The sequence below is a fragment of the Amblyomma americanum genome, chromosome 6 (genome assembly GCF_052857255.1).
Source record: "Amblyomma americanum isolate KBUSLIRL-KWMA chromosome 6, ASM5285725v1, whole genome shotgun sequence".
NCBI lineage: Eukaryota > Metazoa > Arthropoda > Arachnida > Ixodida > Ixodidae > Amblyomma > Amblyomma americanum.
The window spans coordinates 16758908-16902160 of record NC_135502.1 but is presented as its reverse complement, the minus strand read 5'-3'; the positions used below and the strand labels follow the sequence as shown (position 1 = coordinate 16902160).

At 45.7% G+C, this 143253-nt stretch overlaps 6 protein-coding genes and 1 pseudogene across 6 annotated transcripts; all 7 read right to left on the bottom strand.

Moving 5' to 3' along the window:
* Positions 1 to 11913: 11913 nt before the first annotated feature.
* LOC144136380 (acetylcholinesterase-1-like) lies at positions 11914 to 15012 on the bottom strand. The gene is made up of 3 exons (XM_077668656.1): positions 13326 to 15012; positions 12830 to 12979; positions 11914 to 12044 (listed from the first exon to the last, which is right to left on the bottom strand). Exons 1-3 carry the CDS (start codon positions 14948 to 14950, stop codon positions 12017 to 12019), a joined length of 1803 nt encoding a protein of 600 aa, XP_077524782.1. The 5' UTR covers positions 14951 to 15012; the 3' UTR covers positions 11914 to 12016.
* Positions 15013 to 28661: 13649 nt separating this feature from the next.
* Positions 28662 to 59435, bottom strand: LOC144094482 (uncharacterized). The gene is made up of 6 exons (XM_077628409.1): positions 57603 to 59435; positions 48210 to 48359; positions 45615 to 45769; positions 30866 to 32513; positions 30056 to 30205; positions 28662 to 28790 (listed from the first exon to the last, which is right to left on the bottom strand). The coding sequence occupies exons 1-6, from the start codon at positions 59222 to 59224 to the stop codon at positions 28763 to 28765; spliced, it is 3753 nt and encodes a 1250-aa protein (XP_077484535.1). The 5' UTR covers positions 59225 to 59435; the 3' UTR covers positions 28662 to 28762.
* A 663-nt stretch (positions 59436 to 60098) lies between these two features.
* Positions 60099 to 69090, bottom strand: LOC144136375 (acetylcholinesterase-like). The gene is made up of 3 exons (XM_077668652.1): positions 67393 to 69090; positions 61019 to 61168; positions 60099 to 60584 (listed from the first exon to the last, which is right to left on the bottom strand). The coding sequence occupies exons 1-3, from the start codon at positions 68982 to 68984 to the stop codon at positions 60404 to 60406; spliced, it is 1923 nt and encodes a 640-aa protein (XP_077524778.1). The 5' UTR covers positions 68985 to 69090; the 3' UTR covers positions 60099 to 60403.
* A 5853-nt stretch (positions 69091 to 74943) lies between these two features.
* LOC144136372 (acetylcholinesterase-1-like) lies at positions 74944 to 83564 on the bottom strand. The gene is made up of 3 exons (XM_077668649.1): positions 81789 to 83564; positions 80234 to 80386; positions 74944 to 77560 (listed from the first exon to the last, which is right to left on the bottom strand). The coding sequence occupies exons 1-3, from the start codon at positions 83405 to 83407 to the stop codon at positions 77368 to 77370; spliced, it is 1965 nt and encodes a 654-aa protein (XP_077524775.1). The 5' UTR covers positions 83408 to 83564; the 3' UTR covers positions 74944 to 77367.
* Positions 83565 to 85955: 2391 nt separating this feature from the next.
* Positions 85956 to 91214, bottom strand: LOC144094481 (acetylcholinesterase-like; annotated as a pseudogene).
* A 6906-nt stretch (positions 91215 to 98120) lies between these two features.
* Positions 98121 to 117359, bottom strand: LOC144094480 (uncharacterized). The gene is given in 6 exon segments (XM_077628408.1): positions 98121 to 99569; positions 99571 to 99648; positions 104608 to 104665; positions 111327 to 111524; positions 113392 to 113541; positions 115569 to 117359. Coding segments are annotated over 6 exon segments (3537 nt in total). The 5' UTR covers positions 117173 to 117359.
* A 3378-nt stretch (positions 117360 to 120737) lies between these two features.
* LOC144094479 (uncharacterized) lies at positions 120738 to 142608 on the bottom strand. Its single transcript, XM_077628406.1, has 6 exons — positions 140809 to 142608; positions 136709 to 136858; positions 133929 to 134129; positions 127623 to 129350; positions 124663 to 124812; positions 120738 to 122796 (listed from the first exon to the last, which is right to left on the bottom strand). Exons 1-6 carry the CDS (start codon positions 142410 to 142412, stop codon positions 122595 to 122597), a joined length of 4035 nt encoding a protein of 1344 aa, XP_077484532.1. The 5' UTR covers positions 142413 to 142608; the 3' UTR covers positions 120738 to 122594.
* Between the last annotated feature and the right edge of the window lie 645 nt (positions 142609 to 143253).

The window sequence follows — 143253 nt, the reverse complement described above, 5'->3', positions numbered from 1 at the left end:
GTGTATACGAGTAGGAATCGCCGAAGAGTCCGCCTTTCTCTGTTATCTAACCATGTGCATAACCTTCCCAAAGATCCTCGGCGTTTACAGCCAAGTAAAACATCTTTTGCGAGCTGCATCCCGAATGCAGCAGTGAAAAAACTGGCAGTGGCTTCACTTCGCTAACCCTGGAATTCAGCGAAAAGCAAGGACGCTTGTTAAGCATCTGAGGCTCGTCGATGGCAGCTCCGCTACACGCTCGCGACCACCGTTCTGCATATACACATAAGACCATGTGGCTATGACGTGGTATCACATGGCCTTACGACACTCCCATCGGGTGTCATCACGTGGCTTCACATCACCCCCAACGGATGTTCTTAAGGCCAAAGGTCAACCTAAAGGCCAAAGGTAAATATCAAAGATCAAAGGTCAGAGGTCAAAGGTTAACTAACGGTCATGGGTCAAGGTCAGGGGTCAAGGGTTCTACACCATAACTGAACCACGTATGATCATACACGGCTAACGTGGTTAGTTGAAGGTCATTCAAGGTAGTTCTCGGCCTACGCGAAGACGGCTTAACCTAGCGTAGTGAAGCTTTTTGCTTCAAAACGGCCGGAAACACTTCTGTGTCTGCCAACCTTATCCGCTGGTGTCGTAGCGTCTACGAGCCTACGGCGTAGGGCATTTGGAGATGGTGTGAAAAACTGGCATTGGGAATTTGTGTGAATTTTTTCTCGCCCGCGGATGCGAGCGATGCAAAGTCTCCTGCTTCTATGTAGCGCTCTGTAACGTATGATCCTGAAGTATTGAAATAACGCCCCAGAAGCGAACACTACATGCCGGTTGGAGGCCAGCTGGGAGTCGTAATCGTAAACTCAAGCCACGCTCTTCCGCCTATCACAAATATCACTTGTGTGGTTCGTGCGAAATCACCCGGTTCCTCGGCAATGCCAGGTCACGTTTGAAGGCGCATATACCATCTGAGGCGTTGGCCAAGGAACATGATCCGTACACAGTAGAGATGTTAGCGCTTCGCAACCGCGTCTGCGAAGCCTTCAGCTTCTGCTACGCTATACGTCGTTCTCTACAAGTGCACCACCAACTACAGAAACTGCGCAACGCGGGGGAAGAGCAGAGCTCACTGCAACTCGGCACACGGTGGGCTATGAGTTCCCGGTGACGACTTGTGCGGTGGACAACTGCAACATTGGAGGCAGCGACTGAACATGATTATCCGTGCTCGGCGTCAGCGGCAAGCAAGCACGCTAGGAAGCCAGCCACGGTAGTGTTCGCAGAAGGGTAACTTGAAAGAAATTCTGGCTTGAACGGACTTGCCGCCAGTGAGCCCAGGCTTCGGCACACGGTTACTAGCATCCGCATCGTGTGCACGCTCGTGAAGAGTTTCCTTTGCGGGTCGAACGAAATCCACACAGCCAGCAAACGATGCGACATCCGCCATGTTCACAAGCAAACTGGCGGTCGAGGAGCGCTCAAGGTAGCGTGGGTACTACCTCAAGATTTTCGACCAAAACCTCGATTGTTTCCTCGATTCGAGTGGCGGTTGGTTTCTAAAACGTAAAACATGCCTCGAAGGCCGCTTGAAGGTCAAATTCGAGTCAAGATGGGTTTATCAATTCGGCGGCTAGTCTCCAAGTTTATGCACTACACTTGAGTACTTGCAGAATATAACTGTTGCACGTATCATCTCTTCTTGAAGGGTACGAGTTTATTAATGACCTCAGAGTGCCTGCCAAATGACCTCTGCCTCATTCTTATTTTCATGCTTATTTCACTATTGTCAGCAATGTCAGGGGCGCAGGGATGTGTACGCCAGGTAGCACATGACATGCTTGCATGCATCAGCCCCACGTTGAAGAAAAAAAGGACAAAAATGGAAGTCTTGGCTAGTGATGTTTCTAATGCAGCGAGCTTGCTAGACTATAAAACGTTCGGTAGGTTATGGGAGTGCCAATTTTTTTTAGCGGCTGAATGGTGCGTAGTGATTCCTAGTGCCAACGAAAACACCGATAGTTGACCCAAGTGCAAATGGCGTCGCTGAGTTGGTGATCACGCGAATTTTCACATATTGATTCTTACGATCCGACGCTTTTAATGCAAAAACATTATATGGCTCATGAGGAGGATAATCCAGCGTGGTTGTTGTCCATGCCAGATGGTCAGAAAACCCACATGACCTCACCAGGACAGAAATAAAAATAAAATTTTTCTCGAAGTGGGTTTCGAACCTATGGCGGCGCGAACGGATGAGCTTCGCTGGCCACACCGTTAGAACACAGCGCCATCACCACAGCAGAACACTCCGTGCGCTGAGCTGCTAATCTATCGCACTGGGTTGGGTATCGTCGTCGCCTTCAACTTCCATTTGGGCGGCGCGGATAGATGTGCTTCGATGGACACTGCATTAGAGTAGTACGCCATTGCCGCAGCCGAACACCCCGCGTGCATACTTTCGCATTCACAGCACGTAAGTAGCCCTAAGTGCCCTCCGTAATTTTTTCGAGGTAAACTTGCTATGCCATCGGCTGCTGTTAAATATGTTTAAAAAAATCGTGCAGTGCATCTGTGCAGAACTGTGTTCAATACACCTTTATTGTCTGGCTCCCTTTCTACGAAACATTTCTTCACTCATCCACTCAAAGTGGAAGAGAATATTTTCCTTACGCTGCCGTTACTTCGAACAAGGAAACTACGGCGTCTCGGGAAATAATACAGTCAAGGAAATGACTCCTAGGCAGAAATTTAAAGGCGAGAACTTCCTCCTGACCGTCTGGACGATTTCGCCCTTCGGTCTGCGTGTGGCGTGCCAAACAGTCGAGCACCATTTGAAGAGCGAAGGACACGTAGCTGCTTGAGGGGCGCGAGGAAAGGAGCAGAGTTGGATAATTTTTCGAAGGCGGCAACGCTGGGTGGCCTGAACGATGAACGGATCGTTAGGACACGTGCCTTCAAGGTAGCTCTAAGTATCTATCCCCACTTCGGCGTCCCGATGAGGTAATTTCCTTGCTGATTATGCGACACCAGATGCACGTGGACCTCAGAGCAGGCTTGTTTCAGATGACAACAGATAATTATCGTATAGGTAACGAGGCAAACACAAACAAGGGCATGAAGGGTACACATCAAGTGCAGTTGTGTACCTTATGTACCTTCCTTGTTCCTATCTGTGTTTTCGCAACTACCAGTATCTCTCATAAAAACAGGGTTTTCCCATCGAAATTGTGCGCGCTCATTGTTTCCAACAGGGAGTGAATTCGTACGAGCGTCAAGGTATTCGCAGCGCTCGAACTTTACATGAGCGATCACGTGGTACAGCTTGCTTCTCGGAGTGGGGTCAGTAAACAGGAGGTGGAGGGGTAGGAGCTGTTTGGTGAGCGTGCGTCTGGAGTCGCCCTAATCGGCTGGGCACTGAGAGTGGGGGCTCCGAAACTTTCCGCGCCGTTGCGCACCTAGCGGCGGATCAGATGCAGGCATCGTTTATGTGTGGGTGCATCGCGACACCGTTAAGGTGTCGCAGAGAGCCGGCGTTGGCGTTGTGAGTTATAAATGCCAAGAATCGGCCCGCGTCCGTGAGAATGGAGTGGAAACTGTCCACTCGTCTGCGAGGACGCCGAGGTACCCTACTGCCAGCGATACTGTTGTCTCCAGAAAAGAAAAGCAGAACGCTAGAAATTATATGGTACACTTTATTTTATCGAGTCCAGAGCCTGAAGTATTACCAGTTGTATTTTTCTAATATTTCCATGAACCACAAAAAAAGAGTAAAGCTATTCGTCGAAAGCAGCGGCAATCTGAAGGCTTTTTCGTAAATCGTCCGTCCAAAATCCTGCGAAAAGGTCTCCAGACCACGCTCAGTCTGTCCCATGCGTGTTCAGACAAGCCTATTTTTCTTTTCACGATGAAATAAAGTGCCTACATGAAGTATAATCGCCAGCGCGCTCAGCGAGACTGGGGATGCCCTTGCGACGCTGTTTAAGCAACCATAATAAGCGGGTTGTATGGTGCACTTATTGCCGGAGAAGTCACCTACCTGTCCTAGCTGTGTGCTTTTTAGTTGATAGAATATATAACAGGTTTAGCCAGCATACTAAAAATAATTAAAATGACATGCGAGTAGTCCACGAAGACGCCAATGGTTGGGTTAGCTGGTTTATATACACCCATGCTATGTCTACAAATTGAACTTACGGAGCGTGGCTGAAGGTTATAAAATTTTCTAAAACAGGTTCATGTGCTGCATATAGCGATAATAGGATTTCAATTAAATATGCTGCGTAGAGCACACGGCAATTTGGCAGTTCATACTAAAAATTCAGTTTCAGTTTTTCATTTTAATACTTTTGTGAAGCTCTGGACAAAGAAAAAGCATGCACAGGCTCACAGAATGCGCTGCCTTCTGCTAGAAATCTGTTTCGGTCTTTATTTTACCCCCCCCCCTCACCTCCCCTCTCCACTTTTCTTCCGCCATCTGGTCGCGCACTGTGTTTTAGAATGCCCTTGAGTACCCTTTAACACATTGTTTGTGGTTCCGACTTTCTTCATGCTAATCTTTAAGCTTACAGGGCGGAAATTCTTTCTGAAACGTCGCCGTAACCATGAAAAAGCACTACGTAAGTTTTCGTATACATTGCTCCCTGTCTCGTTCCTCAGCGCATTCATGCAAGGGTGTTGTTGGTTATTATCCTCTAAGGCAGCTTTTAGTGCTACGTGCCTGAGTGTTTTGCTCTCAGCAAAGCATTTTGGCTCTGCCTTTAAGACACCCACCACCGCCTATTGTGAGGAGAGAAACATCAGAGGGCATTTAGACAATCGCAATTACGCAGGCCCGTAGTACTCCACACGCACAACACCGGAAATGGGACCCACAAACCCAGACCCGCAAACAAAGACCTGCAAACTCTCTGTACCTTAATTCGCACATTTTGTTGTCAGTTCCATCTCTTACTGATTTCTTTGTTAACATAAAGAGACGGACGTCTGAAGCATCATGATATCGCGCAACGCTAATCACAGCGGATGTATGCAGGGAGAACAATGAGACACAAATAGTTGAAGGCCCAGCTATGCACGGTGTTTCACCTAACACTTTCCACAATTTTTAAAAATACGCTTTTTGAGTGCGAGGGGCACTTTTTGCGGCATAGCGTTGTCAGCGGTGCAGTACACCAGAATACAGCTAAGACATGACAACTATAAGGATGGTTAACTAATATTGAATAGTTAATATTTAACTATTATTGGAAGGCTCCTTATTTACTGCGAAGCGTCTATTGTAGCCTACGGTAAGGTAACATCCACATCAGTTTTTAGAGTTTCGAAAAAGCGGTTACCCTCGGCGCTGTGGTCCAACAAATTTTCGCTATTTCGACGAGTTACGTACACTGGAGAGGTTGCTTTGCCTACAAGCTTCTCGAAAGCGCATATATTTTGGCGCAATGTAGCCAAAATACATGCGCTTTCGAGAAGCTTGCAGGCAGAGTAGCCAAAGTTCGTTGGGCCACAGCGCCGAGGCCTGCAACCACGTTTTCAAAATTCTAAAAAGTGATATGAATATTTCCAAAAAGATTTTAAATTTGCGAAATTGTGTATAGTCTTAGGTGAAGCACTCTTTATGTGTCTCGTTGCTGCTCCCTTTTTCATCTCCCGGTTGTTCAGGGTTGCGAGAGAACTTCAAGGTTCAAATGTCTAAGTATGAACTACATCCAACCATTGTTAGAAACAAACTTCAATGCAGAAAGTTTCAAACGCGTCACCAATTAAAAGGGTGATGAGTGCAAAGTTCAGTTTGCCTATATCGATAGATTATTGCAGTGTAAGGACTAAGATGCCGCTTGCATTGAAAAACAGACCTTTCATAAGCTGAAAAGCGAAAATATTAAACGCAGGTGCCACCATTATCAGCCTATTTGGCGAGTGAACTTCGATTAATGGACACGTAGCCACGAATCTCCGAGGTTAGGCAACATCGCCATTTACTTAAAAGCTATGATCTCTGAGTCATTCTCGATGTAGATGTCACGAGTTCGAATCGAATGGCGGAAAGATTTATTAATCCAATTGTCTCAGTAGTAAATGCGTCTTTTGCTGCCGAATGATGAACATTCCCAGAAAGAGGCCTAAAATCAAATTTTACAAAGAGCAGATTTTGGATGGAGTTGTCGTCGCTCTTCGCAGTCCCTTTAATTTTGTCAGTGGGCAACAGCAAGGGAACCGTAAAACTTCGCGCAATTTCTCAGGGTGGCCCGAAAACACTTTCTGTACAGCATACCCCACATAGGCGTTGGGAATTAGAGGATAGAAGTTTAAGGGGCAGGTCGTTACATACAGCCTCGCGAGAGGGCAATTACCCAACTGAATCCCGCCCCTCGAATCCACCACTGACCGGAGGTCGTCGAAGTCGCTAAGGGTAGCAATAAGTCTGATAGCGAAGGCGTCTCTTAGGACTGCACATGCCTGCGGGCAGTAGGGTCGTGACCGGCTGCCAAAATGTCGTCGCCACCTTTCCTTTTGCTTCTATTTTTTCTTGTTCATTACGCACTTCTGTTTTTCCGGTTAAGGAAAAACCGGCTGCGGCCGCTGCCTGAATGCGCGCCGTCCTTGCCTAAGGCAGAGACCAATCAGAGAGACACCGGCTCTCTTGATGCTTGCTCAAGTGACTTGTTATCTGTATTCTGTATTACTGGCGAAAAATGCACGGTGCGAAAAGTTACATGCGCTAGACTTTTGGAAAAACTCGCAAATGGGCGGAAAGGAACGTTACGATATATCTTGGCAGAGTCTGTCAGGACCAAAATGCCGGCTCTCAAGTGCCGACTAGGGCTGCAAACATTGGGGCATAACCGTGCATCACATTTCTTGTTTACTTTTTGTGCAGTTTTCATTTCTCACCACATTTTGTTTACACTTCTCATTTGATGACCGCGTGTTTGCAGCTAATCTCTACTAAATTCAGTGAAGGCCAGAAAATCTGGGCGAACGCTTCTAGTTTGCAACACGTGCCGCGTTGTTCTTAATACTAAAAAACACGGCGAAATTTTGAATGACCGGGACTTCCCATTCATATTATTCACATGAAAACGGGTAATTCCCGTTCATAGGAAGCGTTTTGTAGGTAGCATTTTGCAGCGAAGGGAAAGAATCGGCCACGGTCATAACCGCGTTTGCGCAGACTCTCTCGGGGCGCTTTATTTTTCTCAAAATTGCAGTTTAAAAAAATGCTCATTGGTTACGCGGTGTGCACAACTGAAGGCCAGCAGATGACGCTAGTTTCTGTTGTCCAGGAAGCTATGCATGTATTGTTTGCTTCATGAGCACGAACGTTTCACTTAACAATAATCTAATTTGCTCGCATGTCCTGCTCTTGAAATGCTGGCGGTGTGCGCTGCATCAGAGTAAGAGCTTTGACAGGGCAGTGTGTCGGAAGCAAAGACGAGGCAAAAAAATACCAAGCGCCCATCAACGATACACTGGATTCTAGCGCTGGGGGACTGCTCACTCTGCTTTGCTCTAATGTTTTCTAATGAATGCTGCGGCTAACACTTTTGATCAGCGAAATTGCACCATGTCGATCAAGCTGCTCGTTGTCTCGGCAGTAATGTAGCGCGCATAGAGAACCACAAGTAAGCAGCCAGAAAAAATATCCCTTATTTGCAACTTTATAGCGAGAAGGTTCTCATGAGGGGTTTATCATGACAGGTTTATCATGAGGGGCTTCTCACCAGGGGTTTGTCAGGGGGTGTTTGTCATGAGTTTCTCTTTATTTTCATCGATATCCTGTTCAGAAGCCTAATACGCGGCTATGGAGACACAATGTTCAGCTCCTCGGGTCTCTGCTAAAATGACTGAAATAAGATGTTTTGTGGCTGTCATGAAACCAGCCAGGTTTCCATACATAGCTTACGCTGTAAAGGCCTTCCAGGCCTTTGTCACGGCCTTGGTGAGAAAAGGTGCAGCAATGGCTGTAATGGACCCCGCTCTCGCCGCTTTCCCCCTAGAGCGTACGTACTTCCAAGGGAACTTCGGCTACTTCACGTGAAGTGTCGTGGTAGGGCCGTCATTTTGTCCCCATTTCATTTTAGTAAAAGTGGCATGGCTTGAGTGAAAATTCAATGACGCCATTCTTCCGGTAGCACGTGGTCACCTCTGACCAATGAGGATGTAAGATAGGCGTGCTAATATTTTCGAGAGTTAGTATTTGCTGTCTGGAGTCGTCTTTAATGTCCGTGCCCTCTGATCTGGCGGGCTGTGGACGTCCGCTGTGTGCGCGCATTGAAATGGGTGGTAATAAGAAGGGGGGAGAGTGCCAAACAGTTATCACTATTGTTTTTTTTTCTCAACGGAAAGCGTCTGGCAAGGCACGTGGCGAATAGTATGGGAGACCAGTCATGGTAAGGAGAGACAAGTTAAGTGTGAAACCTCGTAACACATGCTGGGATAACTACAAGAGTTGGAGGAGGTTCTCAACTTGTCTCACTTTTCCTTATTTCCGCATAGTTGTCGTGTATCTTTTTCGAAACCTTCCACTTCTTTCTAGGTAATATTATTGAAATCCGGACATTTAAAACCTTGTTGTTGCTGCAGCCTACTCGGTGGCTTTAGCGGTTATGATGTTCATCTATGTCCAAGACCGTGGGGAGGAATCCTGGCTGCGGCAGCCGCATTTTTATAGAAGTTAAATGCAAGAATGCCCGATTACTGCGCGATCTAAGTGTCTGGTGGCTATAGGGGATCGAAATCAATTCAGAGCCCTCTAATACTGCGTCTCATTAGCCCATGTGCAACGTTTAGACGATAAACGTAATAAAGATAATATTTATGTGGCTCCGGGACTTGGCGAGATCTACCTGCAGTTAATAGTTGTCGCGATCTACCTGTTAAACTTGTTCAGTAAAGCTGTTTTCACCTTCCAGAAAGGCTTTCATGTCTAGACGACGCCAAAACTTTGCTTGTAATTGATTTGGGATGCGAGCAGTTGACCTCGTTCTCAACTGAAAGAAACACAAATTAATCAATGCTACTATTTTTACCAGCTCATTTTGCGCTAGCATAAAACCAGAATGATTAAAATGAGCGGCTATTGATATTTTTAGAAGCACGGAATAAAGTAATATTTGAATTCGCTACTATATCAAGTCAGCCTCGGTTGTGGCATCAGGAGGGTGGTGATCAAAAAGTCACTTTGTTTTTAGTATACACAGCGCAGTTGAACGAAACTGAAACCCGGTGGGTACGATTTGAATAGCCCTAAAAAGGCTTTGTCTTCCGGCCCGGACAGGCAACATTTTAGAGTCGACAGGGAAGGTTAACTATGGAAAAGGCACCACCGCTGTCCAGATTAGTTATGAACTTCCGCTCTAATACTAGGTGCATATTTGGGATTGGCAGTCGTGAATATATCATTGATAAGTTTAACACCTGAGTAGACGCTTTAATGGAGAGTTTGAGGCTTGAGTGTGTAGTGCTCTGGTAATGGGAATAATTATGCAAGGCTGCGCAACTTCTAAAAATCAGAGCTAGGCTCACTAGCTTCCAGACGTCCGTGGTGGGAGTTGGAACTGACTCTGAGTTATACCGTAGCGGAATGAGAGCAAGGACAAACTGCTTGATCTGACCCATTTTGCACGCCTGCCGCGCTGATTCTTCTTATTTATTTAGTTCAGGTGGTTGGCAGACAAACCGCTGTCAGACGCGAAACTTGCACGATAAGGCATCGCATGCCGGCATTGGCATGTTGCCGGGCCACGTCGCAATGACGCCGAAAGTACGCAACTGACGAAGCAGAAGGAGTAGGGCCGTTTGTGGACATCTTAAGTCTTGCGTATGTGAACCGTTTCAAAAAAGATCGCAGGCTACTGCCAACGCTACCGTACTGCGTAGGATATATTTGCGTTGCTCTGTGTTGCTCTTTGTGCGCGCATAACTTTGCCAAGACGCATTTACACAGTTAGAATTTTCTTTCCGCTTTTCCCATGGAGCTCCCATAGGCGACCGCGCATTCTATCCAGCCTGCCTTCTCAACCCATTTTACTACTTCATCTTCATTATCCCTGCCCAACTGGACGATGCGTACAACCTGCCCTGATAGTACGAATGATGTGCAGTGTAGTACACTACACGTGGCTACGTGTAGAGCTTATACTTGCAAAGACATGGGGGCTGCTAATTGCTATCCAGGCTATATATGCCGTCAGTTGATAGTGCCACGAATGATAAATGAAGCTAAACTTTCAAATGCAGTTTTATTAGGTTTGGCAAAAGTGCACTTATATCTAAGTAATCTGTCACTCATTAACAGCAGACAAGTCTTCGGTTGATGACGGTAATTAATTTGACGTTGTTTTTTCTACAAATCTTACATGAAACAAAAAACACATAGAATACGTTGCTAAGAGGGTTGTCCGCGTGCGTATCTTTATCAAGCAATAGTTCATAAATCCCTCTTGTGAAGTTAAATAAACTATATTTTATCCATTTTATAATTCTATATTTTTATTATTGTATCATTCTGGAGTAAGCCCCCCTAAGAGCTTTTCTTTCCAAAGTATTGCCTTGGGGGAAAACGAAGAATTCCTGGGTTTACATTATCTCATATCTACCTCCTTTGAATAGCGAGGACTTGGTCAGTGACACCTGGTCACTGTTTCCGGCCTGCAAGAAACAAGTAACAAATTGCATCTAGGTTCAGTTGCTTAGGCGACTGCGTTGGAGAGGTGGAGCGGCATGCACGACTGCCACAGGCGCGTGAGCTTGTGCTCCAGCTGTGCATATGCACCGTGAAAGTTACTGCAGATAAAGGTTTCATTGCAGAGACCAGCTGAATGGCGCGCTGGGGTAACGCGCTGAAGCTCTGTTCACTGTACTTGAAATGGAAAGCAGCCGCTCTGCTGCCGCTGCTGAAACAAAGTTGCTATTCTTTGTAACTGAACGTTTGCTACCGAAGGGAAAAAATTGATGATAAAGGACAGTGATGACCAATGCGTAGTCATTCGCTGCACTTCATCAGTGATGATAATGTAATTATTTTTAGCGTAAGGTTGCGGTCTTAATTTTGAGGCCTTTATTTGGCGTTCCTCTTTTGATTGAGCAGGAAGCTCAAAGGGCTCCTAAGGGAAGAAATTTTCTCACATGAAGGAGTTGCCTACAGGCGTTCAGCTTGGCTTGTTTAACCATCGCTACACACCTCTATGGCGAAAAGGCGCGCAGCTGCGTAGCAGTAGCTACTCACCTCTAGCAGAGATTGCATGCTATGCTATGCAATGTATCCGCGCCTACGAACGCTGTAGTTATGAACTCGATGGTGCTTTGCTGCGTTTACAACTAGCGCATTAGCTGTCACAGCAAAGACAGTGGCTGTCTCCTCGTTTTACGAGCTTCCAAATCTATGTCCTTTTGTTGAAACATAAATTTGTAAGATATGTGTTGCATGGCCAGTTTAAATGTGAGCACGATTTTCAGCATAGCGCGTACTTGTGCGGCACTTCGTGATTCATCCAAAATATCCTATTACCAGAGCCTATTATAGGTCCCATCTTGAGGTTTTGTTACCAGTGAGAGTTTATATGTAAGGAAATGACTGCCCATTATACGACTGTATAAGAAAATTCGAGCATCATGACGCAACCTTATTCTTGTGCGCAGTCGCGTTCCTCCAGCAGTCCTTGGAAAGCAAACTGGTTATGAAATTGTAACCTTCCAGAACGCAGACACCAGAGCTCTTGACCACGCCAATGAAACGTTCGCTGTACTTACCATGGCTCACTTTAGAAATACACATGTTAATGTGTTTTTTCGCAACTAAAGACGGGCCGAATTTTCTCTGCAATCGGTGCAAGAGGACACGTATAAGGCTGTGAAAGCGAAGGTCATAAGAAATTACGTGCAGCCGGCGCCAGTTACAGTGAAGAGACAGGTGCAGCACAGAGAAAGAAACGTTGTATTAAAAAAGAACATTACAGAGATCCTTTTGACTAGACTTCTCCAGATGATGTGGGAATATTGCCTGAGATTGACTGCCTTCTTATGCAGTGTCAGACGCCGTCGCATTCCTGAAATGCAAACAAGTAGCCGTAATAGTTAGTCTGAAACATGGAATTCCGCAACATCGCTTCTTAGGCATTCAGTAACGTTGCTAAACACCGAGGCAAACTGGCGCTACTGACTACTGAAGAATTTTCGTTAACGTAGTTGGTCCGTAAACGGTGTTAACATCCGAGAATCCTTGTGGAGCCTCTACATCATGCCAGGACGCATATTTATTACGAGAAAGAAAAAGGAACCCTCTGTTCTGAAACGCGCCCTGCCGTGCTATCTACCCCGAGTGTTCCATGTTCACGTCTTAAGGTGCCCTGCCCCACTTCAAGCGGGCTCAGAAGATGCACCGTATTAAACGTCTATTTGTTGAACTTATCTTGATGTAATACAATGCTGTGTGCGGCACACTGGTAGCATATAGGCAAGCTTTCAGACCTCGGAGTACAAGGATATTACTTTCCAACGGAAGAACTGATTTCAAATAAAAGCGCATCACAGATCGCAGTGGTTGCCTTCGTTCAGATGGTCTGAGTATCTGACGCTTTACTTCAACGTCGCAACAAAAGTTAGTTACTAATCCGCTCACGACAGACAGTAGGGTTTGAGCGTGATTCACTGTGAACAGTCACAATTCATTTCTTTTTGCCTCATACTCGGCATCGGCTTTGACACGCAAAACGCCCGTTAGTTTGAGAATGAGCTTACCAGAAAACTGAAAACTAGGTGCGGTTGACAGTGAAAGGCATAATCAGCAAATTCTACGCTGCGTAAACACATGGAATAATTCAAGTTTACTTACGCTCCCATCAAGAAGGACTTCCATACATTGCATATTTTTGCCAGATTGTCTTGCTTTTTGGTGAACTTGTTGAGTTCAATATGTATTACATTTGGGTTCTGGATAGTGTACTTGGGCCATTCGACCACAGGCGGAGGCAGCACTGGTTTTCTGGAAGAAAAATATTTGCATAATTAGTAGATACAACTTTTGGCGTCACAAACATCTATGACGCTTTGATGCTGGGTATGCCTACAATGCTTTTTGACGCTGAATAAATGCCCTTCCGCTATTGAATTCAACCGAAAATGGAATTCAAAAAGAAAATGGATCTTTGTGCAGTTCCTAAAGTTAATCTTTTTTTATTTTTTCAATAATTGTGCTGTTGTCACCATCCTCATAACCGATTGGTTTTGCCATATATAATGAAAAAGGCGTTCGGGTAGAATATTTTGAGCTGAAGTATGAAATGCTGAGATTTATATTGCGTAGCAATGCGCTCCACCTGACAACTTACCCTGTTTTTACGAACGAGGACCAAATCTCAACTATTGTCCTCATCAACTCTTCTTCCTCAGGCGTGTAGTGTAGGCGTTCAGCGTACTTGGCTCCGTATGGACCCAGGTGCTGGGCCATAAGCCTGCCGTCTTTGAAGAATGGTAATGAACCCAGCGTGTAAGGGATGTCATCCGCATGAGCCACTCCCATCCACTTAGGCCAGAAGCTGTGCGTCGGCCTGTAGTTGAACAGATAGCGGTAGGTGTTTATGCCTTGTTTCGCAGCTATTTGTCCGAAGAAGAAAGTCGGACATGTGAACACGGCATCCCCAATCATCTTGCTGACGGTCGAAGCAACTTCGTTTTCCGAAGGTTCGTCCGCTGAGTCATGGAAGTAGGCTGCAACGAGGTCCTTGCCGTCATCGATGTCGATGTTGAACATCTCGGACATTACGAAGGAGATCAAAGTGCGGTAATCGCTCACCAGTAGCTTTCCGAATATGGGGACAGATCCCTTGAGCAAGCGAAAGAACACCGTACCTTCATCGGCCACGGATCCTAGAAGGATATCTTTAGCAGCCAAATGTTTCCAAGTGTCGGCGGATAAAATCTTTCCCGGGATGAAGTCATCGTTGTCGCTCGGGGGGTAGATCTGCTGGATTAGATCGAGTGAATCAAGCTTCTTGAACACAGCGGAAGCGTCCGCTTTGCGCAGGCAGTCCGCGATTGTCTTGCCCTGCTCTTCGAGCTTCTTGTGCTTATCGTAGCACTTCATTGCCAAGGCGGTGAGGATTGACTTGGCTCTGCCGCCGAACCCTGAGCCAAGGATGAGGGTGAGTGGCGTTCCGCTCTGCAGCACCAGTCTCTTGAAAAGGCCACGGCTATGCGGGGACACAGAGTGAATGGCCGCGGAGACTGCCCCGGCGCTCTGGCCAAGGAGCGTGACCTGTTCGGGGTCGCCGCCGAACCGGTCGATGTTTTTGCGGACCCACTTGAGCACGAGGTTCTGGTCCCACAGGCCCATGTTGCCCAGTATGCCCGCCGCGTCGGAGTGAAAGAAGCCAAAAATGCCTACCCGGTAGTTGAACGACACGAACACAACATCGGTGAGGGCGACGAAGTTGGACGGATTGTACAGGAACAGAGACGAATCGCCCCACTGGAACGCCCCGCCGTGGATGAACACCACCACCGGACGCTTCCGATTGCATCTGCTGTCTTGAGAAGAACACGTGGAGGCGGGTTTCCATATGTTGAGGTAAAGGCAGTCTTCGGACGCAGTATGAAAATAGTCGATGGTCAAGTTCGGTAGGAACTTGAGAGGCAGCTGCCAGCAAGGCTTCGGCAGTGTCGTTGTGTTGAGGGTTCCGCTCCATCGTATTGGTGGTTGTGGCCTCTTGAAGCGAAGGGGACCGAGCGGAGGTGTCGCGTACGGTATGCCCAGGAACGCTTCCACGCTCCTGCCTGCGACACTCAAGCACTCGCCTCTCACAACGCCGCTCTCCGTGCGAACCACGGTGTTGCAGGGATCGGCTCCGTCGGCGAGCTGGCAGCTCGAGAGGCATAACAAGGCGAACGCTGCGCAGAGCCACCGCGGCGCCCCTTTGCCAAGCACGCTGTAATGAAGGCGTGACGAGAGCCTCATAGCGGCTACTGGTGCCAACAGGAAGCGAAACAAATTGCCCACCGGTGAGCGGCGAGTTACGAGAGAGTGCTACCAGAGAACGAAACGGAGCCATCCCTTTTATTCTCAGTGGGCAAGGTTGCCGCGAGTGGCGAGGAAAAGGAGAAAAAAAGTGAGACGCCAGAAACGCCGCGAGTTGTTTGCTATCAGACACTAGCCGCCTCTCGTCTCGCTTAGATTGCAGGTGGGGGAGGGCAAGTTGCGCTGCGCACCGAACATGGGGCGGTAGGAAGGAGTGAACGCTTTTGCATGGCAGCCACGGGATGTGGCACGTGGCCCGAGTCTGTTGGCGTGCGACCGTTATCGCGCATAATAACGGCTGGTATTTTTTATTTACAGCCGCCAGTTCGTCTGGGCGTTATGAAGGACTCCACTGCTTCACCGCTCTGCCAATGAAAGGAAAACACATATCCGGGAAGGAGAAAGGGCATGGGCAGACGTATGTTGCAGTTTTTGGTGATGATTCAAGATCGCCGTAAAAGCAGCCTTCGCCAACGCTTGGGTGTTTGCACTTTTTACTCGTATTTCACTTATTTAAGCCCACCGAGCCCCACTGCGGTAAGAAAAGTCACACATTTATTCAAGTGACTTTTTACTGCAGCTGTGCTCTGATCAGGAAACGTGCGCGTTTCCTATAACCACCACTGTCATGAATTCAGTGCCTCTCAAGACTTCTTGATCAATTCGCTGTGCGCAGGCTGTGTGGGAAGCAAATAAACTGCGCCTATTGTGACAGGCCGCTGCCACTTTTACTGTTATCCATGCGTAATGGGCAAAGTGACATGATTGCGGCTTGGAAAGGGCTGAGCATGTTGGTCAGCTTGTAATTGTTGCGGAAGTGGAACGCTCTTATTGTTTTCTTGGAATGCTTTCCAGTGACACTGGTTGCAGAGAGCTCTAGAGTGCTCGCATTTTGATGGCATCTGCAATGGTGACAGCAGCTGACCCAAACTTGCCTGTAGCCCGCACCTCTACAGGTGAAGAAAGTGGCTAAGGTGAGGCCACAGCGACAAGCGACTACTTAGAGCCCCGATCAATGTTCTCGCGGCCTTTCTCATTGCTTTGAGCGGGGTGCAACACACGCAGCAACCGCTATCTTAGTATGCTGCCGAACAGGATGTCTCGTTTCCTTTATTTTAGATGACAAGAACACCTTCACCTTTACTCTATATTCCTTTTTAAAGAGCGCAGTGAAAATGATACAAAGTGAACATCGTGTGAGTTAAACTATGTGGCGCGGGATCAAGATAAGTTCAAATATACTGATTTAAAAAAAGTCCCGCAGTTATGCGGTTGGAAAACAGCGTTATGATCATCATCATTACCGGAAGCTCAGCTGTGTCTACTGCTGGACAAAAACCTCTCCAATGAACCTCCAATTAGCCCTTACCTGCACAGACCAGAACCTTAAATCTCATCCGCACACCCGACTCTCTGCCGCCCCCTGCAACACTTGCCTTCTGCTTGCAGTCCGTGAACCTAAGCGACCATCAACTATTTTTTCTTCGTACTACATGCCCGGCATATGCTCGTTTCCTTTTGGTTTCAGCTAGGGTATCATTAATTCGCATTTTCTCGCTGACCTCCTGTGATCTCTTCCTGCCTGTTAACGTTACCCCCTATAATCTTTTTCCCCGTCGCTGCGTTGTCTTCAATATATATCTAGCCCTTTCGTCAACCTCCAATTTCCTGCCCATTAGGAGAGCACTTGCAAACCACAAATATTTTACACTTTATTTTTCAGATATACTGGTAAGCTGTTGTTGGTTGCCTGAGAACATCTACCGGATATACAGCCTATTCTTATTCACCCAGCTACTTCACTCACATGCTGCAGATCTGCAGTCACTTCCTGCCTTAAGTTGATGTATTCTGCTACCACGTCCTGTTCTTTTCTGCCTATTGTAAACTGCTGTTTACGGCCAACATTCTTGGACATTACCTGAATTACATTACATTCCCACATTCTCTTACTGTTGTTGTTGTTAGCCTATCAAAAGATGGCACATACCCACACTGGGGGATCGGCCAAGAATCGAGTGGCTATTCACCTGTACTCAGGTAATTAAAATGAAAAGCACGCGGGTAAGCAACACCAGAGGATTCCTCCTCATGAACAGAAAATGGATAAAAGTTTTCATTTCAATAATAATAATAATAATAATAATAATAATAATAATAATAATAATAATAATAATAATAATAATAATAATAATAATAATAATAATAATAATAATAATAATAATAATAATAATAATAATAATAATAATAATAATAATAAAGAGGGACTGAAACAGAATTATTAAGTCGGAATGTAATAATTGACAGAAAAGAAAATTTTGTAACACTTAACATGGCAGTCGGTGAGATTCTATCAGGAAATTTAGAACAGTGGTACAAACAGATCTGTGGCTGAACCCAGATGTGGTGGCACCAAATGATAGAAAGAGCGGGCTGCCTAAACTAAGGCCAAGGGGCGGCAAGGGCTCCTCCAGCAACCTTCTTCTCAAAGAGGTGTATCGGCGACAATAGAGCAAAAAATGCTCAATAGATTCAGGCTCACGGCAAAATGCACAAAGGGGAGAGAGCGCCAAACTCGACCTGTGTAAACAGAAATTCAGAGAAGGAATGCGGCCCCGCAGACTCGTCAGAGATACTTCAAGCTGCCGAAATCACAAACTTGCCTGTTCCAAGAATATCTGAGGTGCTGATAAACCGCCGATGTTACAAGTGTTGTGTTTTGGGTGCTTAAAAACGCACATCGCCGAAACCTAGATGCTGTAATATAGGCTGTAGCCGGGATGATAGGCAACACGGGGCCGCTTAGGGAAGCCTTTGCGAGAGTATCAGCAATCTCATTAACTGTCACACTGATGTGACCGGGAACCTATACTAAATGAGCAAGACTCAAATGGGGAGTAAGCAGGGACAAGAATGTGTTGAAAATGGGACTATCAACATGCGCGGCGAGGTACGAACACAGAGATAAAGAATCTGTAATTACTGCCACTGCGGTAGTAGAGGGGTCTAGCTTGCGTAGAGCAAGTACTACTGCCAGAAACTCTGCTTGAAAAATGGGGTGAAATCTGGAAGGCGCAGTGGAAAGCACCAGTCTAAATGCGAACAGAATATTCCTACACCTGTCTTTTCATTGCACTGCGATGCGTCGGTTGCTATTGCAATATTTGTAGGCAGGGTCCTTAAAAGGTCTTCTAGTAGACCGTTTAGAGTACAGGGTGGCAAAATTTTTGCATTTTGGGGGAAAATATTGTCGTAAACAATGTGGACAGCGGGCCCTCTGCATAGCGCAGGAAGGATGTCATAAATTTTCACATCTAAAGGCTCAAGTAATCTTTGCACAAACACTACCTGTGGGGTATGAAAACGAGACCAGAGGGTACAAAAAAAGAGGTCGGCTGGCAACCGAAATGCTTTGCGAACGGTGGAAATGAGATTCGTAGATTGTTAAGTAAGTCTGCACAGTTAAAAATTGAACTCGAGATAAGAGAGGGGGAATGCGGGCTTCAAGGTACAGAACATTGGTAGCCACAAATTTTGGAAGGCCGAGGCACATGCGAAGTGCTTCCCAAAAGGACGAGAGGACGAAGTTTGTATGCAGCTGAGCCTTTGAACACACAGATCCGAATTATAAAATTGGCCTGACATACATTTTGTAAATCATTAATAGCGCATCTCTTCGCATGCCGTACCGGTGACTACATAATCTACGTAACATGCCCACGGAACCCCTTTCACCCTGACATGGTCAATGTGGGGTCGCCAGGTGAGTTTCTCGTCATAAATGACCCCTAAGTATTTTAGGGATTGAACCTGCGGTATTGGTTGTAACCGACAAGTGAGAGAGACCCCTGCAGGATTCTGTAGAGGGAAAACAAGGATGGCGCACTTGCTAACATTGAACTTCAGGTGTAAGCTGCTCAGCCAGTGCTCAAATGTACTCAAATATGACTGCAACAGACCACACAGGGAATGTATATCCGGCTCAGCCGCAAATAACGCAATGTAGTCCGCACAGACGTAAGTGCATACATGGCGATGGAGAGGAATTGATATCAACAGAATATTAAAGAGCACAGGAGAAAGAACAGCTCCTTGCGGTACACCTCTTGTTTTTTTGTACCTTTCTAAATGAACACCATTATGAACGCAAAAGAATTCCCTGTTATAAAGAAATGCAGATACTCAAGCAACTATATAATTTGGAAACTGAAGAGACTGCAGCCTATATATTAGGATGGAGTGTTCTACACTGCCGTAAGCTTTGGCAATGTCTAGCGTTACCAAAGCCGCGGCCTGGCGTTGACGACGAGCAAGGAGAATTCTGCTCTCAAGATCAGTATGTGCATTTCATATAGAACACCGTGGCCGGAATCCGAGTTGATACTGGCTAAGTGTATTTTTGCTGTCCACGAAGGCTGACACCCGAATTAGTAACACCCTTTCTATTAATTTTACTACGTTTGATGTTAAAGAAATTGTCCTAATATTATCTAATACATAGCCTCCACCCTGATTTTTAAGTAAAGGGATCACCTTGGCCAGCTTCCACTCAGGAGGTATCCAAGCGTGTATGCTTCCGCGGTTTGGGACCCGCATACAAAACTGAATATTGAGGAGCTGGAGCGCGTCCAGAAACGGGCTGCTAGGTTTGTGTCCGCCGATTACAATTTCCAAAAAAGTTGTTCTGGTTTGCGCGAGAAGTTGGGATGGCCATTACTTGAAAACAGGTGCAAATATTTGAGACTCTCTTTCTTTTATAATGTGCTTAATAATAAAACTGGAATTCCAAAAGAGAAATACATTAGTGAACCCAGCTACATTTCCGCCCGCACTGACCACCCACTTAAGGTGCGCGAGTACAATTGCCGTATAAACGTATTAAAATAGTTTTTTCCCACGAACAGTGCATGATTGGAACTGTCTCCCTTCGCGGGTCGCTACCGCTCCTCCTACATCGTTTCTGACCGATTTGCAAAGCCACCTGTCAATATAAGTGCAATAATTCTTGTCCGAGTGTATTATGTTTTAAGCAGTGCTGTATTTTAAAATGTATCTTTTTTTGTGTGTGTGTATGTGTGTGTTTAGGGTATGTTTGCCTTTCTACAATGGTTTTTATTTTGTTTGTTTGTTTGTTTGTTTTTGCTTTCGTGTGCATGGGTTTATTGTATTTTCTGTGTAGACCGCATCATTTGCCTAATTTATTATGTACTAGATGTTTGTTCTTATTTATGATGTTTCCCCCCTACAATAATGCCCCAATGAGGGCGCTGTAGGTACTGTGTATAAATAAATAAATAAATAAATAAATAGATAGAGTAGTTTATGAGGTGTAATAAGGAGTCGAGCGACTCCGCACAGAGAATCTTGAGCATCTTTGTAATGACATCATCAGGGCCATGAGCAGCAATTGGTAATCTCTGTACAACTTGGGAAAGCTTCAATAGATTAACTTGTGAGGCATTATTATTTGGCACCACTGAAGCAAACAACATTGGTAGCAAGAGCAGTAGAGACAAAAACCGCTTTTGCAGGCCCGTGGCAATTAATTAAACCGCCAGGATAGCTTATTTAGGTGACATAACTAACGACTCTAAATTACTAGAGGACGTGAGCAGTTTTCTAGACCGTAGAAAGCCGAATTGTGCACGCTGGTTGCTCGACTTTGAAAGATAATTGAAATGTTCTGAGCCATATTTTTCCATCGCACGTGAAACTGTGCGTTTAAAGGTGGCTGCAATAAATTTATAATCCCTCCAGTTAATTGGGCATTGGTTATGAAGAAGCTTTTTCTATGCTGCCTTCCTCCGCCTGTAATCTCTTGTACAGTCCGCATTCCACCAGGTAGAAGAATTCCCTTTTGTTGGCCACACCATAGCCAGACATATGCTTGTTGACTGGTGGGCCTCGGCGATGTTAGACACTGACGCAAGGGCAGAGCGCAACGCCGTCTGAAATCTGTCATAATTTACGTGTGACCGCAACTGAGAAGACGCAGGAGTTACACGACATACGATATCAAATTGAATAGGTATATGGTCACTTGAGGTGCCGCAATCAACAGTCGACCAATTCGTTACGCCAATGCCAGGACTAGTGAACGTGAGATCTAAAACAGATTGAGTCTGTGCGCGCAGGTAAGTGGCCGATTCTGAATTTAAGCACATAAGGTTGTGATCAGAAACCCAGGCCCAAAGGTGCTTGCCGCATAGATTAGTCCCAAAACCCCACGACACATGATGAGAATGGAAGTCGCCAGCCACGGGAACTGGATTTTTACAGTTAGCGAGTATCAAGGGCAGAGGTCTGGTATCATGTACTCCAGAGGAGAAATAACAATTTGCAATGAAAAATGTAGAGCACCCAGGAAGTACAAAGTCTAATGCCAAACTCTCACAGTCAGGAGACATTTGTTGAAAAGATAACTTAGCCCTGTAGCAAAATTTTGAAGAGACTAAAGTTAGTAAACCACCTCCACTTGACTGGCAATCTAGGCGAAATGAACGGTAATTTTTAAAATGAAAATGTTTGTCGGTTGAAAGCCAGGTTTCTTGCAGAATTATGACATCCGGATTAAGCTCGGTAGAGATGCAGAGTATATCTGTGGAAGCTGAAGGAACAGAGCAACAGTTCCACTGTAGAACTCGCGACGACACTATGGTTGCGAAAGCCTAGCAGCAGCAACTGCCTGCCCCAAAATGGTATCCTTGGGCTTGGTGCCAAGCTGTTGCTTCTTTGATTTGGGCTGGGTACGCGGAGAAGACGACGAATGAGACATGGGGGACCCGCTGCCCATGAGAACCCGCGCATCAGGCTCCATCATCTCGGAATCATAGATGATACCATCATCACTCGAAGTACCTGAGGTAAGTACAGCGGAAGTGGCTGTAGTACGTTCCTGGGGCTGAGATTCTTCAGGAATTGTAGACCGGGTAAGGGTAGAGGAAATTGCTGTCGAGAGAGGGGCCAAACCGGCCTGCACGGCATGTGTAAGCTGAGTCGGTAGAACGTTTGTAAGACACTCCGATACACTTGCGACAACCCTTTCTACCATTTTAGACATAGAAGCCTCCACAGCCGCCGCAATTTCCTGGGACAGCGTGGAGCCTAACATGACTCCTTGACGGGCGGTCACACCTGCATAACCGTGGGCACGTTCTTTCACCTCTGTAATAGAGTCACGGCGCGAACAGCGTTTTCTGGTAATTATGTCTAGAATTTAGATTTCCTGCGCTCGGGACGGACAATTTGAGTAGTTTGCAGAGTGGGCCCCACCACAAAGGCAAAACTTCTCGTTCTGCTCAGTGCAGGGGCTCGTTGCATGACCATCCCCACAGTTACAACACAGCAAGTTGGATTTGCAACCGCCAGTGCTATGGCCATGGCACCAGATGTTGTTGTACTGCAGAGGCCTAGATGACAAAGGGTCTGCCCGAAAAATTAGAGGCCATGCCTTGATTTCAGAGGGGCAGGAAGTGCCGGCAAAGGTGACAATCACAGATTTGGTATCACCCGCATCTTGTTTACATCCCGGCTACAGCGGTGCACAGCAACTAAACCTGCGCCAGACAGAAGCTCAAGAGCCTCTGCTGGAGACAGGGAAGAGTCCACGCCTCGAACGATACCTTTCGTGCTAGCAAGATGTGAAGGGATAAAGGAACTTACCCGAAGCGAGGCAAAAGATGAGGCCTTTAGTAAATCTCTGACACTGTCGAGGTCTGGCGATCTACACAGAATCCCGCCGCGTTCAAACTGGCGTACCTCTGAGATTGACTCATAATGAGAAGTGGCTGACTGGAGAGCAGCCCGAACAGCTCCAGGGTTGGACATCTTGATTGCACCGCCATCCTGAGGCGCCAGCGCAACAGGGATACTGCCGACGCCGCTGCGCAAAAAAGCTTCCAAAGACAGGAGATCAGGGGATAGAGAAGCCGACCAGGGGGAGCTCCCCTGGCCGGGAGAATGGGTAGACATAGCCCGGGCTTACTGCCTTACCGCGTGCTTAAAGCCCACAAAACGAGAAGCCACCCGAAACTTAGCCGATCGTTCCCAGCAGAGCAGAGCAGCAGAGCAACGAACCCGCACCGTGGAGCGGACGTGGAGCGGGCGGGCACCGCCGTTCGTTGTTGTTGCCTTGGTGACATGGCACATACCCACGACGGGGGATTGGCCAGGGTTGTGTTTGTTCCCCTCACAAAATGGCACATACCCACAAGGGGGATTGGCCATAACCAGGCGGTGACTATTTAAATCGCAGATTGCATATGGCAAGCCTGGGATGACCTAACAAAAATTGTGTAACTCTTGTTTCCGTAGCAGAGGAGGTTGCAGGAGGTTAGGGCGGCCTAACAAACTGAAAATTAGGTTCCTCGCTTCTCTTCTCCTTCGCCTGCTGGTGCAAAAGGGTCACTTCTTCGTTGGATTCTTATATGTTATGATTGGATTAAGCGCGTTGTGTTTATGCTGTGCATGCTGGGGCCTTTTATTCACAGTTTTTTAGGGGCGGCCCGCAACTACTGAATGACAATGCTGTGGTTGGTGCGGGCAGCCAGCTACTTCAGGAAGCTGACGCTCGAGTTTTTATACCTGTTTTCTGCAGCTAGTAGTTTTCGTCCTCTTCTATGCTGCGACCTTGACATGCGTCTCCCCCACACGTGATGAGTCACACATCACGGGGCGTTGCCTCTCTCGCGCAGTAGCTTAAAGTCCATCGTCGACTTGCGATGATACACGTAAGCAGGGGCGTTCCTATCCTGTGGCGCGCCTTAACTCGTATTGTAGACGCGCGTTACGTCACTGGAGCAGGAGCGGTTACCCTTGTTGGTGCGTTTCCATTTGGCGCGCTGTGAAGGCATGCTACCGCACACTCCGACATGCTCCATCCCTCACACCCAGCCTTACTCAGAGAAGTCTTTTGTCCCTACTAAGGTTATGGGCAGCCGCCGCGGTGGCTGAGCGGTTTGGCGCTCGGCTGCTGGCCCGAAAGACGCGGGTTCGATCTCGGCCGCGCCGGTCGAATTTCGATGGAGGCGAAATTCTAGACGTCCGTGTACTGTGTGATGTCAGTGCACGTTAAAGAACCTAAGGTGGGCGAAATTCCTGGAGCCCTTCACTAAGGCGTGTATCATAACCTCAGTCGCTTTGGGACGTTAAAAAAAAAAATAAGGTTATGGGCTTGAGGAAACACAGGGTTCTTGCAGCAGCCGACACCACAAAGTTTCACTGATGTAGCACACGCAGGTTCTGGCTAGCACTCGCCACAGCTGCAAACAAAGCTATCAGTGTGTGCAAACGCAGCATGTGCTTCAGGAATGCAAAACCACAGCCAACGTCGTTTAAATCACCTTTTCTGAGGCCGGCAGTGCTGAAGCCAAGGTTCTGCTCTACCCTTCTTTGGTTCTTGCTACAGACTGGCGCGAGATCACAACTTCTAGGTCGGCGTATCGTCCCCCTGCTTCTGAGCGCGTATCCATGCGTCGGTTGTGCAGAGCTGTTCACTTGACATGACACGGATTGCGGCCTTGGCTCCTCGTTTCGCATGCACACAATATTAAAATAATTTCGGACGACCTCACTGAAGATGGCACCGTGCAGAGCGTCCACGGGAGGGTTGGTCATTGGGCAACTGTCTTGAGGAAATGAGGCGTGGTTTATTCACGTCTGCTTGATTTTCCCCGCATCACTTAAGTCCTGGTTAGCGCCACTCGTTGCCACTTTTTGTTCATTCACATGCACTATTTTTACACTCTTGAACATTATTCCCCTTACTCTGCATTTGACACTTGCGAGTCTTTCAAAAATGCGAAAAGATCCTATCCACTTTGGCGTTATATAGATCCCTTTCCTGACCTGGCATTTGTGATTCTACTCTCACGGACAGTCCGCGTCACCTTTGTGTAGAGCGCTCGGGCGGTGCACTTCCCTGAAAACAAATCAAGATATTGTCGCGCTCATTAGGTTCCAAGGGCAACACTAGCGCGGAAGTAGTGCCAGTAAGACCCGCAAACCTAATCGACACGGGCACTTTTCTCTCAGAAATAAGGGGCTGCTGTCCAATTTAATATTTTGTTACCAGGTATGCACTGCTCGAGCGCTGTACACAAGGATGACGCGGACTGTACATCCCACCACCAACATTAATAGCAGTGTCACGATTGTTATTACCGAAACAGACTATCTACGTCCCGTAACTCTTCTTAATGCCTCTGACATGATTTGGTGCGACAGTATGATTCACTGCGCCCTCTCTGCATGATAGCCCCCAAGGTCCCGTAGTGTGTCCTTGTGTCTGGATAGCAACGCTCGGGACCGTTTCATCACGCCCGAGGAGGGGGAAGAAAGACATTACGTTGGTTCTTTAGTTTACCGGAGTATTGAAGGCTCACACTCCGAATGGCAGCCGCTGGTTCCAGTCGAACTGATCATATGCAACGTAACGAGACAACAGCGTTACTTAGGTCTGGTTCAGTCTCATTACGACGCCATTACACTCCGGGGGTACGCGGTCGTCTCTTGCTTCGTTATGCCTAACAATTCTAGAACAAAAAGATGTCTTTGATCGTTCAGCCCGTATTCCAACCACTTACAATCTTAGCGACAATACTACAGAACTAACGACAACATATAAGTACCTCGGGGGTGCACCTTCTCTTTGAAATAACATCGCGTCACCACAGTGACCTTCCCCTAGCGCAAGCATATGCTAACCGTTCCTTTGGGCTTCTCAAGCGTAACCTCAAACATGCCCCTATCCATGTCAAAAAACTTGTCTATAGCACTCTAATACGCCCTAAAGTCGAATACGCCGCAGCCATTCCGCACCCTGATAAAGCCTTAGGTATCAGTAACATCGAATCTTGCGGAACCATGCTGTTCGTTTCATATTATCAGACTACTCACCTTTCGCAAGCTGCCACCGCGGTGGTTAAGTGGTTATGGTGCTTGGCTGCTGAACCTAACGACGCGGGTTCGATCCCGGCCGTGGCGGTCGCATTTCGATGGAGGCCAAATGCTAGAGGCCCGTGAACTATGTGATATCAGTGCACGTTAAAGAACCCCAGGTGGTCGAAATTGTCCTCAAGCCTCCATTACGGCGTCCCTCATAGCCGGAGTCGCTTTGAGACGTTAAACCACATATACCAAGCCAAACCATTGAAGTCTTTTACCGACTTGCGTTGAGTCACGTACATAGCATCACTCCCACTCTGTGGCGCCCCTTGGTGTCCTGTTGTAGACGTATTCTCCGTCACCCAAGCCTGGTGACGGCCCAAGCTCCCGTAACAGAAGCATAACAAAAAGTAAGTTACTCCATACTAGATGAATATATGCCCTGCTGTGTGCTACCTAGTGAACAGTGGAGCGTAGCCCGTACAAACTGCAAGCTTTTCTACTATGGCAGTCGGAGTTCTAGCTTGATCACGCTACCACGTGTCCTCCACTCTCGCTGGTCAGTGGGTGAGCACAGAACTTCTTGGTTACGGCATGCTCGCAGTACAACCGATAACGTCATAAACTCTGAGAGACACTGTAGAAAGAGGTATCGCAGTAGGTATGCTGCTGAAAAAAATGACACAACGGCTACCACTGGTCAACACGAGATTCAGCGGCAGCTCTTAAGGCATTTATACCTCACAGTAGGTCACGGCAGAAAATATAAGAGCAACCTCACATCTGCATGGTTCTAGGGTGTTTTTTTAGTTTTCCACAAACAGTCATTTCTCGTCTTGGTCTCTCCAGTCCGCTACTTTGGAATCCCTTCGCCGGTGATCCTCTCCCCGGGTTGCGCGTTTCGCAGCAGCTGCCGCAGGTGGACCGTGCTACACTTTATCTCCACTCTCGCCCTACCCTCCCTCCTCCTTCATTCCTACGCTCTCGTCTATACGCTCTCGTTTCATGCCCAGTTTTCCTGGATGCATGGAAGATAGGAGCGTCCCCTTTGAAACTAAGTGATGGCACTTGCCACCATGTTATGAATTGGTGGTAAAATTCGCCCTTTTCTCGAAAAACGTTTTCAGTCCTTCACTCCTAACCCTATGTCACCTCTTTGCTTTCGAGCTACCTATCTCCCAATAGCCTTTTGTCAACTTCCACCGCATATTTATTTACATGACCATTGTCATGTAAATAAATATGCGGTATAAAGACATCCTGACCTAGCTTCAAAGAGATCACTGCCTCTTGAGTTATCATAGAACGAATCCTTCGGTATCTTACTTTTCTAGTACCGATATAGTTCTACACACTGCTTCTGTTATATTGAACTGATCCAGTTTTTACCTCCCGCGTTTTTTACATGTCGTTTAATGCTCCTTTTTTCTCCGTCCTTGAACTGGACCTCACCAAATAGCGCCATATGTTGGCTGTCAATAGCCCACACCACGTAAGCCAAAGGAAACATTCTGATTTTTAATTGAGAGAAAACAAAAAGTGCGTGGAGGTAGTGCGCGATGATGTCAATATTACTGATTTTAATGATACTGATTCTTACGCGCTGCAGAATATTCTACCACTAAAATCATTCATTGAATACAGGGCTCTACTGACGGTACATGCATGTCTTGTGGACAATCACCTGTTACCCTTATCCATTTTCACTCTGCCATTGCATCGCACCCGTAACACTGCACATGGAAATTTCCTTCTTCGGAAGACGAAAAATGTTTACAGAGAAAGCACCATAGCTCGTGGGAAAAAGCTGTGGAATGCCCTTACAGACGACGCAAAGCAAATCAGTAATTTTCAAGTCCTGTTAAAAAAAATATTATAAATCAGAGTGATGTGAGTGTACTTTCTCTGCGATTTGTTTTTCTTTGAATGCCAGATTGAGTAGAGAGTTCGTATTTCTATGTATATACATATTTAATGAGTTTATACCTTTCTTGGTTAAGTATATTTCAACTTTCTGTTTTAATGTAAGTGCCGTCATCATGTGTACTGTAAGTAGTTTTTTTCTTGTGCCTGCTCTTAGTTTCACTAAATATGATTTGCATGGATCCCAACTAGCTTTCGGCTATGGATCCAGATGTTGTTTAAAACATGCTTTGTATAAATGTTCAGAAATAAAATTAAACTCAATTCAATTTAAATATGATTTCTCAAATGCTTTCTCCGCTCGCACGAGCTAATTCAGACGGACTTGCCCGGCGTGGTGTCTCAGCGGTTAGCGCGTTCGGCTGCTATGCCTGCCTACGCGCGTTCGATGCTAGCCGCTGCGCCAGCGTTTCCAACGAGGCGAAACGTGAGGCGTGCGAGTACTTAGCGTGGTACGTGCACGTTGAAGAAGCCCATGTGCTCGAAAACAATCCGGAGGCCTCAGCTACGGCATCTCTCATAGCCCATATTGCTTTGGGGTATTGAACCCCATATGCCGTCTGCACCATACCTGTACTGGCGGCCATGGGAAAACAATAGGGCCTTCCAGGTATTCAAACTTCCCGCAAAAATTTTTGATACTAAGTGCCATGCAGCACGTGGCAGCAGCCCAGCAAACTGGAAGCGCTTTTTTCAAATTTTCTGGGCTCGTGCCTTGCGCGAATCCACTTTGTGTTTGGAACGAGTTGCCAAGACTAACCTTCACTCGTTCCTTGCATTCCCAATAATCTAAACACTCCTGACGATTAACCAACTATTACATTGAAGAGACAGGCGCAGGATAGTGGAAGAACGTTGTATTAAAGAAAAGAAACATGAGAGAGGTGCTGTTGACTAGACTTGTCCAGGTGATGTAGGCATGTTTTTCTGTGACGGAGTGGCTTTTTATGCATTGTCAGGTGCCGTCGCATTTCTAAAAGGAAGGAAATAACGGGAATAGTCAGATATAAACATGGAATGCTGTACCTGTGTTTCATCAACATTGACTACAGTTTCTCAACACCACGGGCAACTGGCGGTTCTCCCTTCAGACGAATTTCTGTTAGCGGGATTAGTGAGTTTACGATGCAAACATTAAACAATTTGTGTGGGCCTCTGCGTCCGCCCTAGACGCACTGTTATGGCAATAAGGAAAAAGCTATACTGCGAAACGCGGCATGCCACGCTGCCTACCTAGTGTTCTGAACACCCAACTTAAGTTGCTTTGGTGCTCTTGAAGTGCAGTCAGAGCACGCCGGACGTTAAAGCTTGATTGGTTTATTTAAACATTACACCCGAATTCCGGTGTAATTTGGGTGTAATTTTTAGATAAGCCAATAAAGCTTTAACACTACGGGTGTAATGTAATCGTATGCGTGGCATGGTAGTATCTTGTAAACAAGCTTTCGAACATCGGTGCTATCATTATCCTTATCAGCCTGACTAGATCCACTGCATGGCGAAAGCCTCACCCATTCTTTGCCAGCTGCGGCCACCGTATCCCCGCAAACTTCATAATCTCATCCGCCCACCCAACTTTTCGCCGCTCCCTGCTACTCCCATTTGCCTTCTCTTGGAACTCACTCCGTTACCGTTAACGACCAGCGATTATCTTGCCTTCGCATCACTTGCCCTGCACAAGCCCATTTCTTCCTCTTTATTTCGACTGCGGTGTCACTAACCCGCATTTGTTCCCTCACCCACTCTGCCCGCTTCCGGTCTCTCAACGATACACCTATCATTTTTCTTTCCATGGCTCACTGCGTTGTTCTTAACATAAGCTGAACCCTTTTCGTTAGCGTCCACATTTCTCCAAAAAACCTCGCAGTAGGGGGATATTACTTTCCGAAAGAAGTACCCCATTCCAATAACAGGGCATAATTGATGATGTTGATGGGCTTCCATCAAACTATCTAATTACCTGACGCTTTATTTGAAAGCCCCAAATAGAATTATTTACTTTTCCCCTCACATCAAACGCCCAATATCCTTTGTTCGTGATTCAGTCGAAACAAAGACAGCTCATTTCTTTTTACCTTATGCCCGGCAACGGCCATTACACGCAAAACGCCCGTTACGCTGCGAATGCGTTCCTTATCAGAAGACTGGATGTTAGGAGATCAGGCCGGCACTGATCAGAAGAATCAGCAAACACTGCGCATTGCGTGAACATTCTGAAATAATTTCAAGTTTACTTACGTTCCCATCAAGAAGGACTTCCATATATTGCAAATTTTATGCAGATTGTCCCTCTTTTTGGTGAACTTGTTCATTTCAATATGTATAACATTTGGGTTCTGGATGGTGTACTTGGGCCATTGTATCACAGGCGGAGGCAGCACTGGTTTTCTGGAAGAAAAGGTTTGGATCATTAGTAAATTGAGCTATTACATCTTAGCTATAGCTATGGCTTTCTGATGCTAAGCTTACACAGATTTCCGATACTGCTTATATGCCCTTGCTGTGTTGAATTAATCCGAAAATGCTTTATAAGTGTGGGATTCTTGGGCCTCATGTTTCAAATTTTGAATATTCTAAGCTGCTGTTAGGAATCATTGAAGATAGTGGTCCACTCTTCCGTTGAGTAGGAAAATATTGTACAATTTGTCCAACGCTACCATCTAGTTGAAAATAGCCATAGAAAACTTATGGAAAAAGTTTTTTACAAAAGCAAAAAAGTTAATAGCACAAAAAATGCAAGGCTGGTAAAGAAAAATGTGTGGATATATTGATTGTTGTCCTGAAATCCTATCCTATATGAAAAAGTTTCGTCAAAACTAAATATCGCTGAAAATATCCTTGTCCAGAATTTCTGGGCATGCTTTGTGGAGTTTTTACAGCAAAATTAATTTTAAATTTCAAATAACGCGCGCTGTCTTATAATCCTCATAGCCAATTAGTTTTAACACATAATAAAAAGGAGATTCAAAATGAAAGAATCTTTTAAGCTCAACTCTGAATTGTGGAGCTTTAGTTTGGGTAGCCATGCACTCAACTTTGCACACTTACCCTGTTTTCACGAACGACGACCAAATCTCAACTACTGTCTTCATGAACGCCTCTTCCTCAGGCGTGTAGTGTAGGCGTTCAGCATACTTGGCTCCGTTCGGACCTAGCTGTTTGGCCAGGAGCTTGCCGTCGTTGAAGAACGGTAGTGATCCAAGAGTGTAAGCGAGATCATCTGCATGAGCCACTCCCATCCACTTGGGCCAGAGGCTGTGCGTCGGCCTGTAGTTGAACAGATATCGGTAGGTGTTTATGCCTTGTTTAGCAGCAATTTGTCCAAAGAAGAAAGTCGGGCAAGTGAACACGGCGTCGCCAATCATCCTGGAGATAGTCGCAGACACTTCGTTTTCCGAAGGCTCGCCCGCTGAATCGTCGAAGTAGGATGCCACAATTTCCTTGCCATCATCTACGTCAATGTTGAACATCTCAGACATTACCACCGAGACCAGAGTGCGGTAATCGCTGAACAGTAGCTTTCCGAATATGGGCACCGACTCCTTGAGTAAGCGGAAGAACACCGTACCTTCGTCGGCCACTGATCCTAGAAGGATATCTTTAGCAGCCAAATGTTTCCAAGTGTCGGCGGATAAAATCTTTCCCGGGATGAAATCATCGTTGTCGGTCGGTGGGTACATCTGCTGGATTAGATCGAGTGAATCAAGTTTCTTGAACACAGCGGAAGCGTCCGCTTTGCGCAAGCAGTCCGCGATAGTCTTGCCCTGTTCTTCGAGCTTCTTGTGCTTATCGTAGCACTTCATTGCCAAGGCGGTGAGGATTACCTTGGCTCTGCCGCCGAACCCTGATCCAAGGATGAGGGTGAGTGGCGTTCCGCTCTGCAGCACCAGCCTCTTGAAAAGGCCACGGCTATGCGGGGACACGGAGTGAATGGCCGCGGAGGCTGCTCCGGCGCTCTGGCCAAGGAGCGTGACCTGTTCGGGGTCGCCGCCGAACCGGTCGATGTTTTTGCGGACCCACTTGAGCACGAGGTTCTGGTCCCACAGGCCCATGTTGCCCAGTATGCCCGCCGCGTCGGAGTGAAAGAACCCGAAAACGCCCAGCCTGTAGTTGAACGACACGAACACAATATCGGTGAGGGCGACGAAGTTGGACGGATTGTACAGGAACAGAGACGAATCGCCCCACTGGAACGCCCCGCCGTGGATGAACACCACCACCGGACGCTTCCGATTGCATCTGCTGTCTTGAGAAGAACACGTGGAGGCGGGTTTCCATATGTTGAGGTAAAGGCAGTCTTCGGACGCAGTATGAAAATAGTCGATGGTCACGTTCGGCAGGAACTTGAGAGGCAGCTGCCAGCAAGCTTTCGGCAGCGTCGTTGCGTTCACAGTTCCCCTCCATCGTATGGGCGGTTGAGGTCTCTTGAAGCGGAGGGGACCGAGCGGAGGCGCAGCGTACGGTATACCCAGGAATGCTTCCACGCTCCGGCCAGCGATGCTCAAACACTTGCCTCTTATAACGCCGCTCTGCGTGCGCACCACGGTGTTGCAGGGATGCGCTCCGTCGGCGAGCGGCCACCGCGAGACACATGCCAAGGCGAACGCTGCGCAGAGCCACGAATGAAGGTGTGACGAGAGGCTCATAGCGGCTACTGCTGTTAGTGGGAAGCGAACTGAGTGCCCGCCGGCTGAGGCTGGAGTCACGCGGGAATGCTACGAGAGAACGAAACGCAGCCATCCTTTTTATTACGAGTGGGCAAGGTTGCGGCAAGCGGTGAGGAAAATAAGAAAAAAGTGAGACGCCAGACAGGCCGCGAGTTGTTTGCGACTAAACACTCGCCGTCTCCCTTCTCGCTGAGATTGGAGGAGGAGGACAAGGGGGAGGGGAAATTGCGGTGCGCACCAAACAGGGAGCAGTAGAAAGGATGGGGCGGTTTTGCATGACTGCCATGGTATGTGACACGTGGCCTGAATGTGTTGTCGTACGGCCGTGCTGGCACGAAATAACACAGCTGATGCTTTCTTACAGCCACCAGTTTTTCTGGACGTTGGCAAAAAAGGGCTACACTGCTGCGCCGCCCGTCCCATGAAAAGAAAACATATAATATAGATTGAGTAAGGGCACGCGCGGTCGTAGGCTGCGGATTGTACTGAATAATTCATGATAGCGAAGAAAGTTGAGTTTTCCAAATCGTTGTTTTTTGCACTTTTTGCTCGTAATTCGCTTTACCTAAGCCCGCCGAGCTACACTGCGGTGGGAAAAGGCATACATTTCTCCCAGTGACTTTTTCTGCCATCCAGGCTATGGCCAGCGTAAGTGCGCGTTTTCTGGAGCCACCGCTTTCACGAATTGAGTGCCCCTCAAGAAGTCGTGATCAATTCCCTCGCCGCTGGCTTCCCTGGAAGCACATAAACCGCGCCTATATAGTGACAGGCCATCATCGCAGTCAGATGTTTGTTTACTTTTTGAAATGTTCGAGATCACGTTCGCGGTTCTCCATGCTGAGTGGGCCAAGTCACGTGATCGCTGTGTGAGCAGAGATGTAGAGGGCGGAGCATGACTGTGGAGCTTTCTTCTCAAGCGAGTGCAGCGTTCTTTTTTTTCTTGTAATGTTGCCTTGTGTCACTGGTTGCAGAGTGCTCTGCAGTCTTCGCAGTTTATCGGTATTTGCAGGAGCTAAAAGTGATGCAAACTTGGCAGTGTACCCAGAGCTCGAGAGATACTTGAACTGGTTCAGGTAGGGTCACTGCGCCAAGCGACAACTCAGAGCACTGAGGAATGTTCTCTCGGAGTCTTTCACAACTTTGCACGCGTTGCAATAAATGCAGCAACCACTGTCCCAGCATGCCGTCACGCAGAATGTCTTTTTTTTCTTCTTTTGGGTTAAAAGTATAATTTAATTTAATTTTAATCTTAGTTCCTTTTTCAGGAACGCCGTGCGGTTAATACAAAATATACATCGTGTCAATTACAGTCCGCGATTTTATTCCGCGCTTAACAGTAATGTAGGAAAAAAAATATGCTTTCAAAGAAAAAACTGAGTTCGTTATTTCTTTCGTTCGCTGAGATATAAGATTTGTGAATGAAATATTTATAAAACACCTTGAAGCGAGTTACGGATTTTTAATTCTTAAACTATAGTATTTGGCGGGGCATAAAGATGAATACAAATATGCTAATTTAGAAAAAACTTGCTGTTAGGCGGCACGGAAACATGTCATGAGCATCATAATCAGCAGAAGCTCAACTGTATCGCTGGACGAAAACTTTCCCCATCTACTTGCGATTAGCCCTCACTTGCGCCAACTGGAAACTTATTAATCTAATCCGCCACCTGGCTGTCTGCCGCTCCCTCCGACGATTGCCAGCCTTTAGAATGCACTCCGTTAATTTAGGGAGCCGCTGCCTCTTTTTCCCTCGCATTACAAGCTCGTCATATGCCCGTTTGTTTCTTGGTTTATTACTTCGCGTTTGTACCCTAACCTACTTTTCTCTTCTTTGGTCTCTGAACGCTACCCTTATTATTTTCCTCTCCATATTTTGTGGCGTGTTAATCAATTGAGCTTCAAGCCTTTTCTTTACCAAACCTGTGCCCCCGAGAGAGCACTGACGAGATGCATATATACTTTTGACCTACATGGTTTAAGTCAAGGATTTCCAATATACCACGTCCAATGATTCGCTGACTCTCGTAAAGTGAGGTTTTCTTTTCACATTTTTGAAGATTACCTTAATTTAGGTCATATGAAATTTTATATTATACCGTGGTAATGAAAGCGTGTACAGGAGAACAAACATCCTCCGCCGCATTTTGTCTTGCGACACGGGAAAACTGGCAGTGCGCTATGCTGAGGAAAGCGACGTATCATTTCTGCGCAATGGGTGCAGTAGTTTCGCGATACGTTCCCTTATAAAAGCTTCTTTAGACAGTCTACAGACTGTCCATAAACTTATGTCTATAAAGTTTATATACTCTCATAGACGAGCCTAGAGAACAGTCTATAAGCAATACAAACCCTATACAGTCTATAAACAACATATAGATTTATGGCCATACACTTTTAATAGACTTGTCTGTAGACAGTTCATAGACTATGAATAGCCAAAAAGAAATATCGATACGAATGCAATAGTGTCCATAAAAGTCTATAAACTGTCTATAGCCCATTTTTATAAGGATTCATCGCACACAGAGCCAACTACCGGCATCTATTACCTGCTGAAAATCAAAGGGCTATAAAGTGCCTCGCGCAGCTCCAGTGCAGCAGTGACTCTGTGATTTGGCCACCGCAACCGGCTTTTGAATTTAGGCGGAAGTCTAGTTCCCAGTCTTATCTATTCGCGGTCTGAACCCTCTCTTGGCTTCGAGTAAAGGAAAGGCGCATCAGAGCCTCATATTGTCGGTGGACATCATCGCCACCTAAAAGCTCGGCTGAGGTGTCTATCGACATTGGGTAAACTTGTAGCAGTAGCACCGGTTTCACGAAGCACAGGTGGCACCGACCGCCGATGAAGACGACACCAAGGGCAATCCAGGGTGGGCTATGCGAGGCTTCTATGCGAGGATCCTATGCGAGGCTCCTATGCGAGGCTCCCATGCGACGCTCCTATGCGAGGATCCTATGCCAGGATCCTATGCGAGGCTCCTATGCGAGGATCCTGTGCGAGGCTCCTTTGCGAGGCTTCTATGCGAGGCTCCTATGCGAGGCTTCTATGCGAGGCTCCTATGCGAGGCTCCTATGCGAGGATCCTATGCGAGGATCCTATGCGAGGATCCTATGCGAGGATCCTATGCGAGGCTCCTATGCGAGGCTCCTATGCGAGGCTCCTATGCGAGGCTCCTATGCGAGGCTCCTATGCCAGGATCCTATGCGAGGCTCCTATGCGAGGATCCTGTGCGAGGCTCCTATGCGAGGCTTCTATGCGAGGCTCCTATGCGAGGCTTCTATGCGAGGCTCCTATGCGAGGCTCCTATGCGAGGCTCCTATGCGAGGCTCCTATGCGAGGCTCCTATGCGAGGATCCTATGCGAGGCTCCTATGCGAGGCTCCTATGCGAGGATCCTATGCGAGGCTCCTATGCGAGGATCCTATGCGAGGCTCCTATGCGAGGCTCCTATGCGAGCCTCCTATGCGAGGCTCCTATGCGAGGATCCTATGCGAGGCTCCTATGCGAGGCTCCTATGCCAGGATCCTATGCGAGGCTCCTATGCGAGGCTCCTATGCGAGGCTCCTATGCGAGGCTTCTATGCGAGGCTCCTATGCGAGGCTTCTATGCGAGGCTCCTATGCGAGGCTCCTATGCGAGGCTTCTATGCGAGGCTCCTGTGCGAGGCTTCTATGCGAGGCTCCTAAGCGAGGATCCTATGCCAGGATCCTATGCGAGGATCCTGTGCGAGGCTCCTATGCGAGGCTCCTATGCGAGGATCCTATGCGAGGCTCCTATGCGAGGCTCCTATGCGAGGCTTCTATGCGAGGATCCTGTGCGAGGCTCCTATGCGAGGCTCCTATGCGAGGATCCTATGCGAGGCTTCTATGCGAGGCTCCTATGCGAGGCTTCTATGCGAGGCTCCTAAGCGAGGATCCTATGCCAGGATCCTATGCGAGGCTCCTATGCGAGGATCCTGTGCGAGGCTCCTATGCGAGGCTTCTATGCGAGGCTTCTATGCGAGGCTCCTATGCGAGGCTCCTATGCGAGGATCCTATGCCAGGATCCTATGCGAGGCTCCTATGCGAGGATCCTGTGCGAGGCTCCTATGCGAGGCTTCTATGCGAGGCTCCTATGCGAGGCTTCTATGCGAGGATCCTATGCGAGGCTCCTATGCGAGGCTCCTATGCGAGGCTCCTATGCGAGGCTCCTATGCGAGGATCCTATGCCAGGATCCTATGCGAGGCTCCTATGCGAGGATCCTGTGCGAGGCTTCTATGCGAGGATCCTATGCGAGGCTCCTATGCGAGGCTCCCATGCGACGCTCCTATGCGAGGATCCTATGCCAGGATCCTATGCGAGGCTCCTATGCGAGGATCCTGTGCGAGGCTCCTATGCGAGGCTTCTATGCGAGGCTCCTATGCGAGGCTTCTATGCGAGGCTTCTATGCGAGGCTCCTATGCGAGGCTCCTATGCGAGGCTCCTATGCGAGGATCCTATGCGAGGATCCTATGCGAGGATCCTATGCGAGGATCCTATGCGAGGATCCTATGCGAGGATCCTATGCGAGGCTCCTATGCGAGGCTCCTATGCGAGGCTCCTATGCCAGGATCCTATGCGAGGCTCCTATGCGAGGATCCTGTGCGAGGCTCCTATGCGAGGCTTCTATGCGAGGCTCCTATGCGAGGCTTCTATGCGAGGCTCCTATGCGAGGCTCCTATGCGAGGCTCCTATGCGAGGCTCCTATGCGAGGCTCCTATGTGAGGCTCCTATGCGAGGATCCTATGCGAGGCTCCTATGCGAGGCTCCTATGCGAGGATCCTATGCGAGGCTTCTATGCGAGGCTCCTATGCGAGGCTCCCATGCGACGCTCCTATGCGAGGATCCTATGCCAGGATCCTATGCGAGGCTCCTATGCGAGGATCCTGTGCGAGGCTCCTATGCGAGGCTCCTATGCGAGGATCCTATGCGAGGCTCCTATGCGAGGCTCCTATGCGAGGCTCCTATGCGAGGATCCTGTGCGAGGCTCCTATGCGAGGCTCCTATGCGAGGATCCTATGCGAAGCTCCTATGCGAGGCTCCTATGCGAGGCTCCTATGCGAGGCTCCTATGCGAGGCTTCTATGCGAGGCTCCTATGCGAGGCTTCTATGCGAGGCTCCTATGCGAGGATCCTATGCGAGGATCCTATGCGAGGCTTCTATGCGAGGCTCCTATGCGAGGCTCCACAGTAAGTAAGACCTTAAAACCAGCACCTGATCGATTTAGTGACTTTTTGCAGTATTGTTGTCTCTCTGAGGCAACCCGTTTTCAGCTGATGCACGGTACTGCGCGTTTTTAATGTAGGTATTTGACTAAGGTCATGAATGCCAGCACCATGTGTCTTCGCCGTCAGTTTCATTAAATAGGATTCGTGCTTAGGAAATTTTTCGCTTGGATGTATTTGGCTTTCTTTGTGTGGCTGCCATCGGGGACTGCTGTACTATCACGACGAAAAGAAATGCGAATAACGCGACGCCTACGCGCTCCAATGTTCAAATTCATTTTACCTGGCTGCTAAGATGATATAGCCGTCCTAGAATGTATCCTGTATTATAGAATGCTGTTCGCATTTCTTTTCATCGCCCATGTACGTCACGTCACGTCTTCTCTGGTATTGACCAGTCGTGCTTATGATGACGGGCGAGGCGGTACGCTTTTTCTTATTGCGGTTATTTTTTTCTAGGTAGGCGCAATAGTTTTCGACCACCTGAAATATTCTGTATCGATTCACACGTCGCCAGTTAAACTCGTCTTTTTTATATTTGTTTCTTTTGCGCTTGTTGGTACACCAGTGCGAGTATGGTACGAGTGTGGTTTATATGTGCTATGTGCATTGGACGCTATAGGAAACCTGCGGTGAAGTTTGCTGTGTCAATTGCAGCGCCGTAATACGCAGGCTAGCGAAGGAGCAACCACCTTTTGGTCCACCCGTTGTGCTTTTCCACGCAACCTTCTTGCGCTTATTGGCATGAGCTTCCGCGCCCTGTCGAAGCCACAAGTGGTGCGCATCAGCTATGTGGGTTACGTCGAGATAAGCTAGGAAAATATGTTGTCAGCCCAGCGCCGGCCTCTAATCATTCAGAATGTGCTCTCTCGTCGGCCCAATCAGTTTTTAGTCGCCGAATGAAACAATTGCAGTGCCACCTGGGCAGCGCGGCATCCCTATAAGGTGACCTTGGCTGGCTTTCTGAAGTGGAAAGTCTGCGCCTGTCTGTGTTGTGCGTGCTTGTTTCCTCGTCCCCTCGTCCTTTCTCATCGCCCGAGCTTAGAGCAGCGTGCATTTGCACTTGGGAGTGTTAAAAAGAAAAAAAAAAAAAGCTTCTGTGTTCTTGAACCCAGATATGAATCGAAGCGTTTAACTGGAAAATCCGACCCGAATACATCTGAGGTATCTGATAGCATCTTTGCAGATGCCCCACTCTTTAAGACGAATAGGGTGCAGGGATTAAGAGGCAGAAGCCGAACTTGAATCACGAACGTAGATTGGTTATCTGAATTATGTTTTCTTGCTGTTCAAAAATGATTCCGGGCCGGATGGAGATCGCATATTCGTATCACGGAATACAAAAAGTAGCAGTAAGAGATTAGGTGGTTCACCTAAGATGCCCCTTGCAAGAAAGTGAAGCCTTCTTTCCGTGCTCCGACATTTTCTTGTGGAGGGAGAAAGAAATATGGCTCCGACCTCATCATAGGATCATTCGAAGCACACGTTCCAGGTTGGCCAAGTTTTGTAAGCAGACCTCTCTTCATGCCGACTCTGTGTGTGGCCAACAATCGTGGAGCGAATCTTGAGAGTCATGCAACATTTTTTTGTATGCTATAATTAAAAATTGCATAAGCAACGCTTTACCGCCGCCATACACGTTAACAGTCTGCATTGTACACTCGCTGCTTTTTTAGGAGTGTGCTGCAGTTAGCAGCGATTATTTTCAAATCCATTTACCACCGTTTATATCACCCAGATGCAGAGGTGGCTTAGAGGTAAAGCATCCGCTTCACAATCAAGGTGACCTCGGTTCGAATCCGGCTGGTGCGCAATTCTCCCCGGGGATAAAAAAAAAAGAAAACTCCACCTGTCGATGTTTGAAAACCCGAAATGGGCAATTGATAAAACTTTATTAAGTAAGACGATTAATTGTGGTAATAGGGAAATTGGATGAACTTACATCAGTGCTTAATCAAGTAAATGGGAGGAGTAGGAACATGTGAAGCTAAGAGAGTCGACGAGTGCAGCAAACAGAGGCAAAGAGAGAAAAAGAGGGGCACAGAGAAACGAGGAGGCGTCGGTGCTTTCGCATTCCTGCAATGCGGGTTACCGCAGTGACCGCAAACGTTTTTACGTCTGAAACGATATTTTTCGGGAACAAGGTAGTGGTAGAGTCACATACTTTCAGCGGAGTGCACTGTGTATGCGCTGTATTAAAGTGTGCGATGTACTGCACCACGCCGAGCACAACGGCTCTAAAAAACACTCAGTAAGATTCTTGGTCGATGCCGCGACCAACTATTCCCCCTATTCAAGCGTCTATTCAGCGCATTCAAGCAACATAACTGTTACGTAACGTTTCTTCATTTCTCTTTCCTGCGAGGAACGGGTTTTCAAAGTTCTAGTTTCGGATGATGTTAGTCTTCAAGCTCTTCACTGCATATTCTTCATATGCCATTTGCGGAAGAGTGCCGCTAGGTGGATTCCTCGATAACGGCACACTTGCTCTTCGCTACCGCAGCTGGATCAGTTGCCTATACCCGTCCTATGTGCGCAAGGCCTTGTCGAATATCACCTGGCGGGAAAAATGCTGAATGCGTGGTAACACTGCCTGCATTAATTGGGCTGCGCTACCGAGATGTCAAAAAAGACAGAAACAAAAAATCCTGCCTAGTTGCCTTAAAAACGCCTGACTTTCTGCCCTGGCGGGGCGTCTGGCGGGGCGTCTGTAGTGCTGATTTCCCCTCGCCCCACGACAGCGTCCGAAGCAAGGCGCATTACTCGCATGCCAGCCATGATCGCGTGATCCCACAAGGCCGCATACACATACTCAGAAATTCTGGACGAAAGCATTTTTCGACGGGAAACAGTTTGTGAACGCAATTGTTTCATATCTTGTAAGACTAAACTATATCAATCAATATGTCCGCAGATCTCCTGTCGGAAGACATGCATTTTTTTTCTGCTGCTAATCTTTTTACTGTTGTCAAAAACGTTCCCGATTGGTTTTCTATGGTAGGCTTAAGCGCTCGATGCGAGAGACGGAAAACTTTATAAGAAAGATCTTGTTATGCACCGGGACAATGAAGCATTACCTTTATTAGTAGATTACAATATTCGAATATTCAAAAATTTTTGTCCAAGATTGCTGGACATGATACCTCTATAATTCGGACTTGATGGGAACCAAAAATTTGTTCCAATTAAGCGAACTTACAATTAAAAGGAACCCAATCTGGTTCCTTTTAACACGCTTGATCCTGATGGGAACAAAACGCCACTTCGGATAAACCTAAGTTCGAATGGAGCGAGCTCACACGTACGAGAGTCTATTGTACTACATTTGTACTAAATGCGAGTCACGTGGTGTGTGTTTAGCATGAAATACATGAATAAATTGGATACAGCTCTGAGTACATTTTTTTTTCACTTCTTCCTGCATATACAAAGAAGAAGCCCCTAACTCCACTCACTCCTTTCACTATTTTCAAGCGGAGTGCGATAGATTAAATGCAAAACACGATGACTGCCGAGAAAAACCAAGATAATGGAAGAATCAAGAACGAAAAACAAACTGCATTTTGTTGAAGTGCCTGTTCCAGATACGCCACATTATTAGGACGCAGCTGACAAGAATATCGTATGTTACACCTTTTCACTGTGACCGCTTTCGCTGTGAAAACTGTGCTCAAAGGTTGTCAAGGTCGGAATGAAAAAGCATGGAGACTATCCTGCGACATCAACCTGACAATGCTAGATAGCGCTATCCTGAGCAAGACTTCTCAGGAGAGTTGTAAACGTCCTCACAGTCGTTCTGAAAATGCGTCATTGCATCGAGATACGCATTTTGACAGCGCGAGACCCAAACACCCTACTATTCCAATTATTTAGTGAAACGCTCATTACTTTACTGAGACATAATATACCTTTGGGATAACTGCATAATGTTTCTGGTCTGTGTTGAACGGGAATGGAAATTGCGCCTCTTGTATGCAGGTCAGCAGTCCGTACGGTGAATGGAGAATAGAGTTCAGAATCAGTCTTCAGAATAAAAATCGGTCTTTATTTGTTAATATATTACATACGTACAGCATATCATACAGAAGGAGGTCCCGAAGTCAAAGACTGTAATGGGACCTCCTCTCAAGAAGTCAAGAAGACGTCATTTGCGCTACCTGCATTCTACAGTGAGAAACATCCGATGCAGCTTACGGCATCTCTCCTTTTTTCGTTGAAATGACACTCAATAAAAGTTGAATAGGCTTACATCAATAGACTACAGCGTTATAATCAGAAAGAGACCTCTGTTACCGAAAATGGAACTTTTCTAAGGGAGGGAAAACAAAAACAAAAATAAAGGTGTCGCCATCACCGGCGAATTTCGCAAGTAGAGTGCGTGCTTCGACGCAGATAATTAGAGCGGATCCCAGAGGCTGTATATTACCACGGCATTCACTTGAAAATGCTGGTCACAGAGTCCTTTTCGATGTAGACTTCATTACAAACATCATTATAATGAAACGGTTTACAATGAAATAATGAATATAACGAAGGAATAACAATTCCTCTTTGGAAGCTCGCTCAACACGAGCTATAACGAAGCTACGGCTATAACGAAGCAGTCGCCGGGCCCCTTCAACTTGTTAGAACGAATTTAAACATTTGAATTGAGTGGATCAAAAAGATTCATCCTTAACACAAGGCACTCTAATCCTCTGTTTGGCATACCATAGCAATAGTTGCTTTTGCGCAGTAATACTCAATATATAAGCATCAATTTGAATTAAGAAGCAAGAAAAATTTGAAGTGTAATTTTCTCAGCAGCAAACGCGTTCTTTCTGCCGCACAAATTTCAGCATACCGAGAAAGAGAAAACTAACCTCGTCTAGCTAACTAACGAGAAAAAACTAACCTTGTCACTTCCTTGAACTGTGTTTCTCTCGGTGAATAAGAACTCCATTGGTGAGTAAGAACTGACGTGCAGAGAAAGCCTCAGACGATTCGTCGTTTCTTCACGTCGAGTGCAGGGCGCGACCGAAGGCGCATCTGTTGTGCAGCGGAAGGCTTTCGCTTCTCCTAGAGCCACCTTTGTTCAACGCTGCGAAAGGGGTATGCCTAGGACCGCTGGGTGGGAATCACGCTAGGCTAGCGAAATTTCTGCCACGTTTTCGTTATTTCATCCCCATAGTAATTCTGCCACTTTCGTGCAACCGCCCCCGGTGACCAGTTGCACACCGCTTGAAAATCTATCGCACCACGGTCTTTGTAAATCATATGGCAATTGGTTTGCTAGCTTCCTACAAGAGAGGATAAGCGACTTGACCTGCGGTAAAAAAAAATATAATCCTTTTTGCGTGGCAGCTGGATTTTTTAAGGTATCCTACTCGGGACCTCTTTTATTAAGTCTTTTTATCAACGATTTAGATGTTGTAGTGGCTCATTCTCAGATGCCGCAATATTCTAACGACTTAAAAATACTCGCTTTTGTCCGTTACTCTCGCGACTGCAGGTTATTCCAAGAGGATGCCAGCCCGGTCCAAAGGTGGTGCGCGACGAACTGGTGGAGACTAATTTCAGACTGCAGTGATACTGTCAATGCTCCAGAGAAACGTGATCGAATTTTTTTACACCCTTAACATCCAGGCCATAGCAAGGGTGCCTGTTCTTGATATAGGCGCCCAACTGGATGCCAAGTTGTAGTTTTCGCCCCACATTATGCGGCTGTGGAGCGCATCGCATGGTGACACGCGTTGCGGAGCTTTGCTAGTAGCGTGCTTGATAGGTATGAACTGAATACTCGTGCTTGCTAGCCCTTTATCCACCAACCACGAGCTGTACTCACACACGTCTGGCCAGATGCTGCGCTGCACCCACTGCCAAATACGTGTTACGGTCGCCAATTGCGTTGATTGCAATTATAAGCACCAGAGGGCTGTAGCGCCTGTGAAAAGCGTTGGCGCCTTTAACACGTGTTTTAAGCCTGACAAAAGTCATTTTCGCAAAATATTTGGCGATTTTGGTACATTTTTTGGGAACTAATTTGGTGATTAAATGGCTAGAGCATGGTATGCATGCGTTGCTTCAAATACAGTCTGCCGAAGCTCTCCCTTCTCCCTGAAAAGGTACAAAAGAGGTTCGCAATGAGCATCTTGGCTCGCCTTAACTGCTTACCCGCTTCCCGGGACGGTTACAGTGCTGCACTGCGCGCCCTGGGGCTAAACGATATGAAGACACGGTGGCAGTCGCCTGATATTGTTTTCATGTATAAATGGATTCATGGAAAATTGACTATACGCACCTGGCATCGATGATCAAGTTGCGTGTGTCTAGATTGACTTTACAACCAACACGTGTGTTCGACGCCTCTCCATGCAACATGAGCCGCATTGTGCGAATGGTGACTCTTAACGATTTGTGATGGCATCCCACCTTGATCTATTTCAACGGTACTTCACCGCTTTCAAGTGGGGCTTGCAGAGCTCAATCGGCCTCAACTTTTCTTGGCATTTGTTGTGTCATTTATTATTTCCCTCGGGTTGTTGTGCTCATCTGTCGTTTTCTGTATTCATCACCGCATGCACCACTGCGTTAAGCCTGTGGTTGTTCGTAGGCGCCTGTAAGAAGTAAGTAAAATATAAATAGGAAATATGCTTACCTTTCTCACATAGCTCCACCGAGCGCTGTATTATCCGGGACAAAAATAACTGATCCCCGCTCCCTCCTCGAAGTTTTGAACCCTGCTGCACTTCATGCAGGCTCCACCTGACACTCCTGGTGCCAAGACTGGCGTACTGCGCTGGTCTTGGCACCAGGAGTGCATTGTCAAATCCGAAACCTAGAGTAGGGCCAGTTACTTTTGTTTTCGACCTTTACTCAGTTTTACTACAGCCGGGAACAGCACCAGAATATATGCTGTTCGATGCAAAGTTTAGGCGTGCTCAAATTGATGATCCGATGTGGAGCCTTTTGGCTTCATTCATGATGTGCTGCATAGTTCTAAAAGGAGAAGCTCCAAAATCGCTTACCTTTCATGTTTTGAAGCAGAAAAAAAATCGTTTTCACGAAAATATATCGCGCGTGACACGCTGAGCATAACATGTGAAGGGAAAAATTTGCGAATACCACATGTTTGAAATAGAACCCAAGTAGAAATGAATGATAAAAAATGACTGAAAAGCATAACCTGGTATGAAGAAAGAATCGTTGTGGAAAATCTGAGAGCACAGGCTTTACGAAGAAGAAGAGAAAACACGGAATTTATTAGAGTATTTAGCGCGTTGAATTGGTTGTATTCAGTGACTGCTAGCATTCTTCGGGTCCTTCGTGTCGTCTCTGTGCTATGATCTTCCAGAAGACCGGCGTTACCAGGCGCAGTGAATCAACATTTGGCAGAATTAATACTAAAAACAGATTCAAAATTCTACCCAGCTACGCCGTCACTATCACATGATGCCCAGCCCGAAGGAAAATAAAGCTTTAGCGCTTATGAACACGGTACGCATTTTTTGCGCTTTTGTGGTAGAGGCTTTAGGAATCGATTAAATGGCGCATAATAGCGTGAACAAGCCTCAAACAAACCTCTTCATTAACTTGTGTGCGAGAATAACAGATTAGAGCTTAGAAAAATCTCCTGCGCCTCGAGGCAAACGGGATTCTTGTAGCCTCGGTGTTTTCTTGGTACCTTCAATTTCCTCTTCCCGAGGCTGGCCATTTTTCACCTGCCGCATATACTTATATCGGCGGGGTCAGCTTTGCTGCACGTTTGAGAGGTTGTCTTGCGCACTTTCCTGTTTTTTTCCAGTGGCAGGGATGTAGCAAGCTTGTACAACAACCAGTAATTAAGCAGCAAACAAGGCGCTCGGGAAAGCGATTACCGCAGCATAAAATCAAGTAAACAGTTAACAAAGAGTCAAGCCCGCGAAAGAAATAAACAAGATGAGGGCAGAGCACAGGTACGTGGACGGACTGGCTGTTATCTGTCCGGTGTTGTCGACCTCGTTGCTCTTGTCATTGCTTGATGCTTCGTCCGGAATGAAGGAGCGCTCTTTTGGCTTCGACCTGCATGCAGAGAGTAGTGCGATGTAACCGACTTAATATTATCCGGTAAAAGCGCTCACGGTTCTTGTGCCCCTTCCCCCCTATACCCATTGTGGTACTTCCAATACCTTGTGAGAAGATTAAAGGAGCCCCGAGGCATATATCGAAAGAAGCAGTTCCTGTGTACGCCTGACGTTTTTCTGTAACGCAATTGTTGTTGAGCTTGCTATATTTACTATTTAATGTCCAGTGATTAATCCTTTGATTATTACTTTGAGCTTGCATACAAAGTTTGGCGATAAACATGTCCTCGGCAGCCAGCACTTTCCGGTCAAAACGTATCAGCGTCACTACGAAGAAGTTATGTGTTGAAAAAGAGGGCTAGAAGTCAGCGTTGGACAACTTCTCCTCTCCCAATTTGTGGCAACTTGTGCGTGAAAAATAGGAAGGCATTTCTTGCATTAAAAAATGAATATTCCCCTCAGGCTTTCGAGTTGGCCCGATGCCTTCCAGTTGGTCTTTCACACAACTTGGACCAGCCGGCTGCTGTCAAGAGATTGGCCACCAATCGCACTGCCTCCACTTAATAAAAAACGGTAAAGAACTGTAAAATGAGTAGCAGGGTACGAGCTGTAAATGTAACTGCTCGAACCGTTAATACCGTCTTCAAGACCAGCTTCTAGGATTTGTTGGGCACTGAAAGGTCTTTATGTCAAGTACTTGGTCATTCGGTCATATATTTAGCTCTGCTACAATTTTTGTTTCATATTTGAATGTCTAGTTTATGTTGCTGCATTGATTAAAACGCGCATTTCGCAAACACTTGTATCTTTCTGAAAACGCGCATGTGTTTCGTATTGTCGCTCTACAATAGCGCACAAATGTTACTTAGTGAATGTTTCCTTGATATAGAAGTGGCAGTAAAGTTAAGGGCACCTGCATTATTTCTGAACACGTTTCACATCTTACCTCTACCTTAGCCGCAGGCGAATTTGAAAAGTTTTTGTTGAATTATGATTGAAAACCGTTTTCTTCTTGACACTACTTTTATACTGGAATTTAGTGTCAAACAGTCGCCTTTCTTCTTTTCTCCTCCTCAAATATTCTTTGCCGTCTTTCACATTTTATTAAAAAGTTGATGTTGTGGCATACAAAACATTACTATGGCAGGAACGACCTCAAAAAGAAATAAAACACACAATTAATTAGGTGTATTCCCACTCCAAAAAAAAAAAATCCTGGATTAAGCGCCTTGTGTCTGCTGACTGAATGAACTTTGAAAAACCAAAAGATGACCTTTGAGACTATCTGTATCGAACATCCCCGAAGCAACCGGTTATCTGTGCAGAAGAAAGTGCAGAGAAAATCAGACACTTTTATTCAGCTGTTAAGCAGGGAAGATGCCGCGAGTGCGTTCACCGTACGACGCATCCGATCGTCTTCTGCCATCACGGAACAAGCCGGTGCACCGTTGGTTTTGTTACGTAAAAGATACGTTGTGTTTGAATGTTCGCGGAAGGCGTCATCGCTCAAGGGTACGGGCACCGCCTCAAGCCTCTCTTGTTTCCTTTTCCGTACTGAGTCGAGGGATAATAACAATCAGAGTGTAGCCTCTCCCACGCTCGAGGTACCTAAGTGCGGTGGCAGAATGACGTAAATGTACGTTATTCACAGCGGCAGCGACTTTGGCCTATGCAACTTCGTGAGAAAATGTTTGAGTTGGACCGACCGAAGAAAGCAGTCATGCAGGCGAAGAAGAATATAAAAGGACGGAAAGGTTCCCAGGGTGCTGCCATGCAAAATATAGGTTACAGCTGGTCGGTGATCGGAAAAGCCCATGTAGCTTTTCCGCGGTCACTACATAATCAGGGTTAGTTGCTTTAAATGCGCAACTTGACTGGCTTTTCTATCTCATCGTAGAGTTTTAGCGCTTTCCAAATATATCGGGCCTTTTAGCATAGCCGAAAACACGAGGGCACCGGTTCTCAGTTGACGCCATTGCCCCAGAAGCAACTGCCAGTGTGCGGGTTTCTTGCAGAAGCGCTGCGGAGATACACTGCGGTGGAGATACACTGCGTGATTCCATGTGTATGGCGAGTGAGTAACATCTCAGCAATCAGCTTCGTGAACGTACGAGAGGTACAATGTTACCTTCAACAGCAAGTAAGCCTGGAGTGAGCCCGTTGAGGATTCCGATTTATAGTGAAATAACGCGCCCTTAAAAAGGGCACCCAAGTTCCACTAACATTTAGTGCACATTGTTATTTGCATCCACGGGTAAGTGCAGAACTTTCGAGCAGTGCTGGGCTGTCGATGCTTCCAGAACTAACCTCCAGGCACTGCAGTGTTGCACCTCCTATCAAGCGCGATAGTCCATGCTATTTGCGGTGCAGTAGCCGATTTAAAACAAAGGAAACAGACAAGAAAGGCGCTTGCTATTTTCTCCATGGCGAATACTTACTCCCTGAGAAGCACTGGCTTCCACACTTCGCAAATTTTCCTCTTTGGCTCGACAATAGTGGTGTAGTTATTCGGTTCCAGGTAGATCACCCAGGATTCGTCAAGCGTGTACTTAGGCCACTTGCCGCCCGTCAAAGGAACCTTCGGTTTCCTGCAGGAAAAAAAAAACGTGGGACAATTTAGCAACAACCCTAGACGTCTTTCGTCATGACCACAACTGGGATTGCATAAATATAAACTGTCTCTCGGTTTGCAACATCGAACTGCCTTTCCCGTGACAGCGGGTGGCTGATATGCCGCATAATCCTTTCACAATTGCATCCGCCTGAGCAGTGTCAGGGCAAATGAATCTTTCTTTTTAAATATTGCTGCATGTCAACGCACCCGACACGTGTCTAGACTTTAGTGGCTTGTGAAATTCATGCGCCTCAAGTGGCTCGGCTACAGCGAGCCTTGTCGTGACTCAGGTATGATGAGCAGCATAAAGAGCCGCTATGCTTTGGAAGCGGATGATACCATGATGTCGCTACCGCTATGCGGAACTTATGTTTAAAAGTTGGCAGCGTTTCTATGCGGATCTGGCCGCATCAAAGTGAATATCAGTCTTAATGCGAGAGGCAAGTAAAACGAAACGCACTGTGTATCATAAACTTTTGATGAAGAGGATGGCGCGTGTGTAGTGTGAGATATTACTCAACGCAAGACCGCTCATTTTTCTGGACTATTAGATACACAAGCAAGCAGTGTTGGGAATATTGTGTGCCATTTAGGTGATTCTACCTTAGGAGGAGACACTGGTCTAAATATGAAAATTTTTATTTTTAGACATTTCTTACTAACATTAGTTGTGTATATTTATTTACTCCTGTTTTCAAAAATATAGTTATTTTCAGTATCCATTAATTAGATTCCATATTATGACAAAATAACAAGCCTAACTGGGTAATTTCTTACGGGTTGGTAACACTTCTACTCAATACTTTCTGGCTCCGGCTGAAATGGCGCTCCAGCCAAAGACCTGCGATATGGAGCTATGCTTTTCATATTGGTAGTGAGGAACATCATCATATAAAATACTGAATTATGTCAAAGCACTATAATCATGAGACATAATTAGGCGGCACTATTGTTAACAAAATTTTATATGTTCACCTCACCCATAAAAAAATAACATAGATCCATATTTTAGTTCTTTATGAATTGAGCGGTATACAGTTAACTGATATTTCACCAAGAAAACACAGCGAAGGCTACTCATGTTGGCTACTCATGTTGACAAAAAACACGAAGCTGAGAAATAATAATAATAATAATTGGTTTTGGGGTAAAGGAAATGGCGCAGTACCTGTCTCATATATCTTTGGACACCTGAACCGCGCCGTAAGGGAAAGGATAAATGAGGGAGTGAAAGAAGAAAGAGGCGCCGTAGTGGAGGGCTCCGGAATAATTTCGACCACCTGGGGATCTTTAACGTGCACTGACATCGCACAGCACACGGGCGCCTTAGCGTTCTGCCTCCAAAGAAACGCAGCCGCCGCGGTCGGGTTCGAACCCGGGAACTTCAGTCAGTAGCCGAGCGCCCTAACCACTGAGCCATCACGGTGGGTAAGCTGAGAAAATCGCAGTTCAAGTTTTGACACCACCGCTAGGAATTCTATGCGGAATCTTCGACAAAGATTTTATCGAGATGTAGCGTACATATATCTCTTTCCTTGTAGAGCAGAAGAAAGAATGTCTTATTTCATTTAGGAATATTTTTTTTAGTTGTCGAAGACGAAAAGAATGGTGAAGTGGCGAAAAATGATTGCTTCAGAAGTTATGCGTTGACTTCTTTTTGAGACAACCTCGGATCACATCCGAAATGTTTGCATTAAATAACGGTTACTCAAAGCCATAAACGTGTAGAACGTTTCGCGTTCACTCTTACAGCGCGACTGCGGCAGCAGCCGCCACCACCTCGCACAACGCCGCTCCTAGTCGGGTGGAGACAATCTGAGGGACCACGGCCGGGCTAGAGGTGGGTGCGCGCAGTCGAGCCGCCGCCGGTATAATGGCCGCGGATGTAGAGGGTTGGTCAAAAGTTCCCTGGCCACAGGGTCGACTTTGCAGCGACATATCGTGCTACTTATAATAGCAATAAGGTTACCAAGGTTCTCAGATGTGAGAATGATACTTCTCCTGTTCGCTGTAGAGATTTTGGGCTTCGAGGGTGTCGTAACTGTCTGACTATAGCGCTCGAAAGCAGACGCTCTGGCCTGGGAACTTTTGACCGACCCTGTGCATGCTTCTTCCCATATGTTGCCGCTGTCGGTCTGCCAGCCACCGCTGCCCCAGAAATGGACTATTCGCGCTGCGTCGCCAGCACTCTCCGCCGTCTCCACTTCAGATGTGCGAGAGCTACCGGCTCCCGAATGACGCGATCAACCGCGCGTTGTCGATGGATGCGCACTGTTCGCCCCCGTCCGTAACAACACAGAAGGTTTTTGAAGGGTGAAAAGATAAAGCGTGAAAGAGTACTGCACTTGAATCCCAACACATATGCGCATATTTGTCGTCACTAAATATTTCCTTAAAATCTGTGGTCCTTAGCAAAACCTGTCCAGCTCCCGTCATAACGGCTGGCTGTTTTCACGTCTTCAAGTCGGTGCTATTCCCAGCTTCTTAAGCTCCTCTTTATGGCCATAACTGCATAATAAATATGCAATTATCAACGTTATCCGCGTGCTAGGCGAAACCAGCTAAAGGTTTCAAAGTTTTCTTGACCTTCCCAATTTAAGCTGTACTTCTGACCTTGGCGTCTTTGTTGATTATAGCTAAGCGTTCGAAAGTCTTAATCACGAAACACATTTAAGAAGCTGGACCATTACGGCAAACTTAGACATGTCCTCTGATTTATTAAATATTATTTGAACGCTCGCAATCAGCAAGTTGCTCGCAATCAGTCTTTCCAATACATTAAAAATTAAAAATGGCGTGCTCCAAGGCAGCCTCCTTGGACTGCTCCTATTCAATATATATATATATATATATATATATATATTATTGACTTACCCAGTGTCAGTGATTTAGCTAAATACATCATATACGCGGACGACACGAGCCTGTTTTTTTCCTCGCCCGATGCCATGGAACTAACCAACACCTCAAATGGAGCACTAGCGTTACTATCTGATTGGACATCAACCAACTCATTAACAATAAACAAAGAAAAAACGAAATCTTTATTATTCCATCTAAAGGGGCAACACATAACCTGTGTGCAACTTCTATATTTGGCGAACTCTCCCATTGAGTACGTGGAAATTTTCACATCTCTTGGTGTGGTGTTTACCGCAACTATGTCCTGGGACGCCCATGTCAGCAAAGTCTGCTTAGCCCTTACCAGATAGATAAGAATAATCTCGCAGAATAAGTATATTTTGACGACGAAAACAAAATTTAACCTTTATCATGCTTCCTTTTTTTGTTATGGGTCATACTGCTTCCTTGTTTGGGGAACAACTGCGGCATTGAACATCAAGAAGCTTCTAACTTTACAGAAAAGAGTACTATATGCAATCGCTAACGAGCCATATGATGCACCATCACATTTCTTCTGTCTACAATACGACATAATATCCATAAACACAATGTTCGACTACAGGTTAGCATCCTCCTAGAAAGAGGAAAAATATCAGCCAAAAATGGCGAATTTCTTTCGAACATTGTAAACTGGGTCCTACAGTGCGTTCAAATGTGTATAAAATTGTAGGTGATGTGTACAATAATGTGTATTTTTCTTTTGCCAAATTTCGTCCTGCTTTTGTATATTATGTCTTGTCTTTCCGTGTGTCTTGAATTATTATGTCTGTACAGTTAAGTGATCATTTCTGGTCGCTACAAAACTCCCCGGTTGTATTGGTGGCGAGGCTTGTCAAGCGGTTGTAATGACAGCTTTTTTTCTTCCCGCACTCAGTTTTTGCACAGAAAACTGGGATTAACTGAACTGAGTTGAAAATTATGGCAATTAAACTCGCTTTTGCCGCTAGTTTCGGAACATTGGTATGTGATAGATATGTGTGACACTGTACAAACACCGCACTATAGCCGATAAGTTTAGCTTTCATAAATTTTGCGTATTTTTATTATTGTTTTATTTTATTGCAGCTTATAAACGATCTGCAGGCCAATGTTTGTTTCTCGTTGTAATATTTCGTGCGAGGTTTGATGCAGGCAATATTTCTCTCCTAACTCACTCTCCAACGTCGGCATATACCTCACAGTGCCATTCACCCGCCGCGAAGGTTCAGTGGCTCTGCCGTTCGGCTGCTGATCCCAAGGTCGTGAGATCGAATCTCGACCGCGCCCACCGCATATCGATGGCAGCGAAATGCAAAAAAAAAAAAAACACGTGTGCTGTGCAATGCCGGCGCTCGTTACAAAATCCCAGGTGTTTCAAATTAGTCCGGAGCTCTGCACTACGTGTCCTTCATACAGCATATATGTATCTATTTGGTAAGTTTAAACCCACTTATCAGTACCAATCACAATGCCAGTAACGATATGGACGAACTTAACATTTGTGCACTCAATTTGTTCTAGCCTTATAGACCTTTCATATCTGCTGCCAGAAGAAATAATAACGCCAATAAAACAACCCGCAGAGTATTGGCCAAGGTCAGAAGGCGTTTGGTCACTGCACTTTGTGCGGCGTTCTTGTCCCCTTTCAGCACTTCTGGCAGTGATAGGTGCCAAGCATAGATGGCAGTAGATATGATGTGTGAGCGCAGTCTGACTGAATACGCCTGGTCTTTGACTCAGTCGCTAACGACGATCAGGCCAAACGAGTATGAGATAGTTGCACAGGATAAGAATAATGAAGTACGCACATGTCTGAACGGTGAACCAATTATATATATACAGAAAGCAATTTCGATGTGATGTCTTATTTGACGGCGTATGTACCCTGCATGTGTAACAAATCCTTCACCGGGCGCTTAGGAGAAAACGGTTGGTGTGGAGAGGAATTCGTGTCAAGAAAATAAGGAGGTGGCAGTTTGAGTGTTTCTGAAGGGGTGTGAAGATTCAAAACAGTTCTTAATATTTGTGCCCCTTTTGCGCGGATTCGCACTAAACGACCTGCACGCTTAGCCAGAGAGCAGAATTTCAAGGTTATAATAGAAAGATTCCAGTTTGTTCTCGCCAGTCTAATTTCTTGGAAAGTCAAGTGAAAAGCTATCGAACTCGGCTTATCTTTTAAAAACATGGGGCAGTGAAACCTGTTGTCGATAAAGTAATAGAAAGGACTTTACACAGTTTTATAGAATGCGAATAAAACCCACAGGCAGAAATTGAGGTAGTTAGGCCCTTATTTGGCAGGTACTATCTACAATTTTAGAATGCGCGCAGCGATCATGTTTTTTTTCGAAATTTTGTAAAAGGTTACTCTTGTCCACTTAGAGCGCTGGCGGGGCGCTCTGGTATGCACTGGCAACGCGGGTATTCACTTGCAACGCGTTGTAGCTTTTAACGCGAAAGCGCTACTTCACGAGGTAAAACCGGCTGACCAGTTTGTGTGATGCTTGACCTTGAGTGTGACGTTTGGTAAAATACAAATAAATAAACAAAATAAATAATGCCGTGAATGGTGTTCGAACCCGCGGCGTCGCGAACAGATCAGCTTCGCAGGACACTGCACGCAAGCAATATGCTCTCGCATTTTTTTTTTCTTCATTTACACTGTGGTGTCGCCGCAGCCGATCAAGCCTCAACTGCAACGCACTCCTGCACTGTGCATTACACATCGTCTTCTTCATCAACTAGTACTGCTACCAGATTAATATTCGGTCTTTGTGCTATGCGGCGGTAGTGACCGAGAGATGTTCACTGCATGCGTTGGCGTGGACAACGTTGTGGCAGAGACGCGGCACTGGAGCATAGGCCGCATTGGGAAAATGGCATTAACACAGAAAAGGCGTTGAAGACGCGCATAGCTGGCACATCATTTTGTGCTTAGCATTGGTAAACCACCATCCATTGTCAAGCTCTAATCAGCTCTGAACTTACTCCAGCGTGTTATGAAGGGCGTCACTCCCGTGTTTTAGAGAGCTGTGGAAACCTTGTATGACGCCGGTATTTGGTCATCTGATGATCACTGCAGTTATTCAGAGTGTTCAGGCATCGGCTAACTGTATACCTTTACTGACTACTCTGGGACATGTAGAAGGCAACACTGACTTTGGCGGCGCGGTTCATGATAAAATAAAACTGGGTAAAATTATTGGAGTAATATTGCCGCTATTAAAGAGACACTGAGAGTAAATAAAAGTTTGTCTGTATCTATAGACTACGGCATTCGAGCTACAAAACAGACTACTCTCGCCAAAACGGACCTTATATGAGCCGGAAGGGACCGAAAACGTAATACAGGTGTGGCGTCATCATTCCCTGATTTAAGACATAAACTGTGCGCGTCGACACAAGATGTTTTTTGGGGATTCCAGAATCTTCGCTACCTTGCCATTCACCTCAAAACGGTAGCAACTTGCCTTTCTGAGTGGGAAGGAAACACTTTTGAAAAGAGTTGCGGAAAAATTTCTGCATTACGTTTTATCGCCCATAAAGTGTTTTCTTTATTTTTTTAACACTCAGACTAATGTTAACGTACCCAGAAAACTCATGGATATCGATTTCGACTGAGAGCGATAATTATATATAGTTCTCCTCATACCTCGATTAAAATAATTTGATCATAAAATATTGCGAGAAAATGTGAAGACATGATAATAAAGAGCTCTGTAACTGTCTTTGGAACGGTCGAAGCAATATAATTTTGTGGCGGTGGGGTTTAAAAAAATGACAACATTGAGTGAGTGATGCAGATTTTACTGATTGGCCAATACTGGGAGGTTTTACGTGTATATAAGGTCTAGTTTGGTAAGCTTACAAATATTTGCCGCTTACACCAGAAATAAAATGCTTCTATAGAATGAAATTTTCTGTGATTATTTCAACTGTTCCCGCAACCAGCTCGCCCCATTTTGAGTATGTAGCAAGCTGTCAAAAACTCTATTGGCCGTTTACATCATAAAAAATGTTTCTACCAGGTCAAATTTGCTGTGATTGCTTCAGTTGTGCTCGCGACCAGATTGCAGCATTCTGAGTGTATAGCAATGCCTCAAAAACTCTATTTCTGTCCCTGCTCCGTCACTCCTGTTTCATGCACCTCATTTTTGCCTTAAACCATGTCAACTTTCGAGCATTGCTGCCTATTTCTGGTAGCACGCAGTAATAAACTAGTGAATGTCTGCGACATTTAGCAAAAGCTACCTTTACTTCAGGTTGATAGAAAAATGCTCCAAAAAGCAACTACAAAACTTCATCCATATAGGGCTCTAGAACTTCCGGCGAGCTGCTACGATCAGCCTGCGTTGTTTCTGTTGGTACGTTTCGTTGACTGCAATGATTAATGATGAGTAAAAAAATAAGCTACGCTGACCGAAAGGCACGACGACAACTTAACAGGCCGTGAGTGGTCTTTTCATTCTGGTGTCCTTCTGTCCTTACTGACATCACAGAAGTTTACTCCTATGCAGAAGTTTTGTGACTATGTTCCTTGTGCTTTCATTTATGGTTCTTGTTTTGAGGAAATTTAATGATTACTTCAATGCCAGTAACCTGTGGTTCGATCACACTCTGGCTGATATAGTGACATCATTTAATCTAGGCGATTTGTTCATAATAAATTTTTTCTATATCTTCAAGTTTAGAGCAGTCGAGCGCACGGTGACTATATTAGCCACCTTACCTATACCTCTGCTCTCTTGTGTCAAGAAAGCAAAATGACAATACTAAAGTCGGTTAAAGCAACAGTTAGCACTCCGCTGCATAATGAAAAATATCCTCATGTCATAAAGGCTTTACTAAAAGAAGAGATGCTGAGGCAGTACTTTAGTTTTCTATACGGCATTGTCTTGTTTTAGCACACTAATACAACCTGTGCACCGCTTTTCGAAGCAAATCATATTTTAATAGGATGTGCCATAATCTTTTATTATAAACGTTTTCAATCCTAAAAATTCACCTGCGTCAAATCTGATTTGCTGCACCTGTAAAACTTCGGCAAATACGGGAAATGATTGTTCCTTGTCGCCGTTACCACACTGCGCAGTTCATCGAAAAATTAGTGTGACATTTAACTAAATAATGCCTTTTTCCCAACAAGCCGCCACGGTGGCTCAGTGGTCATGGCGCTCGGGTGCTGACTCGAAAAGCGCGGGTTCGATCCCGGCCGCGGCAGTCAAATTTCGATGGAGGCGAAATGATCGAGGCTCGTGTACTGTGCGATGTCCGTGCACGTTAAAGGACCCCAGGTGGTCGAAATTTCCGGAGCCCTTCACTACGGCATCCCTCATAGCCTAAGTCACTTTGGGACTTTAAATCTCTATAAACCAAACCTTTTCTCAACAATCTTTCTGTTTTATATCATTCACCGAAAATGCTACCTTGAGTCAAATAACATATCTCAACGATGTTTCGTGTACTTTTTAGTACATAAGCCAACGTGTTCCGATTGGTGTAACCATCCTTATTATTCCTAATCATTCCCTTTCTAAGCTTTGATGCAATAAACATAGCAAAAAAGCCACTTTCGTAAAGAAAGACAGGCAAAATCTCGACTGTGGTCACGGGTGTTCAAGGTACCACGTAAACAGATTGCATCCACATTTTTTTTTAATTCAGCCGGATTCAGTTTGGCAACTAATATGGTGATACTTTACAAAAACGAATTCAAGAGGAATGTTGCAGTCATTTTTCGCACCCCATGCCAGAATTAGAATTAGAGTTTGAACTGCGCAGCCTATTTGCTCCTATGCATTAAATTATTAATTCGGTTTTTTGCGTCCCGAGTCAATGCAGCGGAACAAAGTGAGGGTAAATGGAAAAAAAAAATTTTACGAAGCGATGCCATCGGTTAAAAATTGTGCTATGCGAATCCGGCACTGCAAGTGAAGTGGTAAGACATGTTGAGCGAGTGTCTGTATTTTTGTGCTTGTGTGTGCACGTGTCGGTTAAGGGGAATGCAAGAATGGAAAGTTACTGTGCAGTAAATCTGAAGCCACGCAATGATTCCAGCCACCTTAGGAGCACTCAAGGTATAAGTGCCCTTTGGGCACTCTTGGATCTGTGACAATGAGTCAAACGGAGCCATGTACAATAGAGCGGAATAAAAAGAACAGTTTAAAACGGCTTCTGAAGCGAATCCGCATTATTACTATCATTATCATCAGATTTTCAAATTATGTAGAAAAAGCTAACGGAACCGAAAACGAAGGAAAGCACGTGTCGGGGTTTGTGGCAATTTGGAAGCGTGAGTCTCTGAAATCCCGTGCAGCGGAAAAGGATACAGGCTTACCCGTCTCTGTAGAACGTCCCCCAAGCAGTGGATATTTCCTCCATGAAGCTCTTTTCGTCAGCCGTGTAGCGCGCAGCCGCAAGCATCTCCTTGCCTCTGGAGCCGAGCGGCTCCGTGTAGCGGCTCGTGTCGTTGACAAACACGAGCGAACCTAAGGTGAAGGGAAGGTCGTCGCTGTGCGCAATGCCGAACGACTCGGGCCAAAGGCTGTACGAAGGACGGTGCACGAAGACATATCGGTAAATGCTGAAGCCTTTCTCCCGAGCCAAGATGTCGGCGACGAGTTGCGTCGGGCAATAGAATGTGACGTCGCCAAACATTTCGCCGAAGATTCTCTCGACTTCTTCGGGTGTCTTGCGCTTGTCTTCCGGGCCACCGAAATATGCCGTTGCAATCCTGCGGCTCTGCCAGACCGGAATGTCAAGCATCTGGACCATGACCAGTATGGCCACGAGTCTGTATTCAGAATCAAGCAATTCCTTGAACCGCGGGAATGCGAGCTTGAGCTGGCTGAGGAACACAGTTCCTTCGTTCTTCACTGTCCCCAACAGGACTTCCGTGGCGCCAAGGTCCTTGAAGGCGTCCACTGACAAGACCCTCTTAGGCAGAAACTCGTCGCCGTCGATGGGCGAAAACATCTGTTTAATAAAGTCGACAATCTGGACAGTGTCGATGATGTCTGAAGCTTTCTTTTTTTGCAGACATTTTATGATCTCAACCTTCTGCTCGTCCAGCGTCTTGTCCAAGTTGTAGCATCCAAGAGCTCCTGTGATGGCCGTAAATTTCCCCGCGCCTCTGAAGAATAGTCCTATCACCAAAGACAGAGGGCTTCCACTCTGCATGACGATTCTCTTGAACAAGCCTTTGCTGTGCGGCGAAATGGCGTGAAGGCCCACCGAAGCTGCGCCAGCACTCTGGCCGCTCAATGTGACTTGCTTTGGATCGCCTCCGAAGTTTTTTATATTCTCTTGCACCCACCTGAGGACCAGGTTCTGGTCCCAAAGCCCCATGTTTCCAACCAGTTTAGACTCCTCGAGCGAAAGGAAGCCGAATATGCTCACCCGATAGTTGAAGGTCACGAAGACCACGCCAGTTAGCGCCACGAAATTCGCCGGGTCGTTCGCAAACAAAGCCGAGTCACTCCACTGAAACACGTTGCCATCAATGAATACTACGACGGGCAGATTGTCTTCGCACGATTCTGGTGTCTGGCAAGCGGAAGAGGGTTTCCACACGTTCAGGTATAAGCAGTCTTCGGAAGCGCTGGAGTAGTTCAGCCTTACGCCAGCGAACACCGGCAAAAGAAGCTGCCGGCATGGCGTTGGCTTGCGAGTCGCCTGGTAGGTTCCTTTCCACGGCTGGATGGGCTGTGGCTTCTGGAACCGCAGCTCACCGAGTGGCGGCTCGGCGTAAGGTATTCCAAGGAACGCGTCTACCTTCTTACCTCCTACCTCAATGCGAATGCCAGCCACTCGGCCGCTGGTGATGCTTGTTACTGGATCTGGATCGTCTGTGGCACATTCATGGAGCAAGCAGAGGCTCAGCAACGCCATGGTGAACGGTTGTTTCACGTACCAAAGCCGCAGCCGGCGCAACGACGCCTCACTGCTTGCCACGTGCATGGTGAAGGTCTAGCAAAGTCGTGCAATGTCCGAGGTGACGCTGGGAGGCTAGAGCTGACACGTCGCCCGCTAAACTGTCGTGTGACTGCGGCCGGCTGTCGCACGTTGTTCTGTTCGAAGTGGAACCATTGCTTGCGAGGCTCTCATTCCGCTGACAATTTGCCAAAACGAGGAAGTTTTGTTCTTGCGTCAAGGGCGTCGGGCGACTTCGAGGTCGATACAACGGTGGTGCGCGTCCAGCTGTATTATACTGCTGCGTGGCGGAACTGCGCAAGTTGTGCCGTCTTTCCGGCTTCTTTGATGGGATACTAAACGCACAAAAATACAACGCTTCTCTATGTGTGCAAATATAGTTTTGTTTTCTTCGCGCCTTTTATATCGTCATGACGCGCAGCAGGCTATTCTATTGGCACTATTACGGGCAGCAAGGAAAGTGCAGCGTCCTTTATTATCAGTCGCTATGGCCGGTATTTTGTCCACGGCGCCTCTTTCAACGGTTTAGTGTGCGCAGAGGTTCAGACAAGGGTGAGCTCTGCTTCTTTTCATGGTGCTTCCAAAGTCATGCTTTTCACGGGGATGAGGGAAGAAGTGCTTGGAGAAGGGCGAGTTTTTCGCACCCACCTACGTATTTTCCTTGTGTCGTAATTCCTACCTCTCTGGCTGCAGTAAGGGTTCCGCCAGTAAGAATAGCAACGAGCACTTCTTGCAGAACATATGCTTTTCATTTGTGGTTACCTCCCGTTCGTCAGCTTTGAAGGTTAGTTCATGTTGTTTAGAAGATGCAAAGGGGCTAGAGCCTCAGCAGCGTACCTCAGTTAAGTTCAGGATATCAGTCCAGGCTTGAAATATCTTGAGATTCATACAGTGAATTTAGTTGTGGAAAAGTGGCTTTATTTTGATGCGACGTTGTGATATTTTCTGATTCAATGTTAGTCAGGCATATAATCTCTCTCGATTTTATGAAGCCACATTTGTGACTTGCTGTTCACAAATGCTTTGTGGTAAATAAACTACTCTTCTCGGTGTTCATGAGAGATTAAAACACACATAACCTTTTATTGGGTTGCGCATATCTATCTCTACGTTTGAGATCCTAAAAGCAATGGCAATCGGAAAGCTTTCAGCCCCTAAGCAATAACAGTGCAAGCTGAGCACGTTGTTTAAGCATTGGTTTTGAAGTTAAACTTTAATTAAACCAGGGAGCGTGAACATGATGAACAATGACCATGGCAGCATGACGGGTGACGATGATGCAGCGTGCCTTGGCCGAGGCCACTGTTTCTTCGGCGGCATGTTACTGTCCGACTTCACAGGTTTTGTGGTTGGAGGCGTGGAGATCGCTTGTTTTATGTTCGAGTCACTGCAGAGAAATGAAAAATCAATTTTAGACCAGTGCTTTCGACTTATAATATGCGTATTGCCTGTGAGATTACCTGCACATCCTTTCGTTGTTATTGCGCAGCTTGCTTTAATACTTAAACTCGTGTGACTGGGGCTTTAAAACGGCAATTCTGCATACATAGAGATAACATATACGTTTCATGATGTGGGAACTGCGGTGGCATGGGAGATCAGGACAAGACCTCACCGATGCATTCATGGCTTCTTTTCTTTTCTCAGAAAGCGCCGGTTCTTCTTGTCACAATATGAACTGGTGGGCGGGTTGGTCAGACATAGTAGCAATGTTTGCGTTAAGGTCTCTTGTTAAAAAAAACTAAAAGGCATAGATTCTATGTCCTCATGCCATATCTATTTCTCTTCAAAGGAGCATCACATGAAGAGTTAAAAACTTGCCTTGTTACTACAGCATTCTTCCATAATTCACACAGCTCTTTCTTCCCGGCTGCGACAACAGAGTAGTTGCGCGGCTTCATCAGGAGAAGCTGACGAGCCTGCGCTGTGTACACCGGCCACTGCACACCTGGCGAGGGAATCATCGGGGTCCTGAAGTGAGAGAAGTGTTTTTGTGAGGTTAGTGATGAAGTGACCACTGCGGACACTGTGACGAAGACATTGTTTCAAAATAAACGCGAACAATGCTTAATAAACTATTTTGAGCGTTGTGAAAAAGAGCACATAAGTTTTAGAATTTCAAATGTTTACATACTTGTTTATCACATACTACATCACGAGCTGGCAATAGTTCGAACATACAATACATGGGATGATAAACGCCGGTCTTCTTTGTTATATGTTATGAGCGGAAACCGTCCTATGCCAATTTTCATCGAAGCAACTGTCGCCAGGCGATATGTTTATACAGCATTACAGCAGCGAGCACAGATGTAGGTGAGATTAAAAGCGAAGCACAAGTGTATCATAGTGTTTGCTTACAGGCGACATTTGATTTGCACTCAAGATGGGCGTGTGCGTGTAACAGGCGCTTCGCATATGTCTCTTTTAGAAAGTGGCTGAGAAATGCCAAAATAAGCCTTCATTAGACCTACAAAAAAGTTCTATCAAGCATTACTTGTTTCGTGGGCAATAGTTTTCACGTGGTTTTTGTAAACTAGACTGGCATGCACTTCGCTGTGGGGGCTCTCTCTCTCTCTCTCTTGGTCACGTGTGGTGCCACTAAAAATCCGAGCTGGGTGTATTCGAATGCGGTATTGTCGCAGTTCGCTTAATATTTATCCTAAATGGTCTGAAATTAGAGTAGGGTATATTGGCATACAGAAAAATGCATTTGGTTTACTGAATATAAGAACAGCATTCTAGTAGCCACGATATGACTTTCCGAAGTGCATTACGCACGGCCTTCACCGACTGCAACTTTCAATGGGGAGCGCGGGTCACAAATTCTGTCGGCGCGCTTCTGTAAAGCCCTTCAAGATAACTTTCAAAAGAAAAGAAATGAACTAATACAGATAGTTGAGTTACTTGGTGATTCATCCTGGAAAATAGCAGCTAAAAGAGACGAAACACGAAGCCGCGTTCGTGATGTCTGTTCCTTACTTCATCTTTCGTCTGTTTGCGCTCTTATTTTTCATGATGAAAGAAGTGAAGCAAAATCTTTTTTGGTAAGCCATGCTAGCGCGTGTTGGTGCCCTAAAGTTTCAGAATGTTCTTCATTGCCGCCCGTGTCAATGGCAATAAAATTGTATGAGTAGTGCGGCACGCTCAGGAACAAGAAAACAAAGATGAAGCAAAATTACTTCTTTCTGAAGGATGAAAAGTGGTGTTTTCTAGGAAGCACAAGCTGTAGAGTTACATTTGCCCTACACCCAGATCCAACATTACACTTAAAGTCCCCAGTTCAAGGTGTGCATGTCGCGCGAGTGCACAGCACGCGGCCGTGATGCTTAGCAGGTGTTTTTTTTTTTCTCGAGAAATGTCACCACTTCGCTGAAGAACAAAAAAGCAAACGAAAACCGGTCTCGCAATTTGAGCGTCCGCCTCACATGTCGTAGGTGCAGGGCGTGTTCCCGAATGCCGTCGGGTACCCACATGGGATACAATGGGTACATGCGTACATGCTTTTCTGCGGCCTGGGGATCGGCTTCTTTAAGGAAAAATGCTTGGCCAATGGGCTTTGATTCCACCTTGAGCAGTTGAAAACTGTGTAAAGCCGTATGCATCAAAAACAACACACCATTATTTTCTGAAACAAATAAACTAGATTAAACAGAAAGACGGGTTTCGTGAACTACCATTGCAATTAGGCTTCTAAAGCTAAAGGCATTCTGTCAGACAGAACAAGAAAAAAAAAAAACCTCGGCTGTTTTGCCGACCCTCTGGGAAAACATTTGACACCAATATCGCTACACCTGAGCAATGCACCTGATATTTGGCCGGCTTTAGTCTCGTGGGTACAGATGACACCTCCTCAGAAGTGCTCTCTCTTTTGCCATGTGTCCAAAGTGCACCAGGATCTCCTTGGGCAGCTGGCGAAAGCGATGTTATTTCTGACAAATATAGCGGCGACGTCGACGCTTCTTTAAATGCATTGGAGAAGGCCGTTCCTTATCAAGCGATCGAAACACGTAGAAAAGAAAATAGCAGGCGGAAACACAATGTGTATGTCGCCACGTCGCTTCTATATGCGCCTGGATGCTATTCCATAGACCCAACGCTCGCGGCATGAATAAAACAAGACAGAAAGGAGCGAACACGTGTCACATATTTATACTATTTTGAAGCGGCACTTATAAATACGTGGCATATTTTCTGGCACACGCTCTGCATCGGGACACGCGAGCCTTGGCTACGAAGCTGGCGCTATGTATACCGTTTAGCTAGCTCTGCGGGCTAACGTGTTCTGTGCTGAAGTGTTCTGCGGTTATTATTCTTAGATTAAAAGCAGTTTCCTTGCGAAGCTTAACCATGGGTGGTTAACAGTTTGTTGCCTTGAAGCTGCTTTTCACAAAAGGAAATTTGCTGAAAGTGAGATCTTGTCTAGAAACGAAAGTAGAGACCAGTAAAGCTCTAATACAACTTGTTCGGCCACTCTGTGGTGCACTGTGATGGCTTCCACAGAAATAATAAATATTCTTTATTATTTTCAGCAGAACAATTAAACAGACATCTTTGCGCTGTTTGCCTTTTAATATTTTGTGTTTGGAGTATCCCACATGTAAAGCTGCAGTCAATTGCAAAAATGTTCGCATATGTTCCGGTTGTAAGCTGTTGTAAAGCGTGTGCAGTGAGTAAGTCCAGACAAGACTGAGCGGAATTCGGCCACCGCAGAAAAAAGAAAAATAATTGCGAAGGTAACGCAGTTGACTACGTGTCTGAGAAAGCAAATGAGTACGTGACGAGTACAAGCGTAGAAAGTTGGTCTTGTTGGTGTAAGTTCCTTCTTGGAAATAGCTCGAAGGGCAAAGAGAGAGAGCCCTCGTTTTCTACGTCTCTCTTTCATTTTTGACCTTCGCGCTGTTTTCAAGGACGTGAGGAGCATACTCCGATGTAGATGTTTATTTATTAGGGCTGCTTTCGCAGGATACTACTTCAAACCACTTCAGTACTTATTTCTTGCACCTCTTAGCGGTGTGCCAGCCTGAACCTCTCCGCATTACATTCTGCTGTAACATTTGCTTGCTTATTTAGCGATTATGCATATATTTAAGGTTGAATAAAGGACGATACTAGAAAAAAAAGAAACTGCAAAAGAAAAGGTTAAGTTCGCCACACTGATACGAATCGGCTAAAATGTCCTATAAAAGCAAAAGAGCATTCCAATAAGTCGCCCAAGTGTGTAGCAGTGTCGCACTAAATTTTTGTATTTGTTGAGTGCTATCCCACAACGCATCTCATTGATGTTTTAACTCTACCACCGATTATCGCAATTCCTATGTTAACTGAGGTGCTAGGGAGGACTAGTTGGTCGTTGGGCATAGTATCTGTTATGGTGTAGAGCACTGTGTAAGAAGTATTTGAGGTGGAACAACGCGTCGCGTAGCCGTTCAGCGACCCGAGAGTAAAATTGTACCCACTTGCCTGCCGTGCCACCAGAGCGCAGCACTGCTGAGCGGGCTCATCCATTGAAGCGGCGTTGGCAACGTGCTGCTTTTGCGGTTGCCCTTTACATATGTACCTTGCTTTATTTACAATCATTTTGCTCGGTTGATGGTGTTTAGATTACCAAGGAATGTCTGTATCGTATGTATAGCCCATTTGTGGCTGTAATGACTTGGAGAAATGGAAAAAAAGAAGTTTTGTGTCCTGGTGCAAGGTCGGAGTACCAGACATGCGCTGATCAGATGTCGCTTTTTGCGGCTACGAAGGTTGAGCATAGCTTGGAGGTATGACATCACGCCATTCTACGCAAAGACCGCATCCTGCAAGCAGCAGACAATGCATGTGAAAAACATTTTTAGCGAGAGGACGTCGCAATGATTTCGGAAGCACCTTGCAAGGACATGATTGTGAGCCATGAAGATCAGTGCTGGCAAAGTACAAGTACGACGAAGTTCGAAGATGGGCCTAGAAACATGTTAAGGGGGGGGGGGGGGGGGGGAACAAAAAGTGGAAGCAACTTGCAAACTGCTAGCACCTACTAGAAAGCGCTGCGTAGCTCTCTCTAATACCGCGCGAGCCTGCCATAAAATTCACCTCGAACGACCATCTCAACGCATTTGTTCTCCCACTCTCATCCAATTGTACTGCTTTCATCAAGTATGATAACTGCCAGATGCAGTACAATGAAGAATCACGTCTGATAAGCCTGTCTGCCATGACTCTATCTTTCAAAGTTGGGCCTTACGAGTCATGAATAAATAAGGCGAAGGCAAAACTTGATGGTCTTGTGAACGCAAGAACTAACTTGAGAGCTTCCTTTACAGTGAACCTGGCAAGGCCAGTGTGAAATATTGCACAAAATATTGCGTGGCCGGCTTTCAATGCAGGAAACTGTTGAAATGCGCCGAGTGCCCGCGTGCAAAGCTAGGCTAAATGCTTCTGTAAACGTGAACAGGCCCAAAACAGCCATAGTTTTGCAGAAAACACGAGGAGTGGTGCAGTATGCAAATCTTGAGGTATTTTCTTTGTTAAAAGAAATAGACGCTTTGGCAACATTCTTCTGGTAAGAATGTTTGCGGCATAACAGTTTCCTCATTCTAGAAAATTGCAAGATGTCATTACTGTGCAGTGCGCACAATGTTGGCGTAATGGCTCAAATCGTGCATTATTATGTAGCACAGCAAATGCGTCAATACTGCACGCGGTCGAAGGAGAACGAAGAAAAACGATGCAAAAGTTAGGAAAACTCTCGAAACTTGTTAAGTTTTTCTTGTAGCTTCTTAGAATTCTGAAATAGCCTGGATGTGTTGTATTGCTGTAGATTGCAATTTAATCTACTTGGCTTGTTCGTTATATGAGTTGTGTAATAAATAGCTCCTCTTCGTTTTTTTTTAGCAAGCATTAAATAAACGCGTGCTCTGTGTTACAACAAAATACTGTCAGCTGCTTCCTTCTTTGTAAGCAGATGCGCTCAAACAGTTACCTGTGTTTGAATAGCCATTCGTGTGCCATAACCAAAAATACTTATACACGTGTGCCGGGTTGTTTTAAAATCAAATTCCAGTACCTCATAGAGAAGTTCATTACATTAGGGCCTACTTGATTCACACTCACGAAGAAAAGTGCAGGCGTAAGTCATACGACCTTCGTAGACTTGTTCGGCTGAGGTTGTGATGCAGCCTTGCAACCAAATCAATTAAGCTTGATTTCATATCAAAGAACAGTGTATTGGTCGCGTTGGTTGCTTCAGGAAAAGCGAAAGTTGCACGGATAATTACTGTCTTTTCAGATGACAGCGCAGTTTAAACGTGGCACTCTAGCTGACCGATTTCAGTTAAAGGTGGCGTTGACAATCGAGCAATTTACTTTCGCACGTTCGGAGTAACGCCGACATCGCTGGAACGTTGATGGCAGTTATCAAAGTAGCCACTATAACCCACTGAACACTAGCTCTGCCTCATGGTGAAAGTTCGAAGTATGGCCGAGATTTAGACAGGTGCGGAGGCGTCATTAATGCACCGGGATATTCTTACACCCTGCACTAGAGAACTACGCAGAACAAGAGTAGGAAACGGCTACACAGTTCTGTGTTTTCTTTTCGTGAGCACGTGTCGGCTGGTGCCTACGGCGTAACCTGGAGAGCGTAGCCTCTTTCACATTGCCCAGTGGCACTATCTATACCATTCCTCCCTAATCCGCCCCTCCCTTTCTGGTGTGCCTGCCTTACGTTGGCTCAACTTGAGCATTTCTCCCTGATTCACGGAGCCCCACACAACTGTAAGCACTTAATCTGGGCTCTTCGAAAAGTATCCTACTGCTACTGCTACTGCTATTGCTGTCAGGAAGAATGAAAAGGAAAGCGTACGGGCCTGCCCACTGCCACGTGCCACAACCGCTGCCGCGTGCTGAAAGTAGGAGAGTCGGAAGATAGGAGAGGAAAGATAAGGAAAGACGCGCGCGCGCTAATGTTTCCCGGGCCGATCCTGGAGTCAGTGCAATATACCGTGCCAACCCGTGCTTGAGTGCTTCAAGCACTCCGCCATATTAAAAACAAATTAAACTATTGGGTCCAAGTGGGACCCGTAGCAGATATTGAATCCAAAGCGATACGGCAAACTTAACCACATAGCATAGCATAGCGTGAGCGTTAAGTTTGTTTTCTTCCTCGGGCGTAGTTATTTATAGCGACAAAAAATCCTGTATGAACTCACCCATTCCGCATAAACTGGGCGAATGCACTGACGAGTTCTTTCATGAAGCCGTCCTCATCGCTTGTGTAATCTTGCGTCTGCAGGAATCTCTTTCCCACTTTTCCCAGAGGATCCGTGTAGCGCTCTGTGTCCTTCAAGAAAGGCAGCGAGCCGAGAGTGTAGAGCAAGTCCGCCGAGTGGGCCACTCCCATCCACGGAGGCACGAAGCTGTGAGAAGACATATGAGCGAAGGAGTACCTGTGCACGCGGACACCTTTCGACGCTACGGCATCGGCGAACAGTTGCGTTGGACAGTCGAAGAATACATCGCCCATGATTGTGGATGTTATGTCCCTGGCTTGATCGTAGGTCCGAGCAGCGTCGTCTTCCCCGTAATAGATGTCCGCTAGCTGCCGCGCCTTCGAGATCGGCATCTCGAACATTCTCGACAAGGCCGCGGTTCCGATAAGGCTGTACTCTTCGGGCTCTGCCGCGGACAGCCCGGGGAACGCTTTAAGCAGCAGATTGTAGAACATGGTGCCTTCGTTTATTGTCGTGCCAATTAAAACGTCCAGAAGTGGAAATTTATCCCACGTTTTCTCGCTCATGAATGTGTGCGGAAAGAAGTCGTCGTTGTCGACGGGAAGAAACCACTGTTGGAGGAACCGCGTGCTTTCCAGAGCTTCGAACGCTTTCGAAGCTTCCGTTCTTCGCAAGCATGTCATTACTTCAGACAGCTGGTCACGCGCGCTTCCTTTCCTGGCATCGTAGCATTGCAACGCGGCCGCAATGCTATCGAAGCTGGCTCGCGGGTTGAACACCCTGTTGAGTATCATTGTGAAAGGCGCTCCGCTCATCATTATGGCCCTGTGGAAAAGGCCGTTGCTGTGAGGCGATAGTGCGTGCAGAGCTACGGACATGGCGCCAGCACTGTGTCCCCACAGAGTCACTCGCTCGGGGTCCCCGCCGAAGCTAGCGACGTTGTTGCGGACCCACTTGAGGGCGAGGTTTTGATCCCAGAGCCCCATGTTTCCGCCTGTTTCGTTGGCGCCGTGGGCGGCCAGGAATCCGAACATGCTGACTCGATAATTGAACGTCACGAACACGACGTCCCCCGTCAGGGCCACGAAGTTGGCTGCGTCGTACACGAATAACGCCGAGTCGCCCCACTGAAAGGCCCCGCCGTGGATGAAAACAGCCGTGGGAAGAAGCGCCCCGCGACAGGCACTTTGCTGGCCGCTTGCGCACCCTTGGCTTCCGACCGGCCTCCACACGTTGACGTAAAGGCAGTCTTCTGACGCATCCGAGTAATGGAGCGCGAGCGGCCCGAGCAAGTCGAACGGTAGCTGCCAACAGGCGCGTGGCTTTGCCGTCGCGTTGTACGCACCTTCCCACGGTTGCACCGGTTGTGGTCTTCGGAAGCGAAGTTTGCCGACGGGTGGCTTTCCGTACGGTATCCCGAGGAAAGCGTCCACTTGCGTTCCTCCGGCATCGACGCGTGTTCCTACGACAACGCCTGCGTCGATCCGCACCGTAGGAATGTCATTCGCCACGGCGCAAAATGGCGAAACGGCCAGGGCTAAAACGAGCAGGTACCGATTCATACCTGGCATCTTAGTGTATTCGACATGCGGCTGCACCTTACTCGCTGTAGCGCAACATTAACCGGGAGATGGCGCGCAATTTTGACCCAGCGGCAACTCTCATTGGTACACGTGACTGTTTTAAGCGTTAGGGCCTCCAGCAAGGACGATGTTTCAAGTCTCCTCCTGGCCTTCGACGAAATTTAAGCGGAAGAAAGGGTCCACGCCGCTTACTATGCGCCAACGCACGTGCCACTTTTCCTCTCGTAATAACCGTATATCTTTATCGTCGCTCTTGGCGTCGTTCGAGCTATAACCTTCGACGGGTCCGTGATATGGCTTCGGCGGTTCCTTAGCGTGCAACTAGACTGAATGGTCGAACCTAGTGGACATATTCGAGAGCCAGACTAAGTACCTACACATGCAAAGGAAAACAAAAACTCCCTTAGGCTACCGAATGCTCATTAGTGTCCCTGGAGCAGGGTGATTTTTCACTCTGGGTAGGTTTTAGTACAACTGAAGGAAATCTGAGGGCGGCGCAAGAATTTGACCTCACAGGAGTCGGCGCTGCAGTGCTTGCTGTTTCATGCTTTTGGTGTCCCTTCAGGCACCGATACTGCACCGTCGGAATGCTTGGACTCGTACCATGCTTCCATACCTCTGATTTTGATGGAGCCAAGTTCACAAAACCGAAGCTCATTACACTCGCGTATGCCAAAATTTTGTAAGCGCTATGTTACGCGCGTCTTTGACACGGCGAGTAGTTTCATTTTACGACTAGTAACGTAGATTTCGTACGGGCATGAATTGCATGGCTTGCTGTCTCAGTCTTCAAAAAAAAAAAAATTCCTCTCTGAGAGTGCTATCTGTATGGCACCCTTGACTCCACCAGTACCCACACTAAGGTCGGCATAAGGTGAATGGCTGAGGCACATGTAGACTGTATTTGGTTTAAACAGCGCAAAAGACGCGGACGCACAAGGGACACACAAGACACACACACACGACAGATACAGCGCTGTATGTCTTGTGTGTCCGTTCTGCGTCCACGTCTTTTGCGCTGTTTAAACCAAGTATGAACCACCAACTAGCCCGCACATCTACCCTTGTAGACTGTATTGTCATAAATGGCATACGTTGAATGACCCGCATTCTCACTGGACTGTCCTCTGGCTCTCAACACATTAGTTGCTTAAAGATGAGCAATGTGCGGTACGCCGTGAGCCCTTGTAAATATCCTCTATGCCACTAGCGCAAAAAAAAAAGGAAATATAGCGTCTCTGGTAATTTGCTTCACTCTAAAGCTCCTGCAGTTAATTTCTAAATATAACAGGATGAAAGAAGAGGAAAACACCTTAATTGGAGACCAATACTAGGTCTCTTGAAAAAGAACACTTCCTCTTCATTTAGGACCATTGGAGAACACTTAGTCCGAATGAAGCCAAACATTCTAGGAGGAAGAGGGAGGGCGTAGATAGCTAATTCCAGATTTTAAAATTAAGACTGAAAAAAATATATATGCAGTTGAAAGTTGAAACGACAGCGTTACATAAGTATCGAGCGCGAAAAACCGTCAGCCTCCAGCTAGGTGCTTACATGTGCTTTATTTTTCCCAGTTTTAGATCGCTCAGCAGAGCAAGTCTGTTCGGAACAGAAATTATGCACACACGTTTCAGCGGTGTGTACGCGCTTGCCTCTTTTTTTTAATTGGTTGAAGGTGAGAGGACATGCAGCCGGTAAACTGAAGCATGGATTTAAAAGCAGCTATAAACGTCTACACAATTATTAAGTGTTTTCTCAACGCCCCTTTTTAAGAATAATGGTTATCCTTTGTGTATACCAACCAGCTTAGGTCTAAGCGGCAAGTTGGTAGTAGACAGTGTTGCAGGACAGTCACCTTAACTGCGTTCCTCTCTTCACAGTTCATTAATTAACACTGCAAGAAAAGCAGAGAAAGCGCCCATCATGTGGAAACATGATAAGGTTAGAAAAACAAAATCATAAATATTTAATCTATTACGCTAGAACTGCTGGTAACGTTTTAATAAGCTTATCACCAACGCTAAAGGAACGTGGAAAAGGCTGACTATCGATCATCTCGTTCATGTTTCCAATTTTGGCTCGAAATAGACAACCTTTCCATACTAGGCCCCTTTACCAAAGCAGTAATGTTAGCACAGTACTGAACCGGCCAGAGTATCACTCCCTTCCAATAGCGGCAAGCGCCATCCGCTTCTGGTTGTATGCCATGCTAGTAGGAGCAGACGGAGCGACATGCTCCTAAAGGGCACGTTACCAGAACCCTCAGCCAGGCATCGCTACAGACAGCTGCTAAGACTCGCCCTGTGGCTCGTGTTCAAAATTACTATGTTAAAGGCACTCTCAAAACAGGCCGGATATTTTTCTATTTTGCACACACCTGGAAACTATGCTTTGAACCGTTTGACGGCTGAATAATAATGTAATATTTTAAAATGACAGCGTTAAAATTTGAGTTCTTTCTTGCACTGTAGTTGTGAACTTCAAAGTTTTTTAAGAAATCGTCACTGGCGCAAACAAATAAACAGCTTGGCAGGGCTTCAGTATTTGCTTGAGAATCGATGTAGATGCGGGCACTGAATAGCCCTTATGTTGGTTTCTTAAAGTGAGAGTAAATCAAGGCATCCAGGGGAGAGCCAAATGTTGATTTTGGGCTGGAATTAGTGTGTTGTAAGAATACTATCACGAAATTATAGCTGCAGCGCAACGTGCCTTGCGTAAATTGCGTGACTATGAATATTTGTGCAGGCTTGTTTCCGATTGTCCCCATTTCTGTATCACTGTCTCACAGCTATATCAGTGTCACCCTCTTGGAAGGCGCTTGAACTCACAAGGCTGTGTGAACATTCACTCGTACAAGTTAACAAAACTGCGAAACTGGAGCTTTGTGTTGATAACCCGTTTCTGAATGAGTATCTTTGGAAAACACGTTGCGGGGCTAGTTGGTTATGCATATTCTTTCGTTAAAATTTAAGCAGCGATAACTTTAAGCACCGCCCGTCCTGTCATGTCTTCTGTGTATTCGTCCTAAAAGTTAGCGCTGCTTAAATTTTAACGAAAGCATCTTTGGAGATCATGCCAAACTATAGTCTTATGGTATATAGTTGGTATTGTTTCAGTGGTATCAAAATTGAAAGGCAATAAATAATGTTGCAATTCAAGTCAACTTACTCTGTCTACATTGTAGTGGAATAGAACGCAAACTTCAAAAGCTGTCCTGAATGCCAGCTCAAAGCACTGTCAAGGTAAATATTCCATAAACATGAATTGATTAAAGCGGGGCCGGCAGCCTAACCTTGTGATCGAAGGTAATCCAATCTTTGCCTTCTCTGCTAATGCGAGCGTGCGTAAGCGTGTACACACGCGCGCGCGGTATTATGCGTGTGTTCTTGAGAAAGCGAACGCGGGCCCTGAGGCTCCTCTCTTGCCCGAGTTGCTGGGTTCTAGGCAAACCGGTTACAGGAGAGAGCTTCCACTTTACGAATTGGTTGCCTTGAGGAGTAGGAGAACCACGAGGAGCATGGAAGAGTCGCCATCTGTGCGTCGGTAGCTTAACCCCATACGCCAGAATGAAACAATGAAGGGCCAATGCATGCCGCGCGAGGTCGCCACTTATTAGTTTTCAATAAAGCCCTTTGATTAATATTAGTCTTTCAAGGCTTATTAGCTAGAGCATAGATAACTTTTCTTCAACGAGCATGCCGTGTTGGATGAGTGTATTGCTAAACGATGTATTCCAACATTAGCAACTTATTAGTCGTTCCGGGACCGATATCTGCGCATCTCCACCACACAGTTTTCTATAAATCGTCATATTGTTCAGTGGTGTGGTGTTGGCATGGTATGGTATGGTATGGTATGGTATGGTATGGTATGGTATGGTATGGTACGGTATGTTGTGGTATGGTGTGGTATGTTGTGGTATGGGTTGGTATGGTGTGGTGTGGCATGATATGGTGTGGTGTGGTCCCGAACTTACACCTGGTGCTATGGGGGACACCGTATGGGGGAAACTTCTCCAAACGAATAGTTAAGTGTGTACGCTGGTAAGATTGCAACATTTCGCACGTTTAATACCAACTTATGACATTAAAAGTGTTAATTTGTTTTCTACTTTTTCGTTCTTAGATAACTGCAATCTTTTGGTTTTTGTAATGCGCAAATGTATATTTCACGCGGAGCTTAAGCCCTACTGATTATGAGGAATCGAATTGTTGGGCTAAGTATTGATTCTGGTTTTGGCCGAAAAATCGTTTCAGTCGCTTTTACCATGTGCCTCAATGAGCTATGAAAGCGGCACGTCTTTGCTGAGGAACCATTTCGACGAGAAAAGTGTTAGCCAAACAAGCGCTGAATGACTTCCATGTACAAGAATGTACTTGATAGCGCGATCTCATGAAATGGTTGAACGTCTTTCATCCCGCACCGCCTTTACGAGCGTTGAATCTCAGAGCTGGTAGAAAAATAACATAACATAAACAACATAACGTAACAAAACATAAAATAACATAACGAATACATACGAGCAAGATTTAAGTTAGGGGTTGACATTGTCGATTCCTGGCACGCATTTAATGCCGCTGATGATGAAGATTCACAAAAATGATAGGGCGGGTACCATTATAACATGTGTAAGAGACTAGGCTTATCGCTTCTGCAACCCTCTGAAATGTATGCCTCCTGTTGGATCATTTTTTCTGCAGTCGCCTACCTTCTCCTGTTAAAGCAGTTCCCCTGTTCAGTGCGCACCCTGTATAAAATATCTGCGAATTTTTCTTGCTGTAATTTGTAGTGGAATGCCCATTTGACATATGTTTGTACCGAACTACTACAAAGCTGGTAGTTTAACATACTCTATTAAACTTTCAAAGTTCACCACCAAATTGTTCATGCCTTAGCTTATCGCGTTAAACGGTTCGAGTATTTGTGAATACCGTTCTTTTTATTTTTAATATCTCAGCTGTTCATAGTTGCAGCTATTTTGATGGAAAGGCTTTGCACTGAGTGCACGCCTGCTTGACAGACCCAGCCACGTGAACGCTTTGTAGAGCCTCGTGTGTGCACATATATTAGGAGCGTGTCGTTCATACTACGTGCCTTTGGATTTCAGCCCTCCTCCTGTCGAAACATTTCTCTCAGTAGTGGAAAGCAAGCAAAACAGAGTTTACTTCATCTATTTAGATTATGTTTGTACGTTGTTGTAAATCATGGTTTCAGTCATGGATTTGCACACTGTAAGGGTGCTGCACGCAACTACCCTTGAAGCTCTTATCTTACCAAGACAGGCCCGAAAGTGTATTTTGGCTTTGGTAAATCAACAATTTATTCATTAAAATTTTTAAAAATTCATTTTTAAACGTCAGGACCCATGCAAACGACATCTGCATTGCGTAATGAGGGCAAATGCAGCCGAAGCGTCCAGTCGTCGCTGAAGTCTGTTTGCAACGTAGTAGCGGCAAGCTCCGGTGACAGCTTCACGTTTTTGTTGTGAGCAACAATGTGTATAGACAAACGTCTAGATGCCGCAGAATTCCTTGGCGCGTCATCACAGCTATCTGCATTTAGACAATTTTTTAATAATTTTCAGCAGTGCTAGCAAAAAGTGCGATATGAGCAAAAAGACTCAGTACTAGACATTCACAAAAAAAATGCTTCACCCATTATGGACAGCTAAGGTACGGTTAGTTTTTCAAAATTATCCAGCTCTTAAATCTGGATTAATCTGCGACGAACTGTCTGAATTTCTGTGAGTATCCAGCTTTTATTTTTATAATAAAGATTCAGAGCTCTAATTCCAGCTCCACTTGCGCAGCTTAGAAACCAGAAAAAAAAAAAAAGCCAAGACGCGTATGCACATTGCAGTCTTCACGCAGTCGGAGGAAGATTGAAAAAAAAAAAGGACGAGTCGTAAAGAGGCAACGCCGTCTGATGCTTTATTTCGTGGCAGTGATCATGGCAGTGATCGTGGCAAGGAGCGCTGAATACTGTACATTTCGTGGTGAAGTACAACTGAACGCAACTTTAATGGGAAGGCGCTACTGAAGCAGCCAGGGACGAGCAGTTCGTACCAGCAATCTCATTAGTAAACTAAGTATTTAGCCAACCGGAACACCCTTCAGGTTAACATCCCTGCCTCTCTCTCTATCTCTCTCCAGGTGAAACGGTAATCTTTTCAACCAGTGAGGCCACAGGGAAAGTTTCACTTGAAGACTTGCAGTACGTCCTAGTCTGCCCTGAAGGGGCCAGGTTTTCTACTGGCATACGCTCAAGAAAACACGTTGTTGGGCTTGTTGGTGCATGTTTATAATATATGAGATCTGATCACAGGACAGACAACTGAAACCAAACCAGTTCATCCCGTCTACTCCGTGTCTTGCTTTGTTCGCTTGGTTGGAGTTTCGATTCAAGAAGTCGGAGATAACTGTATACATTTTTTAAACTTGGGGGCAGAATCACATAAAATCAGAAATCTTGATATCAGAACGGACGTGTTATGAACGTACAGCGATTTGCGGCACTCTTTTCTTGCAATTGGTGCTGTGCCAGTTGCTACCAGCACCCACGAGCGGCCGCAGTATAGCCCTAAAGCTGCTCAATGTTGCTGATATCACAGATGGAGTCAGCTAATCAGGTGTTCAATTAACGGAGCTAGCAAGAACTTATCGTAAGATCACCTTGTATGACACGATTGCGCGGATTCGTGGAACCTCAGCTTTGTCCATTCGCCATGACGAACGAGATTATACTGAAACCAACCACCATCATGTTATAAGCATTTGGTCCGTTCCGAGGGTTCCGAAATCTGTCCATATAATTAGAAGACACAAGCTGCTTTGGTGAGGGTGCGTGGTACTGCAGTTGCGCAGTATGGTGCGCCGCTTTAGTTGCAGATGTTTCGGCCAAAGGGAAAATGAATTATACGTTCAGACGAAGTTACCTTTCTAAGAATAGCGTCGTCTGACGTTTGCTCTCATCAAGGTTCATGATTAAACTTTTTCACATGTATCCGAAAGTTAACTACGCAGTTTTATGGTTAATGGCTTATGGGGGTTTAACGTCCCAAACCGACTCAGGCTATGAGGGACGCCGTAGTGAAGAGCTCCGGAAATTTCGACCATCTGGGACTCTTTCACGTGCATTGACACCGCACCGTACACGGGTCTCTAGAATTTTGCCTCCATCGAAATTCAACCGCCACGGCCGGGATCGAACCCTCATCTTTCGGGCCTCCTTAGCCTTTAAAATTATCATCTCGCTTGCTGGCGAGACTGTCTCTCTTTCGACTCGAAGCACACCAAGTCAACGACGTGACAAGCTAGCAAAACCTGTAACCTACAGGTTTAATTATCCGGCCTTGGAAGGCACTTGATGCTAAACGTCACATGATGACCCGTCTGCACTTGTTTTTTCTTTGATATGGTACAACATCAGGACGAAGAAAATAACACAGGATCACTTGCTGAATTCACAATTGCCAATGCGCTGTATAAATCGTTACGGAATAAACACACCCTCTTCAGGCCATTAAAATGGAAGGTCGACTTTTAAAAGAAGGCTGCAGACGGCGACAGCCCCGCTTCAAAATTAAAAGGCGCCATCAAGGCCGATTGCTAAGCATGGAATTTCTTGGTGCGGAAGATGGTAAACAAAGAATAAAGTGGAGAAGGTTGTGACATTCTGGAATACTGATAACCTGAGGTTAAACCAGCCATGACGCAAGAAGTAGTGCCGGCAAGTGTAACCTGGTATGCGCGTTCGTCTGTGCTTAAACTCGTGTCCCCATGTCTCCGTTCCAAGCGAACCACGCCGGCAGATCTGTCAGATGGGCTACGTTTAGTTTCGCTTTTGAGACGTTCCGTTTCCAAAGCATCCCTCGGTACCGGTAGAAATCGCAGGCGTGTCCCTGACATTGCATCGACGGCTGTGTTAGCCCCGCCTTCGCACTCTGAAAATCTTCATGCGCTTCTGTCACACTTACTCCGAGGCCGGCTGTATTCAAGCGACAGCTGAAGGGTTTCGTCTTGCAGAAAAAGTGACGTCGTCGACGTTGGCCGTTATTGGCCGTGAGCGTGAGTGAAAAATCGAACCCGCGTCTTTCAAGTCAGCAGCCGAGCGCCACTCAGCCATCGCGGCGGTTAGCTACGCAGTTTTAATGTAGCCACCTACTTGCCCAGCCTGACTGCTGAGGTCACGTCTACTTAAACATCCTACTGTGTGTCCGTGTTACTGAAGAGAGGACACTGTTTGTAAGGACAGTAGTGCCATGTCGGCCCAGAATACTAACGTTTCGTTATTTATAAGCACAAATAATTCAGATGAACAGTTCGACTCTTGATTTTGGCGGTACTGGCAAAACCGCTGACTAGCGTCGAATTCACCACAGTATAAGAGTAGTGGCTATGGCAGCATACAACAAGCAAGCTAACGGCAGTTTGGCAATGCCCGACGACATTTTCCGGTCCTTAGCCGAGAAAGAATTCTTTGGCTTTGATACAGGCTTGCGACCAGGTTGCTTCGTCGGCTTCCTGTTCGGCACCACTGTGTCTGTCCCCGTAGGTTTTTCTTCGCTGTAAACAAAAAGAGAACAAAGTATGGGTCATGTTTCTATCACGTCACAAGTGGTATACAAGCATATTTAGTCTACCTAAGGCTTCTGATTTAAGAACCCGGTTTATTGGTTGAGCTTTTGTTGCACACAAACTATTGAGGCATGTTCAAAATGATCGGCTCTTTCAAAAATGTTTGCCTATCTGCAGTTTTTGCTTTTTAAATCTATACCTCGGGGGAAAAAAAAAAGCGGATCAGCGGAGATCACTGTGTCATCGCTCAACAGATTTTCGGATGTAAACCCCGTGCACGCCAAATTGCAGAACAGCTGTAGACATTTAGTGTTCGTTCTTTTTTAGGGGCGCTATTTCTCAGGTTCGCCAATTGTGGCTTCGGATATGGAAAGTTAGAGTTTCTTGACAATAAACCGTCATATTATCGCATAACATGTGTTGACCAAGTGTCTTTATAAACGCCTAATTCTGATCTCTTAGAGCCTGCATATTGGCTATGCATTTATATTCGCCGTGCTTCTGTTTGTGATTCATTGTAATGCCTCATAGCGTGTTTTCTACTACTCGGCGAAAACAAAAAGAACGGGAACGCAACATGTACAAGAGTTTTGTAAATGCGTAAAATACTAATCTACCTTTGTTAAAGAAAAATACTTTGCAAGGGGGGGGGGGGTGATAGTGTGACGAAAGTTCTTGTACCGCGTCGTTCACTTAAATTATTGACAGAAGACGAAACGCAGCCGGTTATATTCCTCTTTATCATTTAAGAATAATAAAGAGCAAACGCAATACGGGAAGCGACTGCCACCAGAAACCAAAGGAGACGCTCTGGCATAGCTTAACACATATTAAGCTGTTGAATGGCCTTCAGGCCGAAGTACACGACTTTAGCTGCTTATGGATCCTAAAAGAGAGGGGGTTATATTGCTTATAGCCTGGATTATTCTTTTGTGACTGTTGCAGTCTGGGAAAAGCCGGTTATGAGGATTACCCATATCATTTAAGATTTTAGCTTATGCTAGACGCAAAGGTTTCCGGAACGCTAAATGTAACGTCTTCATTCGCCGCCAGCTATTCGTGCTCCGTTGCATTAGACACCTAGGAGTTGTCAGGCTACCACGAGTAAATAATAAAGCCTCCCTAATGTTCAGCCCATGGCTTGGACTGAAGGTTCTGCACCCGCTTGTCGGCACAAAAGCGCTCAGTTCCACTCTAATGTGGAAGAGGACTGCAGACCACGGATTACATCGGCAATGCCTATTTCCACCTGGAATCAATTTGCATATCTCGGTAGGTGAAGGCACGGGCTGACACATTACGACAGCCATGCTACAAACCGCGGGAAATTTTGGTCATTCATCTAGATTGCAAAAACTGCCAGGGAATTTTCTTTTTCAGTGCTGTGCTCGATCCCCCAGGCTTTATCCGGGAGGGCCGATATCATCAGCCTTGAAACGCATTTTCTCTGCTGAGAAGTGCTTAGCTATTATTGGGCAGAAAGTAATCACATATTATTAAGTGGGAAGCGTTAATGAGTTTTACGTCAGCAGCTTTCCTAATGGAAACGTATTTGGGGTGAGCTGAGAAGTGGGTGCTGTTTTAAACCTGTCCTGTTTTGCCATGTCATCAATGCCGGTGTGGTCTATGCGAGCCTTGTAGTGGCCATTTTTTTTGTATTCAGTGGGTTCGTGTGACACCCAGGCACCTATATGCTCCAAAAAAGTGCCCACTAAGATGCCCGCATATACCACACTCGCATCAATCAGGCGAAAACACAGGGCAAGTTCAAAATAGCGGCCACTTGTTGTTGTAGTACAGCTACTGACGTGAAACTATTGCGCGAGTTTGCATGGGTGCAACTAGTGCTCCAGTAACACCACGAACAGATGACAACTATGCGCCCGACATTTTGGATGACCCGCTATACGGCCACCACTGCGAATGAGCGATAGATATGCACGTTCACACATCAGCTGCACAATATTCAATCAACAAGTAGCTGGGTACGGTATAGGTGAACCAATAATCGCTCTTTCTATATTAAAGAGATTAGAACGAGAGATCATAAGACACGACACCATTAATACTGGCACACCACACATCCACGCACTTATTATGGTTTCCAGGCATTATCATATGCACTACCTTCGACACTAAATAAGTTTGCATTCTTCGAAGAATTAATAGCTTCATCTTCATTCAAGAGTATATAAACCTTGTTTGTTCAATCTCTCTCAGGAACAGGGTCCTCACAAAATATGTGTAGTCTCTCATTTTCTTCAGAAATTACGCCGATATACATGCATATCATGATATCCTTCCGCAGTGTTTGATGGGTTTCTTTGATTCGCTGTTTCTTTGAAGTTCTTTCTTTTGATCATCATTGTAATTTTTTGTTTTATGTTGCCCTAATTTAAAACCTGTGTACATTAAGTATGTGTTTTCCACCATTTACTGTTACCTGCACTGCCCTGCCGAATACGGATAGGTGGTGGGAGCTTGTCAAGCCGCATGATGCGGCTTTTTACTTCCATTCGTTCTTCGAGCATTTATCGCTTGCTTGAAAATAAATAAATAAGTAAATAAATTGTCTTCGGACTTCTATGTTCGTCTTAGTGCGTAGGATGTACTGCCGACCCGTCTCGCAATAGAGCAGAATAAATGAGGTAATATACTCACTTTCTGTAAAAAATCGGTGTCCAAAGGTCGCAACGCTTTCTGTTGTCGTCCTCGAGCGTCGTGTAATTGTGTGGCTTCAAGACAACTACAGGATAGCGGTTCCTTGCACCATACTCCTGCCACTGAGCACTAGGCTTCGGTGTCACAGGTTTCCTGCAAAAGCAAAAAGGAGAGGAAGTGAGCGTATTTGTACTTTCCGTACTCCCACTTCTACTCGTTAACCGGGAGGAAAACTAACCTTCGAGACTGAACAATTCTTAAAACACTTCAGCAGGGCTACGCCTAACAAACAGCATATGCGCTGCATCACATTCCAAAACACTAGCAGTTATTACGTCATATTTTTTGCTTTGTACATTGTTGTTTAGTTCATGGTAAATACAGAACCGAGCCAGACAAGAGATTGATGTAAAAGCGCAGTCGTTCCGCCGGTTACTATATGCAGGCACTATCGGGAAATCGCTGGTGAAGGCAGCTCCAGGTCACTGCTGTACATATCCGCCGAAGCCCTGGCAAACGGCGTTACCGTCCATTCGAACAAAATGTATACAGTAGATGTCGCAGCTCGGTTCCTTAATGTAATAGCGAAAGCGTCCTTGCACAAATTACGATTTTTTTGTCATAAGGGGGTAGGTGCCAGAAAAAAAAAATAGTGAGACAAGCGCAGCGAAGGACAACTGAAAAAAAGATTAAGCCTCAACATAGCACCTTACGCTTGCCAAAGAAACCCTTATGCTGCTGAATTGAGGGTAGTTTCCTGAATAAGTTTAACAAAAATGATTTTCTGGGCAAACATTTACTGCTGCAGTTGCTGCAGTGCCCTATATAATGTCCCAGCATCGTCTGGAACGTGGACATTCAGGTTGTTTTGTTGCCGTTTTTGTTTTACTTACTTTTCTTATACTCGGCTGTCCGTGAACTTCCTCGTAACTCAACAACTGTGCGATTGTGTTGTGAACTGTACACTGAATGTCAGGTCTTCCGCTTTGTGCTTTTTAGGCCACCATAATTTATTAGTTTCCTGTAAACTGGTAACGTTTTGCGCGGGGAAATAATTGTCTTTATAAACTTTATGCCTCTGTCCGTGTGACATATTTCGAACGTGAAAAAATGGTATGCTTCACTCGGCCAACTCAATACTCAGGAGCTGATGGTGCAAAACAGTGCTTCCCTTTGTTCTAACGACAAGTCTCAATTTAATAGCTGCAGAAATACGCGTGTTCTCTTGCGTGCCTGTGAATTGTCTCTTCAGTCAATAAAGCCCTTCCCTTTCGGTAAAGCGTAGGTCCTGTGGCGGTCTCTATTTTATGTAAGTACTTGCCCCTACAGGGTTAATTGGAGAGACATGGGAGATGCATTTGCCCTGCAGTGGGTGTAGTAAGGCTGATGATGGTAATGATGATGATGATGACTTGCCTCTATGCGCTGAATTCACCTAAGATTACTCATCACTGCACCGAAAACACTGCTCGCAAATCCAGAGCATTGTAAGAAAGAGATAATTGCGCCCACAACATAAAAATGTTTCTTTGCCTGCCGCGGTAGGTTCACTTACCCAGACTTAATAAACGAGGCCCAAGTAGCGACGATTTCTTTCATGAACTGCTCTTCCCCAGCAGTATAGTTCTTGGAGGCCAGAAGCTCCTTGCCTGCCTTGCCCATCGGTTCGGTGTAGCGGCTCTTGTCCTTTATGAACGGCAACGATCCCAGTGCGTAAACGATGTCGTCCCCGTGGGCCACTCCCATCCATTCGTCGTTCAGGCTGTGCGTTGGCCGATACCCGAAAAGGTACCTGTAGGTCTTGATTCCCTGTCGCGAAGCACTGTCTGCAAATAGTTGTGCTGGACAGTCGAACACAGCGTCTCCCAGCATTCTGGCCAGGATATCCTGCACCTGTTCGAAGCTGTGCTCCTGACTGTCGTCGCCAAAGTATGCGCGCACAATCTTCTTCGACTGGGAGACAGGAATGCTCAGCGCCTGCGCCATGACGATGATACATAGCATGCGGTACTCAGTCTTCATCATTCCCATGACCTGGTGAAACGCCTCTTGCATGACACCCAGGAACATGGTGGCCTCGTTGGCAGTCGTTCCCAGGAGCACTTGTCTGACGTTTATTTTCTGCCATGTCTTGGGTGTCAGGACGGAGAACGGCAGGAACTCGTCCTCGTCCAACGGCGAATACATTCGTTGTACAAAGTCGAACTTCTCTACAGTGTTTATAATAAAAGACGCGTCCAGACGACGCAGACACGAAATGACGTCTGCAAGTTGCTCTCTCAGTGCTTTCTTGGATTCGTAGCATCCCAGAGCAGCGGCTGTATTTATGAACTTTCCCTCGCCCCTGAAATATATTGTAGCGATCATCGACAATGGTGCTCCGCTTTGCATGATGGCCCTCTTGAAGAGGCCTTTACTGTGAGGGGAGACTGCGTGCAGAGCAACCGACGTTGACCCGGCACTCTGGCCACCCAATGTGACTTCATTCGGGTCACCACCGAAGCTTGCTATATTTCGCTGTACCCACTTGAGCACCAAGTATTGATCCCAAAGGCCCATGTTTCCAGGGATCTCCGTGTTGTTAAGAGACAGAAAGCCGTTGATTCCCACGCGATAATTGAAAGTCACTACGACCACGTCGGTGAGGGCCACGAAATTTGCTGCATCGTAAATGAGAAGAGACGAATCGCCCCACTGGAATCCGCCGCCGTGAATGAACACATACACGGGAAGCTTCTGGTTGCAAGAGGAGTTTTGGAGCTGTGAACACAGTGACGCTGGTTTCCATACGTTGATGAACAAGCAGTCCTCCGACGCGTTGGAGTAATCCAGGACCACCTTCGGCACCAGCGGACACCGGAGCTGTTTGCATGCCTTGGGCTTGCTTGTGGCCTTGTACACTCCTTGCCAGGGCGAGATTGGCCGGGGTCTCTGAAACCTCAGTTCGCCGACCGGAGGTTCCGCATACGGTATCCCTAAGTACGCATCAAGCTGCTTGTCGCCAATAGAAATGCGCACTCCCTCCAGGAGCCCGGAGTCAATGCGGGTAGCGGGAGGTTCACCGCATTCGACGACCGCAAAAGAGAAAAGAATCCGAATCAGAACAACACCAGTCGCAAATCTCACGGCAGTTCGATCACGACAGCGCGCGATGAAGCTCGACGAGAACGACATATCTTGCGCCTAGAGAAAACAGAGCAATTCAGCTTGGGCTCATCGCTTACACTACCGACTACCGTGCTTATGAAAGCCTTGTGGAAGACAGATCGCAGCGGGCGGCGCCACTTAAGTATCGCGACTCCCCCGAGAGGGAAAGTTATTATTAGAGTCGCTAGCGGCTCCTTCGCCCTCCCTGCGAGTGGCTCGTGTGGCATTGAAGAACAAGTTAGAAAGTGTCTATTTACTTAGTCGCAGGCTGTTTTGATCGCTTTCATGAATATTCGGTGTTTCCTCGAAGAGCTAAGGGGAATGGATGCGTCCCTGAAGAGACGCGCGCAAGCATTCCGATGACGTCGATGGCGTAATAACCTCGGTAAGGCAGCATAGGCGAATTGATATTTACGTACAGTACTCACGGATTGAAATAGGACATTCGAAGCCAAGCCTTGCAGTGCCACGCAGGCATGTGGTAAACCACAGGCCGGCTGATTGGCTACTGGAAGGAACAATTCTGCTTTGTAGATGTTCTCCCTCTCACGCCATACCACAATGCACCACCTTGGTTCCATGAGCGCCTACGGGCGGCGCTCCATGAAGCGACGGCCACGCGCTCCGAATGTCCTATTTCAATCCGTGAGTACTGTACATAGCTATCACCAAGGGCATGTTTCGGGGCATTAAACTTTACGTCGTTCTGATGAGAACTGTCTAAGAAAAATCTAGGCAGTGTGTAGCATCGATTTAATGTTTCTGAGTAGAATGAAGTCACAGTTACTGTGAATGTTAAACCCGCATGCTTAAAACAGGAGCTTAGAAAGTGCTGGTTCTATATTTACGAAGTGAGCCGATAACTTTTATCTTTATCGATTGTGGGCCCAAGGTATTAAACTGGTGTTGATTCTGCTGCGTATCCTGCTATCGAAAAAGAAATCCGACGCTAGCTTACAGACCCTGGCACCCAAAGCAAACAGACGCTGCACGATCATGATGCTTGTTATTCCAAAAACCTGCGAAGAAAATGTTGTTCAAGAGCATAACTTGCGAACTGATGCTCACCCAAGAGGTTGCTTTGAGGACTACAGGCCACGGTTTGCTAGCACGAATTATTGGAGATAAAACATAACCGCGCGAAAAATCATTTACCTCTGAGCTTTGAGGTTTAGTTCGACCACGCGATGTTACTGAGAATTCAAATAATTTTCAGTCCATAAGTCTTCTTTCGTCTTTTTTTGTTCTGGCATTAAACACAGTCAAACAGTTAAATAAAGGTGCATTCCTCAGAAAAGCACATTTTTTATGCATGCCTTGTTTTTTCCAAAGTGCTTTTGTGGCGATGTGTCTTTTTTTCACCATGTCGGCATGAATACGTTTGCCTGTGCTTTGTTCCTTTCGTTTTTCGCCCTTTCACTCCTTTAACGCAATGTCACTGAATTTATTAGAGGTTTTGTAATCAATCGTTTATTTATTTATTTCAGTTTCTTAACTGTTTTTTTTTTCATATTATAACAATTGATTCAAAACAGCACAAATCCTATCTTCCTCTTGGTCTAAAGTTACTACGGCTGCCAGAGTTTTGCGTTTGGTTTCCCTGCGCCGCTGGCGCCTCAATTTAACAAAAGCGATCACATGGTTCAAAAGCAACCATGCATTACGGAAAAGCGAACACTTCCGCACATTTTAGCACTTGACTGCTCCTGAAAGTTAATTTGTTCGCCTTCTTTTCTGGTGCTTTGTGGCATTTCATTTCGTCCGAGTGCACATGGTCGTAAAAAGTAACGCTCTTGTATCTAAAACACGCAATTTTATGAAAGTTTTCTTTACTTGAAAAAAAAAACGCATGTGGCTTCGTTGTTCAGAGCAGACGGCGAGTATTTTGTTTGTAACTCGTTTAGATACCCCTTCGTGCAACCAACCCATTACTAACAAGCGGTGATTTTCACTGATACAGCATTTTGGCTAAAATAAACATGTTCGGGAGCCAGATATAGGCTGTTTTTGCCTGCACCCTCTAGAACCACTGCACCAAGCATGCTTCTTGTATACAAGAGTTGCGGCTGTTCCTCATAACTTGTAATAAGCGAGGAATTACTCACTGGCATCTACCCATGTGCGGCCATACGACTACAAAAGGAAGCAATATTGCGGACCTACACACAACTGCGGCTCCCCTAGGAAACCTATAAAGTAACTTGTTTACTTTAGTTTGTCGCCAACTTTACTGGCAACGACGCGTCATCGTCACTGGATGATCCGCCATTGGCATATTTGGAAGAAAAACAACAGGGCTGTTGTCAAAACAAGGAAAATAAACAGGCTGAGGGAAGCTCGCCGCAAGCCGCCGCAAACTGCGCTTTATGAGCTCCCGGCATATTTTTTTTATGACCTAAGCATCTCTTTTATGGCGGGAGCAGGTTATGGTCGAAGAAACGCCATCTTTACTGCTTATTTGTACATTTGTGTTCAGCATCTGGCATATTCCTAGGGCTGATAACTCCGAAATAGCCATTTGAAGAAATCTGTGAAAAACACTTCACCAACCAAGTTGAATAGCAGTTGACTCTTTGCTTGGGCCGCTTTCGGTTAGAAGGTAACTTGAGAATCCATTTGAATTGTAAAATATATATTTTAGCATGGGCAAGCTATGAGGATGACAATTTCATTCCAACAAAAGGTATCGTCGCCACAAGTCGCAGAGTTTTGATTTGGGTTCTTTCAGTTCTGTGAAGTTTCCAAGCCGAAGGAGAAGCAGTCTTGGGTCGTCTCTGGTATATCTGTGCCATTCCTTATCAGGAACAGGAAGGACAGGTTTTCTGCAAGGGCACGGAAGGTTAGGTTCAGCAGCCAGGGGCACAACGAACAGACCTACCGCAACTGCTGTCTTAATAAGAGCAATGTAGTTAGTACGATGTTATCACTCCATCAACTACAAAGCAATTGACACTTTAGGCCTACTTCGAAAAGCGAGAAACGGGCTGTAATTTGTTGTCAGTCATTACATTTATGCAAGCCGTTGCTATGAATAATTGGAATGACTGCTACATTGTCTATCATTCAAAACAGAGCATTCCGTCGGCTCCTCAAGTATGCTCGGAAACTGCTTGCTTAAAGCGTTCAGCGGTGGGCCCGCTGGTGCCTATAAATAGGAGCTTAAATGATGCGGGAATGCAGTGTTGAGAAGGTAGATATATGGGGCCACTGTGCTGTCGCGGTCCTAAGTAATAAAAGCGGCGAACATCATTGATTTCAGGGTGTGATTTATTTCAGATAGCCTGAACAAAACTGAAGCTGAGAGTTAGATGTAAGCAGAAATTAGCAATGCAGTACAGGAAGTTGTAAAGCACATTTACAAGACAAACACCGATTCGGAAGAAAGACACAGGACAAGCGCTGACCTTTTTTCAGACCTCCTTTGCTGGCCACGCCAGGAAATAAAATTTAAAAAATAAGGCATGCGCTTGAAGAAATGCTATAAAAATGTGCTTTCACATGAATTGTTAGAGATACGTCAATTCACAGACGTATGACTGATACAATCACTTTCTATCGTTTTATATGACAGGCTTGCAACATCGCTCGTGCTGTTACGTAATAATTCCTACCAAGGATCTTTATCTCGTGTAGCCGTGGCTCGCGCCTTTTGAAGGGCGCGCAATTATCTGATAAATGCGTTCCTTCTTCAACCTTTAGCGACCTTAAACATTCTTGTGCGCGGCCATTAAAGACACTTAGTGTAGCGTAGAAATGCTAGCGCAGACGCGTACCGGATTACCGGACGCCTCGTGCCTACGCGCAGTGGGGGGAGCGGAGCCAGGCGAGGCCACTGCACGCGCGCGGAGGATAAACAGGCATTCGACTATGCTAGTACGTCTCAGGCATGCTAAATGCATGCACTGGAAATTTTAAATTATGCAACTCCCTTTTTGGACTATGTTGGCCTTAACGCAGATCATCAAAATTTAATAGACGACACCACTGCGACAATTCCACTAAAGAGCCAGTGGAGCAGTTACGCAGGGTTTTATTCCTATGAAGGCAAGTGCCGCTACTGGGAAAGTCAAAGCAGCAGCAAAGTTACTGCAAGTGAAGCGCCCTTGCCGTGTTTCTTACGTTAGAAACGGACAAGCCTGGGTGCCATTTACAACCGCGATCAGTTAAAAGGGTACGCGGCAGCGTGTCCTCCGAAAGTACGCAAATGCACCCGCTGTCCAGGACCTGTTCGCAAAGAACGATTCAAAAGATTTTGAGAGTTTCTTGGACGGTATTGCTTGGATAGGTTCTTTTTATATGTTGATATTGAAGACTTGTCCTCTTCTGTGCCTCGCACCGATCTCTTTGCTTCTGTCAGTAATCTGACAGGAAAAAAATGCCACTGCAATTTCCGGACACATTCACGCGTGGTAGTGCGCAAGTGTGTGAGTTTTTTCGAGGTTTGTTATTGCGCCAATCTTATCTTTTTTGAGAGCAAATTTTAAGTTCAATAACAAGATAGCTGCACTGAATCTTGCGTAGCTACTGTCTTTTGTAATATACTTTTTAGCGTTTAGTGACCGGCCCTAAACCTCAGTTATATTGGGATGGGGTTCTAAATTGTTTCAGATGAGCTGAATTTTTATTCTTTAAAAAAAACGACGTACACCTAGTCTGTGGGTAGAATATTAGCCACATTTGACCAAAATGGGAGGGAATCGGGTTTTACGTACGAACGCTCTTTAGAAGGTTTGTTGCAATTTTTAGATTTTAATTTTAATTTGAGGGCTCTGCTGTCAGAGGAGCTCCTCTCATAGAGCCGGCACATTCTAAGACCGTGAGGTGAGCTGTTTCCAGCCTTCAGCCTGTTCTTGTAAAGTATCGCCACAATATTAGACAGCTATATTTTCATGATCAAGTCGAACGATTGCTTTCGGCCGGATTACCAGCGTCTCCTGCACCGCCATCACGTCTGTAGCTGAAGTGCTGCTTGCAAGAGCCAAATGAGGCACGCTTGGGAAGCCAAGCTTGTTAGAAAAGAATGCAGTTAAACTCGAAGTGGTTACGTATGTGCGAAGAATCGCCCATATATTAAAGAAAGCGGCGAACAGACATGTTTCAGCTTGTCATGTTTCCTGCTCCTGAAAGGACGACCAACTTTGCTCGTACATCTCAAGCGATGGAAAAGGAACGCACGCCAAAAAAAGGATGCTAAGTTGTTTATTCGCTGCACTGGGATAGTCTATGAAATTGCATACACTTACGAGAAGGCGAAATAGGGGTGCTGCAGTGATGAGCACGCACGGAAAATATTTGAAGTCGCTTAAGGGTGAAGGAGGAACATATATTATCACACTGCGCTTACTGAAGGAGGTATGAGCCACGGTGAAGATGCTAGGCAGAAGCTATTACCAAGGAGCACGAGGCGTGTCAGAAGCCTAACAAATAAAGAAGAGTGAAAATGCATGTATTAGAGAAACTCCTGTGGCGCTCCATGAATTTGAAATGACGTAACTCGATCAGTTCACGTGCAAGACCGTTGGGACTTCTTTCGGCTGACGCTTTATTTTTTTATCATAATAGCCGGCCTGGTCTGCTAATAAAGCCAGCTGAAACTTACCGCTTGTCCCTTGTTTCTTTCTTCTGTGTGCTTTTTTTGTAAATTCGTTACTATTTTCTGAAGCCATGAACCGTCTGTCTGTATAAAAGACATGACGAGCAATGTTTCCTTTCCAGGCAGTACTCTTACTAGATACGCCCTTCTGCAGACATTATTTTAGACTAAGACGCAAGGAATAAAACAATCCAGCTCTGGCACGGCACTTTCTCATTCGTTTTATAATAGCCCTGACCTTCTATACCTTCGATGTACTTAGGTGGCAGCATGGTGGAGATATCCATAAATCAAGAAAATTATCGTTTTTCTTATAACTTTCGCTAAATATTGTTTTAACTAATCACGGCACAGGTACTGTTCCACATCAGTGAAAGTGGCTTTCATTCAGGTGGGGCTCATTCTATGACGCGCACAACACCGAATAGTACTGTCTGAGGTAAAAGCTAGAAATTTACTGAGTATTTGGCTTCCAGCTTGTTTTTAGTTTCTCAAAATAAGTTGGCGTCAATGTGCAACTCTTAGTTGTGCTCAAATTGGGAACCGGCGAAACGAGCAAAAAAAAAAAAACTTGAGTTGGCTTTGAGTGCGGCGTACTTACTCACTGATAATGAAGGTGCTCAGCATGGACACTATTTGCTGCATGAAAATTTCTTCTTTGGGAGTGTAGCTGAGTCTTCGAAGTTCCTCGCGACCTCTGTTGCCCAGGGGTTCAGTGTACTGACTCTCGTCCTTAATCGTAGGGAGGGAGCCCAGCGCGTACATGATGTCATCGCTGTGGACCACTCCCATCCACTTCGGCCAGAAACTGTGCAACCCTCTGTGCGCAAAGAGGAATCGGTAAGTGTCTATCCCTTGCAGCGCCGTGATGTCCGCAAACAGTTTCGCTGGACAGTGGGCCACCGCATCTCCGAGGAGCTCGCTGGCAACCTTGACCACGCTTTCTGGCGTGTGCTGGACGTCTGGTCCTCCAAAGTAAGCTTCGATTATCGGTCGAGCCTCAGATATAGAGATTCCAAAGAGGGGCTGCAAAGCGACGGTCATGGCCAGCCTGTAGTCTGTGTCCAGAAGACTTTTCAGTGATGGAGACGCGTATTGCAAGTTGTCGAAAAGGAGTGTGCCTTCATTCAGTGTTGTTCCCAGGACAACATGCTTGAAGGGAAGTTTTTTCCACGCCTTTTCAGACAAAGGGTGATCGGGGGAAAATTCGTCGCCGTATTCGGGAACGAATAATTGTTGAGTCTGGTCTAGCGTTTCCACAGTCCGCACCATAAAAGCTGGCTCAAGTTTGCGCAGACAAGACATGACGTCGTCGAGCTGTTCCTCCACATTCTTCTTGCTGTCAAAGCAACCTAAGGCGCCAGCTACTTGGATAAACTTTCCCACGCCTCAATAAGAGAAACCGAGGACCATGGAGAGTGGTGTAGCGCTCATCATCACGGCTTTCTTGAATATGCCCTGTTGCTTCGGAGTAACGGCCTGCAGTGCCAACGAAATGGCGCCGGCGCTTTGGCCTACCAGAGTAACGTCGTCGGGATCTCCTCCGAAGTTCTGGATGTTCGCACGCACCCACTTCAGTGCTAGGTTCTGGTCCCAGAGACCAAAGTTCCCGGGCAGTTCTGGCCTTCCAAGAGACAGAAAGCCGAAAATGCTGACCCGATAGTTGAACGTCACGAATACTACATCGGACAAAGCAACGAAGTTAGCCGCGTCATACACGAAAAGAGCCGAATCGCCCCACTGAATCCCGCCCCCATGAATGAATATGACGACGGGCCTTTTGTCGTTGCACGTTGGCGAGCCAGAGCACGTGGAAGAGCGCCTCCAGAAGTTCAGGTAGAGGCAGTCTTCCGATGCGCTGCTGTAGTAGTTTAGCGGAGCTTTTGGGATGAAGCGTAGCGTGGTCTGCCAGCAGGGCCGAGGCTTCCTCACAGCGGAGTAGGTTCCATTCCAAGGTGGGACCGGCCGAGGCTGTCTAAATCGCAGGTCTCTGACTGGAGGCTCCGCGTACGGTAAGCCTAGGAAAGCGTCAATGGCTTCGTTGCCCACCCTCATTGTCACACCTGCAATGAGACCTGATTCAACCTTAACTATAGGCACAGATTTCGCAACGGGCTCGAAGCTGCACTGGGCGGCTACAGCAGCCAGCAGAATTACAATTCGTTGCAATTTCTTGAACACACGTTGACACAGGCAGGCTGCATAAGCGCGCATGGCCTTGGAGCCGGAAGGGTGCACCATGACTTGGCCAGAGCAGTGGGCTTAATGGAATGAAGGGGTGCTGTTCTGAGCGCACTTATTTGTGTGGGAAATGCGAACCCGGTTATGCGAAGTCTGCTTTCCTGTTTGCTGCTGCCGAATAGTGGAGAAGGCGCAAGCGCCACCGTAATTTGCAGCCACGCCATTACGCGCAGTCAAAAAACCATTCCCTTTTCTGGCTGCAGTACGTCCGCGAATGCCAACGAGTTCTTTCCTTTCGTAATATTAGCCTTCACTGCCACAATATTACTTGCTACAGGTAGTGGAAGAAATCGAGGCTATGGAAATGCATAAGCGGGTTTTTAAAGGTCAGTGCCGTCTCTATTAACACACTGGCGGACTAGGAAGAAACAGGAGAAATGTACGACGATACAGATAGCAACGTCTTAGTGGAGGTCGTTTTCAGCGCTATTGCATTACCGTTTCCAAGGACAAGAATCGTTTGTGGTCGGAAGGTCGAGCAACGGCAGGATACTTCAGTGATTTTGCTTTCACTCCTTGAATTTCTTAGCGAATATGATCGTTTTCCGCATGGTGCATTTGGCCTGAACTTTTACGTGATGTCTCATCAGCTGCTAGTTGCAAGGTTCGGCGGGGGTGCTTCGCTGTAGATTGTTATGCTATGCATTACGTACCTCAAGTACTGTTGTGCCAGAGTTATCCCATAGCTCCAATGTTTTAGAAGGAAGCTAAAACACCTCTAGAATAATCACGTATATGGTCTTGAATGTTAGAACAAACATGGAGAATCTCGTGAAATTTGGAGAGTTTTGCGGTATTTTGTCTTTACCTTCTTCATCCAACATCCAGATGTTCTGTTCAGTCCTGGCGTGAAATATATATATATATATATATATATATATATATATATATATATATATATATATATATATATATATATATATATATATATATATATATATATATATATATATATATATATATAATGCGCTGTACGCTTTAGGGCCACGTTCTCATCAGGACTGTTGCACAAGAACTTTCCTGACAGGTTACGTGGCTGCTAAGAAATAAGAGGATTGAACTGCCGCGCAATTGTGGGGATAAAATCTAATGCCTCATCCAGAGAACACATATTCAAGTGGTTGTTCTTCCAAAGTAAGGAAGAGTTACCTTTGGCAGATAAAAAAAAAACGGCGCCACTGGATCCGCGCTGGGCATAATAAGATGAAAAAGCCGTGCTGTTGTCGTTACGTGAGGTGGAGTTTGATAGTTTGTATTTCCTTTCGCTTTTAATTCCTCTGGTTCCGCTTTCTAGCGAAGTTACTGCGACAGTTTTGGATTAGGAGAAGGTCACACGTGCAGTGAACTAATTACTAATTCTCAGCAAGTTTATTCGCAAAAAGGTCATGATGTTGATGCTTTTTTCTTTTCTCTCAAGCTTATACGAAACTTGGATGTATGCTAGTTAAAGTTGAAAGTTCGGTGAGTTGTTTTTTTTTTAATGGCGAGACATTATTTTGAACAGGAACAATAATAGACGAGATAAAAAAGTAACTAGGACAACACAGCCCTGAAGATGAATTATTATTTAGTAAGAAACGAGCATTCAAATAGAAGAATGATTCTTAACCGACCATTCCGAATTCAGAAACATTTCTTGCTGTGCACTCCATGGCATCTTAACGCCTAATTATTGTCGCGCACTTTACCCGTCACAAATTAATGGCATTTTCGTTCCTTTCATTGAAAGAGGTGTTTGTCTTTGTTTGTAGTGCCTTTTATTGATACGCAGTCAGAATTTAAATTTTATTTGTGCTAATTCAAGACAGTCATCACAATGAAATTACTTCAAGCATTTGATGGAGCCTCTTAACCCTTAGAAAACTTGTTCTGTGCAACAGCCTTTCCTCTCTCCGGAGGCATTGTTCTTACCTGATCGATTTAGGTTACCGCCTAGCAATGTATATAGGTGCGGAAATACTTCTGAATTCCCTCTCTAAAATAAAAAGGTACCTTTATAAAAGCATTTTTTACAGCGCAATCTCGTCTTTTAATCGATTTGTTCCACGGGTTAGCATAACTACTGCGCCGAAGAAGTCATTGATGCAGCGGTATATTTATGGGGGAAGTTTTATGGCCTCTTTTGCCTTAACGGCAGAAAACGTGGTGATGTCACGCCATTAGGTGGTGCATTAGAGGAAATTGACGGAAACATGGCCTCACACCCACCTCCAGTAGCCACTATCAGCTGGTGCAGCGGACTGTTATACCACATTCAGTTTACTATATTCATTGTATAAGGCTTTCAACAAAAAATAACAGGCGCATCTAGGGAGAACAACTTGAAGGCTCTGCTCCCCGCTGCAGCCAGCGAGACAGAGCCTGGATAGTGAACAAACACATGAGCGCTAAGCGATGGAAAAGAGGCAGAACGAAGTGGCGATGGCCAGGAACCCACCTCAACTCCATCGTGTCAGCCGCTGAATTAATTCTCACAGATGCCCGAAACAATGTCCTACATTTCAGTAACATATCTATCGAAAGAAAAGAGGGGCGCCTGACCTTATCTTTGTGTCGGAAATTTGCACACATTGGCCGATAACAACAGCTCACCTTAAGCAACCGCACGCCTCAGAACGCCTCCAGTGGTGTCGACGCTTCTCTACCGCACCTTAACTCTCTGCACAGCATAAAAGAACAGAAGGAAAGAGGAAAAAAAAAACGTAATTGGGAGACATCAAGCGAAACGGCTGCGTGTCGCTTTCCTGCAAGGTTCTCCTTCTGGCCGTCCGCCTCCCCACTCTCGTGTCAACATAAATACACCCGCGAACACAATACTCAATTCCTGATGTTAATGGAAGCAGCGAGGTGCTATTGCGGGTGCCAGGAAAAGAAGACATTCAAGGCATATTTATCGCTAGAGCACCCGCTGTTGTACCTGACGTATCGGCCCCTGAAAGAAAGGCTCAAGGATCAGCTCATAACGTGCCATTAGCTCAGTGCGCCGCCATGCTAACCGGCGAAATGGTGAATGTTTCCAAAAGACTTCACTGATCAAAAAAATTACTTCCGCTGTTGTGAAGCTGTGCGCAGTGCTCTCACTGAACACTGCAACAAACATAGGAACCTAACATACGTGACATGCCAGGATTGTCTACACCGACATCAGCTCAACAAAAAGGTTTTTTTTTTTAGTACCGTCGCATATTCAAACTCCGCCTGAAACCGTCAAGAGGTCGCAGGAAGCTGCCAGTTGTGTGCCCCATTTGGCTATGACGTGGGGCCGGCATCAACAGATGAGAGCCTGGCATATGAACTGCTGCACGAGCCAACTGAGTTCCCATGGGGAGACTGAATCCGTGCTAGAGTCCGCTTCGCTTCTCTTCAGTTGTGGCTTACCTGGCAGATTTGTTCCGAAAATGCTTGCCTCCAAGTGTGTGTGTATATATATATATATATATATATATATATATATATATATATATATATATATATATATATATATATATATATATATATATATATATATATATATATATATATATATATATATATATATATATATATATATAATGCTTTGAATACGCTTTTCTCTCTTCCCGTCCATGTAAGGCTTCGCAACATCGAGATTTACAAGTTTCGAAACTGCGTCTGCGTCCGTCATAAGAAACAATGTTCCGTGGAGCCACTATGCCTTTAAGAAAGAAAGACGTCACTAATTTCCTAGAATATTTTATTGTGAAATGAAACGCTGCAGATGAACGCCAAGAGCCGACATTGCTATAGAGAACACAGTCAGCGAGTTCTGCTGGGACGATGACGCACTGCCTTGTCTTTTTCCGGTGCTTTGTTTTCTCTTAGGAAGATGTGGACTGGGTATTTTCGTAGGCTTGGCGGTAGTGGTTGATGTCGCCTCCCGATCTTGCTCTTCATCGCTGAAGATAACGGAACAGCATCAGCCAGAACAACGTCAATCAAGGAGCAAACGTATTTTTCAAGCGTTTTTAATACAGTTGATAACTGTTTCGAGTTTTCGATGTTCTTTATTTTTTGGGGAATGTTGTTGCATATTGTTCTTCTTGTTGGAATCCTGAATATACATTGTTTTCTTCTAACGTGTCAAGTTCACTGAGCTGCCTCGAACGTCCGGTTTCTAGGGCCTGTATTTTTCGGATTTAGGCCTCCAATCAACGGGCCATGTTTTTGTCAGAGCCGCATTGTTCTGCAGCTGAAGGCATTACGTCCAAGAAGCAGCAAACCTTCGCAGTTAAAAAAGGCTGCCTTATTTAAAATACACAACAAAAATGTGATGTTACAAAAAAAACGGGATTCTCATTTTTTCAGCATTTTAGCGCATAAATGCCCAGCTTTAAAAATTCTTCCGAATTCTCATTCTCTCAAAAAGCAAAAATATTACACCGTAAATACACAAATAAGTGATAAAAGCAAAAATGAAAGCTCTCAACTGGGAAGAGTGCTAATCTTGTGCGAGCGGACTATTGGCTTCTGTCGAAACGATAACATCTTTCGTCCTTCTGAACGAGCCCATTTTCTGCAGCAAGTAGAATCATGAAAACAAGCTTGCATGCCAAGAACGCCACAGACCACTTACTTCCTGTAGAGTATCGGCCTCCATAGGGCGCAGCGGTCAATTCTCGTATCCCGAACGGCGGTAAAGTTGTTCGGCTGGAGCATGAGCATCTCACGCTGATCGGTGGTGTACGCAGGCCAAACCACGCCAGCCCGCGGAATTTTTGGTTTCCTGCAAGCAATGCTGATTCATGCTACCCTTCTCCAAATGCGTGGACCGTGATCAAAGTTAGTGTCACTAATGCCCGAGCCGTAACTTACGCGATCATTTGACTCAAAATGTTATGCTACGTGCATCAGTAAGCATTCACGCTCTTAAAATTGAGTTATGTCCGGAAGAAAATTGCAGCATTGCAAAAAAAAAAAAGAAGCGAATGACCGTAGGTACGTTTTCCCAAATAAAGTGGCGGCGTAGTTAATATTTTACGAAAACTGTAAACAATGAAGACACCTTTTTTTCTTGTCTAAGCAAAAGAGTTAGTAGGAAGTGAACGACGAATGGGCCTAACTTGTGTCCCTATGCGGGCTGCGTGCGGCGCTTAAGCCCCTCAGTTATGACACCTACGTTTTCTACGTTTAAGGCATTATTGCAATTTATGTGCGCGTACTTGTAGATGTCTTCAGAATGTGAAATTTCGCCTTTATTGGTGGTATAAGCTGGTATGGAGCATCCATTCTGTCGAGCCCTATAAACTATACAGAATGCTGCTAATGCTAGGAGCCGCAAGATAGATAATATTCATTTTACACATCTGATTCACCCCTTTTGTTGTTCACTTAAAGAGTTCTAATTTCTCCAGTTATAACTAATTCCCGTAGGCCTACCCGCATATGTGTGCAGGCGCCCAAAGAAGTTTTTGCAATACGTTGGCGACAAAAAAACAAAAACAACCCTACCGCAATGCAGTCTTAGCTTGCTTCATGCACTGAAATGTGTGCTCGGCAATTGATTGCGCTACTTGCACGTACACTCTTCAATATCGTGGCGCACCTCCAAGAAACGAAAAAAAAATCACTTGTTCGTGGCTTCCTTGTTCTAAAGAATTTTGCGATGAGTTGTATGCATTGGCACAACTAATTTCTTACGTATATTCTCGAACAGAACACTTGACAGAGCAGGCACGTGTAAATAAGAAATCGCTCTCTTAATAGCGGATAACGGCTAAAACGTGTTACAGGTATAATACTTTCTAAGCATTCAACTGGCAGAGCTATCAGTTCCTTCGGCCTTGAATATTGTTCAAGGCTACATTGCCTATGCTCTCTCCTGCATTTGGTGGGCTTTACAAAAAAGCAATAATTTATTCAATCAATAGTAGTGATTGTCAGATTTTTGTAACCATCCACACCGTGATCTTTAAATACGGAAACGAAACTAACTACAAAACTTAACCTCATAAAGGTCTGTTTGAACATATGTTTTCACGGGAGCTACAAACTCTTAGTAATCGTTCAACCTTACGTTTAGCGAGATGCAGCAGGTTATAAGCAAATAAATGAACACCGCTAGCTGGCTTACAGGGATCAACGGCGAAGTATAATCTGGCACGGGATAAAATAGGATTCTGTATGTACATAGATTGAAGTAATTAAGCGCTTAACTGCTCTTCTATGCTTCGGTATGTTGTGCAGAAAACAGCAGATATGAAAATGGGACCTTTAAGTTTTCATGGTTCGAAAACAACGAAAACAGGAACAACAAACAGAGAGAGGCCCTAAAGGACTTGCGTCTATGCCATCTCTGCATCTCTGCGCGCTTCTTCTCGACGTGTCTGGCAGCGAACTAGCCCAGCTACTGGTATCAGCCATATTTGTTTTCGACGTTCTACCACCGCTGTTAAAATGGGGGCTTGCAATGAGGGGCCGAAGCAATGAATTCTGCACTTACAAGGCATTGTTTATACATGTACTCTGCAGCGCACATAAACGACCACCAGAGACGAGAAGACGAGAAAAGCGTTTGTTCTGGTTGAAGAAAACGTGTGTTCTAAATAGAAGGAATTTACTAGTGATTATTATCTATGGTGACCTCAGTGTCGAAGTAACCTCTCTAAAACACGTAACGTTACGGAATAGCAACATTTTTAATAGCGTGCGTTCTTTCATTAGCTCTTCACACTGATGACATTCATGAAGTAAGGAACAGCTACAGAGTAAACGATTGGCTTGCGTTACGTCGGACGCCGCCCATGGCCTACAAACGACCTTGCACAACAATAAACAGCATATAAGGTTCCCTTGCTACCTGGTGACGTAGCAACAGATTGTTCTCTGTGGTGTTGTTGAATACGCTACACCGACGAGGAAAAAAGACGAAATCGGCATGCAAATGTCTCCTTACCCTGTGTGAACGAAGCTGCCCCACGCACCAACGACATCTTCTATGAACTCCTCCTCTTCGCTTGTGTAGTCCCGAGTTGCCAAGAACTTCTTCCCCAACGAACCCAATGCACCGCTGTACCGGCTTTTGTCCTTTAAAAAAGGCAATGATCCCACCGTGTAAAAAAGGTCCTCGGTGTGCGCCACACCCATCCACTTGGGGAAGAAGCTGTGGGTCGACTTGTACGCGAAGAGGTATCGGTGCGTTTGTATACCCTGCCCTACTGCGTCGTCAGCAAACAATTGCGCGGGGCAGTTAAAAACGGCGTCGGCGAACATTTCACAGATAATGTCACGCACCTCTTCGAAGCTGTGCTCAATTTCATGTCCTCCGAAATAAGCAGACATAACCTCTCTCGCCTTCGAGACAGGAATGTTGAGGGCCTGAGATATGACGATCGTCACCACAGTCCTGCACTGCGTAGCCAGAACTTCGGATGCCTGTGGAAAAGATTCTGTGAGAAAGCTGAAAAACATCGTTCCTTCATCAGTAGTCGTGCCTAGGAGAATGTCCTCGACGTTCAACTTTTGCCAAGGCTTCGATGAAAGAACTGAAAACGGCAGAAATTCGTCTCTGTCTAAGGGTGAGAAGAGCTGCTTCAAAAAGTCCACTCTTCCGAGTTTTTCCATCACAAAACCAGCATCTAGGTTACGAAGACAGTTCACAACGTCCTTGCGCTGTTCATTGAAAGTCACCTTTAAGTCGTAACAGCCCAGCAAAGCCGCGATATTTATTAACTTTCCTTCGCCCCTGAACAAGATGTTCACTACGAGCGAAAGCGGCGATCCACTCTGCAGAAATAGTCTCTTGAACAATCCCTTGCTTTGCGGAGACGCGGCATGAAGAGCCGCTGATGTCGCACCCGCGCTCTGTCCCCCAATAGTGACTTCGTTAGGGTCTCCTCCGAAGCTCGCGATGTTACTTCGCACCCACTTGAGCACCATGTGTTGGTCCCACAGGCCTATGTTGCTCGGCATTTCCGGCGGCTCCAGCGAGAGGAACCCGAAGATGCCCAGGCGGTAATTGAAGGTCACAAAGACGACGTCCGTCAGCGCCACAAAGCTCGCTGGGTCATAAACTAGTAGTGATGAGTCTCCCCACTGGAAAGCCCCTCCGTGAAAATAAACGACAACAGGAAGAAGTCGTTTCGCGCAGTTGCCATCTTTCGTACATGGACCTTGCGATGGCTTCCACACATTGACGTACAGGCAGTCTTCCGTCGCCGTGCTGTAATTCAGTTTAGTGAGTCCGAGCAAGGGCACAGGCACCTGGTGACACGGCAGTGGTTTCGCCGTAGCGTTGTAGACACCAAACCACGGTGACGCCGGCACTGGCTTTCTAAATCTGAGGTCTCTGACGGGCGGCTCGGCGTAAGGTATTCCGAGGTAAGCGTCAATCTTCTTTCTTCCCGCCAACCTCTAGTTGCACGCCTGACACGAGTCCGGAGTCTATCTTCACTACAGCAGCAACGTCGTAACCTGCAGTCTTTGATAGTGACGCAAGTAAAATGGCCGTGAATGCGTTTATAAATGCGGAACAATTGCAGCGGACTGCGCTGCAAGAACACGCCTTCGAAGCGCACCTCATACCTCTGAAGGCTGTCTTTCGGTCTCGTCTACGCAGAATGTTCGCGCTTTCTGGAAGGATGCGAACCGGCGCTATTCACCTCATCCGCAATCAGAGGGAAAAGTTGGCATTGGACTCGATTCAGCGGAACATAAAACGTCGCAGCTATAATTTTTTACTTGCACATTTGTTTCTATCTTCGAAAAAGTTTGAGTGGCCCGAGGACATCCTTCCTTTATTGATGGTTTTCTACCCCACGATAATGGTACATCTTCCTTCCGCGATTCGAAGATCAGGGCCACTTCGCATTCGGCAACCGATAAAGGGTGCGCATTATTGGTGTTTACAAACTGGTCGCGCCAGATGTGAAATGGCCGGAGTGCGCCTCTAATGCGCCATTAAAACACCTCGCACGAAAGTTTCATGAGATGCGATGCCTTGATGTGCTAAGAAAAGCAGGAACTCAGGCAATGGGGCATGGCTTGCAGAAGAGGAAGACACATATTAGAACTGCGTTGTTGCTTCTTAAACATCACCCGGGGTGTTCGCTCCGAGCCAAGAATATTCTTACCATGAAAAATGTCAGCTTGGAAGTTATGGCCTTGATTGACTCTCTGAGGTGCTTTACAATATTAGTAAGCGATGAATGAAAGTGTGCTGAGCATGTACTCCACCCGAACAGTTCTGCGACGTTTGCGTTCCGTAGAAATCGGATTTCGAATACCGGCCGCTGCAGTCGCATTTGCATTGAGGTGAAGGGCAAAAGACGTCCGTGTGCTCTGCGATGTCAGTGCAGGTTAGAGAACTCCATGCGGTCGAAATTAATCCGCATCCGTCTACAGCGTTCCTCAAAACACTAAAGGAGCATCAAGCGCCACAAGAGAAGAGATAAAGGAGGGAGTTGAAGAAAGAAAGAAAGAAAGAAAGAGAGAAAGAAAGAAAGAAAGAAAGAAAGGAAGGAAGGAAGGAAGGAAGGAAGGAAGGAAGGAAGGAAGAAAGAAAGAAAGAAAGAAAGAAAGAAAGAAAGAAAGAAAGAAAGAAAGAAAGAAAGAAAGAAAGAAAGAAAGAAAGAAAGAAAGAAAGAAAGAAAGAAAGAAAGAAAGAAAGAAAGAAAGGAAGAAAGAAAGAGAAATTGTTAATTTCCTTTCGTCCAACATTGGCTCCTAATTAAAACTCTACAAAATAAAATGAGCGCACCGTCTTGTGGCCTGTTTGCTCAAGAAAAGTGCCGACCTGTGGTAATCAAATTTTCCAATTCTAAAGCGAGCGAATGTGTGAAAAAATTTATAAATAATTTGCAAAGAAGTGTGTGAATAAGTGAAGTTTCTACACACTATTGTGTAGCGACTAGGCTCATTCGCAAGAGGCTTTTACTTTTGCAGAATTGTTGCCTGCATCGCCAACATTTAAGCCTCACTACGATAGACTCACTGTGAATAAAAATGTGTTTTTTACGACCACAAGACACGTAGAGTTCGCCTCATACCTCATACCTGATTTAATATCTGCAGCGGGTCCTTGGACCTAAGATATTAAACATATTTTTGGAATATGCCGGAGTGCTTGGCTTGAAGCATTGGCACGGGTCGGTCCGGTATTGCACTGCCTCCAGGATCGGCCCGGGGCATATTAGCGCGGCGCGTTTTTTCTTTCACTCTTTGCTGTCCTATCCTTTACCCCTCCTACTTTCAGCATGTGGCAGCGAGCGTGGCTCGGCTTGAGCCAGTAGGCAGGCCCGTGCTCTTTCCTTTTCCCTCTTCCTCTCAGAAACATCAGTCAGTCAGTCACGATCCGCCCCTGCCGCATTCCGCCTTTTTCATGTTCCTGTGCTGCCACCTCGCGTACAGCGCTGGAAGCTCATTGGAAGGGTACAGTGCGCCCAACCCGGCCGGAGTGAGTGCCGCTGCGGAGCACGTTTTGTAGGAATCTGTCAACGATGGGGTGTCCTGGGCGGCACCTGGAGGATTTCTAGGATTGACTGGTGGCTGTGTGCGAAGTCGAGGCAGGCTGCTCAGCCCACCGAAGAGCAAATTCTTCAGTATCTCCGATCATGCGGCATGCGATGCGATCGCCAGCTGAGCAAGGGCCGCCGCTTCAGAGATGAAGGCTACATTCGGAACATAATGTTCAATGAAATATCCCCGATCAGTAAGACTGGCGTTTTCCGCTGTATATACCTGCCATCCATGAAAGGTGATACTACATCGTGCACGCCGTAGCACAGAAAACGACAGGGGACAACAGTTTTCACAATTCCGCCGCGGTGGCTGAGTGGTTATGGCGCTCGGTTGCTGGCCCGAAAGACGCGGGTTCGATCCCGGCCGCGGCGGCAGAATTTCGATGGAGGCGAAATGTCAGTGCACGTTAAAGAACCCCGGGTGGTCAAAATTTCCGGAGCCCTTCACTACGGCGTCCCTCATAGCCTGAGTCGCTTTGGGACGTTAAACCGCACTAAACCAAACCAAACCAAGTTTTCACAAGCAATCGTTGTGCTCAAGCGCTTCCGAATAGCTACACGAGCGATAAAAGCACAAGCGTACTCGCAACATGGCAGCTCTGCTAGCATTTTACTTTATTTTCCCACAGCACACCGCTGCATAGATTAAACAAGCATGCGCGTCGATAAAGACGTACGCGAGAAGCGCACATTGAGCAATTCCGAAGAAACCACACAGAGCTTTTCATCGTGGATATGATGCGAACACACGCATAACGCACCTTCTGCTTCTTCTGCCTCTTAATGCATGGCACATACCCACATGGGGGTATTGGCCAAGATGTAGTGGCATAAACAAGGAAATTTCCTTAGGAGATTACGACAAAATTGTAGCACCATGCATGAATGCTCTCGTAGCTTCTTTTTCGTTGTTCGCTCCACCGCGCGTTGAAAGCGGCTCACAGCACTTGCCCATTTGGCCTTCTTGCTTGAGAAAGCAAAAAGCGTCGGAACGAAGTCTAAATGCCGCGGTGACAATCGAGGCCTTCCTGCCCATCAATAAAACATTTCGTGATGGACTGCACACGCATTTAACCACAGTACCTCGTCCGCACCTGTCACAAAGTGATTCCCGCACAGTCTTGACGGTGCCAAAGGGCGGCCACGATCGTCGAGCCGGCGAACGGTTTTTATCCACGCTTCGCGTCGAAGGCGGTCCCGGGAAGCGTTCGGAAAGCGAAAAAATCCGAGTTTGCTTCCCTTTACATATTGGGCAATGCAGCTGTATGCAACACATGTCGTAGGCATTGCCAAATGCGTCGCACTGAACGCCCGACGGCTGCAGCAACGCACCCCGCGTAGGAAGCCAGTTTGTTTACACTTCCATGGCCGGTCTCGAGTGGCGCGCGACCCTTCCAATATGTTTCGCGACACCGCCGCCAGGAGATGGGCGCTCTCTCTGGCGGGCTCTCTTCCTGGTAATAATAATAATTGTTTTTTTGGGGAAAGGAAATGGCGCAGTATCTGTCTCATATATCTTTGGACACCTGAACCGCGCCGTAAGGGAAGTGATAAAGGAGATAGTGAAAGAAGAAAGGAAGAATAGGTGCCGTAGTGGAGGGCTCCGGAATAATTTCGACCACCTGGGGATCTTTAACGTGCACTGACATCGCACAGCACACGGGCGCCTTAGCGTTTTTCCTCCATAAAAACGCAGCCGCCGCGGTCGGGTTCGAACCCGGGAACTCCGGATCAGTAGTCGAGCGCCCTAACCACTGAGCCACCGCGGCGGGGCTCTTCCTGGTAGCGCGATTCGTGATTCGGGTGCACGTGCACAGCTCGCAGTATTCGAAAGTGCGCCTTGACTTCAAATCGCGGACGTCACAATTCAACAATTAGCGAAAGGGCAGTGTTTATGGACTCCCTGTATCTGTTCATTACACTAAAAGTTCGGAGTGCTTTTGGCAAAAGAGACGGCGCCTGCGCAACTATCAACACGTGTGATGCCGACTTGATCGCACCCACCGAAATAGGGCTGAATGCTCGTATACGACCCTGCGAAACTTTCGCTCACGCTAAACCTTTGAGTATCTGTTGTTGCGTCACAGATGTAAGGCAAGAGGGACGAACATTGCTCACCGTTTCTATCGGTATAACGTCATTCCGCATTAATATTTCATGTGATATTTAATATCTTTAGTGTGGTGCCATGTTGAACAATAAAACAAACATTTTTGGCGTGTTTGGTTGTCTGTTTAATGCAAATATAACATTGGTTAATGAAATGCATGGCGCAGTTAACGCCATCCTCGGGCACCCATTATCCCCAAAAAATTCTTCTAGGTAACTTTATTTAGCGGACAATAAAGTGGAAATTAGCGCCACCATGTTGTATATCTTATTCTACGCGCTGCCAAACGTTCATTGATACATGCGCTCTTTTCCACTGCAACTTCGTCAGTATGTAGTTAAAGGGACTGTGAAATTATTTCGATGGGCATATTATAGTGCAACAGATCTTTAGAGGTAGTCTTTGTGGCTATTCGAGGCAAATTTTAAAGCTCTGCTTGGAGCCTGTATTCTAGAAATAATTTTTGAAAATCACTGCTCGCAGTAGCGCGCGTAGCGCAGTAGCAGCGTCGTGTGCTCTTCCCTCTTCTGTGTATGACTTGACGTTAATATGTGTATATAGGCATGCTCCTTCAGATAATAAACAGTTGTTAGAAAGTGCTTGTCTTTTGTGTTCGTCCCTTTCCGTATTTTAGTAGCGCTCACCAATACCTTCAAGGATGCATTTCCAACTAGCCCCAGTTGTAGCTCTTTTGACTTTAATTTCCAGTACATCGGGCCTGAATGTTCCTCATCTTCCTCCCCTACTAAAAGTGCACTATTTCGTCAGAATCATCGCAGAAGAAAGGTTCCACACTCGCGCTCTCTCATACGCCCTCAGCCATGGAATTTCCAACCCAGTTCTGACAGCGATGCTTGCAAGTATGGCCCCTGCAAAAAAGACATCCAGACGGCTCTGCAAGATTCTTCGAGCAGAAAGCTGGAGAAAAATGTGGCTCTACAGGATGCACATCAACGTGATATGTGCGACTTTCCTGGATGAAGCAGCCTCACGACAGATGACAAGGAATTTCATCCAACACGCCGAAGCATGCGGCGAACAGCTATGGAAAGCCAACTTTGCTAGCCTTCCAAAAAGACCAAAGAAATTTCTGTCTAATGATCACGGAGCAATCAACCTTTCTGGGCGCACACTGCCTCAACAGGTCAGCAACATCCTAGACAAGGGACCAAAATTTGCACTTCAACCGAAGCCCGGGCCGGCTGAGAACCTCGCGAGGATTCATGAAATAGCAGACAGATTGCCCGACAAGGAAAGAGCCGCATGCATTATTGAAGCAGTGCGAACCATCAGACAGGTTAACCAGCTGAAGCCACGAGACAACACGACAAAAGATACTATCACCTTTCGGACAGGAAACAGCCTCTGCCTGATGACATCGGACAAGACAGGTCGGTTCGTGGTCATTGACAGACGCGTGTATCGAAGTAAGGCTTTGGAAGGACTAAGAAAGAACTTCGATCCCGCCAAAATCAGCAAAAGGAATTTCGCCAAACTTCGGAGCAGTGTGGCTTTGAAATGCGGCTCCACCGGAAATGAAAAGCTGCAGAAACAGATCACAGAGTGCAAGGCGACCTGTCTCAAGCCTTTCTTCACAATCAAGACGCACAAAGAAGGAATGCCTTTCAGTGTCATTGTTGAAGACCGAGGGACCTGGCAACGCTGCTTGTCTCAATTTTTAAGAGCCCATTTTTCGATCCTTCCGATTCGGGACCCATTCATGGTTAAAGGGTCTGAGGAAATCGTAAATTTTTTAAGATCAAGCCCCCCGGTGGTGTGCCTTTCAATTGACGTGGTTGACATGTATTATAGCATTCCACGGAGCGCCGCCTTGAAAGCTGTAGAAGAATGCATTGAACAGTTCGGAACTCTTAGGTTTCAAAACCAGTGTGGAATGAATGTTAACTGCTTTCTTGAATTGGTTGAATGCTACCTGTGCTCCTTGTACGTGGAATTTGGAGGCGAATTGTTTCTGCAAAAAGGAGGCATAAGTATTGGATCTTGTTTGGCACCTGTGCTGTCCGACATGTTTTTGGCACAGGGCAATCGGATGATATCGAGCATACTAAATACGCACAATATTTTAGCTTGCATTAAGTACGTTGATGATTACCTGCTTTGCCTTCCCAACAGCCTAACCGACTCCATAAACGTGGAAGGTATTCTTAATGAATGGAAGAGTGTTTTTCCTGGCCTTGAGTTCACATCTGAAACCCCACAGATTAGATTCCTAGACCTGCTGGTGACTTGCAGCGACAACCACACTTGCTGGGCTTATAAGCCCAGGGCAGAAAAACCACTGTTGCGATTTGATTCTGGTCATTCTAAAATTGTTAAACGAGCTGTAGCAACTTCTTGCCTAAAACTAGCTATAAAAAAATCATGCCCCCACTCGAGTAGTCACAGCATTGTTGAACAGGTTTCCCGATTGAGGGCTTGTGGCTATCCTGAGCAGTTACTTGGCGGCATTGCAGAATGCTTACTAAGGGAAGTTACTGGGTCCGATAAGAATAAAAAACCGAGTTACGAAGGACGCCCCGTTGTGATGCCATACATTCACAACATCTCCCACAGAATAAGGAAGACAGCGAACAAGTACGGAGTTGAGGTGGTTTTTTCAGCTCCCAATAAGCTCATTGGAATGTGCAAAAAGGTGAACGAAAATGAAGACCACAAAAAGAAACCTGGGTGCAACGTCAAACACATCACCTATCGAGAGTGTGAAGAAAACGTCATTTACAGCATTCCACTTAGCTGTCAACGAACCTACGTAGGGCAAACGGGTAGATGCCTGAACAAGAGGCTCAAAGAGCACGAAAGATTATGCGAGCAAGTAGCGAAATCAGGAAACCTGGCACCACATTGCGCACACTGCAAATGCACCCCGATGCTAAACAACACCAAGGTAATAGGTCGGGCCAGAAACAGACGGGAACGCGAAATTATCGAAGCTTTCGCTATGGACGTTGCTCCAGATAACCAATGCATCAGCTCCCCTTCGGTGATGCTAGGGAGAACCGAATTAAACTACCTCAGGAATAGCAATCTTCGGCTGTTGTAAAGGCATGTGTTGATATTTTATTATTATATATTTTTCCTTCATATCGCTCTTGTCAGCGTCGTGTGCTCTTCTCTCTTCTGTGTATGACTTGACGTTAATATGTGTATATAGGCATGCTCCTTCAGATAATAAACAGTTGTTAGAAAGCGCTCGTCTTGTGTGTTCGTCCCTTTCCGTATTTTGGTAGCGCTCACCAATACCTTCAAGGATGCATTTCTAACTAGCCCCAGTTGTAGCTCTTTTAACCACGCGTCCCCTACTCCGATGATGTCAGTGGGCAGACTAGGGGTGAGCTTGAAGGCTGGCCTCCACGAAGTTAGCGCGCAGGTCAGAAGGGGTGCGGCGTCTATGCCTGCTGCGACTGCGTTCGTAGAATTGCCTGCTGCATGGCATCGCGCTACATCATGCCGCAGGGCGTGGTGACTGAGTTCACGAAGTGAGCGGTCGGATTTATGCATCCTCACACACAAACAGTATGAAGTCTCTGCCGACTTCTTTTGTAGCAGTTACTTTGTTTAGAGTTCCCTATGTTCGATGTGCACTTTGCTCAATTTTTGCTTGTTTTTCCATCCATTGCGTAACACTGTTAATTATCGCTGTTTGTTCTCGCTTTCGATTTGTTCTGCTTTTACATGGGTTTCTTTATTTATTTTAGCTTGCATTTGTTTTTCTGTATTACCTTTTGTATGGCTTAGGTTTTATTTTTCTTTGTTTATTCGTGCTATATATTATGTACCACTCGCCTTTGTAATGCTTTGTAATGTATTGCAATAAAGGATACTAAATGAAATGCTCTCGAATTCTACTCTTAAAGCTACTTAAGCATCCACATAATTTTTCTCTACCTCAACATTCCGTGATATAGCAATGCCTTAACAGCAGTGGATGAATCGCGCGTTATAGAGTGGCAACCGTTCTGTGACTTTTTCTCCCGCCTCGTAATTTCGCGCTTTTTTTTTCACTGTTCAGGGGCGAACGTCCCTAGAGAGCAAAACGTTCGGGGGCATGGACGCTGGTTTTTTCATGCATTCGGCGGGCAGTGCTTTCTTTACAGCGTTGCTACCATTCTTAAGAGCGATGAGAGAGGAGTGGAGCCTTGGTGCACGTAGCAAAACGATATTGTTACTTTAGGACCTGCAGTAACCACAATGTCTTAGTTTGCCCTGTTTGTAGCTTGCTGGTACAGTCTCTTGCTAGAACGTGAAGTCCAAACACATTTAAACCACATGACATGAGTCGAATAACCACTTGTAATAAATAAATACTTGTGTTAATCCACAGCACTTGGCAAGTTGCGCCGTACAGTTTTGAAAAAGTTGGCGCCCTTTTCCGGCTGATTTCTGGTTCACCAAGGCTCACATCATAATTTTTTTCTCTGCTTAGATAAGGCCGGTCTCGTCAACTTCAAGCTGATTTGCAGTGCTCATGTGTCGCGTCACAATATTAAATTACCAATTAATATATTTTGCACGTTTAAAAGTTATGGGGCGTTAAGGAACAAAACGTCACATTTTGCTCACTCTCCCCTGCTTGCGTTACAATGTGTTTGCTGAGCAGGCTGACTGTCTGAAAATGAAATGAGCAGGAAAATGCGGCAAAGGACATGAAGGACGATTGACCACGCGTTCGGGCTTCTCCGGTAGTCGTCTTTCTGCTTTCTCGTATTTCCGTGAGCGAGTATTTTAGAGATTTTCAACGCAACACGTGTTGTGACGTGAAATTTCTTAATTGACGTCGAATATGGCTTACTTTAAGTTGCTCAAGAAGCAGAGTATACACTACCGAAAGTGTTCATCAAGTCCAGAGATGGCTCTGGCTCCGTCCCACAAGCCGCCACATTTTGAACGTATGGGCTTCTACGGAAGCCACGCTACCACGGGGCACCAGCCTTGCTGCTACCACGAAAAGATTTCAGGCACCACCTCTTCGATAGAGTGAGCCGCAGCGGCGGCTAAGTGGTCTGCTGACCACTGGGCTGTTGACCCGAAAGACGCGGGTTCGATCCCGGCCGCGGTGGTCGAATTTCGATGGAGGTGATATTCTAGGGGCCCGTGCACTGAGCAATGTCAGCACACGTTAAAGAACCCCAGGTGGTCAAAATTTCCGGAGCCCTTCACTACGGTGTCCTTCCTAGCCTGAGTCCCTTTGGGACGTAAGGGTGGCGAGGTAAGGCTGATATGTCGTTCACCACTGGGTCCCAACATGTCGTCGCTTTGGTGATACCGCGTGTGCGCATTGTCATTGCTTTGTTCTTCAATAAATTAGTGCCGTGAATGTATGGCCCCGAGGACTCCGTGGGCATTTAGGCTGTCTGCAAAACACCAACACTAAGAAAATAGGTGTTTCTATTTCAATTATCGCTCACTATCATTTCTATCGGCTGAACTATCTGTTCTATCGCTTTCCTTTGGCCCCATACCGATGCTTCAGAGAAATTTTGCAAAAATTCCTTGAGCTAAGAAGTTCAGAATAGAATGAAACCCTTTACTGGAACAAACTTTCATTCACAGAGGAGGTCATTTGCAAGAAAAACCATCTTAAATGTTAGGGACTTCACACAATTATGCTAATAAATATATAATTAGGGCAGCCTGGTGATTCGTGTCGAAGGGGAGTTCGAAGACACTGACAAGACTATGCCATATGAGTTTTTGAAAGCTGAGAAGTTAGTCTCTGGAGCCCTGCACTGCGACAAAATCCGGTGTCTTATTCTGCACAAGCCGAAATCAGAGTTCCTAAATGAGCGCATGAGAGGGTGAGGGCGGAATCTGTGCGAGGACCCTCTTATGCTACTTATGTCATAAAGATTCTGGCAGCCTTAATGTCATAGGCAGCTTAAGAGGGTTCTCACATAGCTTCCGCTCTCACCGTTTGACTACGTTCCTGCGCGGAACCTGCGGTAATGCAGGACGTATCACGTCCGCCGCTATGTACGTGGGTGGCGCTGGTGAACTCATGGTTCGGTTACACTACAAATGAATACCGCCGAAAGCAAAAGATTAGACAGCCATCGCCGTAGCTCAGTCGGTAGAGCACCGGACGCGAAGTTCGGGGGTCATGGGTTCAGATGCCACCGGCGGCATGTGGTTGCTTTCTGCTTTTATAAATCCACCACTGATGAAAACTACAAATTAAAAAAAGACATCCCCTATGTTCCTTGGTTCCGGTAACTGTTGGCTCCCGTCGTGTATGAACTAACAGCAGCCTAACAACAGAGGGCTTAACAGAACATTAAATCTTTGTTCACAAATAGTCACAGATTTAAAGGTTCACAGCCAGGTACGTACAGCTCCAGAACTGAGCACACCGTACATGGGGCAAAAGGTGAAAAAAGATTTATTCTTTCTTGTTCAGTGTACAAGAATTCTTTTCTCACTTCATTTCTACTACAGAGGCTTCATACATAAGTTTCATACCTGCTTGATTAGGGGAGCGAAATGCACAGGCTTTGAAGTGGCGGGTGATTAAAGTTTTTGTTTTAGGAGGATTGGCACTTTTATAAAATATGTCGTTTCTTTTCTTCGGAATTAAACTGAAAGAAACACCCTGAAGGTGGGTCACATGCCTGTGTTATAAATTCAGTCTCGCAGCGCGGAGTTAAAAAGCGATCAGTAACCTCCCTTTTAGTTTGATTTTAAGGTTTTCAATAGTAGTGGACTAATTTATGCCTGCTCCATCAAGCGCGTCACATTTTGAAAACCTGTTTCTGATATGCATAATATAGTATACTCTGCTTTATTGACATCGAACCTGGGCGCGAGTCACACCTTTCCTATCACTCTCTGGAGAAACCAAGGGCAAGGTCGAGGAATGCGTTTAAGTAAAATCCGTTGCACATTCTCGCCTATGGCACTACTCCAATCCAGAAACTGAATCTCACGATGCGAATGCCCTAACATGAATACCATCGGTGCTGTTTGATATTACGCGCTTGTGCAGCACTTCTTGCAGCTGCCCTCATATTCTTATTCTATGTCGACATCGAACTTCTAGTCTTTTCTCTTTATGTCACAGCCCCACCACTGCATATTAGTGCCTCTTACCCGTATCTATCCTCGTAAGGTAGCCTTTGCTATACTTAGGCTAGCAAAGGAAACCATCCAAGATGTTCCAGGCTGCGCTTGTGCACTACTACAAAGGACTGATAACCATGAAACTCCAAACGCATGCAGCCGTTCAAGTGAGTAGGGAAAACCTTCCTACCAAAGACAGCGACCGATTTCCTTTCACCTCTAAAGACTTGAGCATGCTCTAAAGCTTTACTTTTAATACCAAGGGCTGCGCTAAAGGGGTGAACATTTATGGCAATTCCCCCTTTCTGTGAGCCACGGTCCACCTTGAGTGATTCTTTTATAGCACATTGATTTTGTACGGTTTATTATCTCAGTAACAAGCATGTTTGCCGTGTAAAGAAGAAAAAGGCTAAAAAGTACGGAGTCCTTCAGTACCACATTCACTGCAGTCTTCACGTGCTGAGCAGTCTTGCATTCAAACACGCTACCGCACAGGCTGCAAGCACAAGCATTCCGGGTAGGCGGATGCTCTGCGGTGACGAGGACGCAGAGCGGCCTTTCCCCGGGTGTGGTAATTTCTTCTTGGTCGTGACGCTTGAGCCCGGCTTTATTGGCTTAGCCGTCGTGGTAGCCCTTGTCCCCTTGGACAAATCACTGAAACAGAGCGAAATGGCCGAATAACAACAACTTTCATCGCATTTCATCGGCGGCATTTTTCCTTTTTTGTTGTTTCCTGAAGGTTATGCGAGAAGTATTAAGCAAAGTGAATGCGTTCCCACTCAATGTGCGCTTAAATCTGCTCGTTTAGCGCGAAGAGAAAGCCGGTAAGAATGAACGAAGGTCCAGCGGCCGTCCTTCTTCCGTCAGCAGTGTTTACGGCCAGGGAGGAATGTGCCCAGCGAGGACGGAGAAGATTTTCTTCTCACGAAGGTCTTGTTTGATGTCTTATTCTGTTAAAATTTACACTTATAAATGTATAATATTGGGTATTGAGCTCGCTCTTGTTTCACTGTAAACTGATGCCATTGTCATATCTTCCACAACTCGCATTTAGAAGACGTGAAGCCCAAGAGTACTGGGACGCCACCCACGCATGAACCCAAATACCAGTGGAAGATTTCGCAAAATAAAAAAATAATCAAGCTATACGTCTTACGAAGCAAGTATACAGCTCTGCGCGTGACTTGCTGTCGGCATCAAAAGTCTGAGGGACGCCGTATTCTAAAAAAAACCGAGTCACTGCGCATACAGTGGCAAGCAACCAGGAATTCGCATGGGCAAAGTGTGCTGTGCACTCTGAAAGGCCGGATGCATTATGTCCTGGCTCCCTCTTGACGGAGTGCGAAAGTTAAAATGTCTTTTGCTTCCGGGCACTTCGCAGACATTCATCTCGAGAGCAGCTTTAAATTATACTCCTACTCCAAAAAATTGAACTGCCATAAAGTTTTTGTTTCTAAGAAGCACGAATATGATTTCAGTGTGAAAATTCTCAGTTTTTATCAATTATTCTTTAGACACGTGACAATCCCCCTTCCATAAAAATTTAATCTTCTTTCTTTTTCTGAATGTTCCGAGTACACGCAACTTTGTCTGGTGTTTTACAGCACTGATATATTTTTGCGCTTCCTGGCACATATCTCTCAAAACATCCCAATGAGTGAACAAATCTAAACTTCTCGGCAGGCACTTTCTGGACTCCATTGCGGTAGCAAAACTACATGCGACAAAGAAAACCAACTAACTGCGAAAGTCAGTCATATAAGTTCTCCCGAAACGATAAATGAGCTTGACTGGTGATTCTACGAAAACACGAAAATTTCGAGGATGAAAGCGAGAAAGGCAATTAACTAGCGAGGTATGCAAATTGCGGATACAAGTGAAATGTAACTGAAAAAAGGAAACAAAACGCACTTACCGCGCATGAGTATAAAATCAGTAGGTTTTTCTCTATCGGCTGCTTCAAAACATAAGGACATCGGCTGGGGCTAATAGGTAGCGAGCTCAACAATTGTATTTAGTATCGGTGGCTAGTGGTTTCCGGTCAATGCGCCATTTTTAACGCTCCCGTCTGCATGGCATCCTAATGTTCGCTAACAACTGAACACACAAAGTTGATGACAAAACTTGTTTTGCTTTCAGATACCAAATTGTTGCAATGCTATGCAATGAGAAGAGCAACCACCTACTTTCTGGGCATCATTTATTTCTGTGCCTCACAGGCACAACGACGGGCGCCAGGCCTCTCTTTGAGGAAATAATTAGTGCTTTCCTCCAAACCGCGTCGCCACCACTTTTGGCAGATAAGCACCCTCTTGAAGACGTGACGAAATGTTTCTCTTTTTCACGTGTGTCAATAGCGGAAGAAACACCTTTCCTTTCCTAGAAGACCACCGTACAGACAACGTGTATTGTATCCTTCAAGGACAGTAAAATTAAAACACGGAGCCAGCCTGGACGAAGTGCAAGCAGAAATCGCTCTTGCACCCATGACAATTTTCAACAGCGCTAGTTTTTCTTATACCTTTTGTAGAGGACTGGCTTCCACAGTTCGCATCGCTGGCGCTTGTTGTCTCGAATGACGGTGTAGTTGTTCGGCTTCAACACCAACACTCGGCGGTTTTCCATCGTGTACTCGGGCCACTCCACATCCGGGTGTGGAATCACCGGTTTCCTGCAGCGTTGATTTACGAAAAAGAAAAGTAAGCATACTCAATGGTCTCAGTCGAGCATACAACAAGCATGTAAACGATTTCTGCATGCACACAGACATTAAATAATGTCCTCAGTAGGAAACTGCATGGAAGCGCGTTGAAAGGATGCTTGCCAAAGCAACTGAGGGTAGCAGACGAACTTCTCAAAAACAAAATCGAACTTCTCAAAAACGATAACAGAAAAAAAAGCAGTCTACTGAACGCCCTTTTAAGAGTAAAAACAAACTCTTGAATGAGTAGATAAACAAAAACATCAAAATATCAGGAATTATTGAAGAGAAATACTGTAGCCACACTGCTTAAATTTCGCCGCGCAGGTATCAGTGAAATTCTGCGAAACGCTGGCAGAGTTTGTTTTGAACTATATTCCCACCAGAGAAAAAAAAAAACTTAACCCTCTCTAAAGCTGATGAAATGTTAGTAGCTATATGCCAGTTCCTGACCAAAATGATAGTTACTACGCGTCCATAGAGCCTGGAGGCGTTAGTGGACATTGCAGTTGTTTATAAATTGGTGTATTTGTTCTTATATTTTTATTCTTAAAATTAAAAATCAGAACTTTTTTTAATGTGAGGAAGCTGGTTGCGTCCAGAGCCAGAGATATATTCAAGATCCACACCCTTTTCTGCCTAATCTCCGCCATTACATAAACTATAGTTTGTGGAGGATAATACGAAGGCAATTTTAGCACTCTGGTTATTAGCTTAAGCGGAATGCAATATCAGTGGTTTTCGTGCAAATACATCCGCATATATCGAAGCGAAATGCTACCCACGCTAGTTCTGTCGCTGAAAGTTCGCACCTTGCGAACACCGTCATGCTGCATTGAGTAACCTATCCACAACCATGTCAAAGATCCATGAACGATTTGCACACAAGCGTTGCTGGAAAATCTTGAATCAAAGTGTGGGTTTGCTTTTTCATTTTAGATGGTACCTGGCAGAAATAAGGTTAATTGCATGTATAGGCATAAAACACATGGGGCACAGGCGCGCAAAAGCACACGAAACGTCCCAATTTGCGATAAGTAACGCGTGAGTACTGTTTCACCGCCCCTTTGCTCTCGGCATAATCCTGCCAGAAAATGATGTGGTTTTTTTTATAACTTGAAAGCTCATTTTTGCTGTGTTTGCGGCGTTGTGTTCTACGCCAATGGGATTTTTCGGTCCTTTTGTTGTAAATATATTTAAGAATGCTCTCACTTTATGAAGTGCGCAATATCAACAAAAAATTGTCATTGCATTTTATGTATTAAAGTAATTTGCCGACAACAAAGTACAAAAATTGTTTGGTTAGGTTTTGTGGTTATTTGTTATGGGCACTTAGGAATTTGAATCATTTTGTTGTACAATATTTTCTTTAATGGCCTGCATTTTTTTCTTGGTACGTTTCTTGTGAGTGCTTCAAACCATCCGAACCTCATTCAGTACGTTTTATTGTTTCTTGAAGGAATTTTGAGTAAAATATATGAACTTGATAAAAAATGCTCTAATGTAATGATAAGTGGTTTCCTTGAATGCGCTGTGAATAATTGTTTTCCTAATGGCTGCTTAGCAGAACACGTGGTTTGCAGAAAAAAAAATTCGATGGTCAGAGGTGCACACTGATAGGAATAAAGTTGCTGTACAGATATGTTCATTGCAATTCGTCCGGCCTACACAGTATCACGAATGAAGGTAGGCTTATTGGGGTAAATATCATTCATTGCAGCAAAAACACTAATTATGCTGCCTAAATTGGAGCTACTAATTCGAGATGTACTTTTGAATGCTCAGTGTCCTCTAAGGTTGAACCTTAGTATGTTTTTTTTTTTGTCGCTAAAGTCTTAATTGGGCCACATTTTAGAACCCCTGTGAGCAAATTTGGCGGTGATTGCCTGCTCCGCCGTCATACAACGGTAGAAAATGAACTTCATACACGCAAGGCTATGACTATGGTGCGAAAATGTACACCCAGCGCATTCTTGGCGCCTGAGGGTATTTCTTACCCGGTTCGAGCGAAAGAATTGAAAGCACCAACGAGTTCCTTCATGAACTCTTCTTCTTCCTTGGTGTAATCCTGAGTCGCCAGGAATTTCTTTCCCATTTTTCCGAAGGGCTCTGTATAGCGGCTTTTGTCCTTGATGAAGGGGAGGGAGCCGAGGGTATACATCACGTCTTCGCCGTGAGCTACGCCCATCCAGTTGGGATAGAAACTGTGAGATGGCCTGTAGGCGAACTCGTATCTGTACGTCTTGATCCCACTCTCAGAGACACTGTCCGCGAACAGCAGTGCAGGGCAGTAGAAGAGTGCGTCGCCGATCATCTCCCCCAAAATGTCTCGAAGTTGTTCATAGGTGAGGTCCTCGTCACCATCTCTGAAGTAAGAGCCTACGATGCGGCGCGCTTGGAACAAGGGAGCGCCGAACACCTGAGTTATCGTGACCGTGGAAGCAGTCCTGTATTGCGTCAAGAGCACTTCGATAACCTTAGGAAACGACTCAGTAGCGAAATGAAAAAAAATACCGGCTTCGTTTTCCGTGGTTCCCAACATCACTTCTTTGACGTTAAGCTTGTTCCAGGTCTCAGGCGAAGAAACGGAGAAAGGTAGGAATTCGTCGTTATCTACCGGAGTAAACGCGTGCTGCACGAAGTCGAGTTTCTCGAGCTTTTGGATCAGTTCAGCTGGTTCTAGATCACGTAGGCATTTAATGGCTTCTGCTAACTGCTCGTCGAGCGTCTTCTTAGGATCGTAGCAGCCGAGTGTCCCGGATACGTTGATGAACCTTCCTTTACCTTTGAAGTAGTCACTTGTGGCGAGGCTCAAGGGAGCTCCGCTTTGCATTATTGCCCTTTTGAACAGCCCCTTGCTGTGCGGACTGACGGCATGTAGTGCGACCGAGATGGCACCAGCGCTCTGGCCGTCGATTGTGACGTCATCCGGATCACCGCCGAAGGAGGCGATGTTCTTGCGAACCCATTTCAGGGCTAGATTTTGATCCCAGAGGCCAACGTTGCCTGGCAACTCCGGAACTTCGAGGGACAAGAAGCCGTGAAGGCCCACGCGATAGTTGAAAGTGACGAATACAACGTCAGACAGGGCGACGAAATTCGCCGGATCGTGGAGAAAAAGGGCGGAATCTCCCCACTGGAAACCACCGCCGTGAATAAAGACGATTACCGGAAGCTTTCCTACGCAGCTTCCTCTTTCTGGACACGCCGAGGAGGGCAACCAGACGTTGATCTGAAGGCAGTCCTCCGACGAGCCAGAGTAGTTGAGTGACAGACTCGCGACAAGAGGAACTGGAAGCTGGCGACACGGCTTTGGCTTACTCGATGCATTGTAGACTCCTTCCCAGGGAGACACTGGCACGGGTTTTCGAAACCGCAGGTCGCCAATAGGAGGCTGGGCGTACGGTATTCCGAGGTAGGCGTACAGTTCTTTGCCACCGACTAGCATCCTCTGGCCGCTCAGAAGTCCGGAGTCAATTCTTACGACAGGGGCATCGCTTGTAGCAGCGCCGGTTGCGAGCAGACACCATAGTGAAATTTTCACCACTAACACAGAGACACAGCAGCTATCAGGGAGGGAGACCGCTGAAGACTTTGGCATATTGTTACGGAGATCAACGTGCCGTTCTGTTACACCAGCCGAATATCACTATGAGAAAAGATGTGGCTCGCGAGGCGAGCGTCCCTTTCTAGATCGATGAGGGAACAGCCTATCTTCTTTTCTTTGAGGTGTCCCGTCTCATTGGCCATTCGATTTGCCCTTGAGGTATTGGTCGGAAAGAGGGTCTCTGCTTTAACAAGGTTCATGTGCAATCGCTTCTACCTTTTCGTGGAAGGTACCTTAAACCTGATACATTGCCAAGAAAACCTGTGCGTTTGCTTTCGGCGGGGCTTCTGGTTTCCTTTTCCTTGTTCTGTTTATCGATTCTGCCACAAACAGACGCCGTGGCACCTAGTGCGGACGGGCTGTTTCGCTGTCATGGTTCTAGATACGAATCTCTATGAGAGAGGAAGCCCGACAGCCATAGGCCGTTCTTTTTTTTTGAAGAAAGTTCGATTTTTAAGGTTTTTCTGACGCAGTAACACAAGTTCAATGTTTCTACTGCAGCAAATTTAAAGCTGACAAAGATCCTTCGAGATAAGGCACCAAAAGAACCTACGACAATATCGAACTATATGGACGCAGTTGCGTGTGACTGCGATTATTCGAGATATGCCCGGTCGCACCTCACGTAACAAAATGATAAATCCTTATGCCGGCCGCTTTGAGCATAATCAAACAAGCATTAGAAACCTCTGCGGCAGAGAGAGGCAATGAACTTTATTGAGAAGCTGGTGTTTAGAGATCCTTTACGATCAGATGGGTGGGGTCCTCATTCAAGAACTCCAGTGGCCCAAGCTGCTTCACGATCCTGGCCGATGAGCTATAGATGATCTTCCTAAAAAACGCTAGTCACTTAATCATCCCACTGTTTGTAATATGTATGTGGCCTCTAAATGTTCAGTCTGGTCCGCACACTGAAACGAAACGTGTAAAAGTGTGGGACCTGCGTCACACCAATGGCAGGTGTCAGGTTATTGAGTAGGACACATTTTGCTGTATTTATCTTGGTTTCGAAGTGAGTTTGTCTGTATTTGGCGCCAGTCTACAGCATCCGCTGTGCTTAGCTTTTTGTGTGGTGTAGAGTATTTCCTGCGGTTAGTTCATTTTTTTTCAATTCATTTAATTTTATTTGTTTTTCTGATTTAAGGAAACCGGAGCAAAGGCAAAAAGCAAGAAGCCTGAAAAATGCCACTGCTCCCTATGCAGTTCAGCAGACAGGCATCAGAAACATATAGAACCACAACTGCGAACAGTTTCTTCCCCTTTTGGCGACAAAAGTGATAAAACAAACAACACTGAAAGGCCATACCTGCTAACAAAGCACAAGAAAAATAAATCAAATGAATTCAATGTTTTTTTACAATATTACATTCTTACGGAATTTTTTGAGAATTGGCTTACTGAAATCAAGTAGTTTTTCAGTGCGATTAAATAGAGACGGTATTTGGAACTGTACGTGTTGCCTAGGGTAGTTTGTCCTGACTATAGGGATTTTTCTACTGTGTTTGGGGAAGCAATAATGTGCAGCGGAGTTTTGCTGCGCTGTAACTTTTCTGGTTCTGGATATGTTGTAAGAGCCTATAACAGTATAATTGTTTAGCATCAGTGAATACTTTGTGAATAATGGATCTGTCGGTAAGTATTGTGGATGCCCATGGTAGTTTTCAAATATGCGCAGGACTCGCTTGTGTAGAGTAATCAGCTTATGAAAATTGCCCTGCGTGGTTGTTCCCTAGATTAGCGAGCAATAAGACATTCTGGAGTAGAAAAGCGTATGATATAGTAAGGTTCTAAGCCGTTGTGGTACCAATAGGCTTACTTTATAAATACAACCTACTGCCTTACTTAACTCGGCCGCGAGTTTCGACACGTGAACGTTCCATGACAAGTTGTCCTGAAACAGCACACCCAAAAATTTTTGAACCTTAACCCGCTCTAGACTGACACCATGAAAATTAAGGTCAATATTAGAGGTGATTGGTTTATTTACGGCCGCGAATATCATATACTTTGTATTTCTGATATTCAGCTGCAAGTAATTTGTTTTAAAGACAGCCTGAAAGCAGTTCAAAGTTATAATTAACCTCATATTGAAGTTAAATAAGTGAATCACTCACGAAAAAAATAACGTTAGTGTCGTCTGCGTACAAAATTATTTTCGGAGAGTTTAGTAGGCTGCAAAGATTTTTTACATAGATTAAAAACAATAGCGGTCCGAGAATAGACCCCTGGGGAACACCATTCTTTACTTTGGGATATGAAGAATATTTTTGATATGTGAACGGAATGAATGTGAGGTGAGCATGGGAATGACTCACTTGCTTAATTAGCGCTCGAGCGATGTCTTGAGCCGCCTAGTTTCCCTCTAATCCAGAATAGCCCGGTATTCAAGTAGATCTGTGATGTTCTTGTAAAGAGATAGCAGCAACAAGTCTTACTGTTCTTTTTGGTGCCCTCCAGCCGTAAAATCACTGCATGCTTGCATTTTGTGTGCGATAATATGGGCCGTTTTACCGAATCTGTCTCGCCGTTTAATAGTATAGTTTACAGCTATGTTGTCTTCTGCTGTGCAGTGCTTTCTGTCCTAATGGAAGCTGTTACTTGTGGCTTGTATACGTGGTCTGCCGCTGCTATCATGAGTAGGCCCACATCCGTATATGCCACAACATCCATGTATGTGGCATCCATGTATGGTGCACATGTTTAGGCATTAGTGCAACCATTAAGTGATAAAAAAATGCGGTGCGATAGTGTTTGGGTTCCAAAGTTTTCCAATACACTGGGGTGCTAGTCCTATTAATGTTCGCTCTGTCTGCTGCCGTGGATTAGATCCTTGTGTTGCGAGAGACGAGGATCACACCTCCCTGTTCTTGATAGCTGTTGTGAACGCTGAGGGCTTCTAACCGCTCTTTTTAAGTGGTGGTAGAGATGTCTGGTGCCGCTATGTAGGCTCCTCTGACGATGGTGTCGATTTGGGCTTCTACTGACGGCGTGGTACGGGAGACCGTAGGTGACCCTGCTAATAATTTAGGCTTGGACCAGTCTTAGGGTGTCCTCTTCCCTCAGGGGAAAAGCTGCGCTTGCGTTTTTCTGTGGCTACCTTCGAGGGATGAAAGCAAAAGGCTTCTACGCTACAGCGTAAGGACCCCGTGTCACAGAAAAGCCGGTGTTGACGTCCGCCGTCTTTCTCCTCAACCTCATTTTGACACGGAGCAGACGGCGACTCACGTTACAAGTGTCGCCCCTCAACATGCTACGCAGCAGACCAATCGCTGTAATTCTATAGTAACATCCCCTATGTAGCCTACACAGCAATCGAACTCCTGACTCTCGGCTTGCGAGTCAGACATATGCTACCGCTAAGCCACACATGTAAGTTAGTTGCGCTTGGTTACACTGAGGCTTTGTATGCATGCCATGTGGTCTCTCGCATAATGATTGTGGCTGTGAAAGAGGAAACAGTGTTCGTGTCTGCGTGGGCAAGAGGAATCGCTGTCGTGTAATAATACCCTTAAAGGCGAAGTTTAAGTGCCCCCCCCCCCCCCCAACTCATTTCGGGCAGAGTATGCGTGCCATACTCACGCTTCTATAATGCTGCACAACGTTTTACGCAGCAAAACAAAAGTGGCGGCTGCACAACAAATCTAGTATTCATATTACATTGAGTGCTTCCGATTCTTAAAGAAGTTCAAAAAACAAACAAGCAAATGAGCTTTCAATTTTCCATTTTGTTTTCGCTTTTATTTCATTTATATATCAGTTGGTTACAGGAAACATTATTATATATATACACAAGGCCGAGCCCCACCCGGGCCCGTCAGTTTAAAGGACGAAGCGTAGCCTAGTCCCAACAAAAGAATGATGTACGCGGTCAGACTGGGCAAGGGGGGCTTGCTGGCTAAAAAATTCGCATGTACCGCTCGAGGCTTTCGAGTATGCCCGAGCCCGTGCAGTGATTACGTTCGCTGAAAAAAGCATTCAACCTTGCAACAGACATTGAAACACACTGCAGTATGATAGCAAGGTGCCGTTGCCTTCAGAAGTGGTTTGTAATATGACGTCATTAAGTCAGTATTTCAGTTCGGGCGTCTGTCTTCTGATTGGTAGCTTTAAAACTTGTCCATAACGGAAGCTCTTCCGTGGGTGACAAACGTAAACGAATCGCTAGCGGAATGAACGATCGCCAAACACCACTGGCGTACACATTGCGCTTTATCCTCTTCCGTTATGAGTGTTAGTTCCATTAAATTCATGTCCTCCATTTCAGGCTGACGCACTAAAAAGCCGATCGAGCCGATAAAAACTGCGTATACGGGTGTGTACTTTCTGCAAAATCTCATCCGCAACACTGCACGGTAGTGCTGTACGCTGTTTAGTCCCCTTGCTGTTTTTTTTCCGCGCGCTGCTTGTCACTTAGCTGTTTTTTTTCCGCATTTTGTATTGACGTCTGCTGTTTTTTTTTTCAAGTGCTACTTTGTCAGAATGCTATTTTTTCCCACTGCTGGTTTGTCGCTGTTTAGTTTTTTATGTGCTGTTCTGACGCCAGCTGTTTTGTTGTCTGCTGTTCTTTGGCTCGTGTCTCGATTATACACTAACTCATTGCTTTTGTTCAGAATAATTGCTGTAGTGAGACACTGAAGGTTGGTCACATGATTCAGCAGAGTGACGGGCTGAACAGTTGGCACATATTTTGAAGAATAAAACCAGCGGGATCGATTCACTCTCTTGCGTTGTAAATTCAATGTCAAGATCTAGAAGATACGTGTGATTAATCGCCATTTTAGCTTAGTTTTTGAATAATTTTTAATAGGTTTGGACTGTACAACCTTAGCATCCTACATCGTACAAGAGTTGAATGTGGGTCATCGATTTCACGTCAGCCTGACGAAGCACATACTGTATTATTACCCTTGAAGCTGGGAGCCGGTCGCACCTTTCGTCGCATATCACCGTCTGGAAAAACCTATCACGTGTCTTAGGAATGCTTTCAAGCAATAATCTATACGGCGTTCTCACGTATGACCGTATTCCAAGCGGTGCATACGAAGCAGATGCCATTAAGAACATCATAAAGACAACTGCGCAGTTGCAAAAGATGTGAACGTACAACTTTTGTCGTAGCTTGCCTTATAGTATTATGTCGACATCAAATTTCTTGGCTTCTCTCTTTATTACGCAGCTCAACGTTGAGCCTCTTACCCAATTCTGTCGCCGTAAGGTATCATTTATTGGCACGCTCAGGCCAGCAAGGAAACCCTCCTAGATATCGCATGCTGAACTTGTATATTGCTCCAAGGGAGTGATATATATAGACCTCCCCTTGCATGCAGCTGCACGGTTACTAAAGTGGCCTGCACAGCTTTCTCAACTCTACTTGACGAAAAAATATAGTCCTTCACCACTGCATTCACCAGAGCCATCACGTGCAAAACATTCTTGCATTCAAACACGTCACCGCACCAGCTGCAAGCACAAGGATTCCACACAGGCGGACACCCTCCAGCGACGAGCCCGCAGAGTGGCCTTTCCCCGGATGCATCGCTTTCTTCTTGTCTGTGAAGCCTGAGCCCGGCTTTGTCGGCTTAGCCGTCGTAGTAGTTCTTGTTCCCTTGGAGAAATCACTGTAAGAGGCCGGAAAGGGCGAATAACAATTACTTTCATCACCTGTCAGCTGTCTTTCTTAGATACTGTTGGTGACATTTATGCGGAAGAATTAAGAAAAATTAATGCGTACAAACTTCACATCCGCTAAAAATATGCTGGTTTAGAGCGAAGCAAAAGCCGGTAAGAATGAACGAAGGACGAACGGCCGTCCTTCTTTCGTCAGCACTGCTTACGGCCAGGCAGGAATGTGCCCAGCGAGTCAGAACAGGCTTTTCACCTAAGGCAAATTTTGCTTGGTGTCTTGTATTAGTTACCTCCCTGTTTACAAATTTCTGGTAACGGGTTATGAGCTGCGTGATGCAATGGTGTAGACGGTTATTTACATCTTTCATCATTCACGTCAAGTCTTGAAGACGTTTGATGTCCTTGTGATTCGGGAATCGCAAAAACATTTGCAATGCATGCACACAGGAAACCCTCCTTCCTATGGAAAACCTCGCATATAAATAAAACAATGAAGCCTGGTGTACTATGCAATACGAGCACATATCTGCGCGTGACGTGCTACCGGCGTTGAGGAGTGCCGGATTCGTAAGAAAACCTAGTCGTCGCTTATTCCGGGGATGGCAACTTGAAATTTGCGTTGATGAAGCGTGATTCACACACAGAAGTGCTGACTACATCAGTTATTCTCAGACTGCTTCTTAACGGTGCCAGAAATGTCAATTTTTCTTACTGTCAGTGCAGTCCTACGCTTTCATCCCTACAATAGACTGAAATTGTACTCCTATGCCAAATCAGCTAACAGAAAGTTCTTATGTTCACCATGCACCAATAAGACTTGAGTATTCGAATTCTCACTATTCTTCAGTAAACCCTTTGCCAAACGACAGCATTTCTGTCTTTCGCATACCTTCACTCCATTTTTTTTCGCTTAAGCCCGGAGCGCGCTAGTACTCGTCCGGTCCATTACTGTTCTGGTATTTTTTTAATATATCCGGGCACATTTCCCAGAGTACCCCCAAGTATGTGAACAAATTGAGGCTAGATGTGCAGGTACTTTCTTCAATCTCAGTGTGGCACAAAAATACTTGTGATTACAAATATCCACAAAATGCGACGTTCGGCAAGGAAGATTGCAGAGCCATAGCCAAATAAGTTTGTAGGTAATGATCAATAAATTTATCTGGCCATTCTGCGACAATGAGACAATGCCGAGGATAAAAGTTGCATTGACAAGGTAGCGACGAGGTATGCGCGCTGCAGGATCCAGTGAAATATAATTGAAAAAGAAAACAAGATGAAAAGTGAATGCCCGTTTGAGCAAGCTGATGCTCAACGTAAGCGAGCTCAACGTTAGCATTTAGGATCCCCAGTAGTGGCAGCCGGACAATACTTTTATACTTAACACTGTTTTTTGCATGCCACCTTATAATCGCTAAAGACTGAACATTCCTAGTCGATGATAAACCTGATTTTTTCTCGGAAACGTATTTGTTTCAGTATTGTGCAAATAATAATTTAAGCGGCTGCTATCTGGACATCATCTATTGTGTGCCTCGTGTTCATTTCAACGGGCGCCAGGATATCTAAGGACTGGCTCAGTTTAGTAAAAATTATTGCTTTTTACGTTTAAATCGCGTCGCCAAGCACTTCTTGTCGATGAGAACCTTCTTGAAATCCTGACGAAATGTTTCTTCTTTACACGTGTGGCAGTAGTCAATGAAACGCCTCTCATATCCCAAAGAGCCGACATTCAGATCCCGATTAATATAGCATTCAAGAACACTGAAATTAAAACACAGAGTCAATGAGGACAAAATGCAAAACCGAGTCGTTCTTAGACCCTTGGGTCTTTCCATCATCACGGTTTCGTCACTTACCTCTTGTAGAGAAGTGGCTTCCAGAGCTCGCAGCGCTCACGCTTGGTGTCTCGAACGATGGTGTAGTTGTTGGGCTTCAACACCAACATTCGGCGGGTCTGCGTCGTGTACTCAGGCCACTCCACGTGCGAGTGAGGAATCACTGGCTTCCTGCAATGTTAAAAGAAATTCGACCATACTTACGGGTCTGTGCTATACAAATAAGCATGCCATTTCTGTAGACATACCAACTCTAAGTAACTAGCTAAGAATAGAAATATGGCTGAAGTGCTTTTTCGAAGGAGTAGGAAGATAGTTTCTTTGAGGGCACCCAACGTGCCCTCAGAAGAAAAGTGCAAATGATGGCGCGTGGAAGGATTCTGGATGCTTGCCAAAGCGTCTGCCAGTGGCATACACAAGGGCACAAACCGAATTTTATCTAAGAAAAAAACAACAGCACTAAAACATATCTGCTGGGCGTTGATTTAAAGTCAAAGCAACGCTAGAATGAGTTGACTAAATCATTATTTAAAATGCCGCAAATTATTGAAAGAAAATAATAAAGCCACGCTTCTCAAATTTCGTCTTGTACAAGTGGTTGTCTCGTTCAAAATATTTGCAGTATTGGCAACATGATTGTAAGCTTTATTCTTTAACGTGAAAGTTCAACTCACTGTAGGTTTGACGAAGTCTGTTAACGATATACATATCCATGACCAGCAACACTTTTTTCGCATTGAGTCAGAATAGAGCTTTTTGAGGACGTTACCGTATAGCTCACGATATGGTGTATTTTCTTATATTTAATACCTTCAGGATTTACAGCAAGAACCTTCTAATGGCACCCAACTATTCGCGTCCAATACCACACAAAAAGTTAGAATCCACATACTTTTGCTGCCTAATTTGCTCGAATGCACAAGGTACAGTTTGTATAGACTCATACGAAAGCAATTCTGGCGCCGTAGCTTTTAACTCTAGCGCAGTTTATACCGTCACTGGTTTTCATGAAAGTATATCCGCATATATCGCAGCCGAATGCCAGCCAGTCAACTCTTTTCTCTTAAAGCTCTTATGTTTTAAGGCGAATGCCTTTCTTGGCCCATGAGTGGCGTGGGCGGAAGTTGTAGACGGGTGCTGCAGACGGCAGTTGCAAGCGGAAATTGATGATGGTTATGAATTTTTATAGCACAAGGCAATCTATGGCCAAAGAGCGCCATGGCACAAGGTATTTTTCGATTACTCAAGGTGGGGTCAAACATCAATTTTCCAAGCACTTCACCCCTTACTGGCCAAGCACCAGCCCAGGGGAAAGCTTGTACCCATTGTATCACCGGTGGGTACCCGGCGGTAGTGGGGATCGAACCCCGCACCTCCCGAATGCGAGGTGGATGCTCAACCACTCGACCACAGCTGCGGTTTCTAGGCGGAAGTTGTGGACGGAAATTGTCCGCACAAACTGTGAATCATAAGTTGTGTGGTAAATAAAACAAAAATGTAAAATTTCATTATGGAAGAGTTTTTAAGCAACGTATATGTAAGGAAATAAACCATAACTTATAAAATTAAAAACAAATGTAAAATGAATAAAAAGAAAAAACATGATAACAAAAGTAAAAATTAAAATAAAAACCAAAAATTAAAAATTACAAGAAAATAAAACGAGAAAACAAAAATTGCAGGAAATATCAGAACATGAAAAATGAATGGAGAATCAGGACAGACAGGGAATGGCTTTCACATTTGCGCGCTTAAACAGACAAGTGCAATCCTGTAATTTTTGAACACCTTCATGTTAGCGTTGAGTAACGTTTCTATCACCGTATGAAAATACATGCACGTTTTGTACACGAGCATGGAAGCCAAAGAAAGGAAAAAACTGTAGCATAGCATGCTTGTACAACGTGGCATCTGGCAGAAATTGCAATTAGATAATCTATTCGGGCTAATATTGGTGGTTCAGGCGCACAAAAGCACAGAAGTAAACGTCCTAGTTCGCACTAAATAACGCGTAAGAAATTTTCAACCGCTGCTGTGTTTTCCGCATTTTTCTTGTAGAACGTGTGAACATAGTTGTATTTTTTACCCTAAAGCTCATCTTATTTCTTTGCTGAGTTCGCCGCGTGGTGTTCTCTGGTGTATGTATTTTTGGGCTCTTCTCTTCTGTTTTAAATATAAAAGCGCTGCCATATAAGCAGAGTACAGTGTAAAGGACGATTGCCGATGCAGTTTATGCATTAAAACTGCTTTCAGACCACAAAATAGATGAATCCTCGCCTCTTATTCCGACTGTCAAACATTGGAATGAGTTGACATTTAATGCTTGACTCTAATAATAATTTTGAATGTTTTTGTGCTACTTTGTTTTCTTTAAAGACCTGCATATTCTATCTGCAAGTTACTTTTAAGGGCTTCAGAGCGTTCTACCCTCGTTGAGTACCCCTTATTGCGCCTTTGCAGTGTTTGAAAATAAAAATATCTTAGCCTAACGTAACTTGTTCTTCTTATATAACTATAAGTTGCTAAATTGAGTAGGTCGTGAAAAATTGTGCTCCAAATTACTACTTCCTGCGCTGAAAAATTAGGCACATGGTTTACAGAAAAAATTTTGATGGTGAGAGGGGCCCACTATGAGAACTTAATTGCGCCTAGGGGTAATATACTCATAAACCGTCCGTGCTCAGGAGCATTATATCGTGTGTTATAGTAAACTAAGCTGAGCAAGTAACATTCCGAGGTGTTAAACAACTAAATATATCAAGCTCAATTGCAACGACAAATTCGAAAATTAATTCAAAACGCACTGCATGCTAGAAGTTTACACGTTTAATTGTGTTTATCTAATAATGTATGACTTTTCTCAGGCTAAATTTTAGTGCAGATGCAAAGAATTGCATAGAAGTTTGCTCCTGCAAACCCATGCCTTTGGCCTGAAAAAAAAAACATAGCATAGCATTTTTGGCGCCTACGATATTTCTTACCCTGTTCGAGCGAAGGAGTTGAAAGCCCCGACGAGTTCCTTCATGAACTGTTCTTCTTCGTCGGTGTAGTCCTGAGTCGCCAGGAATTTCTTGCCAAATTTTCCTAAGGGTTCTGTATAACGGCTTTTGTCCTTTATGAAGGGAAGAGATCCGAGCGTGTACATGATATCTTCGCCGTGAGCTACGCCCATCGAGTTGGGATAGAAACTGTGAGATGGCTTGTAGGCGAACTCATATTTATACGTCTTGATCCCACTCTCAGAGACACTGTCCGCGAACAGCAGCGCAGGGCAGAAGAAGACCGCGTCGCTGATCATATCCTCCGCAATGTGCCGAAGTTGTTCATAGGTGAGGTCCTCGTCACCATCTCCGAAGTAAGAGCTTACGATGCGGCGTGCTTGGAACATAGGGGCGCCAAACGCCAGAGTTATCACCACCGTGGCAGCTGTCCTGTACTGCGGCACCAGCGCTTCGACTACCTCGGGATACAACGTAGTGGCGAAATAGAAGAAAATAGCAGCCTCATTTTCTGTGGTTCCCAACATCACTTCTTTGACGTTAAGCTTGCTCCATGGCTCATGAGAAGAAACAGAGAAAGGTAGGAATTCGTCGTTGTCTATTGGCGCAAATGCGTGCTGCACGAAGTCGAGCTTCTCGAGCTTCTGTATCATCTCACCGGGTTCCAGCTTCCTTAGGCATCTAAGGGCTTCTGTTAGCTGTTCGTCGTGCGTCTTCTTAGGGTCGTAGCAGCCGAGTGTCGCGGCGACGTTGATAAATTTTCCTTTACCGTAGAAGAAGTCACTTGTGGCGAGGCTCAAGGGAGCTCCGCTTTGCATTATTGCCCTTTTGAACAGACCCTTGCTGTGCGGACTGACGGTATGTAGTGCGACCGAGATGGCGCCGGCGCTCTGGCCATCAATCGTGACATCCTCCGGGTCTCCGCCGAAGGCAGCGATGTTCTTGCGAACCCATTTCAGGGCTAGATTTTGATCCCAGAGGCCAACGTTGCCTGGCAACTCCGGAACTTCGAGGGACAAGAAGCCGTGAAGGCCCACGCGATAGTTGAAAGTAACGAATACAACGTCAGACAGGGCGACGAAATTGGCTGGATCGTGGAGAAAAAGGGCGGAATCTCCCCACTGGAAACCGCCGCCGTGTATAAAGACGATTACCGGAAGCTTTCCTCCGCAGCTCCCTGTTTCTGGACACGCCGAGGAAGGCAACCAGACGTTGATCTGCAGGCAGTCCTCCGACGATCCAGAATAGTTGAGTGTCAGATCCGCGACCAGAGGAACTGGAAGCTGACGACATGGCCTTGGCTTACTCGATGCATTGTAGACTCCTTCCCAGGGAGACACTGGCAAGGGTTTTCGAAAGCGCAGGTCGCCAATAGGGGGCTGGGCATAGGGTATTCCGAGGTAGGCGTACAGTTCCTTGCCGCCTACTTGTATGCGCTGGCCAGTCAGAAGTCCGGAGTCGATTCTTACGACAGGGGCATTGCTTGTAGTAGCGCCGGTTGCGAGCAGACCCCACAGTGAAAGTTTCACCAGTAACACAGAGACACAACAGTTATTAGAGCTGGAGATCCCTGAAGACTTGGGCATGTTGTGGAGGAGATCAGCGTGCCGTTCCGTTCCACCTGCGTAGATCTCTGTGCGCGCATGCAAGACGCTATTAGAATAGCTGCTGCTGGCGAGGTGCGCGTTCCTTTCTAGCTGGATGAGGAAACAGGTTTATCTCCTCTGTTGTTAGTGTGTCGGCTCATTGCTGATTTGATCAGTCCTTGAGGCAGCGCCCTCATAGAATTCGTCCGCTAATATAGAGTTGAGGTGTTATTCCTTCCAGCTTTTTCCGTAACTTGCCCAAAACCTGATACATTGCCAACGAATGTCTGATTTGTTTTTGGCGAGGTTACGATTCTTATTTTCCTCGTTACCTTGTTAAATTCTCTCAAGATCAATTCAGTGGCACGCACTGCGGGTGCGATGGTCCACTGTTATGATTCTAGATGCGAACCTTTTTGAGAGACAAGCTCGTCAGCCTTTCGCCTTTCTTGTTTTGAAGAAAGTTCACTTCTTTAAAGCATTTCCGGCGCACTAACAGAAATAAATGTTTCGGTAATTCCAGCGAGTGTGTCGTGCCACAAAGCAGATTAGCCAAACCAGCCCTCCGTCATCAATAACGTTAGATAATCAAAATCTAAGATAAATTCAATTTTCTTAGAAGCTGTTTTCAAAGAAGCTATATGCTTCTTTTCAGGCCGTAAATGTCTGCGAATAAATGCTTTTAGCACACGCATGCTAGAAGGTACACAATACTCTCTTGGCTTTTCTGCGCGCTGCTAGATGCACTGTTTTCTACTTGAATGCTGTCACTTGCGTGTACAAGCCCAGATTGATTGATTGATTAGAAAAGACGTTTCTCCTCGCCCCCGGCACGTAGGCTTGGAAGACGGGGATGGTGCTGAGCATAAAAAGTTACTGCGAGAATTTTAAATCTTTACCGCATCCTACTGATTATTTCCGTGGCCAGTCAGAACTACAACAGGTGCGGCCAAAATATTACGGCTCACGCACTCTTCGGCCTTTGGAATTTTTTCAAGCGTTCCTGAGAGAAAATATTATTTCATGTGTTCATGCTTGAGCGCACTATCGGCATGTGCTGACATGTGCATCAAGTACCTTCTAATTTTCGCTAGGTAAGGTGTGAGAAGTTTTTGACGATCAAAGTGCGCAGTGTTATATTTTGGCCGGCAATGTATGAGCGTAGTTGGTGCCAGAGCAGGAAGCATATTATAAGTGTTAACTTTCAGCGCGTGGGCAGAGTAGACACCTGTATTTACACCTTCGCGCAGCATCTAAAGAGACTGTTTTTTTTTTCGAATAACGAATGAAAATTTTCCCATTGAGTTACTCGGTGTTTGTTACTGGCGGTCGACTGGCGGTGCTAGAGTGGTTGTTCTCGTGCGCTGTGTGGTGTGGACGGTTTTGTTGTGGCTCTCAGGATTGTGCTTGGATATCGTGTGCATTCTTTTTTTTTAGCATGATTTCATCCGCGATTATTCTTTCCGTTTCAGACCAGCAGGAAAAGATTCTGAAGCGAAGTCGTAGCATCGAATGGATGAGTTCTGCTTTTCATCTTTTGTTAGGTGCTGTTAGAGAAAGGATTTTGAGCAGAACTTAAGATTTTATTCTAGAGCGGCCAGATTATTGAGGACCGTCAGCTGGGGACTTTATTCTCCTATTTAGTTTTTTTCTTCTGCTTAAGAAATCGGTGTTCGCGTTTGGGAGATCTGGTTGGGCAAGCACCCATCGGGTTGAATACATGTTTTATCGTGGTGAACACTTCATGAATTTTTTTCTCAGTGTTACATTTCGGGCTCAGAATAAAATCAGCAGACGAATTTCATATGTGTAGGATAGCAAGGGCAAAAATATTTTTAAATTGAAGTGTAAGAACCAAGTTTAAGAAGTACAGGACGAGGCTGGTATGGAAAGTGTGGAATGTTTAACACAGCCCGAGAGATGGAAGTGGTCAGGAACAAGCATACCAAGATGTGTGTATATATGAGAAGATTAGGATGACAACTTCCGGCAGAAAAAGGCGAGAGAGCTGTCATAAAATAGAGGCTGAAAATGGTGGAGGATTAGTGGACTGAGTTTCGCCATTTTGGTAAGAAATTGCTGACGCATCAGCCTGGCAAGGAACAATTAGACCCCAGCATTTTGAAAGACGAAAGTAAAGACGAATAAAGCAGGGGGCTCCGATAAGCTACGCAGCTGGAACCACTCAGAGAAGGCAAGAGGTGGTCGACGACGCGCGAAAGGAAGGGACGACAGAAGAGTAGGTGCATCAGGATGGCTCAGTTAAAGGAGGTCAGGAGACCGACGTGAACAGTTTGGTTATGCTGAGGGACCGGAACATGCGCATGTGGGAAGTAACGATAAAAGATACGGTGATCGGGGATACACGAGTGAATGTGGCGCCCTTATCGGAAGAGGCAGCGGAAGCGATAACAGAAGAAAGAAAATGTAATCTACACGATTTCAGGAAAGAGCGACACCTGGTTGCGGTATCTGGAGGCTTGAACGACGTCCTTAGAGTACATAGGTTATAGTGGGACTAAAAAAGAAACAAGAAAAGTGTGTCCCAGTCCACACCACTAAGTAAAGGAGGAGCAATGGCAGAGCGTATAGCAGAGCGAGCTAGAGGGGAACCGGTGAGCGATAATCTCACATGTGAGGATGGCGGTATATGCACAGTATCAGAGGTGTATCAGGGCGTCCGTGTGGAGAAAGAAGTGCTAACTGCAAACAGAAAAATCAGGAAGCTAGGACACGAAGTGCGTTTTGAGGTTGTGGAACCGGTCGAAGCGCCGTGAGTACCGGGACGCACTAATGGTGTCCAATGGGGCTGTTTCCATTTTATTTGCGGATTGGGAGGTACAATTGAATGCCCACTTGCGCGTAGAGCAGTAGCTTTTCCATGGGTTCCGAAAGCACTTAGGCACAGGGAGTGAAGGGAGACGAGAAGCTTTCGGAATCCACAATTCACAGGGGAGGTATCTGTGCTGACCAGAAACGGTTCCTGGAGGGCCCCAACGTGAGCCCTGAGACAAAGCAGAGGAAGGAATATGGGATAAATCATGGATGAAAATGAAGGGGGGAAAAGCGTAAGGTCAACGCTATAGCCCACTAAATATTCTGGGGGAGGGAAGGGGGGGGCAGAGCGCCAGTTGAGTAGCTTGAAATCTTGAAATCAAGCAACAGATAGAAAAACAGCACAGCAATATACGCGTTCACGGAAGCGTATCTGAGGGACCTTGTAGAGGCTCCACTTATTGCAGGCTATAGCTGGGAAGGATACCATAGGCAAGCTGGAGACCAAGAAGGTGGGGGCGTATGTATGGGTAACTAGTTGTATTATAGGCAAAGTAGTAGCATTAAGTCTAGAGTGCTTGTGTAAGGGCAGATGCTATATGGAAAATCCCGGTAGTGAGCAGACCAAATATGGAGCAGAAAATGAAATCACGTTTATTCTATGTTTTCCAGTACATAATAATTTTTTTTTGCCCACGATGTTTACCAGAAAAGCTCTGCCGTAACCGCGCTTCACACCACTGAGATTGAATGCGCAGGTTGCTCAAGCTGCCAGATGGTGTGTGATAGAGGTTAAGTTCAAGAACTGACTCCTTTAGCCGCGAGATAATTGCGGTTGTAATGAATAAAAGCGGAAGAAACGCACTGAAGGTAGGCCACATGCTTGCGCTATAAATTCTGCTGCCATGTGAGGAAGATACTGTGATTAATCGTTTTCTTAATCTTTACAAGCTTTTAAACAGACGGTGGCTAACGTGCGTATCATGTATCATACCAAAGTTAAATTTTGACCACCTATTTCACACTGGCATCTTAGAATGCGCACTACATTATTTCTCTTGAATCTGGGAGTGAGTCACACCTTTCCTTGCATATCACATTCTGGAAAAACCAAGCGCACGGCAGAGGAATTACTTTAAGCAATAATATATGATGCATGCCCACTTATGCTTGTATTACAATCTAGGAAGCGTTCCATAAAAGGTGGGCGTTTTGCCATTAAGACAACTTGCGTATTTCCAAATTATGTGCATGCGCCCCTTTTATTCCAGCTGGCCTCGTCTTCTTATCTAATATTTATGTAAAATTTCTTGGCATCTCTCCTTACCACGCAGCAACACTTTGCTCAATACAATTGCTAAAAGGGCGAGTTGGTAATACGCTCTTGAGTGTAGCAACGCGGAAAACGGAGACCTGTGTTCTTTCTTTCGTCCCCGTCCTTTGCGGTGCTTGTGGTGCAACACTTTGCTTGTCAGAGCATCTTACCTTTGCCTGTCCTCGTAAGGTAGCCTTGGTCAACTCAACCCAGCAAGGGAAGCCCTCCAGAATGTCTCATGCTGAACTTGTGTATTACTCCAACAGAGCGATAACTATCAACCTCCGCATACATTCTACGTAAGTGGCTAGCTTGGTTTTATCAGATAGTCTTGAAGTAAGAAAAATTTTGCCTACCGTGGACAACCACATATTTTTCTTCTCCTCCGAAGATTTTCAAAAGCTGCAAAGTTTTTCTTTACGTAAAAACGAATCCAGTAAACAGGCGAACGCTAAAGGTAACAACAACTCCAATCTGTGAGAACCTAGGGTGACCTTCTTGCGTGTCAATAATAGTAACACCTGTTATAGGCCTTATTACGGCGATACCAAGAATGTTCAAGAGGAAGCTAAAATTCTTGGAGTCCCTCATCACCACATTCACTGCAGTCTTCACGTGCTGAACAGTCTTGCATTCAAACACGCTACCGCACAGGCTGCAAGCCCAAGCATTCCGGGTAGGCGGATGCTCGTTGGTGACGAGGACGCAGAGTGGCCTCTCCCCAAATGTGGTAATTTCTTCTTCGTCGTGACGCTTGAGCCCGGCTTTGCTGGCTTAGCCGTAGTAGTAGCTCTTTTTCCCTTGGAGAGACCACTGCGAAAGCAGGAAAAGGCCGAACAGCTATTACTTTAATCGCTTGTCAGCGGTTTTTAATCTTTGATGTTGTTGCTGAAGCGCGGGAAAGATTAAGCAAAGTGAATGCGTGCCTACTCAATTCGCGTTCAAATTGCCCGTTTAGCGCGAAGATAGGGCCGGTATGAATGAACGAAGAACCAACGACTGTCCTTCTTCCGTCAGCAGTGTTTACGCCCAGGAAGGAATGTGCCTGCAGCGAGGCCAGAGAATCTTTCCTACTCAGGAAGATTTTCTTTGATGCTTTAATTGCATTACGTCTGCACTCAGAGCTATATAGAAGTGCGTTGTAAACTCGGTAATAACCCACCATAGACTATTTACATCTTTTATCATTCACGTCAAGTCTTTAAGAGGTCTTATGAGTGTGTAAGTCATGAGCATTTGGAAGGCACACACAAAGGGAACACAGCTTCCGGGGGAGAACCTCGCATATAAATTAAGTAATTAGGCTTCGGGTCTTATGCAGTAAGCTTACAGAATTTCGCTGGACGACCTACTGGCATCAAAGGTTAGAGGGTTGCCGGATCCCTAAGGAAAGCATTGCATGGCCAGTCGTGAAAAAGATGGTTGGCCCATTGGTTCCTCTCTTATAGCCACACTCTGTGCTTTCGCTCGTAAATAGAGTTGGAAGCCTGTACCCGTGGCGTCTATTTTGTTTCTATGCCTCCTGTCCTATTTGCGAAGTCCTACCTTTCTTTGAAGCATCCTCGAGTTTGCGTCGCTAAAGTGTGGTGCGCACACTCAAGTGCAGGCAGCCCCAATCTTTATAAGACTGCTCTCTCACGGTGAGCAAACGATCAAATTTTTCTTCGGTTATTAATATTATCTATTTATAAAATACTGCCAGCTGCATTTCGGAATTGGTTTCGAAAAGCAGTAGTGGTTCCATGAGTGTATCCTGACAGTAACTTGAAATTGTTTCACCGGAATCTACTGTCAGAAAGATCTCATGTCCAACACTCTCGGCCAAAAACGTTGAAAATTGGAAAATTGTGGGACACTGTTATGGAAATATTGACGGTAAAGGTCCATCATTCTGATATGTAGCAAAATGTTCTTTTAAAGTGTTTGCATCGATCGCATCGAACTGTTAAGACTGCCATCGAAAACCAATAGGGAATGCTTTTGACGACAGCAAAAACGTTAATAGAAAAACATGCAAGGCTGCTGTCGGATTATGTGCGGATATATTGATTGTTATATTTAAATCTTACAGTATAAGAAAAAAATTGCGTTCACAAACGGTTTTCTGCTCAAAAATGGTTTAGTCCAGAATTCTTGGGTATGTAGTTGCATGAAGACCCTACGAGATTTGAATTTACTAACTCCCTCTATTCTTCAATAAATCCTCAGCCAGAAGAGAGCCATTCGTGCCTTCCCTGTATCTTCCCTCCTTTTTTCTTTTCGCTGTAAGCGGCGAGTGCACTCCAACTCGTCAGGTCCTTTACTCTCTTGGTATTTTTTTAAAGCTCTCTTGGTATTTTTTTTATAGCCCCAGGTACATTTCCCGCAAACACCCGAAGCGAGTGAAGGAATCATGACTTCATGTGCAAGTGCTTTCACGGAACGCAGTTTGGCAAAACAACTATGCAATCCAATAACAAAACCTCATCATCTGCGACGTTCGGCAAGGAAGTTTGGAGAAGGTTAGCCAAAGACTTAGTACAAAAAAATCAAATTAGCGTGCTTGATCACCCTGCGAAAAAGGGACCACGTTGAGGATAGAAGTGAGAAAGTAGCGACTGAAAAGGTATGAGTATTTCAGAGACAAGGGAAATATAACTTAACAAGGAAAACGGCATCCACTTAACGCGCGTGATTCAGGATGAGTAGGGCATTGTCTGCCTGCTTTTAATGAAACGAACAACTGCACTTAGAATTGCCCGCTAGCGACTGCTGGGCATTGCGCCATTGGGTAACACTGCTTTCTGCATGTCATCTTCCTGTTCAGTAACTCTCCTAAATTTTACGTTCCCTGATAAAGCTGTTTTGCTTTGGGAAACAATTTGTTGCAATATTCTGCAACTATAAATTTAAACAGCTGTTTCCCGTGTACTGTACAATGTTAGCGCACGTTAAAGAAAGGTGGTAGAAATTTCCGGAGCCCTTCACTACGGCGTCTCTCATAAGCTGAGTCGCTTTGGGACAATAAACCCCCATAAACCAAACAATAACCGAAACTAAACAGCTGTTTTCTAGGCATCATCAATTTATGTGCTTCCCTGACATAATGACAGAAGCCACGTTATCTGAAAATGACTTTCTTTTAGGAAAAAATTTGTTCTCGCTTCGAATCACATCACCAGGTACTTTTGAGAGATTGGCACGCTCTTAAAGGCCTTACGAAATGTTTCGCATTTGCACGTATGGCAATAATGAAAGGCACGCCTCACTTTTCTTAGAACGCCGAGTTAGGACCACCTGCTATGTATTCTTCAAGGACAGTGGATTGTAAACACGGAGTCAGTGTGGATAAAGTGGAAAGGTGAATCGCTCCTAGACCTGCGGGTGTTCTCAAGTGTTCGGACTTCTTTTACCTCTTGTAGAGAAGTGGTTTCCAGAGCTCGCAGCGCTCACGCTTGGTGTCTCGAACGATGGTGTAGTTGTTGGGCTTCAACACCAGCACTCGGCGGCTCTCCTTCGTGTACTCTGGCCACTCCACGTGCGGGTGAGGGATCACTGGCTTCCTGCAATGTTTGTTTGAGCAAAATAAAAGTGAGCATGCGCAGGGAACTTGTGCAACGCTGTGCGATTTCTGTAGGTATACTAACGCTAAGTATTGAGCTCAGAATAAAAATATGGCTGAAGTGTTTTCTTTTTTTCACGAAGTAGGAAGTTCGTTGCTTCCAGGAGATTCGCTCTGAGGAGGAAAGTGCAAATGACTTCGCGTCGAAGAACCTTGGATGCTTGCCAAATCCTCTGAGGCTGGCATACACAACGGCACCAACCGAACTTCTCAGATAGAAACGGCAGCACAAAAAAAAACTGTCCTTAAAGGTTATCTATAAAGCAAAGCAAGCGTTAGAATTAGCAGATTAAATAACCCTTTTAACCTCTGCAAATTATCTAACTGAAAAAATCTAGCTATACTCGCTAAATTTCACCCTATTGAAATTTTGTCAAACTCGTGTGCAACGTAGCCAGATGCTTGTGAACTGTTTAGTTCCAACGAAAAAGAAAACTTGCACTCAGTTTAACGTTGACGAAATACCAGTAATTATATGCATGTTTCTGACCTACATATTAACTTCTAGTCAGCCGGGAGTATTTGGTAGTTTGCAATCGCTCACAAACTTGGGTATTTCTACGTGTCTTTCAAATCTCTGGTCTTTATACAAACCGTGAATTTTCTAGCTTGAACTCACTAGCTGCTACAAAAGCCAGAAAAAAAGTTGAAGATCCATATCCTTTTGCTGGAACTTCTGCTCGATCACACCAAACACTTTTTTTTTGTGTGTGTGGAAATGCAAACAAAAGTCATTTCGGCGCTCAAGCTTTTCTTCTTAAGTCGATGGGGCCCACTTTTGCACTGTTGTTTAAGGCTCCCACGTTCTGAACATCGGCATGCGAGCGTGGCACACCGCATCTGCTGCCGTGTCGAAGATAAATTAACATTTAGCGCACAGGCGAGACAAGCAAAGCCTGAAACATACTACGGCATTTTTGGGTTATTTTACGTGGTACCTGGCCGAACTTGCAAGGTTTATTGCGTGTTTGCAAGTTATTATCTGTGTTTCAGGCGCACAAAAACAATAAGCCGCCGCCATATCGCGTAGTTGGTAGGCCACCGTCGTAAGGTCGCGGGTTAGGATCTGACTAGCGGCATGTGGTGGCTTTGTCTTCCTCTTCCTAATTAGTTACAGTTCAGGTAAGAAATGATTATACTGCTAATTTCTCATTGATGAACACTAGAACGTTTTTAAAATTTACCTCATGCTTTCCTTAGTTTCACTTACTGTTGGCTTCTTTCGTTTGCGAGCGATAACGAACCCCTAACTTCGCTGCCCATATCTTCTCAAAAGCCTAAAGAGGGCACTGGCCCTGGCAGTCTTGATGCCATCGGCATCATAAGAAGGTTCTCGCACAGCTGCCGCCGTCGTCGTTCGATGATGTTGAACGTAACACTCGCGGTGTTCTACGTCCGCTGCTGTGGACGGGTGTGGCCTAGTGAACATTCTCAAGGCTACGCAACATGCAGAGGCCATGGGTTCGAATCCCAGTGGCAGAATGTGGTTGTTTTTCGTCTACTTTGTAACAACAACAACAACAACAACAGCAACAACAACAACAACAACAATAGTAACAACAATAACAATAACAACAATAACAATAATAATAATAATAATAATAATAATAATAATAATAATAATAATAATAATAATAATAATAATAATAATAATAATAATAATAATAATAATAATAATTAATAATAATAATAATAATAACAGATTAATAACTATTCGCATCACGAATACATGATGCCGGAAGCCTGATGAAAAAGCTATCATATTGTGAGGTTGACAATGCTGATGGCCCCTGCACTGCCAATTTCGCTTAGTAGACACAGTAGCAAATCATGTCAAACAAATACATAGAATATCATTCGCACTTAAAACTCATGCGTGCTAGAAAAGAAAAAGGAAAAAAATAATTATGTGTCAGGAAAAAAATGATTGCACTACTGATTTCCCGTTGACCAACATCACACAATGAAAAGGAAAACGTTCCCCTACGTTCTCCTTATTTTCGATGACTGTTGGATTTCTTTATACAAATTTCAACAAGTTACGTATTAGAATTGCTCAATCACCTCAGTATTTTCAGCATAATTTTGGCAAAACCTGTTAAGGTAGGTGTATTTTTAAGCTCACAGCTCCATCTTATCTGTTGCTGAGCTTCGTCGCGTTGGCTTTTCGGGCGTCGGGATATTTTGGTTCAACATTTGGTTAGATATTCCTAAAAATGTTTTCATTTAGGAGATTCACAATAGTGCGGACAAAGAGCCGGTGCAATTTAAGTATTCGAATTATTTTTGAAGACACAAACTACAAAAATTTTCGCCTCTTATTTTGGCCCTTAGAATTTGGAACAAGCCGCCATCTGAAGTAGCGTCTATTAACATATTTAAATCATTTTAGGCTGCTTCGTTTTCCTTACAAGTCTGCTTATTCTCATCTGCATGTTACTGGCAAACGGTTCAAAATTTTTCATCATTACTCAACACCCTTTAGTATATCGTTAGAAGCATTGTAAGTGGTTCTAATATACGAGAAGCCGATGGTTTGAGTATATCATGCTCAACTGCTTCCGAAATGACTACTTTGTGAGCACAAAAATTCCAGTGAGTGGGCGGCGAAAAAATGCAATTTAAAGAGGTTTTGCAAGTACTAAACTGCTTCTAGAGGTAATATATTAGTCTCAAATTTCCCATGATCACCAGTGTTATACCATAATACTGCTAAACTATAATCGGAACAAATAACATCTCAAGCTGAAAAAGCATTAAATATATCAGGTTGAATATCTACTTCAACATCTCTCGGGAGGGGGGGGGGGGGGAAGGGGGGAGGAGGAGAATATTTGAAATTTTCCAGTAGCGAATCAAATATATTCCCATTCGGTTAATGGATTAAATACTGAATTTTCAAAACTTTCAAAACGAATCAAATGTGTTATAAATTTCGCGAATATTTTTCGAATAACTGGTCGGAAGTGCGAGTTATGGTCGACATAGTTTTCTTCGGCGAATGCTTTCAAAACAGGGTCTACTCCAATGCTGCACAGCATGCTGGCGCGATCGGTCGGCACGGGAAGAAGTGTTCGGCAAGTCAAAGCGATCCATTTTTGCACCGGCGCTCAAAATGTTCATACAAGGCAGATTTCTTGAACATCCCTTTTAATTGCGAGCCAACTGTGGAAAATTGCAAAATACTGCTACGAACATATGAACAGGAATGGTAACTTCTTCGGATGCTTCGCAAAATCTCGCTTTTGGAGTCTGTCCTCGCTCGCACCGAGCGTAGTTAAAACTGTTGTGACTCATACGTTTCCCACGTTCTTTTCATCTACTGACGTGTGGCGCTAGTGCATTCGCTATCGTTGCCAATAGCTAGGAGTTATTTCCTCATACGTATATGACATATCAGTCATAGAGCTAACTTACTTAATTCCTGTTGCGTACTGCTAGTTCAGAAGAATGTTGCATATTTGGACGACGGTAGCTGTTATTCCATAAGTTACTGCGCCGTACAGTGGCTCCGCCGCAAGCTCTCAGTGGTGTCGCGATTATTCTTTGTACGAGTATTAACTCAAGCACCAAATAATCTACAAAAAATTTAGCTATTGTGTTCTTCAAGCTTATCAATCTTCGATTCCTATTGCATTCGCTTTCTGAAAAGAAATTTTAAATGAAATTTAGAACACTGTACGAGTTGGTAGCTTGCACCTTTGTTTATAAGGATGTGGGGAAGGATGTCGTATATCTGGCTGTATTATACTGCACCCGCTAAAAAATTCGAAACTTAATACCGGGCTCGCTGTCTTGTAAAGAAACCAAATGAGCTTTGCTACGACGCAGCCGTGATATCTGAGTGCAAAATGATATATCGCGTCATTGGCGTTCTTTGAATTTCCTTACCCTGTTCGAGCGAAAGAATGAAAAGCACTGACGAGTTCCTTCATGAAATGTTCTTCTTCATCGGTGTAGTCCTGAGTCGCCAGGAATTTCTTGCCCATTCGTCCAAGGGGCTCTGTATAGCGGCTTTTGTCCTTGATGAACGGCAGGGAACCGAGCGTGTACATGACGTCTTCGCCGTGAGCTACGCCCATCCATTTGGGATAGAAACTGTGCGATGGCTTGTAGGCGAACTCGTACTTATACGTCTTGACCCCGCTCTCAGAGACACTGTCCGCGAAAAGCAGCGTAGGACAGTAGAAGAGCGCGTCGCCAATCATCTCCGCCACTGTGTCTCGAAGTAGCTCGTATCTGATATCGTCGCCTGCGTCGCCGAAATAAGCGCTTACGATGCGCCGCGCTTGGAACATGGGAGCACTAAACGCCTGAGTGATCACGAGCGTGGCAGCAGTCCTGTACTCCGTTAATAGGATTTCCACCACTTCGGGAAACGAGATAGCAGCGTAATGGAAGAAAATACCGGCCTCGTTCTCCGTGTTTCCCAGAATCACTTCTTTGACGTTAATCCTGCTCCAAGTGTCTGGAGAAGCAAGGGAGAAAGGCACGAACTCATCTTTGTCTATCGGCGCGAACGCATGCTGCACGAAGTCGAGCTTCTCGAGCTTCTGTATCATCTCGGCGGGCTCCTGCTTTTGTAGGCATCTGATGGCTTCTTTCAGCTGCTCGTCGAGCGTCTTCTTCGGGTCGTAACAGCCGAGTGTCGCCGCTACGCTGATAAACTTTGCTTTGCCTTTCAAGTAATCCATGGGGGTGAGGGTGAGAGGTGCTCCGCTTTGCATTATCGCCCTTTTGAACAACCCCTTACTGTGCGGGCTGACTGCATGTATTGCGACCGAGATGGCACCAGCACTTTGGCCGAACACCGTGACGTCGTCCGGGTCTCCGCCGAAGGCAGCGACGTTCTTGCAGACCCATTTCAGGGCTAGATTTTGATCCCAGAGGCCGAAGTTGCCTGGCAACTCCGGAACTTCGAGGGACAAGAAGCCATGAAGACCCACGCGATAGTTGAATGTGACAAACACAACTTCAGACAGGGCAACGAAGTTTGCCGGATCATGGAGAAAAAGGGCAGAATCTCCCCACTGGAAAGTGCCGCCATGAATAAAGACAATCACTGGAAGCTTTCCTCCACACTTTCCTATCTCTGGACACGCAGAGTTGGGCAGCCAGACGTTCACCTGCAGGCAGTCCTCGGACGAGCCAGAGTAGTTGAGGGACAGACTCCCGACCAGGGGCATTGATAGCTGCCGACATGGCTTAGGCTTACTAGAAGCATTGTAAACTCCTTCCCAGGGGGACACTGGCAGGGGTTTTTGAAAGCGCAAGTCGCCAATAGGCGGCTGGGCATACGGTATTCCAAGATAGGCGTAGAGTTCCTTGCCGCCTACTTGTATGCGCTGGCCTGTCACGAATCCGGAGTCAATTCTAAGTATTGGGGCGTCGCTTGTAGCACATACCGTTCTGACGAGGAACCATAGTGAAATCTTCACCAGTAAAGTACCGGCACACGAGGTTCCAGGGTAGGAGACCGCCGAAGAAGTTGGCATCGTTGTCGGAAGAGCAGCGCTTCGTTTCGTTCGACTGCCGAAGACGTCTGTGCGCGCATCCCACTCGCTATGAGAACAGCAGTCACAGGAGAGACGGGCGCCCCTTCCTCGCGTGATGAGGTTGCAGGCTTATCTGCTGTGCTGTGATGCGTGCCGGCTCACTGCCCATTCGACTGTCCTTGAGGCATCGCCCTGAAAGAACGCGTCCGCTTTTGTAAGGTTCAGGTATAATCACTTCCAGCTATTCCCGGAACATACGTACCTTAAGCCTGACACATTGCCAAGAGCGGTTGCCTGCTTGTTGTTAGCGAGGCTACTGTTTCCCTTTTCCTCGTTCTGTTCATCAATTCTGTCGCAAACCGATGCAGCGGCACGCAATGCGGACTGGCTGTCATGATTCTAGATGCAAATCTCGATGTTAGAGGAAGCCCGAAAGCCTTTTGTAGTTCTTGTTTTGCAGAAGATTTGCTTCTTCGGGGCTCTGTTTTCGCAGGAGCAGACGTAAGTGTTTCCGTAATCTGCATTTTTCACACGGCTGGTCCGCGCATGCGCGTTTCCCCTTCTCTGCCCTCTTCCGAGCTTCAGCGGTCGAAAACAAACCACCAGTTACTAGCGTGCATCCTTAGTTGATAATGGTGATAGGTGCATGCGACAGATATCGGCAGCTGTCAAGCACGCACCTGCCACTTTGCACGCGCAGGTGCAAGCTGATCGCACCTGCGTCACCCACGTGCGTTTGTTTTTTAACGAGTTTTCTGGCACAGTGCGTAGGGAGTGCCACATCTTGCGGAGAAGGCGGATTCCGGGCATTTCGTTGGCGTTAGTATCAGGTTGCTTGAGC

Coding starts and splice junctions, on each gene's coding strand:
- LOC144094479 (XM_077628406.1), bottom strand. CDS start 142,412: ATGCCAACTTCTTCGGCGGTCTCCTACCCTGGAACCTCGTGTGCCGGT. Junction 124,813..127,622: donor AACTCCTTCGCTCGAACAGG/GTAAGAAATATC, acceptor TTAACATTGCAG/GAAGCCAGTGATTCCTCACT. Junction 122,797..124,662: donor AAGCCACTTCTCTACAAGAG/GTAAGTGACGAA, acceptor GGCCTCTTACAG/TGATTTCTCCAAGGGAACAA.
- LOC144136380 (XM_077668656.1), bottom strand. CDS start 14,950: ATGAGGCTCTCGTCACGCCTTCATTACAGCGTGCTTGGCAAAGGGGCG. Junction 12,980..13,325: donor TCCTCGTTCGTAAAAACAGG/GTAAGTTGTCAG, acceptor TTTTTCTTCCAG/AAAACCAGTGCTGCCTCCGC. Junction 12,045..12,829: donor AAGTCCTTCTTGATGGGAGC/GTAAGTAAACTT, acceptor TTTGCATTTCAG/GAATGCGACGGCGTCTGACA.
- LOC144094482 (XM_077628409.1), bottom strand. CDS start 59,224: ATGCACGTGGCAAGCAGTGAGGCGTCGTTGCGCCGGCTGCGGCTTTGG. Junction 48,360..57,602: donor GGGACGTTCTACAGAGACGG/GTAAGCCTGTAT, acceptor TTTTTCCTGCAG/GAAACCGAAGGTTCCTTTGA. Junction 32,514..45,614: donor TTTCGCGGGCTTGACTCTTT/GTTAACTGTTTA, acceptor GCGTGACTCCAG/CCTCAGCCGGCGGGCACTCA.
- LOC144136372 (XM_077668649.1), bottom strand. CDS start 83,407: ATGTCGTTCTCGTCGAGCTTCATCGCGCGCTGTCGTGATCGAACTGCC. Junction 80,387..81,788: donor GCCTCGTTTATTAAGTCTGG/GTAAGTGAACCT, acceptor TTGCTTTTGCAG/GAAACCTGTGACACCGAAGC. Junction 77,561..80,233: donor ACACCGATTTTTTACAGAAA/GTGAGTATATTA, acceptor TTTTGTTTACAG/CGAAGAAAAACCTACGGGGA.
- LOC144136375 (XM_077668652.1), bottom strand. CDS start 68,984: ATGCCAGGTATGAATCGGTACCTGCTCGTTTTAGCCCTGGCCGTTTCG. Junction 61,169..67,392: donor GCCCAGTTTATGCGGAATGG/GTGAGTTCATAC, acceptor CTCTCACTTCAG/GACCCCGATGATTCCCTCGC. Junction 60,585..61,018: donor AAGAATGCTGTAGTAACAAG/GCAAGTTTTTAA, acceptor ATTTCTCTGCAG/TGACTCGAACATAAAACAAG.